This window comes from Sminthopsis crassicaudata, chromosome 5 (genome assembly GCF_048593235.1).
Source record: "Sminthopsis crassicaudata isolate SCR6 chromosome 5, ASM4859323v1, whole genome shotgun sequence".
NCBI classification, from domain to species: Eukaryota; Metazoa; Chordata; class Mammalia; order Dasyuromorphia; family Dasyuridae; genus Sminthopsis; species Sminthopsis crassicaudata.
In genome coordinates this window covers 302,265,146-302,374,792 of record NC_133621.1, presented here as the reverse complement: position 1 = coordinate 302,374,792, position 109,647 = coordinate 302,265,146, and the positions used below count along the sequence as shown (strand labels likewise).

The 109,647-nt window shown below is 55.5% G+C and overlaps 8 protein-coding genes and 1 long non-coding RNA gene across 16 annotated transcripts; 3 read left to right on the top strand and 6 right to left on the bottom strand.

Annotated features, from left to right (window-relative positions):
• Positions 1-4,033: 4,033 nt before the first annotated feature.
• Positions 4,034-5,830, top strand: NDUFA6 (NADH:ubiquinone oxidoreductase subunit A6). Its single transcript, XM_074271858.1, has 3 exons — positions 4,034-4,262; positions 4,955-5,070; positions 5,636-5,830. The coding sequence occupies exons 1-3, from the start codon at positions 4,112-4,114 to the stop codon at positions 5,765-5,767; spliced, it is 399 nt and encodes a 132-aa protein (XP_074127959.1). The 5' UTR covers positions 4,034-4,111; the 3' UTR covers positions 5,768-5,830.
• Positions 5,831-6,935: 1,105 nt separating this feature from the next.
• SMDT1 (single-pass membrane protein with aspartate rich tail 1) lies at positions 6,936-9,768 on the bottom strand. Its single transcript, XM_074271859.1, has 3 exons — positions 9,467-9,768; positions 8,264-8,404; positions 6,936-7,182 (listed from the first exon to the last, which is right to left on the bottom strand). Exons 1-2 carry the CDS (start codon positions 9,635-9,637, stop codon positions 8,267-8,269), a joined length of 309 nt encoding a protein of 102 aa, XP_074127960.1. The 5' UTR covers positions 9,638-9,768; the 3' UTR covers positions 6,936-7,182; positions 8,264-8,266.
• Positions 9,769-11,083: 1,315 nt separating this feature from the next.
• Positions 11,084-17,149, bottom strand: PHETA2 (PH domain containing endocytic trafficking adaptor 2). Its single transcript, XM_074269661.1, has 4 exons — positions 17,027-17,149; positions 15,956-16,073; positions 14,107-14,441; positions 11,084-11,803 (listed from the first exon to the last, which is right to left on the bottom strand). The coding sequence occupies exons 1-4, from the start codon at positions 17,147-17,149 to the stop codon at positions 11,225-11,227; spliced, it is 1,155 nt and encodes a 384-aa protein (XP_074125762.1). The 3' UTR covers positions 11,084-11,224.
• NAGA (alpha-N-acetylgalactosaminidase) lies at positions 16,215-20,022 on the top strand. The gene is made up of 9 exons (XM_074271854.1): positions 16,215-16,316; positions 17,139-17,296; positions 17,538-17,712; positions 17,789-17,966; positions 18,209-18,303; positions 18,580-18,741; positions 18,852-19,049; positions 19,296-19,439; positions 19,554-20,022. Exons 2-9 carry the CDS (start codon positions 17,148-17,150, stop codon positions 19,707-19,709), a joined length of 1,257 nt encoding a protein of 418 aa, XP_074127955.1. The 5' UTR covers positions 16,215-16,316; positions 17,139-17,147; the 3' UTR covers positions 19,710-20,022.
• A 1,428-nt stretch (positions 20,023-21,450) lies between these two features.
• On the bottom strand, positions 21,451-42,057 carry WBP2NL (WBP2 N-terminal like). Of its 2 annotated transcripts, none has more exons than XM_074271855.1 (11): positions 41,896-42,057; positions 33,720-33,828; positions 33,251-33,392; positions 33,007-33,099; positions 32,757-32,906; positions 31,678-32,058; positions 28,409-28,506; positions 24,462-24,739; positions 24,170-24,241; positions 23,241-23,483; positions 21,451-21,725 (listed from the first exon to the last, which is right to left on the bottom strand). In XM_074271855.1, the coding sequence occupies exons 1-7, from the start codon at positions 41,958-41,960 to the stop codon at positions 28,478-28,480; spliced, it is 969 nt and encodes a 322-aa protein (XP_074127956.1). In that variant the 5' UTR covers positions 41,961-42,057; the 3' UTR covers positions 21,451-21,725; positions 23,241-23,483; positions 24,170-24,241; positions 24,462-24,739; positions 28,409-28,477. The 2 variants fall into 2 exon arrangements, with proteins under 2 accessions (XP_074127956.1, XP_074127957.1); XM_074271856.1 differs by having other exon boundaries at positions 24,651-24,739.
• A 2,068-nt stretch (positions 42,058-44,125) lies between these two features.
• SEPTIN3 (septin 3) lies at positions 44,126-64,115 on the bottom strand. 5 transcript variants are annotated; one of them, XM_074271845.1, is made up of 13 exons: positions 61,715-64,115; positions 60,787-60,852; positions 54,442-54,633; positions 54,004-54,132; positions 52,421-52,502; positions 51,858-51,995; positions 51,164-51,281; positions 50,753-50,848; positions 50,305-50,404; positions 47,825-47,876; positions 46,694-46,787; positions 45,466-45,538; positions 44,126-45,139 (listed from the first exon to the last, which is right to left on the bottom strand). In XM_074271845.1, exons 1-12 carry the CDS (start codon positions 64,092-64,094, stop codon positions 45,491-45,493), a joined length of 3,495 nt encoding a protein of 1,164 aa, XP_074127946.1. In that variant the 5' UTR covers positions 64,095-64,115; the 3' UTR covers positions 44,126-45,139; positions 45,466-45,490. The 5 variants fall into 5 exon arrangements, with proteins under 5 accessions (XP_074127946.1, XP_074127944.1, XP_074127945.1 ...); XM_074271843.1 differs by lacking the exon at positions 45,466-45,538; XM_074271844.1 differs by lacking the exon at positions 45,466-45,538 and having other exon boundaries at positions 50,305-50,401.
• Positions 64,116-77,042: 12,927 nt separating this feature from the next.
• SMIM45 (small integral membrane protein 45) lies at positions 77,043-81,404 on the bottom strand. 2 transcript variants are annotated; one of them, XM_074271853.1, is made up of 2 exons: positions 81,188-81,404; positions 77,043-79,869 (listed from the first exon to the last, which is right to left on the bottom strand). In XM_074271853.1, exon 2 carries the CDS (start codon positions 79,850-79,852, stop codon positions 79,646-79,648), a length of 207 nt encoding a protein of 68 aa, XP_074127954.1. In that variant the 5' UTR covers positions 79,853-79,869; positions 81,188-81,404; the 3' UTR covers positions 77,043-79,645. The 2 variants fall into 2 exon arrangements, with proteins under 2 accessions (XP_074127954.1, XP_074127953.1); XM_074271852.1 differs by having other exon boundaries at positions 77,043-79,872; positions 81,188-81,401.
• Positions 81,405-89,175: 7,771 nt separating this feature from the next.
• On the bottom strand, positions 89,176-91,036 carry LOC141545008 (uncharacterized). The gene is made up of 2 exons (XR_012482851.1): positions 90,865-91,036; positions 89,176-90,476 (listed from the first exon to the last, which is right to left on the bottom strand). It is a non-coding gene; the product is annotated as an uncharacterized LOC141545008 (long non-coding RNA).
• CENPM (centromere protein M) lies at positions 89,363-98,383 on the top strand. Of its 2 annotated transcripts, none has more exons than XM_074271850.1 (6): positions 89,363-89,768; positions 91,849-91,931; positions 92,990-93,052; positions 94,561-94,640; positions 95,324-95,415; positions 97,287-98,383. In XM_074271850.1, exons 1-6 carry the CDS (start codon positions 89,712-89,714, stop codon positions 97,428-97,430), a joined length of 519 nt encoding a protein of 172 aa, XP_074127951.1. In that variant the 5' UTR covers positions 89,363-89,711; the 3' UTR covers positions 97,431-98,383. The 2 variants fall into 2 exon arrangements, with proteins under 2 accessions (XP_074127951.1, XP_074127950.1); XM_074271849.1 differs by having other exon boundaries at positions 92,954-93,052.
• The last annotated feature ends 11,264 nt before the right edge of the window (positions 98,384-109,647 follow it).

Below are 109,647 nucleotides of genomic sequence, written 5' to 3'. Positions count from 1 at the left end.
AGCTCCCCGGGCCACACGGGAAGCCGAGGCCGGAGGGGAAGGGCCCTCGTCCGGCCAGAAACCCGGAGTCAGGACTTGGGGGCTCCGTCCTTCCTAGTGGCAAGTTCCCCGCTGGGACAGGAACCCCCGCCAGCCCCCCAGGAAGCAGACCCCTGAGGCTCTACTGGGGATTTACGGCGGGGGGGGGGGCACGGGCCTGGGAGGGCCGGGAGGGCCTGGGGAGCCTGCTCACCCTGAGCTGGGGTCTCAGTGATTTCGGAGTCTGGGGTCTACCCTTTGGGCATGTCAGCTCGCGCACTGACCGGCCTCCCCCGCGGCTCCTTGCGGGCTCTAGCTGCGGGCCGGCCCCCCCAGCGCGGGCAGGACCATATTCCAAACGCCAGGCCCCGGGTGAGAAGTCTCCGTGGCTGGCTCTCCGCTGGCCGGCCTCTGAAGTCTGCCCGGGCGGCGCCCTTCCCAGGATGGGGCCCCAGTGTGACCTCACACGGAGGGGGGCTTTGTGACAGGGCGCCTCATCACCGGCCCGGGCAGGGGGAGGCCGGGCGGGGCCTGCCAGCCTGGGAGGGGATCTCCATGTACTCACCCAGCGGGGGCTCGGCCCTCCCGGAGCCGCCAGTCTGGTGGGGAGACGGCGGCCCCCGCCCTGCCCAGACACGCCACGGCCGGACAAAGGGGCCCTTAGCGGAGGGTGACGGGGCCCGGCACGCCCCCCCCCCCAAGGTTCCCAGCGCCGGGGGCTCGGCCCCACATGATCATGGGCACACAACTGGAGTTAGAGCCGGAGAGGGGCGTCCGGCTCCTCATCTTACAGATGGGGAAGAAAAGGCCCCTGGACGGAGCTGCAGGCCCGGGCCCTTAACTGACAGCCAAGGAGCGGGGTCAGAATTTGAACCCGAGCCTGAAGCGCCGAGAACATATTCCCCAAAGGGGTCTCCAAGTGAGCAGTGGCCAAGACGGGTGGGATCAGCTCCGAGACACGGGGAAGGGGAAAGCTGGGGCTGAGACAGAGGGAACGGCCCGCTCTGCACCTCTGTGCCGCGGCCTGGGCCGGCACGTCCGGCGGCCCTGCCTGGGGAGGCTCTGGGAGGAGGCGCCCTCATGGTGGACTTAAAGCTTGGCCGGTGGAGGGGCCGGGGGTGAGAGAGGGGCCCCGCCCCCTCCTCCGGCTTTGTTCTGGGAAGGAAGTCGTCCAGAGACCTGCTTGGCCCAATGGATGAAGGCTCGGAAGCGACGAAAGATGGGGGGCCCTGGAGGAAGCAGCAGGAGGGACATGGGAGCCCGTTCTGGGGCTGGTGTCAGAAATAGCAAGGCTGGGAAACGGGGGACACGCAAAGGGGGGTCAAAGGTCAAGAAGGAGTCTGAGGTCGGAACCCCGGGGCCCTAGAGGTCAGTGGGTGCTCGGGAAACAGGACGTTAGGAAGCAGTTCGGACCACAGTGGGGGAGGGGCCGGGGGTCTCTTCTGGGCCGTGCTGCCTTCGGGTCGGCCGGAGGAGACGCCCTGCACTGGTGGGAGCTGGAGGAGAGAGAATCAAGGCCAGATAGCCACGGAGCCACTGGTCTGGTGGGGACACTAGGGGGCGTGACCCCGGGGAAAGAGTGCTGAGAGTTCTCGGCCATTAGCAAAAGGCCCCCCCAAAGGAGTAAGTGCCAGAAGGGCAAGACCACCATGGCTGCCGGGGGAGGGCGCCTGCATGGTGAGAAGAGGCGAGAGAGGGGAGACCCAGACACAGAGAGAGGCGGGACAGAGAGACAAAGGAGAGAGGATGGGGAGAGAGACAGAGGAGATGAGGAGACAGGCGGAGAGGAAGACGGCGTGGGGGGGCAGACACAGCCGCCGAGGACAGATGATGTCACCCCGGGCTGAGCCAGAGCCGCCGGAGCCCCGCCTCGCTCTCCCCGAGTCCTCCAAGGCGGCGGCAGGACGGAAGTCAGGCCGCCCGGGACGCCCGGCTCCACGTCAGTGTCTGAGCGGGCCCCGGCCGGTCGCCTTCGTGGCCATTAGAAAGGCTGTTTTCACCCACCAGGGGACGTCTCCACCCGCTTGGGGCGGACGCCCCCTAACTCACTGAGGCTTTGCAGCCCCTCGGTCACCCTCAACCTTGTCTGGCCCGTCTGCTGGGACGGTTGGACCAGGGGTGGCGGCCTGCAGGGGCCTCTGGGAGCTGCGGGGGGGGGGGGCCCTGAGGTGCTAGTTCTCCCTGAATATCCCACAAGTGTTAGAGGAGATAGCTAAGTGAAATTTTTTATCTATTTCCTGGCAGACAACACTGGCCCCTTATTAAGAAGATTATGGTTTTTTGTTGAAGTTTTTTTTCAATTTTCAAAATATATGCATGGGTAATTTTTCAACACCGATCCTGGCAAAACCTTGTGTTCCAATTTTTTCTCTCCCTCCCCCAGATGGCAAATACTCCAATTTATGTTAAGGATGGTAGAAATATATATTAAATCCAATATATGGGTTCACATTTATACAGTTATGTCGCTGCATAAGAAAAATATCAGAAAGCAAAAAAAAAAAAAAAAAAGAAAAAAAGAAAATAGGAGCGAACCACAACAGAAAGAGGGAGAATGCAGCTCCCCGCGGTCCTCTCTGCTTGGAGACGGCTTTGTCACTGATCAGCTGGAAGTGAGTTGGCTCTTCTTTATGTTGAAGATTTCCACTTCCATCAGAATACATCCTCGTACAGTAACATTATTGAAGTGTATAATGATCTTCTGGTTCTGCTCGTTTCACTCAGCATCAGTTCCTGTAAGTCTCTCCAGGCCTCTCTGTATTCCTCCTGTTGGTCATTTCTTACAGAACAATAATATTCCAGAACATTCATATACCATAATTTACCCAACCATTCTCCAACTGATGGACATCCATTCATCTTCCAGTTTCTAGCCACTATGAAAAGGGCTGCCACAAACATTTTGGCACATACAGGTCCCTTTCCCCTCTTTAGTATTTCCTTGGGGTATAAGCCCAGTAGTAGTATGGCTGGGTCAAAGGGTATGCACATTTTGATACCTTTTGGGGCATAATTCCAGATTGCTCTCCAGAATGGCCGGATTCTTTCGCAACTCCACCAACAATGCATCAGTGTCCCAGTTTTCCCACATCCCCTCCAAGATTCATCATTATTTGTTCCTGTCATCTTAGCCAATCTGACCGGTGTGTAGTGGTATCTCAGAGTTGTCTTAATTTGCATTTCTCTGATCAGTAGTGATTTGGAACACTTTCATATGAGCGGAAATAGTTTCCATTTCATCATCTGAGATTGTCTGTTCATCTCTTTATTGGTTGAGAGGGGCTTGGACACTTCCCAGCGTGTCACTTCTCTCAGTACTTTGGAGCTGAGGCCTAGAACGTAGCCCGCCGGGATTAGAAGGGGAGCCCCTGAGGCGGGCCGAGGCGGTGGGTGCGCAGAGCCAGCTCCAGGAGACTAAGGGGGAGGGTCCCTAAAGCCACCTGACTGGCTCCCCAGGCTGGGCTCCAGCTCTGCCTGGCCCTGGGCCTTGGCTTCCCCTTCTGTAAGTAGCCCGCCCTACTCTGATCCACCCCTGCCTCAGTTTCCCCGTTTGTGAAAGGAGGGGACTGGCAGCACTGGGGGCGCAATGGGTGGAGCACAGCCCTGAAGTCAGGAGGACCTGAGTTCAATCCAGCCTCAGACACTTAACACATCCTGGCTGTGTGACCCTGGGCAAGTCACTGAGGGTTACTACGGCAACATCCCATCCCCGCCCGTGCCCGGATCTGGACGAGAGCAGCGCCTCCCATCGGGCGCTCCAAACGCGCGCGCGCTCACACACACACACATACGCCCCTACGTCCTTTTCATGGCGCCACGCTCAGGCGCATGCGCACGCCGCCTCAACAGCTCTCTTCCCGGTCCTGGTCTGAGAACCAATCAAAGTGCTCCGAGGTCCAGCTGGCTTTTCATCGCTCCACCCCCCTGCGGCTAAGGGAGCGTGCTGTCTCCGAACCCATAGCCAATCAGAGAGCGGGGAGGCCGACTTTCCTTCGGCCCTTCCTTCCATCCTCGCGCTCGCGGCGGCCAATGGCCGGGCCTGGAGGAACGTTTCCCCGCCTTCGAAGGCGGAGCTAGCGGCGGCTGCGCCAAGATGGCGGCGAGCGGTGTGGGGCGGGCGGCCTCCGTAGCGTCAGGGGCCGTGGGCACGGCGGTGAAGCCCGTCTTCAGCCGGGACCTGAAGGAAGCCAAGCGGCGAGTGCGGGAGCTGTACCGGGCCTGGTACCGGGAGGTGCCCACCACTGGTGAGGGGCCGTCCGGCGGGGAGGGGGCGGGGCGGGCGCTCTCCGTCAAGGTCGTGATCCCGCCGCTCTTAAAGGGACAGGCCCTGAGTTTGTGCCGAAGGGGGACTGGGACGGGCGTCCCGTGGCTCCGCGGGGATGCCGCTCTCATGGAGGGAAAACTGAGGCGCGGCTTCCCCGGCGAAAGAGCCCAGAGACACCCCGGGAAAACAAAGGACGGGGCCGAGGTCACGCAGGCAGTTGGAGCACTAATGGTTTTCGAACCCTGGGCCCTTCAAACACTTTAGCCCCGCGTTCTCCGCCCCCTCTCCCTGTTTCCCCATCCCTGCAACAGGTCTGGGAAGATGTCATTTTGCAGGGTAGGAAACAGTCACAGGGAGGGGATGAGGCAGGTCCAGGGAGCTCCTGTAGAGGGCGCCCTCCCCCCAACTCCAGGACCTACCAGACTAAGAAGAGGAGGGGGCAGTGAGCATCAGTGCCGGGCTGGGGGAGGAGGGACTGTTTCCTTCCTTGTCCCGGCACAGCAGTCCCGTCTCTCCCCCCCAGAGCCCGGATGCGGCCGTGGGCTGAGTGCTCTCGTCCTGGGGGAGCCGGCGTGGGGGGGGTTGCCGGATGTGGGCCCGGCCTGCATTGGGGGTCTCCTCCGCCCCTTGGCCGTTGGGGCTCCGCCTGACCCGGACCTCGTTTGTCCCCAGTGCACCTTTTTCAGCTGGACATCTCGGTGAAGCAGGGCCGGGACAAAGTCCGAGAGATGTTCATGAAGAACGCCCACGTCACCGACCCGCGGGTGGTGGATCTGTTGGTCATTAAGGTACCGGATGCCGTGCACTTTGCCAGTGTGGTCTGGCACCCTCACCGCACCCCTGGGAAATAGGTGTGGTCCCCATCTTAGGGATGGGGACACTGAGGCAGAAAGTGGCTGGCCCAGCGAGGTGTCATCTCAAGCAGAGGCGTCTCTAGTTTTGATCCAGGCCCAAGAGAAAAGCTCCTGGAGGGGCCGGGGTGGGCTGGGAAGGCAGGTCTTGGCCCCCTCTCCCTGCAGGACCCTCACTTTGGCAGCTGCATGGAGGGCCAGTGGGAGCCACTGCCGCCTTGGACATCAGGACCGACCGCAGCAGAGAGAGAGCGGTTCGGAGATAGCAGGGGGTGATGGACACATGTTGGGTTGGGGGTGTGTCCAGGCCATGGTGTGAGAGCTGGGTGAGCCTGATATTCATTCTGGTGGAACCCCCTCGGGCCCATTGTCCCTCTTCTGTATCTCGAAGGGTGAGGCAGAACCAGTGTGTGTGGGCCATGTGTCAGGAAAGCATTTTCCTGGCCACCAGCCCCCCACCCCCACGAGGGGGCGGGTGACTGACACCTCCCTCCCTGTGCAGGGAAAGATGGAATTGGAGGAGACAATTAAAGTCTGGAAGCAGCGAACCCACGTCATGAGGTTCTTCCATGAAACGGAACCCCCAAGACCCAAGGATTTCCTCTCCAAGTTCTATGCTGGTCACGACCCGTGATGAGACTCTGGAAAGAGGCACATTTATTTAATTCTGATACTGCAAATAAACTCTATGGTGGAACCTTTGTGTGATGGGATTTCCTGAATGGGCCTGGCCTGCCGGGCCTGCTCTCTCTACATCGCTTGGTGCTCCTGGCGGGGGTGCTGGCAGTTAGGACTGGCCAGCCCCTCCTGTCAGACCCTGGAGTGGCTAACTTTTAGGGATCCTAAAATCAGAGTGGGAAGGAAACTCGGGGTCCCCCTCCCCTTGCCAGCATTCCGCCCCTGTCCAAAGGCCTCCCATAGTGGGCTGGCCTATTCCTCTTTTAGCCAAGGGAGCTCTCCCACCCTGTCTCTGCAGTGTCTGCTTCCTACTGTCCTCCACTCCTCCCAGGAGGAGAAGGTTGCAGATGTCCCCACTGTGTTCCTGTTCCGGGGCAGGTTTCACTGAGGCAGGGGCTCCCTTATGACTTGGAGAGTTTTCCCAAGTTGCTGCAGCCACAAACATCAGTCCCCAGATGTTTAACCTCTTGCTGATGAGCCCTTCCCAGTTGCCAAGGCAGGCCTCGTACAATGGTCCTCCTGGGAGACCGGGTGCAAGGCACTGGAGGAAAACGAGGACCTGAAACATCGGGCTTTCAATACCACTCAGACCTGTGTTTTCAGATATGAGAATGGAGACACGAGAGATGAAATGAGAATAAAGGAAACTCAAAACTTGTGTCCGGTTCTATGCCAAGAGAAGTTACCGATGAGATGGATGGATTTTTTTTTTTTTATAGAATGGCTTCAGAAAAAAAAATGAATGAGCTCTGGGTGGACTTACAAATGAAAAGTGCGCTTCCATATTAGGGAGAAAGGTGTCCCTTCTCCCATGTGGCCTTGATCCCTGCAGAGTAAGAAATCAGTTCCTCTTGAGGGCCTGCAGGACCGGGAGGCTAACCCACCCAGATTCTGGCCTGGCCCAGAGGGCACCCAGCCTCCTGTAGCTGAGGACAGGGTGCCAGAAAAAGCTAGTCCAGGATGGTCCTCCTGGGCAGGCAGTGTACCCCCCACCATCTCCACAGCCGACCCCCCCTCTGTGCTCCTGGGAATGGGACCTGCCTGAGCCTCCAGTCGGCGGCCCGCAGCTGACTCCCAGACATCACCCAGGAGACGGCACGCACACAGACAGCCCCACCCCGGCCTGGGTCACAAAGTGCTATTTATTCCTAGTTCAGTGCTCTGGGGCCGCAGCCTGGCCTTCACAGAGGGCCCGGGAGCTCGGGCTAACGAGGCTACGGATACACGCCACGTCCACTGGGTCATGCAGGGATGCCAGTCAGGGAGGTGAGGGCTGAGGGCGGGCGCTCTGCCCCTCTGCTTCCGGAGAAAGAGCATGATTGCTACAGAGGCTTCGGCATCAGGCTGGGGCCTCAGTGGGGCCAGGGTACCCTGTGGTATAAAGCAGAGCTGGGGTCAGAGGAGGCAGCGCTGTCAGCTCTTCCTCCTCCTACTTCCTGGTGGCCATGATCCCAATCGGCCTCTAACAAAGGCTCAGGGGCTCTTGGAGGGGAGGGGGACACCCCCTCAGCCTCTCAACCTTCTGCCCCAAGCCCACCTGTTACTTCAGCTCCCCTCTCCAAGGTCCAGCCTGGGATCAACATGGGGTCATGTCACATGACCTCCTTCATCTCCTGTGTTAATAGTTAAGCCAGGCCTCTCTTCTGGGGAAGAATGTTTATTTTCTTGAGAATAATTTAAAAACCATTAAATTAAGAAATCCTCAGGATTTGACTCCTGGCTTCCAATTTTTAGCCAAGTGACAGCAGGAAAGCTCTTTAATTTCTTGAGCCTCAGTTTACTTATCTGTAAAATGGGTCAAATCTGGTCTCAGACACTTAACACTTCCTAGCAGTATGACCCTGGGCAAGTCACTTAACCCCAGCGGGGGGGGGGGGGAAATGGGGCCTTGCAGTAAGTACCTCAGAGGCCTCAGTGAAGGAGGCATTTCCTAACCTCCTTAGAAGGTTGGCCTGGAAGGCTGGAGACGTGGGGAATGGGAAAAGTCTGGCCGGGAGCACGGCTCTGATGCTTCCCTGGTAGCATCTGCCAAGTCTGGGAGCCTGTTTCCTCATGTGTGTTCTTGACCTCTCTATCTTGTGGGGTTCTAGTTGGGCTCAGTCCGTCATCCATCAACACTGACCAAATGCTACTCTGTGCCCTGGCCTGAAGGAGGTCAAGCCCTCGAGGTTTACCCGAGTCCCTCTCCGACAGCCGGGCGTCTCCAGACAGCCTGGCCCAACGCGGCTCCCCTTTCCATGGCACTGAAAAATGGGCAAAGCGCTTTCCGCAGAAAGCCTCGTAACCACACTAAGGGAACTGCGGAGGCAGAGCCGCCCCGGGCCCACTGGCGGGATCTGAATCCAGACCCCGAAGTGTGCTGGAAGTGTGCGGGCTGAGCCTCCTCTGACTCTCCTGCCCTTCAGCCACACGGAGGAGCCCCCTGGCCCGGGAGGGAGAAATCGAGTCTTACCCACTAATCATCGTCGTCATCATCCTCGGGAACAAAAATGTCGTGCTCTTCCAAGAGGGCGGCAAAATTCTTGCTAATGAGCGTCCCAACATAGAGGAAGGGAATCACAATGGAGAAGACCCGGAGGAGGCCGAAGGACATCTGGAGGATATGAGACACAGGAAGGTACACAAGGGGCTGCAGCCCCCAAACTCCTCATCCTTGCACACACAGGGAAGCCAGGCTGGGAGCAAGGTGAGCCAGGAAGTAAAAGGCCAGGGGGTGACGTTTGGGGGGAGGGAGTTCAAGAAAGCATCCCCCAGGCTAAAAACAGGCCCCCGTCCGGAGGTACCCAGGACACGGACAGCCGCCAGGCTCTGCTCTGGGCACGGTGGCCAGCTGCTAGGAAGGAGGGCCCCTCAGGATGGTTCCTCTGACCCTTGGGGCTTTAAAAAGGGCTTCTGTTCATGCTCAGCTCTGGCCGTGGGCCCGCTGGCCAGCAAGCGGAGCCTGGAGAAGGGAAACCAAGGCCCAGCAATGGTTCTGGAAGGACCTGGGACTGACCCCTGACCTCCCAAGCCAAAGCTGGGGGTGGGGACACAGGACAGGGCTTTGGGCCGGGCAGGACAAGTCACTCCACTCAGACCTTCCTCACCCTCCCTGAGAATCGGGACCATCCTTGCCCTTTTCCAGGAGCCAAATGAAGTGATTCTGGGGGAGGGGGATAGTGAAAACGGCCAAGAGTTACAAAGCACCTGCTTTTTCAATGCTGCCGTTATCCCCATTTTAGAGATGAGGAAACCGAGGCGGGCAGAGGTGGCCAGTCTCACCCAGGATCCCACATCTACCCAATGTCCCGAGTCCCCCTTCCGGACTCCAGCCACTGCCCCTTATGCCCTTCATTAGGAATGACTCCTCCTTCCCCAGTGGCCCGTTAAACACATCCTGGACGGTTACTGCTGATCTCGGGGGGTGGGGGGGTATGGCCCCGACCTACGCCGGCCCGAGGGGTCGCAGCCCCCCATTGGGGCCCGGAGCCCAGGCCACCACCCTCCTGGTCCTCAGCTCTGGCCACGCCTTTAACTGCTTCCGGGACGCCCCCGAGGCCTCCACCATTGGTCAGTTTGTCCGCCCATCAGCGCAGCCAGGAGCTATGATTGGCCCTCCCACAAGGTCCCTGGCGCGGATTGGCCGTAGCTCTACCTCGCTCCACCCCTCACTTACTTTAGCCGGCTTGGGTAAGATGGCTCCGCTGCGGGTAGCGATGAGCGATCGCGAAGGGGCCGGGCCCTGGCCCACGCCGCTCCCGGCTTTCCGCGCGGCGGGCCCAAGCCCGAGAGCCCCGCTCCGCGCGGCCGTCCCCGTCACCAGCCAGCGAGCCGCTCCCAGCGACATCTTATCCCCAACCTCACGGACGGCCTGACCGCTGACAGCCGGTGCCCGGAGGAAAACGCCCACCCTCGGCTCTCGCGATAGCTCCCGGCGAGATTCCTGGACTTTCCCCCTGCTCGCGTCCGAGCGGGCGCGCTCTTGAAAAGGGGGAGGACGGGGGCGGCGTGCGTCCCCGATGCATGGTGACGTCACCGACTGCCGTACCCCGCCCCTGGGCGGTCCTGAACTCCATCCAAAGAGCCGAGCCCTGGCGCGAGGCTGGGCTGGGATCACCCATTTTACTGAGGAGCCACTGAGGCTCTGAGTGTGGCTCCGCCCAGCGGCAAGGAGGATACTCCTGGGACGCCCTAGAGTCTGGGGCCTAGCCTGACAGATGAAGGCCCCCCTCTCCGTGCCTCAGTTTCCTCGGATGTAAATCGGGGACTGTAAGAGCGGCACCGACCTCAGGCTGTCGCTCTGCCCCGACCCCGGTCCCTGTGATCTTTCCCCTTGGGTGGGTGGCCTGGGCGAGATCCCAGAGCCCGTGGGACCCCACGTGCTCCGCCCCTCAGGGGCCGCCTCCCCCTGCCTGCTTCGTGCTGCGAGGTCGCAGAGGAGAACGACCTTCCTGCCCTCCAAGTTCAGGGGACCCCCCTCCCCTCTCCTAACCCCCGCTCCCCCCACCTCTCCTGCACAGAATCTTCCACCGCTGCCCTGCCACCTTAAGGCCCCCTGGGGGCGGGGGGGGGGGGGGGCGGGGAGGCACTGGGTGGGGCTCAGAACAAGGACACAAGGACACTCTGAGGGTCTTCTGAAGAACTTTACAGTTGGACGTATGACAGGGGAGACCCAGGCCCAGGACCCGGCCTGTCGGGCCCCGGGGGAGCAAATGAGAGAAGCCCCCCAGCTGGTCAGTGCTTGTGCCCGCGGGCGATAACCCACAGTCTTCCAGAATGAAGGGGCTATTACCGAGTTTTACAGCTGGGGAAACCGAGGCAGGCTGCAGGCTTGTCCACACAGTGTCTGAGGCTGGATCTGAACTCAGATCCGGCCATCTGCAGCCTGGGAGAGACTGAGTGGGGGGTGGAGACAGGCCGCCCCACCCTTCCGTGGGCTTGGGGCCTTCCTTGTCCTGCTGGGCAGGAAGCGGATGCTGACTGAGGGGAGACTTTGGCCCTTCCACCAATCCTCAATTTCTTTATCTGTAAAGGAGTCATCACAAGCCCTAGCCACTAGGCGAAACGGTCTCCTTGTTACCCTTTTGCTCAGGTCATGTCCAGCTATTACTTCATTCAGAGTTGTTAAAAGAGGTTCCCATCCTGGTTACTTTTACAAATGAGGAAACTGAGGTTCCGAGCTGCTCAATGGCCCCCTTCTGGCCCCCCAGCCATTCATTAGCCATCATTCCTTGCCGACTTTTCTTCCGAGGACCCTGAGTTCTGTGTCCTGAAGAAAGAGGGGCCTCACACCTTTCTGTGGACAGTGGCAGTCCCGGGGGAGGGGGTGGCTCCCTCGGAGCTGATCCAGGCCCCCACAAGCAATGTATGGGGGGGAAGCCCGACTCTTGGGAGTGGGGAGGTCAGGAGCCCCATTTCTTGCCCTCCCGGCCCCTCACAGTCCACCCCCCAGGGCTCTGGTCTGTAGCCACTCCCTGCGGAGGTCGATGATTTCCTGGCCGTACCAGTCATGAAGCTTGGGAAAGCAGGAGGTCTCTGGGGACACTGGGCTGTCGCCCCCATTCAGGGGCAGGCAGGCCTGGCTCCAGGCCCAATTCTCTGCCGGGCGCCGCCGGCCAACAGGAGCCGGGGGCTTTGTGGCCCCCTCATCTCCTTCCGTCTCTGCCGAGGGGCCGCCCTCCTCCAGCTGGGGGGGCGGCCTATCCGGAGGGGGGCCGGCAGAGGCCCAGGCCTGGGACCTGGGGGCTGAGCTGCGGGAGGCGAGGCTTAGCTGTAGCTCGTGGAGCTGGCCCTCCAGCTCCTGCACCAGCAGCCTCATGTAGCCAAAGCTGGCCCTGGAGAGCACCTTCACCCAGGCCTCCTGGACCTCCTGCTCCTCGGCCGCCAGCACGTAGGGCCGCAGCCCGGGCGCATCGAAGCGGATGGCGAAGGCGAATTCCTGGGGGGCCTCGCAGAGCTCCACGGTGCAGCCCTCCAGCACGATGAGCCCCAGGGGCGGCCGGCTCTCCTGCCCCTAGAAGTAGAAGAGCAGATTCCCCTTGAGCACAAACCAGCAGCGAGGGGTCGCGGGCTGGCGGCCCCCTGGGGTGCTGCAGCAGCGTAGGAAGCCCTCGTGGTCCGCAGGAGAGCCGCTCGTAGCGTAGTGGGCCACGCTCTGCTCATTCAGCTTCATGGCACCGACTCCCAAGGCCCTGGGGAAATGGGGGAAGCCCAGAGAGCTGAGCAAGGGCTGGGGCTGGCTGGACTCACAACCAGACGTGCTCCTCCCCCACAAAGGTGGCTGAGCTGGTGCCAGCCCCCCACTCCCTAAAGGAGTCCGCCTCTGGCCTATGTGGGAATTGGAGCCCAGTCCTGGCTCTGGGAGCTCAGGCCCATCACTCAGTCCCTCCATCTGTCCAATTAGGCAGTAGGTTTGGAGACCCCTGAAGCCCCTTTAGGGGGGATTCTGGGAATGACATCCCAAAAGACAGAGGGGAAAACATAGTGTGAGCTCTCTATTTAGCCCCCCTCCTCACTTAAATTCTCCTAGAGCCCTTTGGGTAAAGGTGGGATTAACCCTGCCCCCATCCCACCCCCCCAACTGTGCTTATTTGCCCGTGGGTCACATGGACTGTAAGCCCTTGAAGGACAAGGCCCCTCTCATGGAAACCAAAAGCTGTGCTTTGATGCAGCAAATGTCGGGGCTGCCACTGGTGTCCTTGCAGACACTGTCACAAGACATCACTCTCGGAAGGGGAAGGAGAAGAAAGATGGGAGAACCTGGGATGATGGGAAAATCAATAGGATCAAGGAAGTCTCACTTATAAAAATCAAAGCTAAACCCCTTGTTTTATGGGGCCCAAACCGGGAAGTGGGTCAAGACTAGAAGTCCAGGAGGGGCCTGAGAGCAGAGGGAGGGGGGAAGGGGAGGGAAGGGGAGAATGGGACAGGACTGTCCGACATTCAAAGAACCTGGAGTGATTGGCGTTTAGGGCATACCTGCTTAGGTCAGGACTGCTTTGGACCCAGCAGCTATGGCCCTCTCTCCCAATTGGGTCTTCTGTCAAACGAAGGAGAGGACTTTTGCCTCATCTGGTCCCTCAAAGTGCTAAGCCTAGAATCCTATGACCTCCTCTCTGGAGCCCTCCCATTCTCCTGGGAGCAGAAGGTCTGGCAGCCTTGATTTCCCCATCTGTAAAATGGAATCCCTCCAGCTCTGATAACCCGGAGTCTTCATTCTCTGCCTTTTAAGGCTGGGGCTGATAAAACAAAAACAAAAACACTGAGTCCATTAGGTCCAAAGGCTGCAGAAGGAGGGAATACTATAATCCCTCACTAGCAATGACATTCTGGTAGGACATTCTCATCTCATGCAGAGTCTAGAGATTCTGCAGGAGCATGTCAGGAGGATCTCTGCTTTCTTTCTGTCACACTCAGGGCTGAAGGAAGGCTGTGCCACGGTACTGCAGGGTCTCCCCGAAGCCAACAAGCATTGAAGCAATGTCAAGTCTCCATGCTCAGGGCTAGGAGCGCAAAGCAAGGCAAACCCGGGCCCTGCCCTTGAGAAGCTTCCAGTCTAATGGGGGGATGGTAGCACGTTGAGGGGGCTGTCAGGGGCTGGGGTTTAGTGACCACTAATATTTTATATCACTTTCCCCAGAATGTAAGAGCTGGAGCTAACATTCAGACTTTGGTCTGACAGCAAAAGGCACCTTCCCCTTCCCCCAGCCGGTGGCCTGGGCTGCCGCTCTGTTCTTGGGTGGGGGACAGGGAGGACAGAGGGGTTTGGCCCCCTGGAGGACACTGACCCCAGCCCATCCCCACTCTGAAAGCAGACGGGGGCGGCGGCAGCCCCAGAAGGTGGCGGGGCCCAGGTTATCCAAACACCAAGTCTGCTGCTATCACTGGTCGTCCCCACCCCGACCGCTATCCCCACTTGTTGCTATCACTGGTCCCACCATCCCCAGGGCCCCACAAGTGGCTTCACCCTCTGACCCTGTCCAAGGTCCCTCCTATTGTGGGATTCCAGGGGAGTAATTCTTCAAGCCCCCCCCCCAAGTACTTGCAGACTCCAGGCACGTGTCACTCTGTCTCTCTCTCTCCCTTTTGGCCCCCACCCCGGGGATCTGAGACTACCTTCTGGGGAATGGGTCCCCCGGAGCCCAGCATGCTCCTGCTGCCCACCCACCTACCTCAGAGCAGATGGGGGAAGGGGAGCCAGAGGAGGAGGCCAGGCTCTGGAGCTGCCGGAGAAGCTACGTGGCAGCGCCCCTCCACCCCAAAGACACACTTGCACGCTCCACCCAGGGACTCCACAAGGGGAAAGTGGGGCATTACCTTGACTTTGGCTCTCAGGTCTCCCTTCTCCAGTCCCCCATCCCCATTAGGTAGAGAAGGCGGCGGGAAGGAGGGCTCGAAAGAAGGCAACGGCTGAGGGGAAGGGCTAAGGCTGGCCGCCCTGCCTGATTTGGGCAGAGCACAAGCACCCGGGGTTTGCTCCGCAGCTGGATAGAGGGAGGAAGAGGAGGAGGCAGAGCCCAAAGGAGGGCCCTCCCACCAAATGCGGAGGCCCGGAATGGGAAAGGGAAGGGGCCCCTGGAGGGTCACAGCTGCAGAGACCCTATGAAGAGAAGGGCAGGGCTGGAAATGGAGGCTGTCAGGGCAGGAGGCAGCTCAGAACCAGGGGGTCAGGGCTTTAGGGGCCCGAGAGCCAAGAAAACAGAGATAAAACTGGAAACTCCAAAAGTCAAGTATGATAACGGTCCGTATGAAAAAGTCACCAAAAAGGGAAAAGGAGCCACATGGGCAAAACTTTTTGCAGCAGCCCTTTTTGTAGCCTCGAGAAACAGGAAACAGCGGCTGCCCATCAGCTGGAGAACGGCTGAGTAAATTAGGAATGTTATGAATATGACTGTTCTGTAAGAAACGACCAGCAGGAGGATTTCAGGGAGGCCTGGAGAAATTTACAGGAACTGATGCTGAGGGAAATGAGCAGGACCAGGAGATCGTCCCGGGCCACATGATGCATTCTGATGGCCGTGGCTCTTCTCTGCAAGGGGGTGATTCACGTCAGTTCCAATGGACTTGGCATGGAGAATGCCATCAGCATCCGGAGAGAGACTGTGGGGGCTGAATACCCATCAAAGCACGGCATTTTCACTTTGTGGCTGGTTGTAGGTTTGTCTAGTTGCTTCCCCCACCCGTTTTTTTTTTTTCCTTTTGTTTTCATTTTTCTTTCACAACATGGTTAACATGAAAGCATGTTTAAACTGACTTTAGAGGAATACTCTGTACCACGATGCTTGCGATCTTGGGAGGTAATGGAGAAAAATAGTTGGAACTCAAAAATCTTACAAAAATGAATGTTGAAAACCATCTTTCCACATCATTGGGAAAATATTATTGAAATTGTAAATAAAAAGAAATCATGTTATTGCCCCCCTTCTTCCTCCTCAGTTCTTCATTACTTCATTCCTCATTGTTCTTCATTACTCTGGGGCTCAAATATAAAATCCTCTCCTCATTAGCCTCCCTCCCCCTTTCAGTCTTCTTCCACCTGAGATCCCTCCCTCTGCTCGGTGAGCGCCCTCTCCTGGCCCTCTCCGGGTAGCCAGCTGCTCTGCACTAGCCCGGGCCGCTTCTCGTGCTCCTTCCCAGAAGCACTCGCGGCTCCCGTCCCCAGCTCACATCTCCGAGCTGCTAGGAACTTTGCTGGGCTCTCCTTGTGGCCAGCGGCTTCCTCTGCCACAACCTCCGCTTACCTGTCTGCGCCTACTGTGTACAGTACCCAGAGGACCATGAGCGCCGTGAGGGCAGGGACTGGTTGGTGCCTTTCTGGTAGCCCCGGGGCCGAGAGGAGAAAATGAAAACCTGTTGACTGATCTGGGAACTGGGAGCATCAGAGCTGGGAAGGAACCTGGCTACCGGAACCCTGGCGCTAGCTGGGAAAACCGGGGTAGCCAGAGCTGGGCGTGGTCCCGCCTAGTCCCCGTGAAACCTCCCGGGGGATGGGGCTAGGTCATGGTTCATCTCCATCGCGCGGGGCCCTGGGACGTTGGCACCCCCTTTGGGGAACGGTATCAAACGCGAGAAGCCCAATGGATGGATTTGCCAAGGAAGCCGATTGTTTTGCAATAGTTATCCAAGGGCGGAGGGAGAAGCCCCGGGCCGCGTCCCTCCCGGGGACATCCGGGGGGAGAGGGCGAGTCCGCCTCCCATTCCGCTCGTTCCTTCCCCACCCCCGCCGGGTAGGGCGTGCTACCTCGGGCCGCCCGGGCTGGGAGCGGAGGCCGGACCTCCCGGGCCTGTCATGAGAGGGGCGGGACTTGCAGTAGGAGAGTTCGGAAGGGCCGCGGGGCGGATCTCCCAGAGGGCGGGCCTTCTGGGTGACATCACTCAACCCCGCCCCGTGGGGCTCCCCTGATTGGTCGGTGGCTGCGGGGGGGGGGGGGCGTCACGTGTGTGTCGGGCAAATAGCTGGCGTTCCCCGGGCTCTGGCGGAGGGGTCGGAGGTGCAGAGCTGCGCAGGTTTGGCCGCAGCTGTCCAGGTAAGTGGCCCGGCTCCGGGACCGCGCGGCGATGGGGAGGGAGTCCCGTGAGCACTCCCAGGACTTCTCCCCTGCCTCAGTTTCCCCCTCTGCTCCTCTAAGTCTTGTCCACTTTCCAGCTCTGCCCGCCGATCTACATTTGCAGCATTGAGTGTAAAAGAGCTTCGAGCCTAGTGTAAGGCAGGGGCTCGCGCCGAGTTGGGGGAGCCCCGGACGCATGGCACGCACAAAAGCAAACCTCCCCGTCCCTCAGTTTCCTCTCTTGTAAAACTGGGGGAGGGACTGGACGAGACAGTTTCCAAGCCCCCTCTCCCACTTCCCCGACCGCTACCTCCCGCCTTTTCTTCCCTAGGAATTCTCTCCCCTTCTCGGGCGGGAGGAGTCTGGGAAAGTTCTGCAGACTCAGAGCCTCTGTAAAATGGGCTTAGGGGCCTGGCTGCATGGGGATGGGCTTCGTCCAGGGTGGAGGGAAGGGGGCCCGAGGGTTGGGTGCCTGCAGATCTCCAGCCAGGCTTAGAGGTCCCTGAGACAAAGTAGGTCCTGCACCTGTTGTTATTAATTGGGAACGTGAGGGCGGGGCCCTCCCCGTGTGGGGAGCCTGGGATCTCCCCCGGAAGCTGCGGGCCGGGCCTCCTGGGAGGCCCCCTCGTCCCCCATTCGTGTGCACCCCAAAACCCTGCCCTGGAGCCGGGGCGGGCGGGCAGTTGTACCATTAGAGGCCGGGGGGCGGTCTCCTTAGAAGTTGGGGCGGCTGCTGTTCCTGTGAGCCCCAGGGGAGAAGCTGCGGCCCGGCCTGCTGCTCGAGCTCCCCCCTCCCCCCAGGTCTCAGCCATGAGGCTCACGGTGATCTTGCTGGCCTTGGTAGTCCGGGCGTTCTCTCTGGAAAACGGGCTGCTGAGGACGCCCCCCATGGGCTGGCTGGCCTGGGAACGCTACCGCTGCAACACCAACTGCAAGGAAGACCCTGATAATTGTGTCAGGTGGGCAAGGGGGGGGGGCTTGAGAGGCTTACGGCCGGGGGAGGAGGGCGCTGGAGAGGGTGGCCGCTGGCAGGGGGAGGAGGGCGCGGGAGGGGGTGGGAGGAGGGCGCGGGAGGGGGTGGGAGGAGGGCGCCGGAGGGGGTGGCCGCTGGCAGGGTCCGTGGGCGGGGTTCCCAGCGTTTGGGGAAGGGCTTTGTTTGGCCCCCGAGGGTCTGAGCACGGGCTCCTTGGGCCGGGGCAGCGAGGACCTGTTCATGGCTATGGCTGACCGGCTGGTGGAGGACGGCTGGAGGGACCTGGGCTACGTCTACCTCAACATCGACGATTGCTGGATGGCGCCCGAGCGGGACGAGAATGGCGCCCTGGTGGCCGATCCCGAGAGATTCCCCCACGGCATCAAATACCTGGCGGACTACGTAAGCTTGGGCCGGGGGAGGGGCGGGCCCAGCCGGGCCGGGCCGTCCCGAGCGCCGCTGTCTCCCTCGCCCGCAGGCTCACGCCCGCGGCCTGAAACTGGGCATCTACGAAGACATGGGCAACAAGACTTGCATGGGTTACCCGGGCACCACCCTGGACAAGGTGAAACTGGACGCGGAGACCTTCGCCGACTGGACCGTGGACATGCTGAAGCTGGACGGGTGTTACTCGTCTTTCCGTGACCGGGCCCAGGGTGCGCCAGTGACTGAGTGCCCGGGCCCACGGGAAAGCTTGTGGGAGGGGGCCGGGCCTGCCCTGCACCGTCGGTGCCCAGGCTAGGGGAGTGTCTGAGGGAAGAGCTGGCCTAGAAACAAGGGGGCAGGGCTGCCCTCCCTTTAGGGGCTCCCCCGGCCGTGCCAGTCACCACAGGGCACATTGGGCTTTGCCAGTCCCCGTTCTTGGAACTTCTGTGACAGGGTGTTCGTCCCTTTGCAGGGTACCCTAAGATGGCCAGAGCCCTGAATGCCACGGGCCGCCCCATTGCCTACTCCTGCAGCTGGCCGGCCTACGATGACGGTCTCCCCCCTAAGGTGGGTCTCCCCTTCCCCCCCCTGAGCCCTCAGCAGGACAGAGACCAAGGGGAGGCCCCTGGGATGATGGGGCTAAGAGGGTCCAGCCTGAGCAGAAAGGGGCTCCAGATCCCTGTGGGGTTGGGATGGGGGGGGGTTGTGGTGCATCCTCTCCTGCGGACCAGGAGGGCCCACCTGGCCCACCTGGCCCACCTGGCCCATCTGGCTCACCTGGCCCACCTGGCTCACCTGGCCCACCTGGCCCACCTGGCTCACCTGGCTGCTGCTGATTTCCAGGTGAACTATACCCTGCTGATAGAAATATGCAACCTGTGGCGTAACTTTGATGACATCCAGGACTCGTGGGAGAGCGTCCTCTCCGTGGTGGACTGGTACACGGAGCACCAGGATGTGCTGCAGTCCGTGGCAGGCCCCGGCCACTGGAACGACCCGGACATGGTAGGGGTGGGTGCGGGGGAGGGCCCAGGCGGGCCGTGGGGGGGGGGGGGGGGAACGGTGCTCGAGCCCACGCCTGAGTGACTCGGGGTCCGCCTCTCTCCGTTCCCCAGTTGCTCATAGGGAACTACGGCCTGAGCTTTGAGCAGGCCAGAGCGCAGATGGCCCTCTGGACGATCTTCGCCGCCCCTCTCTTCATGTCCACGGACCTCCGCGCCATCTCGCCTCAGAACGTGGACATTCTACAGAACAAGCTCATGATTAAGATTAACCAGGATCCCTTGGGCATCCAGGGGCGCAGGGTCCTCACGGTATGAGAAGGCTGGCTGGGAGCTGGCAGCCGGGGGCACTGCCGCGGATGGAGGGGGCCGGGCGGAGCAGCGTGGGGGCCCCCTTGGGAAGTAAGCGCCCTGTACCCACCCACGGGGGCTTGGCCATACTTCCCCAGCCGTCCTTCCTCTTCTTGGGGAGACCTCTCCCAGCCCTGAAGGAGGCCCCCAGGCCGGCCAGAGCTGGGCAGGTGGGGGGCTGAGCCGCTTCCGGCTTCTCTGCCGCAGACCAAACAAAGGATCGATGTCTTCCTGCGCCCGCTGTCCAAGGAGGCCAAAGCCATCGTCTTCTTCAGCCGCAGGGTGGACATGCCGTACCGCTTTCAGACCTCTCTCCGGGCCCTGAATTTCACCGACTCCATGTTGTATGAGGTGAGGAGCGCCTTGGGCCTGGGCCGTCCGTCCCAGCTCTGGCTCCCGGGGTCCCCCCGGGGCGGTCCCGCTGACCCCGTGCTGGGTCCTGACGCTCGCCCTCTCTCCTGCCAGGCCGAGGATGTCTACACAGGGGGCATTATCAGCGGGCTCACGGTGGACACCAACATCACTGTGGTCATCAACCCATCGGGCGTGGTCATGTGGTTCCTGTACCCCATCATGGACCTGGAGAACCCCATGGTCGGAAAGAAGCGCCCCTGGTTGTGAAACTTCATTGGATTCCAACTTGCAGCCTCGACTGCCCGGGCTCGGGAAGGGGGCGACTGCCCGCCGGCGCCGTCACGGCTTGGCTGGGCCTGAACACGCTTGGGTGCCTGCCTCCACTCCCTGCCCCGCCTGGGCCGTCCGGGTCCGAAAGCCGGGCCCGGCTCTCACGGGAACTGGTGATTCTGAAGCCTGACTGATTCATGTGTGTCTACCTCCCTTCTGGGCAGAGGGGCGGCGTGGAGGGCGCTGCAAGCTCTGCCCCCGGCCCTCTCCTGGTTGCCCTGGACCCTAATAAATCTGCTCTTTAACGGGATCATCGGTATCGGCTCTGATTGGGGGCAGGGGGCACCTCTGGGTGCAGCGGAGAGCGCCTGCTGGCAGCAGAGCTTGTGGTGTGGCGCGGGCCGCTGTCCCCCCTACCATGCCCAGGGGCCTTGGGCTGGGCAGCCAGAGCTCATAGCTGCCTCCCTGCCCCCGGCCACGCTTTGCCAGCCAACTGCGGGCTTGTGGGCAGAATTCACATTCATTGGGGTCTCTGAGCGGTCCAAACCACCCTTGGGACAGAGTAGGACTCAGCCACAGCTTGTGAATGCGAGGCCCACCAGGAGGGGCACTCACTTGCCTGGCCAGGGCTCTTAGAGGCTGTCCAAGGAAATCCTTCCCCCCCCCCCAGGCCCGGCCCTGGGCCACGGCCAGCACGACCTGGGGCACGGGACATCGGGCCACCTTCTTAAACAGCAACCAAATGCACGGCGGAAAACAAATGTGCTGCGTAAAGTGTCATAAAATAAACTTAGTACAAAAAAAAGAAGCTCAAATTTGCTGCTTAGTTTCAGCCGCCCCACCCAGAGGCACCTGCTCCTGGGCCCCATGGGGGATCTGGCCACTTCCCCATTTGGAAGCAGAAGAAGCCCGAGTGAGATCAGGCTGGGGGCACTGGGAGGGTGTGCTGGCCAGAGTGGACTGCCTTGGACCCAGGAGCCGAGTTCTAGTCCTGCCTCGGAGCCTTGGGCAGGTCACCACCCTCTGGGGGGCCCATACCAACTACCAGCTCAGTCTGTGGCCGTGACTGCGGTCTGGCTCCCTCGCTCCCTTTCACGGGCAGCTGGGCCTGGCGACCTCCGGCAGGGCCTCCACGGGGTCCCAAAAGCCACCGGCATGAGCGGTCCACACGAGAGCCGCCCTCTCGGCAGGGGTCATTTCAATCCTCCTTTGGTCTGTCTGTCCATCCCCTGCAACAAACTAGGCCGTGCACTGGTCCTGTGCAAACAGACCCTCCACAGGCCGGAGGGCTCCAGGGCCTGGAGCTGGGAGATGAGGGCCCAAGGGTCTCTCTGGTCTCAGGCCTCGGTCTGCGGGGCCGGAGGGCTCCAGGGCCCTGCCGATTCCTTCATGGCCGCCTGGTTCACTAAGGTGGGCTGAGGACGAACCAGGGGCTCCCCCTCCCACCCAAAGGCCCTTCCTCCACAGAGAGTTGCCCTCCTCTAGCCTAATAATAACAGCTTCCATGTATTAAGTGCTGACTCCCCTCCAGGCACTGTGGCCAGCAGTTTACAACTGTTACCTTATTCCATCTCAAGGAGCCTGGGAGGGTGGAGCTATTGATGTGATTTACCAGTTAAGGGAACTGAGGCAGACAGGTGAGGCCTCTTGGCCCGTCTGGAGCTGGATTTGTCTGCACTGAGCAGCCCCAGGAGCTCTGCTGGGGAACCCTAGTGAGGAAAGGGCCGGCCAGCCTAAAGCCTCTCACTTCACTTTATTTAGCCCCACTGAGGCCAGGCCCACACTGACCCCTGTAGCTCCGGAGCTTCATCCTCAAGCGTGGCAGCCATGCTGGGGCCAGGTGGCCCTCAGCCGCCTCGTCCACGGTCCCAGGGGTTTGGCCGCTCAGGTGCCCAGGAGAGACCTCCGGAGAGGAGAGGGCAGAAGGGCGGGCAGCTGTCTGGGTGAAACAGGAAAGGTGTGGGACGCCCCTTCTCCGTGTCCTCCTCGGGAAGTGGCCAGGAAGTGGGCTGCCTTTGGAGAGAACATGGGGGGGGGGGGCCTTAGAACTGACCCGGGACCCCGGTGCTCAGGTGCCTCCATCCCTGGGGATGGGGCGTCCCTCCCAATCAGGGAGCCGGGACCACAGAGAACCTCGTCCTCCAGCCACCCCCCTTCCCTTTGCCCTTGGCCCACAGGCCCTGGCCCGGTCCGGCTTCCCCCACAAAAAGGCCCGAACTTGTCGGTGTCTGTGGTAGAAAGTGGAACCTTGCTCTGTGACTTCTGCCTTTCAGAATCCCTTTAAAGGACAGGGAAGTGGCCGGCGTGGTAAGGTGACGAGACACCGATCCCGAGAGTCGGGCCCACCCACAGGCAGCCCGGCCATCCCGGAAGCCTTTTGGATTCATGGCCTCTGACTCGGATGCCACGCGTGGGCGCCAAGGAGGGCAGGGATGGGAGTCGGCAGCCCAGAATTGGAAACAAAACAGGTAACCGCTGGACAATGGGGGGCTGCACAGACTAAGGCAGGGGTTCTCAAACTATGGCCCACGGGCCAGATGCAGCGGCTGAGGACATTTATTTGGCCCCACTGGGTTACGGCAAATGGGCTGAGGGGCGGAGACAGAGTGTTTTTACTATAGTCCGGCCCTCCAACAGTCTGAGGGACAGGGAACTGGCCCCCTATTTAACAAGTTTGAGGACCGCTTGTCTAAGGAGATGAAACAGATTGTACTGTTGGAAAATGATGGGAAAAATTCATGCGTTGTCCTCCCGGGCTTGGAGGCGTGCCCCTGGGCCAGGACAGACATCGTCAGGGTCGTCACTGAAGGGCCGTGGGCTCCTCCGGGAGCATGCTTGTCCCTAGGCCCCTGGGATTTCTCCTCTCCCAGCTCCCGGCTGTGCCGGGTTACTGGCTCAGGGGGCCACAAACAAAACTGGATTGGGGACCGATGCAGAGAGTGAACAGAAGTGAGAAAAAATGCCCTGTGCCACAATTCCGAGGCTCTGCTCCACCCCACGGCCCGCGGTGACCTGGGAGAGGCTGAAGTTCCCGACAGGGGAGAGATCCATCACAGCCAAAATGGCAGCTTAGTCCAGATTCATTTAGAGATATGATTGTAGACTTTGTTAGCCCAGAAGGCTTGGGGAAGGTTGGGCAGGGGCAGATTGTTCAGAAGTGAGTTTTAACTTAAAAAGGAATCAATGAAAAGTATATGCCACTTTCTGCTCGAGCATCTCCAAGTACCTTCCAACCCAACACAATTCTAGCCCTTTTTTTTAAAAGCCCATTGAGAGTGTCTTCCTGTGTGGCCACGTCCCACAGGTGACCCTGCTCTGGAGGTCCTTAATCCCCTCAGATCCAGACCGGGGCGCCCCCCTCCCCGGGAGATCCTCGGTTCACCTGCCGAGGCGAGGTTCTCTCTGTGCCCTCCTCCCCAGACCCTTTCTCACTAGTCAGGGACACCTTCCTCCCAGCCCACCCACCCCACTCCCCGTGAACACAGAGTGCTTGGGAAGCGAGAACAGACAACAGAGACTGAGGCTCACGTGCAGGGATCATGTGCGCCCCTCGGAGCCCTTCCCCACCAGGCCTAAGAGAGTTCCACTCCTGACTGCCCGGGCTGGCGCTCCGTCCCGTTCCCAGGCGGCTCTCTTCTCTGCGGCCAGAGCGCCCACTCTCTGAAGCTGCCGCCTCGCTGCCTCTTTCGGTCTGGATCTTTGTGTTTGCTTCTTCACCTGGGCTTGCACTTCTCTCAGAAGTGACTCAAAGTGCCCATCTGGGCTCTCCTTCTGTGGATGGACACAAGGACTAAGCTTGAGAGGAGGCTAAAACCTCCAAGAGACCAAGAGCCGGGCTTTTGCCTGACTCCCGGCCGGCGTTCTGCCTCCAACTCGAGCCGCCGTGCCGGCTGGCTGTGTCCGGGGCTCAGCTATTAAAAGCCCCTGGGAAAATGTGACCAATTTTCAGTCTAGCCTAACTCAGTGGGAAAGAATCAGGGAGACCCAAGTTCAAATCCAGCCTCAGACGTTGGTTAGCTGTGGGACTCTGTCACTTAACTCCTTTTGCCCCACGTGATAATAGCACCTATTTCCCAGGGCTGTGAGATACTTGTAAAATGCTCCTAAGGCAGCTAGCTGTCGGTCATTATCACCATTATCCCTGCTTTGTAAAGAGGTCACCAAGGGACAGCACTTGTTACCCCATCGGTCGGTGACCCTATCCTAGGATAATGTCAGCTGAGCCGTGTGCACGCTGGTGCCTTTGCAAAAATCTGGTCCTCCCTCCATCTCACAGGCCTAGCTCCTCAGTTATTCTCAACTACCCATCGTTCTCCATTCTATTTTATTATATTAATTTATTATATTCTATTATATTAATTACCAATGGATTTGTTCTTAGCATTCAGCATTTTAAAAGCACTAATTACATCAACATTCTGTAAAATTATTAGAGACAAGTTCCTAGAAACACGTACCTCCAATACGGGCTGAGCCAAGTAGACTGAGGCCCACCTCAAGCAGAAAATCTCCCAGCCTCTCCTAGGAACCTTTAAGACAAACAAAAGAAGGGATGTCTGGCTATGAAGGCTGGCCCGTCCCTACCTGGGTCCTGGCCGGGGGATGGTCTGGGAGGGACTGAGATGATGCTTTCAAGGTCTTGTTGTTTGGAAGGAATGGCTGATCTTCACGGAAGCAAGGAAGGTGCACCCCAAAAAGGTGAGCACCCCCCAGGAAGCTCCCCATACACACAGACACAAAAACACACACCTCCACCACAAACAAGCAGAGGTCTCGCTCTCTGTCCTTCACCACCTCCATAACCCCAGCTCTCTCTCCCTCCTGGCGATTCTGACATTTTTCCAGGCTGGGTGGTCAGCTGGATAGACTGCTCGGTGGGCAGCGGGCTGAGGGAATGACAGTTTCATGCCTGCCACTTTTGGGGGCCCGTCCCCTCACCCAAAACGAAGCTCCTGCTTCCCAAATGAAGGACTACCGCCGTGGACTGCTTGAGAAGTCTTTGAGCCAGCCCGAATGCCATCATGATTCTATCAGGAAGGACAGTGGTAATAATAAATAAGACGGGTTAGTTTATCTTTTTTTTTTAAAGAAAAGTTTTATTGACTTTTATTTTATCACCTCTATTTCCAAATATATGCTCCTCCTTCCCATGTCCAGAGAGTTATCCCTTATTATTATATAAGAAGGAAGAAAAAAGCCAGTCAATAAAATAAAGCTCCTCAGTCGAACGTGACAGTGTATTCAGTGCTCCACATCCATAGCCCACCACCTCTGCAGAACAGGGAGGGAGGGAAGTACATTTTCTCATCTCTTCTCTGGGGTGACAATTGCACAATATTCAGTCTGTCAGTGGGGTGAACCTTTCTGCCACCACTGTTGTGATCCCAATGCTTGCTTTTCCTGGCTCTGCTTGTTTTCCTCTGCATCAGTTCATAGAAGTTCTCCAGGCTCCTCCATTCAGTGTGCCTTATACAATAGGCTGCCATGCTTGTGAAGCCCAAGGTGGGCATCTACTCCAGCTCTTTGCTGCTACAAAAACACGCATCCAGAGAAGTATGGAGACTGGAAAGCAGAGTATTTTCCCCTTTTTTGTTTGTTGCTTGCTTTCTCTTTCTTGGGACTATCCATGGCTAGGTACAAGCACCCCTTTGGGGACGTAGCTTGGCTGGGGAATCTCTGGGTCAAAGGGTATGGGCATTTTGGTCCCAACTGCTTCCAGCATGGTTGGAGCAGGCCATGGCTTCTGCAGCAGCACCCTGGGGTGTCACAGATGCTCCCGGCCAATATCTGCTCTAGTAGCATGCTACCCAGTTACCAAGCAATTCCCTTTCCTGTCAAGGTTCCAGGTAATTTAGAAAACTACCCTACTGAGAAAAGATTCCTCTCCCCAACCTCCTGGATGATGGCCTGAGTAGAAGTCCTGTGGCCTACTTGTGGAGAATTTTCATTAAGATTACCAACCAAAACACAGGGGAAGTAGCTTTACATCAAATATATGAAACTGAGAATCGTTCCGCAAGACACAAAGACAGGAACTGTTCTTGATCCTGAGGGAAGTGAGTGGAAGCAGGAGAATGTTGTACACGGCAACAAGATTGATGATCGACTCTGATGGACACGGCTTTTTCTACAATGGGGGGGATTCAAGGCAATTCCAATAGATTTGGGATAGAAAATGCCATCTGTGGGGCAGGCGGGTGGGGCAGTGGATTCAGTGGCCTGAAGTCAGGAGGACCTGATCTGGTCTCAGTCACTTAACACTTACTTCCTAGCTGTGTGACCCTGAGCAAATCACTTAACCCCAATTACCTCAGAAAAAAAAGAAAAAGAAAAGAAAAGAAAATGCCATCCATGTCACAGAAAGAACTATAGAGACGGAAGATGAATGGAAGCAGAGTATTTTCACCTTGTTGGCTTATTTGCTTTTTCTTTCTCGTGTTTTTTTTCCCCTTTTGGTCGGATTTTTCTTGTATAACATGGCCAACATGGAAGTACGTTTAAAAGTATTACACATATATAACCCATAGCAAATTGCTTGTTGCCTTGGGAAGGGAGGGAGGAAATAAGGAAAGGAGGAGAAAAAGGTTGGAACAAAAAGTATCTTATGAAAATGTTCAACACTATCTTTACATGCATTTGGAAAAATAAAATTCTACTACTAAAGGGAAAAAAAGATATGAATTGTTTTCAAAAGAATTGCAAACTACTAACCACTATGAAAAAGATTTTAATAATTAAAGATAATAGACTTTTATAGGACTTTAAGGTTTGCAAGGAGGCTGCCGGGTGGCTCGGTGTTTAGAGCAATGGGTCTTGAGTCAGAAGACTCGAGTTCAAATGAGGCCTCGGACACTAGTTGAGTGACCTTAGTTAAGTCACTTAACCCCTGGGAAAAGATGACCAAAAAGTCCATACTCTTTGACTCTCAGATTCTGGTGCTGGGCAAACACGCCAAATGAAAAGCCCCCCAACATATGTCAAAGTCCTTTTTGTGGGAGCAAAGAACTGGGAAGGAGTCAAGTGAATGGGATGGCTATTGCTCGGTCAGAAAAACCCGGTACTTATGGGAAGACCAAGAGGAAGCAAGCAGCGCCAGGTCAGTGATTTACTCCATGTCTCCGACAACATAAACGGAAGGAGGAGGAATGCAGCAGTCAGCACCGGTGGCTGCAGAAACCTAAGGGGCAAGCTTGACCTCTGAAGAGGAAAAAGGCTCCTCCATCCTGACCCGGGGACAGGTGGGGGGACTATGGATATGAAATGTTGCATACACTATCAGGAGGATGCTGGGATGTGTCATCTGGCTTTGCTGAATTTTATTTTTTTCTTTTAAAATCCTTTTTTTAACATTGACTCTCTGGGGAGGAGCTGAGGGAAGGATATATTCAGAAATGAGAGCTACAATAAAGGAAATTAATAATAAAAAAGAGAGAGAGAGAGAGAGAGAGAGAGAGAGAGAGAGAGAGAGAGAGAGAGAGAGATTTCTCCCTCATCTAAGATGCCTGAGGAGATGGGGAGATGCCCAGCCCCCTCATTCACCAGGAGGAAATTCAGTCCCCGTTCCCCAAATCCTTCCCGTTTGGGAGCCAGGTCTCCAACTTTGGGCATGGAGAGGCTCATTCCCGGGCTCCCCAGCATCCCGACTCACAAATCAGTGCCCAGCTGGCCTCACTTGGGAGAAGCCAGGGAGGCTCCCGGGGTTCTGACTCCTGGTCAGAAGCAGCCGTGGAGCCTGGGCCTGGGGCTGCCAAAGCCTCCATAAGCCTGGAGGGAGGACAGAGAATTATCAGCCTCTGGGATGAAATTGAGCTGACTGTCCTCCCCTGCCCCCAGCAGAGAGGCAGCTCAGAGGCCAAGTCTGGGGCAGCCCCAGCCCACAGGAGGACCCTCAGGCCCTTGCTCGCAGCCCCAAGGCAGCACCGGCCAAGCCCCGGCTCCCACACCATTGCCCACACATGCTTAGAAGCAGCTCTCCTGTCCTGCCTGGACAGTAAGCAGAGGGGCAATGGAAAGAGCCAGAGGATACAGATTTGAATCTAGCCTCTGATATTTACTACTATGGGACCCTGGGCAAGTCAGTCGCCAGAGCCTAAAATGAGGAGTCAGGACCACAACTCTCTTTCTCTCCCTCCCTCCTTCTCTCTCTGTCCCCCTGTCTCTGTGTCTCTGTCTCTCTTTCTGTCTCTGTTTCTCTGTCTCTGTTTCCCTTTCTGTCTCTGTTTCTCTGTCTCTGTTTCCCTTTCTGTCTTTGTTTCTCTCTCTGTCTCTATTTCTCTTTCTCTGTCTCTTTCTTTCACACACACACTCTTCCTATTGTCATGGGTTCTTTTACCATCCTGACTGCCCTCCTCATGACTCTAACTTTATTAATGTTCATCTTAAACTTGGATGCTCAGAATTGGGCACGGCATCACTTCTGTCAAGAGCAGAGGACAGTGGGGGAAGGGGGTGACTCTCCCCTCCCTGTTCCTGAAAACCAGATCTCAAGACCTCATTACCTTTTTCGACTGCTGCATCCCAGCTGCTGACCTACTGAGCTTGTGGTCCACTAAGACACCCTGTCCCCATCCCTAGACTTTCCTCAGAGCTCCTGTTCTTTATCCAGACCTCCCCCACCTCACACTTGGGAAGCTGCTTTTGTCCCCTTGATGACCTGGGTTTCCCTTTGGGAGGCTTGTTCCCAGTTCTTACCTTACTGTTTGGGGCATATTCACAGGGAGTGGGGAAGGGCTCTCTTTGGAAAGATGGCAGCTCTACCGCTCTCCTCACTTCTTGGTTTCTTTAGTGTTTTCTTCTTTAAAAAATAAACAACCCATCAGTAAGCATCATATGTAATGGGGATAAACTTGAACTATTCCCAATAAGATCAGGAGAGAAACAAGATTGCCCATTATCACCATTACTATTCAATATTGTATTAGAAATGCTAGCTTTGGCAATAACAGATGAGAAAGAAATTAAAGGGATTAGAATAGGTAATGAGGAAACTAAACTATCACTCTTTACAGATCATATGAAAGTATACTTAGAGAACCCCAGGGATTCTACTAAAAAGCTATTAGAAATAATCCACATCTTTAGCAAAGTTGCAGGATACAAAATAAACCCACATAAATCATCAGCATTCTTACAGATCACTAACAAAATCCAACAGTTAGAACTACAAAGAGAAATTCCATTTAAAGGAACTACCAATAGTATAAAATATTTAGGAATCTATCTGCCAAGGGAAAATCAGAAACTATATGAGCAAAAATTACAAAACACTTTCCATATAAATAAAGTCAGATCTAACCAATTGGAAAAATATTAAATGCTCTTGGATTGGGCAAACAAATATGATAAAGATGACAATACTACCTAAAGTAATCTATTTATTTAGCGCTATACCAATCAGACTCCCAAAAAACTATTTTAATGACTTAGAAAAAAAACAACAACCAAGTTTATATAGAAAAACAAAAGGTCAGGAATTTCAAGGGAATTAATGAAAAAAAAAATGAAGGTGGCCTAGCTGCACTTGATCTAAAATTTTATTATAAAGCAGTGGTTACCAAAAACCATTTGGTATTGGCTAAGAAATAGACTAGTTGATCAGGGGAATAGGTTAGGTTCAAAGGAAAAAACAGCCAATAATTTCAATAATCTAGTGTTTGGCAAACCCAAAGACCCCAGCTTTTGGGATAAGAACTCACTGTTTGACAAAAATTGCTGGGAAAACTGGAAATTAGTATGGCAGAAACTAGGCATTGACCCACACTTAACATCATATACCAAGGTCAGGTCAAAATGGGTTCATGACCTAGGCAGAAAGAATGAGATTATACATAAATAAATTAGAAGAGCATAGGATAGTTTATCTTTTAGATCTGTAGAAAAGGAAGGAATTCATGACCAAAGAACATTATTGTCATTGTTGTCAAAGAAGTCATTATTGATCACAAAATACAAAAATTTGATTATATCAAATTAAAAAGGTTTTATACAAACAAAACTAATGCAAACAAGATTAGAAGGGAAACAATAAACTGGGAAAACATTTTTACAGTCAAAGGTTCTGATAAAGGCCTCATTTCCAAAATATATAGAGAATTGACTCTAATTTATGAGAAATCAAGCCATTCTCCAATTGATAAATGGTCAAAAGATATGAACAGACAATTCTTAGACAAAGAAATTGAAACTATTTCTAGCCAGATGAAAAGATGCTTCAAGATGCTCCAAGTCATTATTTATTAGAGAAATGCAAATTAAGACAACTCTGAGATATCTCTACACACCTGTCAGATTGGCTAGAATGACAGGGAAAGATAAAGGAGAATGTTGGAGGGGATGTGGGAAAACTGGGACACTGATACATTGTTGGTGGAATTGTGAATACATCTAGCCATTCTGGAGAGCAATTTGGAACTATGCTCAAAGAGCTGTGCATACCCTTTGATCCAGCAGCTTTACTACTGGGCTTATATCCCACAGAGATCTTAAAGTAGGGAAAGGGACCTGTATGTGCAAAATGTTTGTGACAGCCCTTTTTGTAGTGGCCAGAAACTGGAAAATGAGTGGATGCCCATCAGCTGGAGACTGGCTGAATAAATTGTGGTCTATGAATGTTATGGAATATTATTGTTCTGTAAGAAATGACCAGCAGAAGAATTTCAGAAAGGCCTGGAGAGACTTACAGGAACTGATGCTGAGTGAAATGAGCAGGATCAGGAGATCACTATACACTTCAACAACAACACTATATGATGATCAATTCTGATGAACGAAGCCCTCTTAACAATGAGATGAACCAAATCATTTCCAACAGAGCAGTAATGAACTGAACCAGCTACACCCAGCGGGAGAACTCTGGGAGACGACTATGAACCACTACATAGAATTCCCAATCCCTCTATTTTTGTCTGTCTGCATTTTTTATTTCCTTCACAGGCTAATTGTACACTATTTCCAAGTCCGATTCTTTTTGTATAGCAAAATAACTGTTTGGACATGTATACATGTATTGTATTTAACTTATACTTTCACATATTTAACATGTATTTGTTAACCTGCCATCTGGGGGAAGAGGTGAGGAGAAGGAGGGGAAAAGTTGAAACAAAAGGTTTTGCAATTATCAATGCTAGAAAATTACCTATGCATAAATTTTTTGTAAAAATAAAAAACAAAAACAAAAACAAAAAAACAAATAAATAATAAATAAAATTTCCCCAGTTACATGAAAAAACCCATTTTTTGGTTATTCATGGACATTCATTTTTCCTTGTGAATCACATTGGGCCTTAGTTGGGTTCTTAAAGCATCCCCCCCCCTTGCCTCTCCCATCAGCCAAGCTCCTTTGGATTTAGGAGAAGGAGCCCGGTGGCTTTCAGCCTGGTTTCCCATGGCCACTCCTCAGGTCTGCCTGCCCCAGGGCCTTCCTAGCCAAGATGTGGGATGTCCCGGGTCCTCTAGGATAAAACAGGGAGAGGCTCCCCCACCCCACACCGGGTCTCCCCCGCTCTCGTTTGGTCTCCTCCTAGGCTGGCTGATCAGGGTGAGGCCACTAGTCTTGCCGCCCCTGCAGGTCCCTAGCCACAGTGTGGAAGGTGACAGTCCCCTGATGGCTACTCTCCTGCCAGTCCCCCACTTTTGGCCTTGCCCTGGATCCTCCTGGCTGTTGATTGACCTCAGATCACGGAGGGCTGGGGTACATGGGAGAGATTCTCCAGGATCCCTGAATCCAGCCCCACATGGCCCCGTTTTAGTCTGCTTGTAGCTAGTTTGGGGAATGGGATGAAGCCCACAAAGGCACTCCCTTGTGGCCCACCCGCTGGCCTTGGATACTTTGTCCTCGGGCGCCCAACCCAGAGGATCCCAAGGGCAACTTCCCAGACTCCACCTGCCCGTGGTTAGCCTGTCTTTCCTGTCCCACGGACGACTAGACAAGACTTCCGTCATATCCCTTGAAACAGCTTTCTCTTACCTTTTTTGGGGGGTTCTGATTGACCCTCAGGGGCTTGGGAGTCAGAAATTTCAGTGATTGTGGCTGAGGGAGGAAGAGCAGGTCTATATACAGGAGGAGGGGGTCCATATCCAGGAGGGGGGATGGGAGGGCCTATGAATCCAGGGAGAGGAGGTCGATATCCAGGGGGAGGAGGTCCATATCCAGGGGGAGGAGGTCCATATCCAGGGGGAGGAGGTCCATATCCAGGGGGAGGAGGTCCATATCCAGGGGGAGGAGGTCCATATCCAGGGGGAGGAGGCCCATATCTGATGGGAAGGGGTCCGTATCCAGGGGGAGGGAGCCCGTATCCAGGGGGAGGGGGTCCGTATCCAGGGGCTGAGGTCGAAGGGAATTGATACCCTAGGTAACAAAAAGGAGAAAGACTGTATTCAATGTGACTTATGAAGCCTTCAGTATTGGGCCAGCTTCGAGGATACCCCGGCCCGGCCCGGCCCTCTCGCCACTGCCAGATGCCTCATCTGAATAGCTGTAATCCAAAGGGACACGCGGGTTCTGAAGAGTCCAGAGAAAGGGGCCCCGGAGCTGGGTGCCAATGGGGGCGAAGGCTGGCTAAAGCGGGATATGGGGGCTCGGGCTCAGGCGATGGAGGAGGAAAGGGGAGGGGAGGGGAAGATGGAGGCTAGACGGGCCCAAAGCAGGCAGGAAGGCTGGCCCTGGGCCCCAGGTCCGGCCGGCCTAGCCCGCAGGCTCTGGATTTTCCATGTGGCTCAGCCTGCACCCCACCTATGGACTCGCCACATCTGCTATTGGGACGGCAGCTATTTGGGGGCTGCCCTCTCACGATGGTTCCCAGGGGAGGGCCCGTCTGTAGCCCGGAGGCCACGGGGGCAGGAGGAGCTCGGTTTTGGACGTGGCGTCTGTGGTGTGGGGGGCCCAGAATGAACCCGGCCTGGCCGGCCGCCATCATCGAACTCGAAGGACGCTTGAGGAGGCCTGAATCCTTCTCCAAAGCCCCGCCCCCTCTGGAAGGGGCCAGACGGGACTGGCAGACTGGGGGGGCCCGGAGTGGGTGAGGGGCTTCCCGCCCAGAGCCTGACCTGAGGACGGCACGTAGGTTGAGTTGGCTGGTATCATGTAGATGACCTGGGTGGGGGCCGACTGGATCGGTCGGGGGTACATAGTGATCATCAGGGCACTGTGGGGGCTGAAGCCAAAGAAGGGCACTGGAGGTGGGAGTCCTCGCGAGGCTGAAAGGCAAAACAATGGGGCGCTCAGCTCAAGGGGCCCTGGCCCCCGGCCCGCCCCCAAGGGCGTATCCAGAGTCTCCAGACCGGCCTGGTCACTCACCGTTGGAGGCGCATCTCATCATCAGCCGGCCAAACTCCATGGCCCCTCCGCTCCGGAAGGTCATTCTGAAGTTGGCCTGTCCTTCCCAGCCCCCTGAGGGGAGAAGGAGCCCACACCTGAGGGGCTGGGCAGCCTGGGCACCCGGGGGAGGGCTGGGGATGCACCCAGGGGGCGCGGGGAGGGGGGCACGGGAGGGGGCCCCGGGGGCTGGGGCTGCCCCACTGGGGCTGAGGGTGGTACACACCATTGGGTGCGGCAGAGATGATCCCTTTTATGTAGTTGGCGCCAAAGGTGGGCTGCTCTATCGAATAGTCCTTCATGAGATTGAAGGGCATCATGAAGGACTTGAGCGTGTCCTTGCCGGGGCGCGAGGAAACAAAGATCACCTAGGGGTCAGGCGAGGGGCAGGGGGAAGGAAGGGACGCAAGGTCAGCCCTCCTTGCAGGGGACCCGGGGGCTCGGAGGAACGGCAGCTCAGGGGGGGACCGCTGGCGCATGCGCATGCCTCCGTGGGCGGGTGGCTCCCCCCTCCAAGGCCCGGCCCCCTGCAGGGGGCCCGAGGGTCAGAGGGGAGACTTGGACCTGGCCTCTTCCTGGCTCTGCCCCCAAGGCCCCATCTGCAAAATGGGCCTGCAGCTTCTCAAGCACCAGAGAGACCCCCGTGTGGGCCCCCCCGCCTCCCGCCCCAGCTCCTGACCCGAGGCTCCCGTTACCCGGTACTGAGTGAGGTACAGCACTCCCCTCCTGGAGCCCTTGAAGAGACTGTTGGTGACAGACAGGTTGGAGAAGGACAGGTCCACGTCCTCGGTGCGCATCAGAACGCTGTGGAGACAGGAGGAAGCGGGGGGCCTGGGGTCACCGAAGGCCGGCCCCAGAGCCCCCACCTCCCGCCCTTTCTCTCATCCATTGAGCTGCACATCCTACGGCTTGCAGCCCCCAACAAACATGGGTCTGGCAATGGCCCTCCTGGGCAGACCTCCTCATGGAGGTCAGGAGAACGCCCTGGCCTGAGGCCGATAGCGACCCCTTCTCATCTAGCTCTTGCACTGGTCCCGCAGCCCCAGAGGGCCCTGAGGCACCGGGCTGCCCAGCTCCACCACGGGGCCAATCCCATGCATCCTGAACGCTGCCCGCAGCCACTTCTGGAGTCCTGGGAATCAGCGGGTACCCTTCTACAAAAACAAGGCAAGGTTAGACCATCAACGCGCATTCATTAAGCTCCTATGGGGTGCCAGGCGCCAAGATACAGAGAAAGGCGGCTTCCTGTCAAACCGCGGTCCCCCACGCCCAATCCAGCGCCCTTCCCACCGTTCCAGGCTGAAGCCCCATGCGGGTGCTCCTGCTGGCAGATGGAGCAGGGCCGGGATTACTCCCAAGAGACCGGCCGGACAATCTGGCAACTGAGGGAAATGACGCTTTGATGGCCCTAGCATCCGGCCAGCGCACTGGCACCGCATCTGGGGCAGGAGGCCCGAGGAAGAGGAGAGGGGCCGGGCCTGGGGAGGAAGAAGGAAGCAGAAGGGGCGGCACTGGGGAAGGCTGCGGGCAGAGGGTGCAGCCACGATAAATGCTGTCTTAGAGGGTCTCAGGCCCTCCCAGCTGTGTGATCCTGGGCAAGGTACTTGACTCTGACTCAGTTTCCTCATTTGCAAAAAGAGCCGGAGAAGGCCATGGCCATCCATGCCGGTATCTCTGCCAAGGAAACCCCAAATGGGGTCACACATGATGGAAACAGCTGAATGACAAAAGTAAAAGTTCTGAAAGGGGAGCTTCTGGGCCGTTTGCCAGGGATTGGCAACGGGCACTCAATGGCTTGACTTTCTGGAAGGGGGAGAGGGCGGCTGATTTTGAGATGAGAAACGGCGAGCTTAACTCGGGTTCCAGGCATGTTCCGGGACGTGTTATTAAAAGAGAGTTATCTAACATGTCTCTCAGTGTATTTAACATGTATGGGACTACCTGCCGTCCAGGAGAGGGGGTGAGGGAAGGAGGGGAACATTTGCAACAAAAGGTAATGCAAGCGTCAATGTTGGAAAAATTACCCAAAGCTTCAATAAAAAAGAAGAGAGAGAGAGAGGTTAGCGGCAAGAGAAGGAGCCGGATTTGGAAGAAGTGGCAGGAGCTGGGAGTGTTCAGATAATCCTGTTGGCTTCAGTGATCAGGTAGTCACTGGGCTCGTGAGTCACTAAACATGGCCAAGGCCCACAGGTGCCTGATTTTTTAAAAAATTATTTAATATTTTGTTATGGGAATTATTATTCTGTAAGAACCGATCGTCAGGATGATTTCAGAGAGGCCTGGAGAGACATGAACTGATGCTGAGTAAAGGGAGCAGAACCAGGAGATCGTTGTACACGGTAACAAGAAGATTATACGACAATCAATTCTGATGGACGTGGTTCTCTTCAACAATGAGATGAACCAAATCAATTCCAATTGAGCAGTGATAAAGAGAGCCAGGGACACCCAGAGAGGACTGTGGGAACTGAGGGTGGTTCACAACTTAGCATTTTCACTCTTTAAAAAAATTATTTAATATTCTTATTTTCCCCCAGTTACATTTAAAACATTTTTTACATTTGTTCTTAAAACCTTGAGTTCCACATTCTTTCCCTTATCCCCACCCCAACCCCCCATCAAGAAGGGACATATGAAATTATGCAAAACATTTCCATAAAAGTCATGTATGTAAAAGAAAACATAGACCTCCCTCAAGAAAAATAAAGTTTAAAAAATGAATATTTTCATATTTATATTTGCATATCTATATATGAATGTAAAATAATGAATATTTTACATTCATATATAGATATGCAAATATAAATATGAAAATATTCATTCTCTCTTTTTAATTATATATGTGAATTCATATAGATATATGAATATAAATCTATATGAATTCACATATATAATTAAAAAGAGAGAATGCTTCAATCCGTATTCCAACACAATCAGTTCCTCTCTGGATATGGATGGGAGCTTGCCTCCTAAGTCCCTCAGAGTGGTCTTGGATCATTGTATTGCCGAGAATAGCAAAGTCCTTCACCGCTGATCATCCCAGAGCGTTATCAATTAGTACACGCAACATTTCGCTTGGCTTGAGTCTCTGGAGGACTTTCGGAGAGCATCCTGCTCGAGGTCCCTGATTTCTAAGCAAATATTTGGCAAAGCCTCTCCCTTGTTCCTTCTGGACCCGGAAGAAATGGGAGTATAATTGGGTTGTACCAGAATGGCGGGACGAGTAAGTCCAAAGAGACGAACTGAGATTAACTGTCACCCAGGAGAGGGGTTTCTGTCGGAGTGTCCCAGGGAATTACCCGCAGCCCTGAGCCGTTCCACGTGGTGACTAGGGTCAAAGCATAAATGGCATGTTTTTAAAATGAGATTTTCAGGTCACACACACTTGGGAGAGATAAATAACAGAGCAGATGGCACCTGGTACACAGTTAGTGCTTAATAAATGCTCGCTGAGTGACTGAGCCGTTAAAAGTCAGAATTAGCAGCCAACTCGCTTTCAACAGGTGAATATTATGGGATGAATCTAATAATATGAAAGCTAATCAGGATAAATGTAATAGCCCACATCTGGGTTTTTTAAATCCCAAACAAGTACAGGAAGGAGAAGTCTGGGTAGACAATAGGTCCTGTGAAAAGAATCAGGGAGTCTCAGTGGACAACAAGTTAGTGAAATAGCTCCCCTCAGGCTCAAGGGCAGCACGGCTTTGGGCTCACTGACCCCCAGTTCGGGTTCTGCCCGTGAGCCATGCTGGCGGGTGCCACTGGGCCACCTCTCTGAGAAGAGTAGCTCCAGAGGAGGGGCTAGCCTGCACCCGGAGAGGGTCATTCCTCATCCGGGAGTTCCCGAGCTCATGAAATCTTAGGCTGTGCTCATTACAACCTCAGTGGCTCCAGGAGGAGAAAGGCGAGGGTCTCGCCGCCCTTGCTCTGGCCGGGCCCTGTCTGAAGTTCCACGCTGAGTTCTGGGTGCTGGGGAGGCACCGGAGGAGACGGTAAAGGCCTGCAATCTGATCTTTGATGACTGACTGGGGGTCTGAGGGAGGGACGCGGGCCGTCCCCACAGCCGCCAAGCAGCGGATGACCACTCCTCCGGCGCCGAGGTCAGGGACGCAGGGCCTGGGTGCAGAGCAGGGGCCGACCAGCAGTGGCAGAGGGAGTGCCTCACTTGGAGGGAGTCACTTGGCCAAGAAGAGCAGCCAGGAAGCACCCTGAGTGCCAGTCCCTAGAGATACGGAAGTGACGTGGAATCATCCCTGCTCTCAAGGAGCTTACATTCTAGTGGGGGCGGGGCCGTACAAGAGAGCGTCCAGTGTGGCTGGACCTGCCCGAGCTAAGAGTGGGGATGGTTGGGGCAGAGGGAGGCTGCCCACTGCCTTTAGAGCTGGCCAGCCAGGAGGAGGAGGCACTAGGAAATCTTCCTCGTTATCCGTGTTCTGTCTGCCTTGTTCATACAGAGCCATGTGTCTAACTGACGCCTCCACAGGCGTCTCTCCAATTTGTGTTCCTGCAGCTCAGGATCCTACACAGGCCTGGCACATAACAGGTGCTTAATAAATGCTTATTGAGTGAGTACGGAGCATTCGGTCTGAAGTCCCACAGGGCAGCTGGACTGTGTCAGTGGAGCCAAGGAGAGACGCTAGGGCTGAGCCACCCGAGGAGCGGCAATGGTTGAGCTGATAAAGCTGCTGGTTTGGGAAGATGCACAGAGAAAAGAGGCGTGGCTTGGACAGGACTGGGAAGGGGCAGTCAGAGGGGCTCTGGGAGACCCAGGCGGGAGGTGGGAGTCACGGAGGCTGAGGCCTGAGAGGAGGCTGTCTGGGAGGCGGCAGGAGACGGCCGGTCACTTTGCAGAGGGAAGTGTCAGGAGAGCCAAGAGGCTGGGGACCCGCTTTCGGAGGCTTGGAAGAGAGGGGGAGGAGAGGAAGTGGAGGCAGTCAGTGTCGATGGCTCCCTCTCAGTGTTTGCCTCAGATGGGGAAGAGGGCCTAGAATGGTGAGAGCAGGAGCTGCCCCGACCAGCGAGCGCTGGCCCCTCCCCACAGAGCCTCCTGTGCCAGGCCCATCAAAAGGGAGTAATCACCTCCCTCTCTCCCCTAAGAGCAGGCACCCGTAGCAGGGGAGTCTAGATCTTGCTTTAATCGACTAAATGAGCCATCTTCCTCTTTGGTCTCAGTCTTCCCTTGTACAAGGGCTTTGTGGCACATTTCACAGGCTCGTTGGGAGGAAAACAGAAGTGACCCACGAACCCCAAATTCAGGGGAACCTTCGCCTCCGTGGGAGCAGCGTCGCTCCCAGCAGGCTAAAGGGGTCTCCCCACGACAGCTCGGTTGTTAAGAGGGGCTCGATGCCCGCTCTTTCCCTTTCCAAATCTGCCCAGTTCTCGTCCCCAGACCCAGACGGAACAAGCTCATCTCTTCCATGGGATGGCTTACACCAGAAGCTCGAGCAGGCCCCCTCTTGGGAAGAATGTCCCGTAAGTCAGAGAGCAGCCCCCAGGGCAGGGAGGTCACGCGGAGGAGATGAGAGAGATCTGGAGGGCGCAGACGGACCCCAGATGGAGCAGCCCAGGGACTGTGTCAGGTGGAGACCATCCTCTTTCTGGGAAATCCCCCCAGAGCCTTGGAGACCGCCAATGGCCAGAGCACAGACAGTGCTGGGGTCCCACAGCCTCATGCCTTGAGGAATGGATGGAGGGAGGGGCAGTTACTCCTGCGAAGAGAAAAGATGGTGGTTCCTCCTCCCTGACTCTAAGAGGGGGAGACCAGAACCCCCCTTCTCTGGGGGCTCAGCAGGAAAAGAGGGAAATGGATCAGCCCACTGTGGCAGAGGCGTCCTCCACAACTCCCCCTCGTAATCCTCCCTTTCTATCTCCTTTTGTTGTCCCTGCTGGGCCCCATGCAGAGGGTCACCTTCCCGTCAGGTGCCTCTGGGGCCTCAGCCTTATCACCAGAGCACGGGTTTGTGGGCTTGTCTGTTTTGTAGCTTATTCCAGAAGGGAATCTCAAGGTTAGTCTTCGTGAGTCGCCTGTCTCTATTAACTGGGCCTTATCTCTGCAGGCCAGTGCCTTTTGCCCACCTGAGGTCTGGGGGCCCCAGATATCAGAGCCAGAAGCAGGGGTAGGGGCCTGGGTTCACATTCAGCTCCTCTCTTGCTAATGGGACCCTCCCCCTTCCATGTGATGGCTCTAAAGCAAAAGAATAACAAAGTCCGCACAGGCTGGTGGAGCCCCACCCTGGGGATCATGCGCCATTCTGGGAGAGAATTCGCAGCAGAACCGGGGCTGGCCCCACAGGGCACCGAGGGGGCAAGGCCGGGGCCCAGGCACCCCCGATAGAGCAACACAAGAGAGAATGGCCGGCCGGAGGCTCGTCGCCTCACGACGTCTCAGTGGGAGTCCAAGTGACTCGTCTGGACAGCGCTTGAAGCACAAACCCCCTCCTGGCATGACGGAGGGAAGGATGAGAGCAAGAATAATAACTGTTATCAGTGTTTTTACTCCATTCCTTAAGGCAAGAACAGTCACCTATCCACCTTTGCCCCTCCGCTAGTGCTGGTATCTGCCCAAGAAGCCTCTCTCCAGTAGCCCAGCAAGTGGGCATCCAGTGTAAGGGCCTTCAGTGAAGGGGACTCCAGCGGATCACCCTCCCCCCACATTGCACTTTGGGATGGTTCTGATGGACAGGGATGTTTGGTAAAAATCTGGATGCGGGGGCAGCTAGGTGGCGCCACAGCGGATAGAGCCGAGTTCAAATGGGACCTCAGACACTTAACACTTCCTAGATGTGTGACATGGGGCAAGCCACTTAACCCCAATCGCTTCAGCAAAAAGATAGGAAAAAAAGTCTGGGTGCACACAGTAGGCATTTAATAAATGCTTGTTGGATTAAGTACTACAGAAAATGGGATTAAGTATTATAGAAAATGACTAGAAGGAAGGATCTCTGACCTCATCTGGATAAATGAGCTCGTTGATCTGTCTCACTGAGAAAGAAATTATAAATCTGAGTCACCCAAGAATTGAGAAGAAATGGCCCGAGGAGTGGCGGCCCCCAATAATGAGACTCGGGTTTGCGACGAGACCCAGTGGGCACCGAGGCCGGTCCTCCAGCGGGGGCTCGGAGAGTCCCAGGAGGCTCGGCCCGGCGCGTTTGCCTCCACCGGGCTTGGTCACACAAAGGGCTGAGCAGCGCTCCTCAGGGCTGTGCAGGAAGGTCATGGGGGTGGCCATCGCTCCGGACTGGGGTCCGCCTGGGAGCTCTCGTCCATTTAATGCTGCTCTGAGCTCTGCAAAGTGCGGTCACAAACACGACCGTGAGGCGGGCGGAGCCGGGGCTCAGGGGTCCGTGCCAGGCCAGGCTGGTGTGCGCCGGGCCTGGGCGCCGTCCTCGCTGCTCTCCACCCCGTGACGGCCAAGCTGGCCACGGAAATGGGCGCTGAAGGCAAGAGCGCAGGACTCGGGCCGGGGCAGCCGGGAGCTGGCGGAGGGGAGGGGTCGGAGAGGGGGGAGGGGCGCGGCTCCCCGGCGGCAGCGGGCCCAGTGAGTGGCGGTGTCACTCCGACAGCCCGGCACAAACCCGCCACAGAGGGCACAGCTCCCAATCTGGGGAGACTTCCCAGAAGTGACCGGGAACGGGGCGCTCAGAATAAGTTTTAGTTTCTCTATAGGGTGATGAGTATGATGAGGGTCCTTTGGGATGGAATATTCCATAATGGTCGGCTTTATTGACCAGAAGGCCCCGGCCCGCTACTGACAGAGCACCCCCGGGGGCTGGGCACCGGGGTCACCGGGAGGCCACAATGCAGGCACAACCGCCCTCCCCGGCCACTGAGGAGTCCCGCCATCCGGGCTGGAGTCGGGGGAATTCTGTTCAGTTCTCATTCACCTTAGCCACGTGCAAGTGACGGGGCTGGAGGCCGCGGGGCCTGGGGGCGGCGCTCTCCAACTTTGTCGGCTTTTCCCTCCGCGTTCTCGGGGTCTCCGAGGTGGTTGAGCCCTTTCTGTTCCCTCGATCTGAGAAATCAGCTCCCTGGTCCCCCTTCTCTCCCCCCCCCAGGTCCCGTCCTGGGCCAGCCGCTCTGCTCCTCGGTGACGTCACCCACCAGTCAGAGCCTCGTGCCCGGCAGCAGTCACGAGCACCGGGACAGGCTCCGGGCGGGGAGGGGGCGGGGCACTGGCTCTGCCGCGGGACGGGCACGCCCGGGGTAAGGGCTGAGGCGCTCTCGGCGCCGGGCCTCCTCCTGCTCTGGGGGGCCGGCCGACCCTAGGCTGAGGGCGCCTCTGCCGGACCCTCTGCTCTCCGCCTTCGCGCCCACCGTCCCTCGCTGACCCCGCAGCTGCAGCCCCCCCCCTTTGCTGGAACGCTGCTGTTGTCACTCTGCTGCCAGGGGCCCCATCCCCAAGTGTCCCACGTGCGCCTCCAGCTCTACTGGGGCGCCCCACCCTCTTCCTCGTGTGCTTCTATATTCTTTAATAAATGGCGCCTCCTCCAGGAAGCGTTCCGGGATGTCCCGCACCCTTCTTCCCACAACCCTTGTTTTGTTTCTAACTATTCTGGGGGTCCCCACCACGTGGTTAGCACAGAGCCCGGTATCCAGGAGAATCGGCTCAATAAAGGCTGTAACTACTGACATGCCCTGGCGCTCCGCATCACCAGGGGGCGCGCCTGCTCTCCCGCCTCTCCAGTGTGCTTCCGTTCCCCTCCCCACCAGAGGGGGGCGCGCGCTCCATGCGCCTTCGAGAAGGCCCGGCCCACGCTCTTCGTGGGTGAAAGGGGTGTGGCCTTCCGTGGTGACGCGTGGGGAGGGGCGGGCTCAGAAGTTGTTCGTCCCCCCCGGCCCCGCCCCCCCCACTCGCTCGCTTCCGCCCCGCACCTTTCTCCATGAGGGATGATGACGGCGTTTTGGCTGTCCTCGGTGTGGTGCTGATTCACCGCCATTTTCGCCCTTCCGGGGCGGGCCGCCCCTGACCGGGGGTGGGGGACAAAGGGGGGGAAAGGGGAGGGAAGGGAGGGAGGGGGCGGGGTCTGCTCCGCGAGGGGCGGGGCTCTCGGGGGCCGAGCGGGTGTAGGGTGCGGAGATTATGGCGCAGGCGCATGGAGAGAGCGAGAAAGAGAGAGGGTGAGGCTCGTCACGTGGGGCCTCTGGGCGGGGTCTGGTTTCCAGAACACCGGGGGCAGGGTCTGATCAGGACACGCCCCTTGGGCGGGGAAAGGGACGACGCGAGCGAGACAAAGTAAATGATGCGGAGGGAGGGAGACCGCGCCCTGGGGCAGATGATATCACAGTCCGATCTTTCCTAGGCTCCGCCCCTCGCAGTCTGTGCCTGACGGCGGTTTAAACTCTGCGTCTAGAAGCTGTGGAGTCACGGGTTCGAATGTAGCGTGTGGGGCTTTATGACTTAGGAAAAGCTCTGCACCCCCTCTGGACTCTAGCGTCCCTATCTGTAAAATGGGCCTAATAATACCTTTCCAATGCCCCTCGGTGCTGGGACTTTTTCCCTGAGATTATCATCCGGGATTAGCACAATGTACACAGTAGGTGCATAATGAGTACTTGTTTCCTCCTTTTCAAAATGTTGGGATCAGTCAAAAGGCTCTGGGTTCAAATCCCATCTCACCATTTTCTAGCTCAGCAATCCCTTCATGTCCTCAGTTTCCTCTTCTGAAAAATGAAGGGATTGTTCTGTGGGCTATGGTAATGTACGGTTGCCAGTGCATAGAGTGCTGGGCCTGGAGGCAGCAAAACCTGAGTTCAAATCCACACACTGGCCGGCTGGGCCTTCATTAACTGGGAGTGAGGGACGGGAGCACCTTCCTCCCAGGGTGTTGTAAAGCATCTGGCATGCAGTAGGTGCTGCATAAATGCTGTTATTATTAAAGCATCTCCATCCAGCGAAATGCTTGGCCAAAGCTCCTTGTGGGATGCCCCTAGCACACAGCAGGCATTTAATCAATGCTTGTTATTTGTGCTACTTCATGGGCTAGCCCAAGCTCCATCCAGTTGATGTGAGTCGACTTGGAAGAAAGGGAAGGTGGGGAAGTTCCCATCCTCCGTCGCTGTAGCGGGCCTCCTTGTGAATGCTGGGCACAATTCTGGGCACCGTGGGAGAAGCTGGCTGTGCGTACTTAGCGGGGACAAGAGAAGATTGGGGGCATGAAGAGTGTAGGGCTTCAAGCTGTCCCGGTGTGGGAAGGCTGTCCTGTGAGGCAGTGGGCCCCTCCTTTAAGGTCTCAGGCAGGATTTATAGAGGAAGGGGGTCTGTGAGGTGGTCCCTAAGGCCCCTCCAGTTCCCCAGTTCTTTCTGGGAAGTGCCTTGCCCACGTTGCCCAGGGGGTCAATGGCAGCCTCTGGTCTCAGATTCTGGGTGCAACACTTTCCCCGCTGCCCAGACTGCAGCAGGGAGGCCCGGACTGGCCCGTCCTGGACCACAGACCCAAGCAAAGGCCCAGGGGGGCCTTTCTCCTGCCCTTCCCAAGGGCCTCACAGGCATTTCCTCTCTGGCTAGGACCAAGGACAGGGCCCTGTCCTCTGCCATGCTGCCATTGGCCTGGAGCCCCCTGCTGCCCCCTGGGGGGAGAAGGGCATCATCCCCCTTTCTCGACCAGGCCTCTTAGGGGCCAGGCTTTGTGGGGGGGGCAGTACAGAGGCCGGCCTCCACAGCTTTGCCTCCGGGCTCAGTTCAAGGGCCCCTTTCTACATGAGCCCTTTCCTGACCTCCTTGGTTATTGTTTCTCCCCTCCATTACTTTGTACTGCTCCCCGATTATTTTCTGCTGCTCCCCCATCACTTTGTGCTGTTCCCTCTCCCTGTTACTTTGTGTCTGTAGGAATGGGTGTACTTGGGAGTGGATCTAAAAGGCCCTTTCACAGGTTTCTTTGCAACAAACAAGGGCAGGGCTTGCTGAGGCCTTCTGCCCCAGGATGGGGGGCTGCTCACCCCCAGAGAAGGGGGACTGGTCGGATTGGTGCTGGGTATAGACAGGCTCGGGGAGGGGCTTGGGCGTGAAGGACCCCCAGGTCCATGGCAAGTCCAGAGAGGGTGAGGGGAGTGGGGGGCTGGGGCAGGGGTCAGTGGCAAAGAAATAACAAGTAGACCAGGTCCCTCTTGTTCAAACAGCAAAGTCTTGTGGAATTAAACAACACATAGAAAGTCAAAGTCAACACGGTGTGTGGCGGGTGGCTTGTGGTGGGCCGGGGCTCCCATCGCCGCCAGCTGGCTCGGGCCCCTCGCCGGGCCCCCCGGTTCTTGGGGGCCACCATGTCCTGCCGGAGAGAGGGCAGGGCGTTTCCCGAAGACCCGGTCGGGACGGCAGTGTCGGCCAACGCTCACACACTCATGCATCGGGGCTCTACAGGCCCTAGGCCCATCTAGGCCAAAACTCACATTAATGGGGGCTCGGGGCAGGGGCCGGAAAGGACGGGCATCTCCTCTTATTGCTAAGGGACACAGACTGGGTGGGGGGAGCTCTATCTGCAACTTCACATCTCACGGGCTTTCTAAACTTTTTCTTTTTTTTTTTTTTTTTAAGTTAAGGATAAAGAAAAATGTGCTTTCAGGCTACTTGTCTCCTCCTGGGCTTCTCATCATGGGGGAGGGGGTGGGGGGGATGTTGGCCACACTCTGGGCCAGCCAAGCCTGGGGTACCGTCTAGCCCCCTGATGACATGGGAGCTAGGTCCCAGTTATCCCCCCGGCCCCGTGCTGAGGCTCATCCCTGGAGGTGAGGAGCCAGAGGAGAAGCCCTCCTGGCTCCTGGAGTCCAGGAAAGTGGCCCAGGAATTTGGGGGGGGGGGCTCAGCGCCATTTCCCCAGGAGAAGGCGGTGAATGGCTGGCGAGGGGTCTGCGGAAGCTGGAGCAGGTGAGGGTGCTGGCCCAGCAGAGCCAGGCGCCCAGAGGGACCCGCGGGGGCAGGCAGGATAGGGCTGGCCCCCCTCCCTCCTGCTGTGGCAGGTGGACAGTTGGCAAAGTACTAGAGACCTTGACCCTGAAGGGTGAGCGGCCGGGGTGGGGGGCAGCAAGGGGAGGAGGAGCAGCCTGGAAATGACCTTCATTCGGTGGTGGCGGCGGCGGCAGCGGGGCGGGGGGAGGCTGGCGCTGGAGGAAGGACGCCTTCTCCCTGCGGGGGGAGCGGGAGGACAGCGGGTGAGGGCCTGGGGAGCCCCGACTCCCTGCCACCCTTCGCTGCTGCCCCCTCACCGGCCCCCACTCTCCTGTAGTCTACAGCGGCCCTGATGGCACAGTCCTGGGCCTAAGGCCCAGCCGCCATCAGCACCCGGAGGCGGGAGCCAGCCACTGAGTTCTGGTGGCAGGAGCTCACGGGGGGAGGGGCCCGGAGGGAGAGAGGGTGAGTGGGCACCGGGCCGGGAGAGCCAGACACCCTGGAGTCGGGGTCCTGGTGCTTGGGCACTCCGGGCCCACTGCTCTGGCCTCCTTCCCACTGACCTGCTCAATCTAGCGTCTCTGGGACTTATTTTTCCAAGCCCTTGAAGGAGGTGACATTTGATGGATGAGGTGCCTATGGAACGGACCAGGAGAAAGAGGTCACGGCCAGTGGTCAGTGCTGCCAGGCTCCTCTCCTACGGATCCTTCGTGGCCTCCCTGCCAAGCCCCCCGGTCACCCCAGCCCCGGAAATACGGGGCCCAGGGCTCAGGGCGGGGCTCCCTGGGCAGGCGGGGGCCTGGGCCTGAGAAGAGCCCGAGGCACAGAGAGGCTCCCCCAGCTGTCAGAACCTGGACTTGACCTGGCTCTCCTGACTCCCAGGTCCAGAATGCTATATGAGGCTGGCGCCCTACATGCAGGCAGGCTGGGAGCAAAAAGCCGTGCGGGTGAAGGGGGGAAAGGAGGAGGGAGGGAGGGAGGGAGGGAGAGAGAGAGGGAGAGAGGAGAGGAGGGAGAGAGGAAGGCTGGGAGAGAGAGGGAGGAGGAGAGATGGAGAAGGAGGGGAAGAAGGGAGAAGAGGAAGAGAGGGAAGGAGAGAGGGAGGGAAAGAGAAAGGGAGGAGAGGAGAAAGAGAGGGAGAGAGGGAGAGGAAGGGAGGGAGGGGAAGAGAGGGAAGAGGGGAAGGGAGGAGGGGAAGGAAGGAGAGGGAGGGAAGGATGGAAAGGGGAGAAAAGAGGGGAGAGGGAAAGTGGGAGGGAAGGAGAGAGAGGAGGGGAAAGAGAAAGCGATGGGGAGAGACAGAAGGCTGGAAGGAAGCGGGGGCTGAGCAGGCAGTGGCTGATGGGGAAGCAGCGGGCAGCTTCATGACAGATGGTGGCTGCTGGACAGTGGACAAGACACGGGTGCAGGGCTGGCATTCTCTCCCGCCCTCCCTAGATGCCCGCGGGCCTGAAGCCCTCCCCAGTACCTCCTGCCTTGGCTGCTGCCCACATCCCTGAGTTCCCACAAATCTCTGAGTTCCAAGCAGCCCCACTGGCCCTTCCCCTCCCTCACCTAGATTTGGAGGGGGGGGGGGCTATGGAGAAAAACCGAATAGAGAAGGGGCTGCTAAGGAAGGAAGGCTGAGAGAACAGTCCAGCCCAACACCCATGTTACATGGGCTCACGCTGTTCCACAAACACCAGGGGCCACAGGGACTGCCGGACACATGTCTAAGTGGGCTAGGACGGGGGGGGGGGGTGAGTCACAGGCGTCCTGTGTGCCCCGGCTGCCCGCCGTGCCCGTGCTCACCGGAGGGAGGCCGCCATTGTCGTTGAGCCGCCGGGCCCGGTAGGTCTCGTAGTGGATGTTGTGGGTGACTTCCTTAAGGTCCTGGAGGTGGGTCCTGAAGGAGCCATGAAAGAGAGAGGAAGCCGGGGGGGGGGGTCAGCTCCCAGCCCAGGCTGGATGGCCAAAGGGAACGGGCTCATGGGCTACAGGCCAGTGGGGAAGGGAGCGAGGCTGTATTTGAGCTGGTTGTGTGACTGCAGGCTGACTGCCAGGCGCTGCCTCTGCCTCCTGTTGCTAGCTAACTTCCTGTTACCAGACTGTGAGACCCCTGAGGACAGGCCCAAGTCTCCCTTTGTCCCCTGAAATACTGGAAAAGCTCTTTGAGTGGGAGGGGATGCCTGCAGAACCATGACCATGGGCTCTGGGGCTGGAGTGGGCCATCTTGGCTCTCCTCTCCCTTACAGGTTTATAGAGGGGGAAACTGAGGCTTGGGGTCCCAGCAGGGGCAGAGCCGGGATCCTCATATCTCTTTTTTCTGCAGGCAGAGGGGGTTAGTGACTGGTCGGGTTCTCTGTGCCAGGCCTGGGGCTCAGGCCTTGGGCAGAGACTCCCCTCAGTGTTCCTGCTGCACCTTGGGTAGAGAGGAGGAAGAGGGAGGGGGCTTCATCAAGGGCAGACAGCACTCCCTGTGGCTGACTCTTCGGCAGCTGGCAGCTCAGTGGGCACTGGGGCCAGGTGGAAGAGAAACACCCCCTCCCCTCCATGGATACTTGCTAGCTGCAGGACCCTGAGTAACTCACTTCACTTCTGCCTCTGTTTCCTCATCTGCAAAATGGGGAGAACACCCATATCCCCTCCCAAATGATGCTTGTAATGTAGGGCAGCACAGAACCTGGCACACATAAGTGCTTGTTCCTAATCCCCTTGAGGAGAGAAGGGGCTCAGGCAGGGGCAGGCAGCCGGCGTTGGCAGGGCCCACCACCAGGCTCCATGGACGGACGCGGCCCGCTCTCTGGGGCCCCATCCTCCCAGGAAGCAGAGGGGGTTTGGGAGAGGAGGGAGCTCAAGCCAGGGAGGCCTGAGGCTGGGCGCGTCTCTCTACAGTTCCACTGGCCTGACTAAACTGGGTCCGGATTTCGGGGAGGACCTTACCTGATGACAAAGTCTCTGAGCAAGGCAAACTCACAGTGGGTGAGGTTTTCCACTGAAAATCCAAAACAGAGAGAAGTTACTTTAAGCTAAGCCTCAGAAGGGGTGGGAGGACATCGTGCAAACACCTCGGCGCCTGGAACGGCTGCCTCCTCTGTATGCAGTTCCTGACTAGCCACTGGTCCTCCAGTTGAGGGCGCCCCTGATGGGGCCCACCTTCGCTTGGCTTTAACTGTGAGGAAGTTTTCCCCGAAGTGAAGCTCGCATCTGCTCTTCTGCACCCACCGCCCACCACGTCCTGTTCTACCAAGCAGAACTCAGTTATCCCTCCTTCCATGACGCCCTTTAAACCCTGGCGGTCAGTGTGGTCTGAAACCAACCGTTTCGTCGAGATCCATTTCACCCCATCACGACCAAAGTGGTCAGTGCTTTTATCAGCGACAGCGGGGCACTGCGAGGAGCACTCTGGGAAGCCCCACTGGACTCTCCCTTCACTAATGCCATGAGTCACCCAGACTGGCCAGAAAGCTGGCACCCACCACGGGCAGGGTGGTTTCATAATCCCTGGAAAGAGAAAACTCTTCAGAATGATTCAGGGGCTCCCTGGTGAAACTCCCTGCAGTTTTGTCAGGAGAAACTATCCTGTAGCTTCAATCTCATTAGCCTGAGTGCTAGCAGGAGGATCTTTGAGGGGAAGCAAAATGGGTCAGCTACTGACATTGCTCTGGATGGACGCTTGAGCCACAGACTTTGTGCTTTTGAGAAACACAAAGCGGACACAGACAGTCCCGTTGCCCACGCTAATGGCAACCGGCCCGAAAGCTCTTGCAAGAGATCCTCCAAAATCAGACCCAGGCCTATTATGGCGAGGGCCGTAAGGCTTCTTTCTTGGATAGGAGCCGGGTGATCTTGAGCAAGTTACTTTCCCTTTTAAAACTCAGTTTCCTCATCTGTAAAATGAGGAGAGTCATATTTGCATTTCCTACCTCATGTGACTATTGGGAAAATGGGATGAACTAATGGATGGGAAAACTCTCAGTCAACTACTTCGATCTCTACTAGTCAGCAAGCATCTCTTACAGGCCCGTGCTTTAGAAAGGCCAGCTGCCATGGTGATTAGATTACTAGCTTGAATCCCCTCCCCTGAGCCTGGGGAGCCTAGGCCACATGCAGGCTGTGGGGCAGCCTTTGGGACGTCATGTTCCTCACCTGTGCCCTCTACCCCGGCCGGTGACCCCAAGGTCACCCAGAAGCTGCCATTTGGACGCCCCTTGTGGCTGGCCCTAATCAGTTTGTTAGTCTGACACACATCACCAAGGGATAATTAGCCAAGACAGGTTCTTACAGCCGGCCCCCCTCGGGGTATCGGCCGCCACTTGTTTTCCAGCTCCGAGGCTCACTCGTGTAGCAATGGGAGCGGCCGGAGAGCCATCTGCGTCCCGTTTTCCTCGGTCTGGTGCTTTGGGAGCCCCCATTACTTCTGTTCCCCATTACCACCCTCTCTCGTCCCAGGTGACGACTCAGGCGCCGGGAACGACCCTCGCTGGCCCACTGTGATTCTGGGCCCTGGGGAGCAAGGTCCGAGTTTTGCCTCTTCTGCACCTTGGGCATCAGACCTCATAAAAACAAGGCCCTGGGGAGCGGGGCTCCCCTTCACCAGAGGGGCATGGAGGTCAGTCTCGGCTTCTCCTGTTGGAGGGGGGGACAAGGAGAGAGCCTGCAGAAGATTCCCAGGCTCTTTTCTGGCCACCTCTGAGTGCCTGGCACACAGGCAGGGGCAGTTGGGGCTGCCCCTTTTACAGATGGAGAAGCTAAATGACTGTTGCCCTGCCATTCTACCAGCCAGTGAAAGTCAGGAACCTTGTAGTTCTAGACTAGACCATTGGGTGCCCTTCCACCTCTTGGGGTTCCAGATCTCTGCCAGCTGCCATGCAAACGCAGACTGGGGAGAATGGGGCTGGAGAACAATCCCGCTGAAAAAGACCTGGGGGCCCCAGTGGCAGTGAGTGTGGCAGGGCATCCAGGACAAAGAGAACAGACAGACGGCCTTGCCCTGTCGCACCCTGGTCAGGCAGTGAGGGGCGCTCTGATGGGAGGATGCCCCCCCCCCCCGGGAGGCAGTGCAGGTGCTCAAGGGCCTGGGGTCTGATGCTTGCTGGTATAGTCTGGCACAGGCCCCTCAAGCTCTGGAGGCCTCAGTCTCCCCATCTGCAAGGTCAGGGCGCCCCTTCCAGGTCATTTTCTCCAGCCGGTTTGCCCACGGCTGTCTGCATGTTAACAGACTGGCAGCCTCCCTTATGGCAGGACCCCTCCCCTCCTGCTGTCTGGCTTCACAACACACATCTTCCTCCAGTGGCACACACTTATTTAGCACCCACTGTATGCAGAGGCTTGGCACAGCCTCCGTGTCTCCTGCACAGCTCCCAGCCCAGCAAATGGCATCCAGCCGGTGCCCAATAAAAGTCAGTAGATGCTGCTCTTACCTTCGATGATTCCCCAGGGGGTTTTTCTCCCAAGGACTCTCTTGCCATTGACCTGATACTCCTTGTCGCTTCCAACCACGGCGAAGGGCATGCTCTCCTGCTGGAGGGGAGACAGCGCGGGGGGCTCAAGGTCATTCTCCTCCAGCCAGTCCTGCCCACGAGGTGCCCTCCCTCGGTCCGGGGGACAGTGGACTCCCTGAGTTCGGAGTCCAAGGCCTGGTTCCAATCTCGCAGCTGGGTCAGTAAGGTGCCTCGCTGCCCCCGAGAGGCCCAGGCCCGCCTCCCACCACAGCAGGGTCAGGGGAGCTGCTTCTCCCTACTCCATCCTGCGGCTCCAAGTCCGTCCGCTCCCTCTCCTAGGCCGCCTCCACCAACTTGTCTCAAAGCCCCAGAGACCCAGGGGCGGGGGTGTTCCTGCCCTGGGGCTTCCACTCTGCTGGCCCCCTACCCTGATCTTGTCGTTCTCTGTCTTGTCCTCCAGGTCTTCATCAAACTCCTTCTGCGGGTAAAACTCAATCCCGTTGACCTCGAGCTCCTTCCGGACCTGGGGGCCAGAGGCCGAGACCGAGGGTCAGAAGGGACCTCACCTCACAGAGCAGGAGGTGGAGGGTCTCAGAAGGGGCAGAGCTCACACAGGCCCCCCGGGGTCAGCTTGTCCAGCTCCTCATTGGGCAGAGGGCCACAGGAGCGGGATTCAGCTCGGCCCAGATTCTGGCTGTGGGCTCCCCAAGCTCAGACTGCTCCCGGATAGAAGGGGTGAATGCCTATGGGAGCGCTATAGGGCAGGGTGGGCGGAGGCCCGCAGGGAAGGCCTCCTGGAGGGGCCAGAGGAGGGGTGCGGAGGCCGCGACAGGCTCACCCTCTGCTTGAACTCCATCTTCTCTTCCAGGGTCATGGTGTCGGCCTTGGCGATGATGGGGACAATGTTGACCACTTTGCTGAGATGCTTCATGAACTCTAGGTCTAGGGGTCTCAGCCTGGCCCCAGGGAGAAGCAGGAAGTAAGGGTCCCGGTCCCCCACCCAGGACAGGAGGACAGGGAGGTGTCTGAGGGGAGCCGGCCCGCTGACCCATTCTGCAGGGGAAGAAGCTGAGGCAGAAGGGGGGCCCGGGGCCCCTCCCGAGTTGGGCTCAGCCCCCCAGGTCAGCCGCCCCTCGTGGCCCTCTTTCTGAGCCTCTACACCCTGGCCCATCGCGGTCTGGGGGAGAAAAGGCCCTGGCCAGCCCAGCGGCCTCCTCACTGCCCTCCCTGCTTCTGGGCCGTCCCTGGCACCAATGACCGGAGACAAGGAGCTTATCCAAAGGAGGAGCACATGAGGGAGGGAGGGGAAGTAGCCCCTCCCCACAGCCATCTGTTCTTCACAGCAGGAGGCACAGAATCTGGATTCAAATCCTGACCTGGCCACTTCCTAGCTAAGAGGGTTGGATTCTGTGGCCGCTGAGATGGCAGCCAGTTCCTGTGAGCCCTGTTGGCACTGCCCGGGAGCTAGTGGGCACTGCCAGCGGGCAGCAGCCAGCCTGGGCCCTCCTCTGTGCGGGGGGGCAGGCACTCACGAGTGTCCCGTGGGAGAGATGAAGTAGAGGCAGCAGTGGACGCGCGTGTCCGGGATGCGCTTCTTCCTGGCGATGTTCACCTCCTCCTTCAGGAATTTCTCGTACTGTTCGTTGATGTACTTCTCGATGGGCTCCCAGCTGAGGAGGCCAGACACAGGAGGTTGGAGGGCTGCCGAGGGCAGGGATGGAGGCTGGCCCGGCCTCCCAGGACACGGAGCCCCGGGGTCAGAAGGACTCCCACAGACCCCCAGGGCCCGCCCTCATCATCTGGGCACTCTGGGGCCCTTGGGGGCTCCGCCCTTCTCTCCCCCACCCCCTAGGGGCCTGGCAGAACGGCTTGGAGCTGATAAAGGAGACCCCTGTACCCCTGTCCTGCCTCCACTATTCCTCAGGCTTCAGCCAGTCTTGTCTGGCAGGCTGCCCAGACCCAAAGCATTAGTAAGCCCCAACTCTGTGCTGGGCTGCGTGCTCGGAGCTGGGATCCAGCTCCCTGGGGCCCTTGGCGCCCCGACACCCTGCCCCTGCCAGTGGGCTTTAGGCCTGGGCCCGGCCGGGGGACGCACCAGTTTTCGTTGTTGATCTGGTCTCCGAAGCCCGGGGTGTCGATGACTGTCAGCTTCATCTTGACTCCGCCTTCCTCGATCACTGTGGTGACAGACAGGACAAGGGTGCCGCCCCGGCCCCCCTTCCCACCCCCTCCACCCCCGGGCTTCGCGTCTGGTCCGACCCCCCAGCGACTGCTGGGAAAGCTCCCCTCTCTGAGCCAGAATTCCCGGCACCCAGCGCCCTCTCCTTCTAAAGGAGTCATGGATGGGGGAGGGGGTAAGCATTTATAGAGTGCCAACTGGCACCAGGGAATGGAGCCGCTTCTAAACACGTCCAACAGGGGTTATCAAGCCTGACTCCCTCCAGAGACAGGGCGCTCACTACCTCCTGAGGCAGCCTCATCCCCTTTTGGGTTGCCCCAGGAAGCCTTTGACATCCCCTCCCCTCCATGTGCTCATATGCCAAACAAATACAAAGTGATTCTGGGGGTGGGGGGCAGCAGCAAAGGCTCCGAGGAGGCAGCGCCCCGGCTGAGCTCAGAAGGATGGCCCTGCATGATCTGGCCCGTGCCAGAACCCGGGGGGCCTTAGGAGCACATGAGCAGGAGTAATAGAGGTGGCAATAACATGGCCGACATCTGGAGAGTGCTCAAAGGCTGGCAAAGTCCTGTCATGTCTGAGCCCCACGAAGTGGTTCCATTTTACAGGAAGGGAAAACTGAGGCTTAAGCAGTGGATCCAATTTACAGGGAAGGAAAACTCAGGCTTGAGCCTGTTGTCAATCATCAGAGGGGCTGGGTCTGAGTTCCAGGGCTGCCAAAAGTTGTGTGGGAGGAGGGAGATCCCTAACTACTGGGTCGATTACCGGGTATCCAGGAATCATGACTGGAAGATGTGTGTCACTGGTCACCTGAGGCAGAGAGTCACCTCCTACCCCCTCCCACCCCCACCACCCTGGGGGGGTGGAAATAGAGCTGATCCCCTGAATCTCCCCGCAGGCAAATATAAAAATATCCTTCCCAATAAAAGCCAAGATGTCCCTGGGGGAAACTGACTGGGATCCAGCTGGGGCAGGGAGAGCGGATCCGATCGGTAATTAATCGTTAGGAAGTTAATTGTGTCGGTGACCAGCTCCCCGGGGGGTCGGGGCGGGAGGGCTGGGCGCCCCTCTGGGAATCCCATCTCAGTCTGGCCTGCCCCGCACACCCAACTGTTGGGGGAGGGCGCTGGGAGCTGGCCAAAGGGCGAGCGGGCCCAGCTGCTTTCTGTCTCTCCAGCAGAACCAAGAGTCACAGAAGCATTCTCCCAGAACCCCCTGGGGGGGGCAGCACTTGGAAGACGTTACAGCCCACTGGCTGTCATGACAATGACAAAGATAGGCCAGTCTCCTCTGCCACAGACTGATTGGCCATGGGAGGCGGCTCCCGGACCCCAGGCCCAGGCTATTCCGGGCCCAGGACCCCTGGCCCCAGGACTGGGGCAGCAGCAGGAGCAGCCAGGGGGCAGCTCCTCTGGGGCTGAGAGGCAGGTGGCCTGACGGCCGGGACTTAGCATCGGGAAGGCCAGGTTCAAGCCGGGCCTGGCTGTGACAGCCACACTCACCATGCCCGATGGCCTTGATCTCCACGGTCTTGGGGATTTTCTCCTCCCGATTCCAGCTGGCTGACTTCCGGCTCACTTGGGATTTGAAGAGGGTGTTAATGAGGGTTGACTTGCCCAGTCCACTCTGACCTGGGTGGGGAGAGAAGGAAGGACCCTTAAAGCTCGGAGGGAAGAGGACGATTTGAACCTGGGTTCCTGTCAGCTCGCAGCCAGCCGGCTTTTAGGACTCTTGTTTCCAATCCTGGCCCAGGAGGTGGGGATGGGGACTCTTCTCCAAAGGACAGAAGGGGAAACTGAGGCTAAAGGGCCACCAGGGAACTCCCGGATGTGCAGGCGCTCCTGGCTCCCGGGCAGCCCCCGTGGAAGCAGGCCCAGGCGGGCCTGCTCAGAGAGGGCAGAGCTGCCTGGCGACGCCCCCGTGCCGGCCTCCCCGCTTACCCACAACCATGATGTTGAAGTCGAAGCCCGTCTTCATGGTCTTCTTGCGCATCTGCTCAATGATGGTGTCGATGCCGATGTAGCCCAGGAGGTTAGAGCTGATGCCGAGGGGCTTCATGGGCACGGCCGGCTTGGGCCTGGGCTCTGCTACCAGCTCCGACATGGTGACTTCGGTCCTGCTCTCTGCCAGTCCTGCCGGTGAGGGGGGGGAGGCCGGGGCCTGGCGGTCACAGGGCAAGCCCAGGGCCCGCCCCCAAGCCTCTGTGGCCTCCAAGAAGTCTGTCCCGAGGAACCTGAGTCTTACTCTGAACCTGCCCACCCTCAGTGGGCACTCCCTCACCACTTCTGGGTGGGGCCTGGAGGATCTTATTCTCTTAAATATTATAGGATGTCTGTGCTTAATGGGCCCTTAGAACAGGGGATGTCAGAACTGGGAGGGAGCTTAGAACAGGGGATGTCAGAACTGGGAGGGAGCTTAGAACAGGGGATGTCAGAACTGGGAGGGAGCTTAGAACAGGGGATGTCAGAGCTGGGAGGGAGCCTAGAACAGGGGATGTCAGAGCTGGGAGGGAGCTTAGAACAGGGGATGTCAGAGCTGGGAGGGAGCTTAGAACAGGGGGTGTCAGAGCTGGGAGGGGGCCTAGAACAGGGGATGTCAGAGCCGGGAGGGAGCTTAGAACAGGGGATGTCAGAGCTGGGAGGGAGCTTAGAACAGGGGGTGTCAGAGCTGGGAGGGAGCTTAGAATGTGAAATGTCAGAGTATATTGCTGAAGAAGCAGAGAAGGACAGTCTCCCTCAGCCAGAGTCCTCCCCCAGGAGAGAGGAAAGGAGGTGTAGGGTCCCCGTGTCCCTGAGCCTCAGATGGCAGCTCTCCCTGCTCTGCACCTGAGCCTGGCCTTGCACAAGGCTTGCTCTAGCCCAGGCTCCAGTGTCTCCCCCCAGTGGCCCGGGGAAACCCCAATTTGGTCTGCGACATCTTTCTTCCAAAGAGGGGCTGGAGGGGCTCACGTCAGGTCTTTGGGGCCACAGGCAGCGCCCCCCACAGGTGCATTGACAATGCAGCAGAAGCTGCAGAATGATCTGCTGTGATCAGAAAATCTCCCCGACCCTCCCGGCCAGGCTCACACGATTAGCCACCATAGGGCTGGGCTCTGCACCCACGGCTCCCCCTCGGCCCCTAGTAGGGAAGCCGCCATCTTGGTTCCTGACTCCCTCCCCTCCTAGGCCCTTGTACACTGCCTCTAGTCCTGAGCCCTGTCCCCACAAGGCTCCTTCCAAGCTCCTCAGGAGTGAACGTCTGGCTTTCTGGTCTCACGCTCCTTGACCTCTGACCCTGGGGACCCCCCTCAGTTTCCACCCCCTGTCCCTTGCTCCCCTGGCTGTCAGAGCTCTCAGGCCTCCGCTCCACAGCTCCCCTAAATGGGGTGCCCTGCAAGGCTGTGTCCTTGGGCACCTCTCCTCTCTGGTGATCTCATCCCCTCCTGAGGCTTCGGTTATCACCTCTCGGGCGGATGACTCTCAAGCCCGGGGATCAGTCCAGAACTCGGCCACGGCTCAGCTGACTGCCCCCACCACCCCTCGGGTCCAACATGGAGCTTCTCCCTCCGCTGCCGCTGCCCCCCAGACTCCCCTGTATCTGTTCGTGGCTCCCCCTCTTCCTGGCTCCCTGGGCTCAGGACCTCTGAGGAATCCCTGAGTCAGAGGACCCGAGTTTGCATACTGCCCCTGCCTCCATCCCAGCAGTGCCAAGCGTCTGTCCCTCTCCTTTTCCTCCTCCTGATTCCCTCCATAATTCTTCAGCTTAGTCAATAAGCAGGCATCCAGTAAGGGCCTACTATGTGCTGGCGCACACTAGGAGCTCCGAGCGTCATGAAGACAAGAGTGAGCCAGCCCCTGCTTGCAAGAAACATTCATTCTGCAGCCCTCACCTGGACCCACCAGCCCAATTCAGGCACCCCCCTGCCTGGCCTCTTGGACACTCGGCCTCCCAGCCTCCGGCCTCTCCCCTCTTCATCCCAGCAGCCTGATAACCCATTACTCCATCACTACTCATTTACTCAAAAGCCTTCAGGGGTTTTCTGCTGCCTCCCCAAAAAAGCAAACTCATTAAAAAATTCTGTGAGGCAATTGGGGTCACCCAGCCTGACACCCTGTTCTAAGCTCCCTCCCAGCCTGACACCCCCTGTTCTAAGCTCCCTCCCAACTCTGACATCCCCTGTTCTAGGCTCCCTCCCAGCCCTACCACCCCCTGTTCTAAGCTCCCTCCCAGCTCTGACATCCCCTGTTCTAGGCTCCCTCCCAGCTCTGACATCCCCTGTTCTAAGCTCCCTCCCAGCCTGACACCCCCTGTTCTAAGCTCCCTCCCAGCTCTGACACCCCCTGTTCTAAGCTCCCTCCCAGCTCTGACATCCCCTGTTCTAAGCTCCCTCCCAGCTCTGACATCCCCTGTTCTAAGCTCCCTCCCAGCCTGACACCCCCTGTTCTAAGCTCCCTCCCAGCCTGACACCCCCTGTTCTAAGCTCCCTCCCGTCTCTGACATCCCGTGTTCTAAGCTCCCTCCCAGCTCTGACATCCCCTGTTCTAAGCTCCCTCCCAGCCTGACACCCCCTGTTCTAAGCTCCCTCCCAGCTCTGACACCCCCTGTTCTAAGCTCCCTCCCAGCTCTGACATCCCCTGTTCTAAGCTCCCTCCCAGCTCTGACATCCCCTGTTCTAAGCTCCCTCCCAGCCTGACACCCCCTGTTCTAAGCTCCCTCCCGTCTCTGACATCCCGTGTTCTAAGCTCCCTCCTGGCTCTGGTTTCCATGTTCTGTGCTCCTCTTCCCCCACCCCCACCACCAGCCCTGCCATTCTGTGACACTTGGATTCTCTCCAGCTCTTCCCCTACTCCCAGGGATGGAGGTGTGATGAGGGACCCCCACATCCCCCCCCAGCCCCCCCCTTTTCTGGCTGTGACTTGCTCCCTCTCTCTGTCACCACGGGTGTGTGACAGCCTCACAGGCCAGTGGCCGGTGCCTGCCAGTAGTGCCCAGAGAGGCAGCGAAGGCCAAGTGGAGGCTGTGGCTTTCTCCCTTCTGGCCGCTGCTTCTTGCTGGAGCCCACACACCCGCCCATCTCCCTTGGACACGGTCAGTAGCCACCCAGATCACACATGGGAATTACTCGCCCCATTGTACAGATGAGAAGGCTGAGGTGGGCGGAGGTGCAGTGCCCAGGTGCCCCGGCTGGCTCCGGTCTCCGGCCTCCCTGACCCCGGGCCCAGCACGCTGTGCTCCACTCCAGAGCAAACACACGGGGGTTCTCTGCGCCTCCCTCCCTGCCTTGCTTTCTGTAAGGCCGTGGTTCCGGGCTGTCCCTCACCCAAAGGCGCACAGGAGCTGGGTAGCCGGCCAGCCAGGAGTAGAACACGGGCCCTCTGCCCCTGCTGCCAAAGGGCCCTCGTCTGACCTCGTGGCCCTCCCCAAGGACCGGTTGCCCAGCCTTTGCTGTGACACTGGCGCCTCCTGAGGCTGGGCGGCCACCCTGGGCAGATCCCGGGTCCTGGCTCTGCTGTCCATCAGTCCTGTGGTCCGGCTCTGCCCGCTCCCTGCGTCTCCCCATCGGGGGCTCAGTGATGGATGATTTGGGAGCGGCTATCCCTCTTCCTCGGAGGGGAGGCCCCAAGCCGTTGACTGAGGAAGGCGCCCACCCGACCCTTCGTCCTGCCCCCCAGGGGCCTCGAGGGGCCTCGAGATGCAGAGCAGGAGAGAGCTGCAGGATCTTGGACCTGGAGCTCAAAGGGCCTTCGAGGACACCTGATCCAATCCCACCATTTTACAGATGGGGAAACTGAGGCCCAGAGAGCGCCCATGGGCAGTGAAGGTCCCACCCAGTCTTTTCAGGAGATCTCGGCCAGCCCTCTGCTGTACAGATGTGAGGCCCAGGGCACAGAAGGGACTTGCCCATGCGCAGGGTTTGAATCCAGGCCCTCCGGGGCTCTCTCCCCCGCCCCTTCCTGCTTTTCCTCCCCAGCCTGCAGGTGGCCCAAACCCCTGGCTCTGGGCTGCAGAGGAGGCTCCAGGGAAGCTCTCTGGCCACCGGCTCCCCGCCCGGCCCTGGCCCATCAGACCCCTGAGCTCCCCCAGGAAGGAGCTGCCTCCCCTCCCCCCCCAGGGCGAAGGAAGCGGCTCCGGAAAAGCAGCCCTGCCTTTGTCTGGCTCCGTGCTCCCGGCCGAGGCTGCCCACAGGCTCACCTGCCCGCTCCCCAGCCTGGCAGGCCTTGGCCCCCGCCCCGATCCCCCTCCCCTTTTGTTCTCCCCTCCTCCTCTCCCCCCAGGCTGGGGGCCCAGCTGTCACATCCGGGGAAGGTCTTGGGGGCCCCCTCCCCACTGGCGTGGGAGCGTGGGAGCCCTGGGCTCTGGGGGGGTGTGAGCGTGCCCTTGGGCCGGCTGTGGTGTGGGCAGCTGCAGCCGGTCCTGTGTGAGCCCCGGTGCCCGGCCAAGGAGCTATCCAAGGGGTGGGAGCGCGGGGGCATGGGGGCGCCCCCTCCCCTCCCCCCTCGCTGGTCTCGGAGCGTGCATCCTGCCGTGTCAGGGTGAGTGTGTGAGCACATCCCGCGGCAGCCTCGCTGCCAGTCTCCGGGGGCAGGGCCGGGCGGTGGCTGCTGTAGCCACCGCCGTGGCCTTGCTGGGGCACGCGGCCCCCCCCTGCACCGGGCCCCCCAGCGCCCCCTCCCTCCCAGCCCGCTCCCCCCCCGCGGCAGCCCGGCCCCTACCTTTGGACATGAATCTTCCCTTTGTCTTTGGAGATGCTCTGGGGGGGGGGCGGGGGGCGCGGGGCGGGGGCTCAGGCTCCCCGCTCAGACAGGGGGCCGCTCCGGCCCTGGCCTCCCTCCCTCCTGGGCTCGCCTTCCCGCTCGGCCGGAGCAGCGGCTGGCTCGGGAGGGAGGCGGCGGATGGGGAAGGAGGGATGCTGCCGCCGCCGCCGTCACTACTGGGATCTGCCACCGGCACCACGTGATGCGGGAGTGAACCATCCCCGCAGAGCCTCCCCCCTCTTCCCCAGCCCCGAGCCGGGACCCCGCCCCCTTCCCCTCCGCACTGGGGGAGGGGGAGCCCCACCTGCACTCCCACCTCTCTCGGCCCGTAGGAGGCTGATCCCAGGACCCTCTAAGCCCCCCTGTGAGCCCCTCCCCAAGGCGCCCTCCCTCTCAGCCTCTGTTTCCCCATCAGTCAAAGCAAGAGCAGGAGGCCAGAAACTGCCTCAGTCCCTAAGGACTTGCTAAAGAGCATGAGGTCTCCTGAGCTCTGAGCCTCTTTCCACATCTGTAAAATGGGAGCACGGAGGGGGCGCTGTCCGGAGGCCGTCCCGGCCCCTTGGGGGGCTTGGCTCTCCAGATCTGCCTCCATGGGCCCAGGGCCCTCGTTTAGAGGAGCTCCGGAAGGGGCTGGCCCAAGCAGGGGTCCCAAACCAGGGCCTCTCCTTAAGTCTGGCACAGGGGCGCGGGCAGGCCTGAGTGGAGCTCCCCCCCCAGGCTCACCGTCCCCCATCCCCCTCAGGACTTCCCTCTGCCCTCCTGAGGAGCCAGCCTTGAGCCGGAGGGAGGGCTGCAGCAGAGGGAGCAGGAGAGAAACCGAGGCCCACCGTTAGCTCACAACATGACCTTGGCCAAGGTACTGAATGTCAGAGCTGAAAGGGAACTCAGAAATGGGCTCCTCCAACTCCCTCCTCTTCCAGTCAGAGCCAGGGCTTGCCCATATGCGGGGCAGTTCCAGAGCTGGGACTCTGTCCCCTGGACGGACCTCGGTCTGCTCATCTGTCAATGGGGCCAGAGGGCCCAGAGCCGCTTCCAGACCCTTTTGTGAGGCTCAGACAATAATGTAGAATGAGGGGCCCCACATCCCTCCTACCCCTCCCCTGCCCTGCCCAGGCCCAGAGGCTGGCCCTCTTTGGGGAAACCCTGGCTCCACTGGACCTTCTGGTTCTTCAAGGCTCCTGGTCCCCGAGGTCTGGGGCAGACCTGGGCCAAGGGAGGGGAGATGCTTGGTAAGAACTCCCAGGTGGTCCGAGCACCTGAGGGCCCAGCACGACCTCAAAGGCCACAAGCTTCCCTGAGTCCCGCTTCTCCTGGACCAGGCCTCCTGGGTTAAGGAGGCTCCCAGAGCAGGCCCTTACGACCGCTGGGGGGGTGGGGGACAGGACCTTGTCGTCCCCTCCCCCCCCAGTCTGGGCGTCCTCTGCAGCCTCCCAGAGAGGAGTCACACAGCCCCGGCCTAAATATCCCCCAGGACGGGGAGCTCCCTCCCTCCCTCCCCAGACGGCTCCCCAGCACTCAAAGAAGGACCCCAGAGGATGGTCATAAGCTCACCTCGTCTGAACTTCCAAGGGAACCCCTCCGTCTTCATACGCAACTCGTTTCTCACAGTCCGGAACCCTGAAAAGTCAGACCACAGACCACATCAGTGGAAGCCGGCCTTTGGGGGTCATGGCCACGCCTTTCACAGACTGAATCCTTTCCCAAAGAGCAAAGGCAGGGAACCCCAGTGGTCACCTCCTGGCTTGGAGTACGGCAGGGCCTGTCTCCATCCCGCTGCTTTCTTCTGCTTCTCAGAGCCCATGCCCTGGATGCTGGATCCTAACCTCCCCAGTCTGAGTGAGCCCCCCCCCAACTCTTTCCTTTCCAGGCTTCTGGCCCCTGCTTCGCCTCCATTCACTCTGGCATCCCAGGATCCCCGCCTCCTGTGTCCCAAAAGAGACCTTCATCTCCAGCCTCCGGATGTTTGCACTTGCCAAGTGGGCTTTCCCTCTCATTTTCAGGTCCTATCTAAACTCACCTCCATGAAGCTTCTTCTGACCCCCTTCTCTCTAGTTCCCCAGTTTCTCATCCCCGGTTAATTTTTGCCCACTTGTTTGCATACCTTGCACGGAAGGCTCCCGGGAGCAGATGCTGCTTCCGCCTCTCCTTGTGCCCCCCCTCAGGAAGAGCTTTGTGACTTGTCTCAGCTCACTGCCCACCCCTTCTGACCCTCTCTGGCTCCGGGGCGCCTTCTCTCTTTTGTGTGTCCCGGACCCCCCTCAAAGGCCTTTATGGGTCAGTGCAGGAAATGCTGCATTTCCCTTGGAGGCAGAGCTGGCACTGCCCTTCCCCACCCATGCTCCCCAAGCCCAAGTGAAGCTCCTCCGGCCCTCCGTTCACTCTCTCTGGTTCGACCCTGGGCCTCTGGGATTCTCCAGCCTTGGACACTTCTATCCCTAGGCCGGCGCAGCCCCATGGTGCCAGACCCCCATTCACTTACCTCTATGGGTCACTGCCAGGTCCAGGGCATCCAGGTCAACGGCTGTATAGGTAGCCCAAGTGGGGGGGGCAACCTTGGCTTCCTCCTCAGGCTCTGAGCTAGCCGGGGTGCACACGCAAGGGCCAATGTCAGCCATGACTGGGAAAAGGGCCGGCACTGGAGGATGGAAGGCCGGCACTGGGGGATGGAAGGCTGGCACTGGGGGCCGGAAGGCCTTCCTGGGTGTGGCTGTGACCTTGACGCTCTCCACTAGGCGGGGGGTGGTGGTTCTGTGTGGCCCGGCCTTCCGGGGACTGACCAAGACCATCGCCGTGCAGGGCTGGGCTTGTCTGGGCCTGGGCATGGGCATCCCTGGCAAGCCTGAGGATGAGTCCAGGCCCTGCACCGTGAAGACGACTCTGGTGCCTCTGGGGGGCAGGCTCAGGATCGTGCGGGATGTGGCCAGCACCATCGCGGTGCACGGAGCGTCTCCGGCCAATGAGGCTTCCAGCTTTCTGGGGCGGGTGCTTCTGTCCAGCCTGGGAATAGTGTGGGCCAGGCCTGGGAGTGGCCTTGGTACACCCGGCTGGACCGTGGTACTGCTGGATGGAGGCGGGACTAGGGCTGCCAAGGCCGAGGCTGGCAAAGCTTTGGCTGGGCCTGTGGCGGCCACAACTGTGGCTGCATGGGTGCGTGGGATGTGCAGGGTAAGATCTATTGCTGGGTTGGGAGCTGGCACCAGCCCGGGGCAGGGCCTTGCTGTGCCCTCTTCCTCTGGGGCCGAGGCCATGGGTGACACTTCAGGATCACTGACCGTGACCCTCCTCCTGGACGGGACCCTATCTTCTTCAGCCAAGGCTGTAGGTGGGATCCCATGCTCTTCAACCATGGCCAACGGTGTGACCTCGTGCTCTTCGGCCCTGGCCATTGGTGGGATCCTGTGCTCTTCAGCAACATCTATGGGTGGGACCCCGTGCTCTTTGGCCCTGGCCATGCGTGGGACCCTATGCTCTTCAGCCATGGCCAAGGATGGGACTCTGTGCTCTTCGGCCACGGCCACAGGTGGGACCCTGTGCTCTTTGGCCCTGGCCACGCGTGGGACCCTGTGCTCTTCAGCCACAGCCACAGGTGGGACCTCATCCACTTCGGCCATGGCCACAGGTGGGACCCCGTGCTCTTCGGCCACAGCTATGGGTGGGACCCTGTCCTCTTCAACCACAGTCATGGGTGGGACTCTGTGCTCTTCAGCCATGGCCACAGGAGAGACCCCGTGCTCTTTGGCCATGGCCGCGGGGGGGACTCCATGCTCCTCAGTCATGGTTGGGGGTGGGACTCTGGGCTCTTCAGCCATGGTTGGGGGTGGGACCCCAGGCTCTTCAGCCACGGTTGGGGGTGGGACCCCAGGCTCTTCAGCCACGGTTGGGGGTGGGACCCCAGGCTCTTCAGCCACGGTTTGAGGTGTGACTCCCTGCTCTTCAGCCACGGCTGCAGGTGGGGGAGCTAGCTCCATGGCTGAGACCACATCTGCAGTGGCCGCTTCAGACTCCGTGGGGCCTGGTTCTACATTTGAGCCAACTGGGCCCGTGGCCGGATCCATGGTGGTACCTAACGTGGCTGGGGCTGGATTGGTGGGCGTCCCCGGTGTAACGGTGACGTTGTTGCCCCTGCCTGGCCTGATCAGTGTGAGCCTTCCTGCCTTGAATAGCCCCCGGGCTGGGACGCCCCTTCCAGATGGCAGCCGGAGCCTGGGGATGCCCAGGTGCCGGGTGCCCACCCTCCCTAGGGAGCTTGGGCTGGGTATCCGGGAAGTGTATCGGAATGGGAGCCCTATGCCAGGCGGGCTTGATGGGCTCTGAGATGAGCGTGGCTGGAAAGAAAGGGCCAGATGTGAGGTCAGCAGGGGCTTCTCTGAAGCGGGGGCCCCTGTGGGCCTGCTGGGGTGTGAGGGACTCACGGTGCGGGCCCTTATGACGGGCACCCGAGATGCAGGGGATGGGCCCACAATGGAAGACTCCCCTCTCCCCTGGGCAGCCTCCCTCCTATCTCTAATGGCCGCCTCCTGCTGAAGGGGAGCTCCTGAGGCGGATGCGGCCTCCTGGCGGCTGTGGTGGTGGAGGGTGAAGGACAGGGAGCTGGACTTCCTGGGTGCGGGGCTGCCCGTGGGGCGAAGGAGAGCTCCCCTGGCAGTGCCCGGCTCCCTGGGGCCCAAGGACCAGGGCCTAACTCTGGCCCCGGACTGGCTCAAGGGGACGGGGAGTTGACTCGAGATGGGGCCGGGGCTCAGGATTTTCCTGTCCCCGGAACTGGGGGTGGGTGGGGTCCCCGAGGAGCTGCCTGGGTGAGCAGAGCCCCCGCCTGGCTGCCGGTCCCCAGGAGGGGAAGGAGATCGCTTCCGGTCCATCCGGGCTCCTCAGGCTTCTCCCTGAGGAAAAGGGGGTTGTGGCCATGACCAGGGAGTCTGCCCAGCCTGCCCGGGCTCCCCTCTTGCCTCCCTGCCTGGGCCGGGGCTTCTGCAGAGAAGGCCGAGCCCAAGGGAGGCAGGTGGGACAGACGTTCCACTCTCCCACCCCCACCCCCAGACAAAAGTTCCTGCCTCCACTGCCCCGGCCCTGCCTGAGCCCATGCACACACAAAGCACACACATGTGTACAGAAGCACACACAAAGCACGCACGTGTGTACAGAAGCACACACAAAGCACGCACGTGTGTACAGAAGCACACACAAAGCACGCACATGTGTACAGAAGCACACACAAAGCACGCACATGTGTACAGAAGCACACACATGTGCACACATGCAAGCAATGCTATACGCATGCACACACATGCATACAAACACAACATGCACATACAAGCAATGTTACACACATCCACATGCACACTAACACAGCATGCACAAGGCAATAAACATACACGCACAAGCATGCAATGCACACACAATGCACTGCACATATGCAAGCACACACATGCACACAATCACCTGTGCAATGCACACACGCACACAATGCTCACAAACACATGCAAAGCACACACACATACCTGTGCAGCACAAATGTGCACAATTAACAGGCACGTGTGAACATGCACATGCCCACGTACATGCACAGCACACACATGCACACGCCCACTCCTTAGGGTCAGAGGATCACAGCAGCGTAGATCTAGAGCTGAAAGGGACCTCAGAGGCCATCTAGCCCAACCCCCTCATTTTACAGATGGGGAAACAGAGGCACAGAGAAGGCCACGACTTGTGCAGAGCTTCACATCCTTGACTGCAGCCCTCCCCCTCCTCTCCTGCTCACTCACTCTCACAGACCTCCCAGCTCCCCAGATTACTCCTGAATCTCAGAAGGAGAAGGGATAGAAGCTCTGAGGGAGTTTGTCCTGACAGCCACAGCTTATGCCCTGGGCCTACAGATGGCTCCCCATCCCCACAATTATACTGGAGCTGCCCTCCAGGGAGTGAGCAGTCTCTCCCTAAAAGTATTCAAGTGGAAGGTGGGTGGGCACAAGGAGGGGCCAGACTGGACACTCTAGAGTCCCTTTGGAGGCTGGGACTCCATGATCTAAGATTCTGGGGCCCAGAGACCCTCCCACCCAGAGGCCTAGACGCCCCCTGGCACCCAGCCCCAGGTGACTCAGAGATGCCGGATGAAGTCCTGTCCCCAAAGTGCTTTGCAAACCCAAACATACTATCTGGAAGTAAAAGGACTTACTGGCAAGTCCCAGCCTGCTCCCATGGTAGGGGTCCTAGAACAGAGGCCGTTAGGAGCCACCCCGGGAGGCAGGAGCAAGCTAACTTTTACCCAGGGTGCTAAGGTTTGCAAAGCGCTTTACCATTAAATCTGATCATTTATAACTTACTCATAAATGATGACTGAATGTTACTAGGAGAGAAATGTTATTCTTATCCCTATTTAACAGAGATGGAAACTGAGGCAGGCAGAAGCGAAGTCACTGCCCAGGGCCCAGCACTCAACTGAGGCTGGATTTGGGCTCAGCAGGCAGGGCCGCCCAATTGTCTGCATGTAAACTCAGGTTCTGGGACCCAGCTCCCCACGGTGGGTGGTTGCCTGCCGAGGCCGTCTCCCTCCCCATTCCGGGAAGCTGAGGGCCTCAGCAGGCCTCTGAACAGCTTAGTTCACAGTGACAGCTTTGGCTAAAGACTCACATCCTTATGAAGAAACTTAATTATGAGCCCTGAGGGAGAATCGCTCTCTAAGGCAGAGGGCCCTTGGTTGGGGATTGAAGAGCTGGGAATCACATCAGTTTTCTCATCTGTAGAGTGGGGATAAATACCTGCTATGATCACCTCCGAGGACAAAATGGGGTTTCGTCTGTAAGGAGTTTTGCAGGTTCGAAAGCTCTTTATAAAAAGCTGGAAAGTTCCATATAATTCCTGGCCAACATTGGTCTGCATCTCTCAAGTACACTCCCTCTCTCCTCTGAGCACGTCCCCATCCCAGTGCAGGCCCTGGTCACCTCACCTGCCCTCCTGAAACAGCCTCAGGGCAGCCTGGCCACCTTAGAGCTCTTTCCCCTAGGACCTTCTCCAGCCACCATGATTTTCCTAAAATCAGTGACTCTAATGGAGGGAGCACTGGCCTTAAAGTTCAAATCTGGCCTCAGACACTTCGCACTTACTGCTGTGGGACCCGGGCAAGTCACTTAACCCCAAATGCCTTGCAAAAATAGTGACTCCCTCTCACCTCCAGGGGCAAGTGCAAAAAGCCCGGCTGGCTCCTCTTCCACCACACTCCCCAATGCGTCTCTTCAACCCAGTGACCCCGGCCTCCCTGCTGGCCCCAAACAAGGCTCTCCATCGCTAGCATCCAGATACCTTTTCTGTCTCTCGTTTCTTTCTTCTCATCTGCCTCCTGACCTCCCTTTCCTTCAAGTCCCAACTAAGTCCCATCTTCTTCGGGAAACCGTCTCCAACCCTGCTTCATTCTAGCGCCTTCCCTCTCTCGTCTCCCCCATTAGATGGTAAGCTCCTTGAGGGCAGGACTGCCTTACCCCCCCCCTCCCAGCACTTGGAACAGGGCCTGGATAATAGTTCTATGTGCCAGCTCTTTTACAATCATTTGATCCTCACAAACAATTTTGGGAGTAACAGCTAGTCTCTTCACTTAATAAATGATTATTGATTTATCTTGGTGATAGAGGAGGAGGGGGAAAGTTGCCATTTTTAGCAGCCTGGTTCTTGAGAGATCAGATTCCTAAGAATTAATAGAAAGATCCCATGGGAATCCCAGGAAAAGTCAGCCCCAAAGGGGCAGATGTAGGAAATTTTAATGTTGAAAACATAAATCAGAAAAGAGATCACTGTGGCTACACAGGGAGCTCATGGGCCAACTCGGACTTTGAAAAGGCAAACATCCAGAAAAATGGGTAATTTGAAAAGAAGATGAGAAATAGGTAGTGAGAAGAAAGGGTAAAAGCGAAATGGGTGCCCACAGAATATTAATATTAATTATTAAAATTAATTTCTCAACAGAGAATGGTCAGAAGATATGAAGAGGTGGTTCTCAAGGAAAGAAATTCAAGTGATTAGGGGCAGCTAGGTGGTGCAGTAGATAGAGCGCCAGCCCTGAATTCAGGAGGACCAGAGTTCAAATGTGGTCTCAGACACTTAACACTTCCTAGCTGTGTGACCCTGGGCAAGTCACTTAACTCCAGCCTGGGGGGGGGGGGGGAAATTCAAGTGATTAACAACTACATTAAAAATGTTAACAGAAAATATCAATAATGATTAGAGAAATGAAAATTAAAGCAATTCTAAGATTCATACACACACACACATCAGACTGGCGATGATGATAACACAGGAAATGACAAATGTTGGGGGGGGCCTATTGAGGAGCAGAACTCAAGGTGCTCAAGTGTGCCCCAAGATTTCCCTTGGCCTGTATCCCAAAGACATCAAAGAGAAAAGATAGCGGCTCTTTACATAGCTGCAGAGAGGAATGGAGGGGATGCCCCTCGACTGGGGAAGATGGAACAAGTAATGGTATATGATGTGATGAAGACCATAGTGCTAGAAGACAATAAGGATCATTTCAGAGGCAATAGGGAAGATTAGTACTATTGGATGCAGAGGGAAGAGAGCAGAACCAGGAAAACAATTTATACAATGATAACAATGTAACAAACACTAATGCAATGATAACAATATAACAAAAACTAACAACTCTGAAAGCTAAAGAGCTCTAACCAATACAAGGGTCAGCTATGATTCTAGAGACCTTCTCTCTCCTAACTCAAAATGCAGAATGAGCCCGACATTTTGAGACATGACCCATGCTGGAATTGGTTTCCTCTCTTTCTGCATGTTTCTTACGGGAGAGCAGGGCTGAATTTCTCTTTCTGTTTTTCTTTTTGTCCAATTAGGATAGAGGGAGGGAGAGAAAATAAAAGCTCAGAAAAATTAACACGATAAAGTTCTTAAATATAAAACACCTAAAAGGTTTCTTTTCAAGTGGGGCACTATGGGAGTGGGACACTGCATATGCTATCAAGACTCAGCTGATGAATTAGTTGATCAGATTCAGTTAGTTGCTGAATCGATCTTTGAAAATTTTTTGTTAAAGGATGTATTTTGGGGGTGGGAGCAAGGCATATTTGGAAATGAAGGGGATGTAAACAATAATATTTTATTTAAATTTTTAAAAATTAAGAGGATGCCTTCATCCTTTTTTTTTTTTTTTTTTTTTTTTTTTTTTTTTTTTTTTTTAATCTGGAAGCAGATCTCCTTGAGAACCAGTAGATGAGTGTTATCTGGGACGAGGACAGGATGGGCTGCCATCTTGTACCTTTGTAAGACCACACATTTGTATACGGTTATGGATCTATTAAGTCACAGCTTTAGAGCTTGAAGGGTCACCCATGCAAACCCCTCTCACTTTTCCTTAATAGAGGAAGAAACTAAAGTCTAAGTGATTCGCCCTGTCACAAAGGCCAGAGGGATGGATCTGAAACTTAGACCTCTGACCCCAGAGAGGTTGCTCTTCCCAAGTTATCTCACTGCCTCCCTCCAGTAAGCAAGTCTGGTGCCTGAGGGCAGCAAGTCCTGGGAGAGGAAGGCAGGTTTGAGGAGAGCCCCAAATGGTCCAGGTGCCCACAAAGGCATTTCTGAAAGCTCTGTAGGGGGCAAAGGTGGGCTGGGGCCTTTGTTTGGAGTCCTGGGGTGAGGGCCTACAGTGGGAGCACAGGACTACAGTTAGCCCTTCCACATTACAGGGGTTGGGGGGCGTGGGTGCCCCAGCAAACTGGAAAATCCACCCAACATTTCTGGCCATCCCGTTGGACCATAGAAGAAATCTGACTGAATCGTATAGATACTACAGATCGTATACATAGATACTATCGTATCTATAATCGTATAGATACTAATCGTATACAATCCTATATATCTATTTTATTAATTTCTGAGTTTCTAAACTTTTGCTGTGAAAACTGCAGGATGTATTTTGGGGGTGGGAGCAAGGCATTCCACAAAACTCCCCCCAAAGTCCCGATTAACATTACACCTACTGGTGACAATCTTGAAATCTCCACGGGGAAAATTGTGGTGTAGAAGGGATAACTATTCTCCTCAGATCCAGCTCCTTATTTTAAAGGGCTATGGAGGAACAAGCTGTTATTATTTGGACTCATCAATGCCTTGTATAGAAGATATATATATATATATATATATATATATATATATATATATATATATATATATATATATATATATATATATATATATATATATATATATATATATATATATATATATATATATATATGTTATGATTCTATAAACTAATGTTTACACGCATTTGGTTAATAAAGCTTGTTTGCTGGCAGTGAGAAATGGGAGACTGATTAGTGTTTCCATTGTACCAATTAACTTAAGCAATTATAGATTGGTTTTGTCGTTGCAAGGAGGGGTACCAAGATCTATGTGAAGGCCCTCAAGGAGTTTCCATTCTAATCTCAGCACAGATAGCTAAAAAATGGCCCCCAACCCCATCCACCCTCCCAATACAAGTTTATCCTCACCACCTAGACAGCGCCCGTTTTAAAAAGTAAACCTTTAGTAAACTAAATATGCTTTTCTTATAGCAACCCTTCAGGTATAATATGGAAAGATTATTATTATTATCTCCATTTTGCAGATAAGGAAACTGAGGCCCAAAGGGATGAGTGAGCTGACTTGGTCAAGGCCACCCAACTAATCAATACCTAAGATAGGATTCAAATCCAAGTCTTCTTCCTGATGTAAAGTCCAATAAACTGGATGGAAAAAGCCTTCTGCACCCAGAAAGAGAGCTATGGAGATTGAATATAAATCAACCCCCTTATATTCCTCCCTTTTTGTTGTGTTTTTTCTTTCTTGTGGTTTTTTCCCTTTTGCTCTTATTTTTTCTCTCAAAGTGATTCATAAAGAATGTGTATTTTAAGTTAATACACACGTGTCACCAGGAAAACAAATTAACAAATAAGTTAAACAACAACAAAGAAAGAGTTTGATCTGCTATGTCCTGGAGCTCTCCTCTGATACCCTGGCAGGTCTCCGGAAGGTGGGTCTGACAGGTCTCAGCAAGCCCGATTGGGAGCCAGAAGAGCCGAGTTCAAATCCTGACTCTCCCACTTACAGCTATGTGACCCGTCATGTCCGCCTCTGTGTCCTCACTGGTCAAATGGGGAGGAGCTTGGGGGCGAACAAGCCGAGATCCCTTGAACCCTCTGATCTTTGCTCCCAAACTGAGGGTCCCCGCCATCCAGGGGTGTCCGGTAAAGTTTGACCAGCACTCTCTGCCGGCAGGGGGCAGCCCAAGTGCGGGACAAACTTCCCTTGAATCATGAGCGTTTTCTCATCAATTTTTTAAGTCTAGAAACCCGCAGAACAAACCATCAAGGCCAATTCCTGGCTTCTAAGGAGTCCCGTTTGCCACGGAAAGTTTAACAGCCAGACCAGCCCTTCCGAGCGCAGTGGGGGCCGGGTCTGGGTTCGAGTGCCGCTTCCGCCACTTCCACTGCGGGACCCTGGGTCCAAGTCTAACGTCCTCAGGCCTCTGATGTCCCTTCCAGACTCAGGCTTGGGATCCTGCCTCCCCCATCCCCTTCCTCCAGGCTGCCCCCCCAGGGGCCCCTTCTCAGGGACCCGGATCCTCTCCACTTGCTCCCACCGATGGGGCCCAGTTCCCTCTACCTGCCTCCTCCCTGGCCCCCTGACCTCCTGGACTTCCGGTCCTCCCCGCACTGCGGGCGTCCTCGGGGATGACCACGTGGGACTCTTCCACAGGCCCCTGACCGGGGAAACTGAGGTAGAGAGGGAGCAGACACTAAGGCACCGGAGCAGCCACCCCGCCCTCCCTCCTCCCAGGTGCCCCCCCGGCCTCCTGGGGCCGCGACCCCCTTCTGTCCGCCGCCCCTCTGTCTCTCTGGCGCTCACTTAATCCCCAGTCAGAGATTTCTCTCGCAGACCCCATTTCTACCCCTCCCTCCGGGTCACTCTCCCCCCTCCCTCCCTCTCGGTTCTCTGCCCCCTTTATTCCCCACAGGTCCCTCTCTGCCCCCTCCCTCCAGTACTGCCCCCTTCTTTAGCTCCACCCCCTGCTTTCTTCCCCCTCCCCCATATCTACTCGCCTGCCCCGTACTTGACCCTTCTTTAACCCCACAACCACTCCCGCTCTCTCCCTCCTCCCCTCCATACCCACTAACGCTCTAACCCCTCCAGCTCTCTCTCTGCCCCCCACATCTACCTCTCCTTTAGCCCCACCCCCAGGTCTCTCTCCCCTCCCCCCCGCCCCCTCCGGCCTCCTCCTTTAACTCCCCCCCCAGTCTCTCTCTGTCCCCCCCTCACGTTTCTCTGTCCCCCTCCAATAACTGCGCCCTTTGCCCCCTCAGGTCTCACTCTTACTGCCTGGGGGTGCCCAGGTGGGCCCCCCACGCCTCCCACAGTCCCCCAGGCCAGACCGACCTGCTCCCTGGGCCTGGCGCCTCCACAGCTACCGCCCCCTACTGGGGACCTCGGGCTCTGCAGCCTCTCAGATCCCGCCTCCTGGGGGCGTGGCCCCTCCTCCGGAGCCCCGCCTCCTCCCTCCTACAGAGGCTCAACTCCAGGATCTGTAAAGTCGGGGCACTTTCCAGAGAACCACAGGGGGCCGCTGCTGCATCCGGGACCCCGAGCTGGATCCCCCCAACGGGAAGGGCCAGAGCTGGGAGGGAGCCTAGAACAAGGGTGTCAGAGGCGGGAAGGGGCCTAGAACAGAAGATGTCAGAGCCGGGAGGAGGCCTAGAACAGGGAGGTGTCAGGGCCCGGGGGAGCCTAGAACAGGGGATGTCAGAGCTGGGAGGGAGCCTAGAACAGGGGATGTCAGAGCTGGGAGGGAGCCTAGAACAGGGGGTGTCAGGGCCGGGGGGAGCCTAGAACAGAAGATGTCAGAGCCGGGAGGAGGCCTAGAACAGAAGATGTCAGAGCCGGGAGGAGGCCTAGAACAGGGGGTGTCAGAGAGTGGAGGGAGCTGGGGGTGTCAGAGCTGGGAGGGTCTGAGAATAGAATGTCAGGGTTGGGAGGGCTTTTGGAACCAGAAATTTCAGCTAAGTAGGTGCCCCCCTTAAAACACCCATAAAATGTGTCTCAGCCAAGGCTCCCTCCACTTGTTCCCTGACACCCCATATAACTAATGACCATTTTCCTGGGGTTTTAAAATTAAGAAGGCCTTCTCCACTCCGCAGGATACGGAGGACTATTATTCCCATTTTGCAGAAAAGGAAACTGAGTCCATGACTTGCTTAAACTCAGAGGTGGAGACCAGGCGGGGGCCAGGGGATTGGCCTGCATCCTTCTCTAGAGAAGTCCGGTCTCACAGGACAATAAAGAGGCCTGGGGGACTGCGGTGTCTCAGAGGGAGAGAGGGGAAGGGGAGGTGTTCCTTTACCCTCCTGCAGCCAATGCCAGGGGCCTCCAGTGCCCCGAGGGACTCAAGGTAGCCCAGGCTGGGATTCTGGGGGCCCAGGCTCTAGGCCCGACACTGCCGTGTGAATCTGGACAAGACCCTTCCCCTCTCCTGGTCTCAGTTTCCTCCCCTGTGAAATGGAGGGCCAGCACCTATAAGATCCCTTCCCACTGGACATCCTAGTGAAGGCGGCTCACATCTCTCTGCAGGTCATGTGAGCTGAGCCCACTAACCCTCACTCACAGATTCAGAACTCCAGACAGCCTTTAGGCTCAGAGAGGTTGGGGGGCGTGCCTAGAGTCACATGGCGACTGTCAGAGGCACCCCACTCTGGTACTCCTGGAGAACAAGGATGTTTTTTCCTTTTTTTTTTTTTTTTTTTTTTTAGTTCAAAGTTCTCTCCCTCCTGACACCCATTCTAGGCAGAACATATTTCCCCGTTACAGGATGTTGCTTTAAAAAGAAAATCCTAAAATGAGCTTATTGTCTCCTCCCTGGGACTTCACTGCTTTTGACTGTGGCTCCTGTGTGCTACAGCCCTGAGGTCTCTCGGGCTGCTCTCCCGTCCCTGACTGGGTCCCATGGAGTCCTCTTCCTTTCCCACACCTGCCTGCCATAACTCCGGTAATAGGCCATCTTTACCCCCTCTAGTAACTGCCTCTCTCCCCATCGCCACCTTTTCCCCTTCCAAACCATCCTTCACTCTCAGAATAATCTTCCTGACACACACAGCTCCCATTGTGTGACTGCTCTGCTCCACACCCTTCAGTGGCTACTTGTTGCCCCTCAGGAAAGTTCACCGTGAGGGACCGGCGTTCAATATGGCGCCACCCAACATTTCCAGCCTTATCTTCCATTACTGGTTTCTGTGAATGCATTTTGTTGTGACCCTGTGTGAGTGCGTGTGTGTGTGTGAGTGTGTGTGTGTGAGTGTGAGTGTGTGTGAGTGCGTGTGTGTGAGTGTGAATGTGTGTGAGTGTGTGTGTGAGTGAGTGAGTGTGAGTGTGTGTATGTGTGAGTGTGTGTGAGTGTGTGAGTATGAGTGTGTGTGAGTGTGAGTGTGTGTGTGTGTGTGAGTGTGTGTGTGTGAGTGTGTGTGTGTGTGTGTGTGTGTGTGAGTGTGTGTGTGTGTATGTGTGAGTGTGTGTGAGTGCGTGTGTGTGTGTGTGTGTGTGTGTGTGTGTGTGTGAGAGAGAGAGAGAGAGAGAGTTTTGCCTCTTTTTTAATCCCCATGTAGCCCTTAGCCCACTGCCTGGCTCTTAGTTTTTTTGCTCTCACCAAACAGACCAAAGTACCCTGCAAAAGTATTGTATTCATTATCTCTGAAGATGAAGGCAAGCTTTTCCAGGGAAGAGGCTTGGTGATGTAATTCCCTGTGATTAGCAGAGGCTTTGGGACATCGTCTAATTAATGTTTGGGGGTTTTCTTCCCTTACTCTTTTCCCATTGGGCAACATGAAATAGGTGGCAAATGGCTTTGGAGCCAGAGATCTGGATTTGAATCTTAATTCTGCGACTTGCTTTCTGTGAGATCTTGGGCAAGTCATCTGGCTGTTATGGGTCTGGAGTCCTATCTGGAAAATGAGCTTGGAAGAGATCCATCCTTTAAATCTATCTATCTACCATCTATCTCTCCATCCATCCATCCACCCATCATTTATCTGTCATCTATCTATCCATCCATCCATGCATCCATCCATCCCTCTATCTATCTACCTACCTACCTATCTATCCATCCCTCTATCTACCTATCTATCTATCTATCATCTATCTATCTGTCTGTCTATCCATCCCTCTATCTATCCATCCATTCATCCATCCATCCCTTCATCTATTTAGCTATCTAGCTATATATCTAGCTATCAATCCATCCATCCATCCTCTACCTACCTACCTACTTATCTATCTATCCATCCATCCATCCCTCTATCTATCTATCCATCCATCCATCTACCTATCTGCCACTCTATCTACCTATCCATCTATCTATCTGTCCATCCATCCATCTATCCCTTTACCTATCTATCCATCCATCCATCCATCTACCTATCTATCCATCCCTCTATCTACCTATCCATCTATCTATCCATCCATCCATCCATCCCTCTATCCAACCATCCATCCATCCATCTACCTATCTATCCGCCACTCTATCTACCTATCCATCTATCTATCTGTCCATCCATCCATCTATCCCTTTACCTATCTATCCATTCATCCATCCATCTACCTATCTATCCATCCCTCTATCTACCTATCCATCTATCTATCCATCCATCCATCCATCCCTCTATCCAACCATCCATCCATCTACCTATCCATCCCTCTATCCATCCATCCATCCATCCATCCATCCATCCATCTATCTATCTATCTATCCCTCTATCCCTCCACCCATCTATCTATCTATCTATCTATCTATCTATCTATCTATCTATCTATCTATCTATCTATCTATCTATCTTCATATATTGACAAAGCAGTCAGAGTGTTGTGTCTGAGGCTATATTTGAACTAGGCTATTGTCCCTCCAGGCCCAATGCTCTATCCAGCGGGCCACCAGCTGCCCCTTGTCCTTTAAATCTTACTCGGTCACCTCCTATAGAAAGTCATCCTTGATCTGACCCTCCCCCCTCCCCAAGATTTCCCCATTCTCCTCTGTCTGGGTGGGTTGTACCTAGTGAGCACCCACTGAGTGGGGGGAGCTGTATTGTGACTCAGGCCCTGCACAAATCATTCACCATCTGTGCCCAAGCCCCCTCATCTATAAAATGAGGACAGACCCCATAGTTTAGGTCCCCCTCTAATCTAAATCTGAGAGGCTGTGGTCCTGCTGGACCCTGACCCAATCTCCATCCCTAATACTCAATACTTACCTTGAGCTGAGGAGATCTGGGCCAGCTGATGCCAGATGTCCAGATTGAAGCCTGGCTCAGCTCTCCCTAGAGCCAGCTCAGAGAGCCTTCTGCCCCAGGGCCCCTGGCAGTAGCAGAGCCCCGGTCAGCCTGTGTCTCCTTGCAGCTTCAGCGACCAGGCCGAAGGCTCCCCCACCCCACCCTGAGTCCGGCCAGCCCCAGGGAGTGGGTGGCGAATGAAAGGGAGCCCTCATCGGCCGGAATCCCGGATCCCTGAGCCAAAGGCCCGGCCTGCTGGCTGGGGGAGGGCAGTGGGGAAGCCTGGGATGGGGCAGCTGGGTCCTGCTGATGGATCTGGACTCCAGAAGGGCCAGGGTCAGCAAGAAGACAGCTTAGAAATCATCTAGGCCACATTTCCTGCTTTTAAAATGGGGAAGTTGAGGCCAGATGATTTAAGGAAGGTCATACAGTAAGTGGAACAGCAAGGATTCGAACATAGTCCTTTGATTCCTGAGTCATGCTCTGTCCCCCTCCCCGCAAACTCTTGCTATTATGTCTGAGGGTTCTGTTCTGTGACATAAATGGAAAAGTGGGCCCCAGGCTCCTTTGGATTTGGGGGTGTCCCTTCCCTGGGAAGGATGCTGGGTGGGCTGGGGGGCTTTGACAGAGCCCCCAGATCCCTCCCTGCCTTCTTAGCTGCCCATGGGATTGTGGGTCGGACTGGTCTGGAACCCCTGGAGCTGCCACCTAGGAAGGGTCCCATCCTCTTGGCCCCCTCAGAGCCCAAGCAGGAGGAACTGTGAAACCTGGCCCTGGCTTTGGCGGCCTGTCACATGAGAATGGCCCCCCAGCTTTTCCCCCTTCTCCCCTTCAGTGTCTCCTCTGGCCAGGGGCCAGGGGCTCCTCCATCCTTCCCTGCTGGCCAGAATGTGGAGCCCAGTAATAAGGGTAGCGGCCCTGGATCCCTCTCCCCTGGGTCTGCCTGCAGGCCCCTCTGGCTTCAGTCCCCCTGCCCTCGCCCTCCTCCTTTGGCTCCCCTGTTCCACCCGGCCCAGTGGCCACATGAGTGGGGCTGGAGAGGACCAGGAGACACGGCTCCATCCCACCTGGAACCCTTCCTCTCTAGGCCAGCTCAGCCTTGACCTCCTCCTCAGCCAAATGGGGATGATCCAATCTGGCTGGCCACCTCACCAGGCTCTCTGGAGGAATCTTAGCACACTTGAGTAGGAGAAGGGATGACGAGTCATCATCCTCATAATCTCATCAAGGGCCTCCTTCCCAGGCCCTCTGGCAGGATCAGGCTTACGTTAGTGTTTGGGGTGCAGAGTCTGGCTCAGGAATCAGGACACCTGAGCGCTCATCCCTGTCCTGCCCGACTGGCTGTGTGTTCTCGGCAGATCTCCCCCCCCTCCCCCCCCCCCCCCGCCTTGATTTCCTTAATTGTCACACAGGATTGATCCCAGCTGCCCTGCTCACCTGCCCAGTTTGACCCAGGGAGCAGAGGAAGGCAGCAATGGAACTGGGAGTAATATTGGGACTGCCAAGTGGAGGGAGCAGAAGGCATTTATTACCATCTTTTAGCAGACAATGAGAAAGAGAGAGACAGACAGACAAGGAGATAGAGAGAAACAAAGACAGAGACAGACAGAGAAACAGAGACAGAGAGACAAACAGGGAGATAGATTCAGAGACAGAGAGGCAGACAGAAACAGAGAGAGACAGACAGAGAGAAAGAGAAACAGAGAGAGAGACAAAGACAGAGAGAGACAGACAGACAGGGAGATAGAGAGAAACAAAGACAGAGACAGAGAGAGAAAGAGAAACAGAGAGAGAGACAAAGACAGAGAGAGACAGACAGACAGGGAGATAGAAACAAAGACAGAGACAGAGAGAGAAAGAGAAACAGAGACACAAAGACAGAGAGAGACAGACAGACAGGGAGATAGAGAGAAACAAAGACAGAGACAGAGAAAGAAAGAGAAACAGAGAGAAATAGAGAAATAGAGACAGAGAGACAAACAGGGAGATAGATTCAGAGACAGAGAGGCAGACCAAAACAGAGAGAGAGAAAGAGAAACAGAGACAGAGAAACAAACCGGGAGATAGAGAGACAAACAGGGAGATAGAGAGAAACAGAGACAGGGAGATAGATTCAGAGTCAGAGAGGCAGACAGAAACAGAGAGAGACACACAGAGAGAGAAAGAGAAACAGAGAGACAGAGACAAAGACAGAGAGAGACAGAGAGAGAAAGAGAAACAGAGAGACAGACAAAGACAGAGAGAGACAGACAGACAGACAGGGAGATAGAGATTGTAGAGCCGCATTTCCCGCTCACAACTGAAGTCCATGGAGAAGAGGCAGCCGCAGGGCTGGGAGGCTGGTGGTAGTGAAGGTGACAGGCAGGGCTGTGGTGCTGGAGGTGGCTCAGACAGGGCAGAGCGGGATCCTGGCCCATGGGCGGGGAAGGAAGCCTCAGATCGGCACTAAGTCCTGTCCTCAGCTTCTGGGTTGCATTGGAAGGGGGTCAGAGAAGAGCCCAGGGGGATCAGGAGAAGCCTAAAGGGGGTCCCCACCCACTCCTGAGATGAACACCCACCTTTCCCATCTAGCTCTATGGCCCAAGGAGACCCATAAAGCCCTTGGGACTCCCGCCCAAAGAGGAACAATTCCGAGTGTGCCCTCGGAGCCCTCGGCAGCCCGGCCCCTCGCGGGCTCACTTATATCTCCCCTATGCACTCACCCCAGGTTCTCATGTACACCCCCACGCGGAGTGTTCCTGCCCTTCTGACAGATGCCCACCCGAGTCACCCACACCTGGGCCCATATTTACCATGGGCATGTGCACACACATTCACCCCCCGCTTCAGGTTCTTCGGTTTATATTTAAGCCCTAGGCTGCCATCCCACCCCCCACAGTCAGGGGGCTCACCCTCCCCCCGACAGCCATGGGTACATACTTTTGCCCACAAGCCACACTGCCCCCACACACCCTAGAGCCCCGAGGGAGCTCCTCCCACATCGACCCCAGCCTGTGCAGGCAACCCTTTCACAGGGTCTGAAGCCCTCCGCACACACTGGGATCAGAGCCCAACTTGGAGGGCAGGAGGGGGACGGCTCCCCCCGTGCCAGCCCGTGCCCACCCTTAAAAGGGTGATGGGGAAGGCTGGACCTCTCCTCCCTCAGGCTCCTTCTGGGGCAGGACCTCCTTTCTCTATTTTATGCCTGAGTTCTCTCCCCCAGGGATGGAGGCCCTGGGGGTTGGGAGGGACCCACGCCCAGAAGACCATGTATACAGGTCTCAGGGACACTCTGTCCTGGGCCTGCCCAGGCTCCAGGCGCTCGACCACCAGCTGGAGTCCACAGGACCCTGTATCTTGCCTCTGGGCCTGCTGGGTGGCTGGGGCTGACCTAGTGGTGTTGGGGGACTGGGGCGATGGTCCCCAATGGGGAAGCAATGGCTCATGGCAGGTAGAAATGGCAGTGCCCGGGCCCCTCCTGGGCGCACCTAGAGTGGGGAGGGGCTCAGCAGAGCTGGATGGCTGCCCACCTACATGGGAGAGGGAATGACTCACATTTTGGGTGTGGCTATTGGCACTAGATGGGATTGCATGTGGAGGCTATAGGACCAAAGGACACCAGCAATCGATTGGCACAGAATTGGGCACAGGCCTGCCCCCGTTTGCCCAGAAGCTGTCCTCTCTTGTGGGATCCTGGGAGCAGAGGAAGAGATCATCCTGAGGAACAGTGGGCACAAGACCCCAGCCTGCCATTGCCCATCTCCTCTCTCCAGTCTTGGATTGTCCAGAAGGGACAGGGAGGGGGAGATAGGGCATCTTTGGCCAATACTGGAGTCTGGGGCTCAGGGAAGGGATGGAACTTTGTCCCCTGCTCCGAGGCCCCTGGAGAGACGCTGGCGTCCTGGGCTGGCAAAGAGCAGCGGGGCTATTGCTATGGGACAGATGCTAGGGCGGGGGTGGGGAGGAGATGACCCCCCTGTCATCGGGAAGGAAGCCAGGCAGGGCGGGAGAGCGGACGGAGAGGCCCGTCTTGACTCAGGAGGGCCCAGGAGCAGCCTCGCCAGGGCTGACCCGGCCTGGAGGCAGGGCTCTCCGGCCCTCTGTCTCTGTCGCCGGGCCTGGGCCGGCTCTCAGACGTCGGGGCTCCCGAAGGCCAGGTTGTCCCGGATCATCAGGGTCTTGCGGAAGTTCCGGTCCAGGAGAGGTCTTTGCGTTCGCCACTTGTGGGCTTCCCGTAAACCGGGCTCGAAGTAGTAGATGCAGGCCCCGAAACCAACCAAGATGAGGATGGAAATCATGAGATAGACGGGCACAAACCAGTCCAGGAAATGCGGCATGGCCCCTTCGGTGGTGGCTGCTGACGGTGGGGAAGGGGGGAAGCACGTGGTTAATGCACAATTATAGCCAGGATCCTCCATTGCTCAGCATGGAATATGTTGTCACATCCATGTTGCATGTGGGGAAGCTGAGGCTCGGAGGGGGCAGCCAGCGCTCACAGAGTTGGGACTCCAAGCCAGGGCTGGGGCTCAGCCACACTCGTCCCACTGGGCCTTTTGCCAGGCTAGCCCCATCCTGCCGTGGGCTCCACGGTCCTGTCACCCGGCCCCTGAGGGCCCCTCCCTGTGGGCAGGACTGCAGAGGCCTCCAGCCCATTCTGCTTCGGGTTCCTGCCATGGGAATGGGCCACAGGTCGGCTGCGGCTGGCAGAGACCCTCCCCAAACTGCAGACGAGGAAGGATGGACAGAGAGACCCTGCAGGGGCGGGCCTCTCCATCCCCAGCGCTCCCGGTCCTGGGCCAGCGGAGGAGAGCAGGGTGCACCAGGGAGCCAGCGATTCCTGAGGCTGCTTAGTCATTTAGGGGAAGTTGGAGGGACAGTGCTGGAGACAGCAAGGCCTGGTACAGGTCTTCCCTTTGTCACTTAACCAGCCCTGCGCCCAAGGCAACCTTTTCTCAGCCTCAGTCTTCCTGTCAGGTAAATGAGAGAGTACTTTCTGCACAACCTCTCCAAATGCCAAGGAAAATGCAGGGAAGCAAAGGACTTTGCTACAATGTCCTGCCATTTTGCATAGATTTGGCGGGGCTCCTCCCCACTGGGGATCCCAGGGCTGCTTCCAGCCCTCCAAAGCTCTCCAGGCTTTACGCAGCCATTCCCCAGAGCTCCCTTTCCTGGGAGGTAAAGCTGGGAGGGGGAGAGATGTCTAGAGGTGGGGGCAGCCCTGGGGGAGCAGGGGTCCTGGCCCTCCCCCCCACAATTCCCCCCAGACCAGCTGGTCTCTCTAGACAGCCTACACTTCCCTGAAGGAAGCCAGCAGGGGTTACAAACTGGGAGGGTGAAGCCCTTCTGGAGGAGGTCAAGTACCCAAGATCACCCAGCCAGGCCCCGGGCCGCCAGAATCTGCATTTCCCCACGTCCGACTGCCTCCCCCTCGGGATAAGGTCACATTCCGGGGAGCCCCGCCCCCGTGCCGCCCCCTCCCCGGGCTTCTTGGGGCTCAGGTGGCGCTGGGAGGCTTCCCTGCTCCTTTGTTCCCCTGTCGCCCCAGACTGAACGTCCCTGCCTCGGTGAGGGCCCGGGAAGCCCAGTCCCAGCTGGCATCTCTTCCTGCTCCCCAGAGCGGCTCCCAAGCACAGCCCCCTGGCGCGGGTCCCCAAAGCCGCCCCCGGACTCACCTCGAGCCGTGCTCAGCCCCTGTGGGCGCGGTTCTCAGAAGCCCGGGGCTTAGGGGCGCTCCCTGAGGACACCAGCATCTGCGCAAGGCGCTGGGGGCCGGGGCCCCGGGCCGGCTCAGGTCCGAGACAGAGGGCCTCAGTGGTCCACGCCGCGGCCAGCCTCTGGCGCTGGTCAGCTCCCTTCGCTCCGGCCTCAGGATGGCAGGAGGCGGGACCTCCCTCCGCCAATCAGCAGCCTGGGGCTTTCTCCTCAGTTACCAGGGAAACCAACCTTGGCTCACTTATGCACGTGGTACCGAGCCTGTGATGGGGAGGGGGGGCACAGGGTGAGAGAAGAGGAGGGGGAGCCGGTCTGTCTGCAGGGGAGGGAGGGGGCTGGATCAGGCGGGAGGGGCCTCGGGCTGACATCACGCGGGTCGGTAGAGTGCTCGTCCTATGGTCAACAGAGTCAGGAGCCTGTGAGTTACAGGGTCAAGGACAAGATTTGGAGAGTTTTTCTTTTTCCTTTCTTCTCTTTCTTCTCTTTCTTCTCTTTCTTTCTTTCTTTCTTTCTTTCTTTCTTTCTTTCTTTCTTTCTTTCTTTCTTTCTTTCTTTCTTTCTTTCTTTCTTTCTTTCTTTCTTTCTTTCTTTCTTTCTTTCTTTCTTTTCTTCTTTCCTTCCTTCCTTCCTTCTTTCTTTCTTTCTTTCTTTCTTTCTTTCTTTCTTTCTTTCTTTCTTTCTTTCTTTCTTTCTTTCTTTCTTTCTTTCTTTCTTTCTTTCTTTCTTTCTTTCTTTTCTTCTTTCCTTCCTTCTTTCTTTTTTACTTTCTTTCTTTCCTTCTTTCCTTCTTTCTTTCTTTCTTTTTTCCTTCTTTCCTTCCTTCCCTCCCTCCCTCCCTCCCTTCCTTCCCTCCCTCCTTCCCTCCCTCCTTCCCTCTCTTTCTTTCTTTCTTTCTTTCTTTCTTTCTTTCTTTCTTTCTTTCTTTCTTTCTTTCTTTCTTTCTTTCTTTCTTTCTTTCTCTTTCTTTTTCTTTCTTTCCTTCTTTCTCTTTCTTTTTCCTTTCTTCTCTTTCTTTCTTTCTTTCTTTCTTTCTCTTTCTTTCCTTCTTTCCTTCCTTCTTTCTTTTTCCACTCTTTCTTTCTTTCTTCTTTCCTTCATTCTTTCCTTGTTTCCTTCCTTCTTTCTTTTTTACTCTTTCTTTCTTTCTTTCCTTCCTTCCTTCCTTCCTTCCTTCCTTCCTTCCTTCCTTCCTTCCTTCCTTCCTTCCTTCCTTCCTTCCTTCCTTCCTTCCTTCCTTCCTTCCTTCCTTTCTTTCTCTCTTTCTCTTTTTCTTTCTGAGGTTACCAGGAATATCCCAGGGCTTGCAGCCAGTTCACTTTCTCAGATGACAACGGAGGCCAGGTCTGAGGATTGAGCTTCAGCTCAAACCCCTCTCAGGATCTTCCCTAGTGCTGCCTCCTCCTGATGATCTCTTTCCTTGCCCCAGACTGTTAGAATGAGATCCTTTGGAGCAACTTTCCCCCTGGCTCAGTGAGAAGCATCCTAAATCCCTGGTGGTTCAGTTTTCAGTCACTCAGTGCAGAAAGATCACTGGAAACCTGAGTTCCAATTCTGCCTGTGAGTCTGTTAGTCAGATGATCTTATGATCGTCACTTAACCTTACTCGGATTCAGCTTCCTCACCTCTAAAGTTAAAATGATACTATTTTCTCTCTCTCTCTCTCTTTTTAAATTAAAGCTTTTTCTTTTTTCAAAACATATGCATGGATAATTCTGCAACATTAGCCCTTGCAAAACCTTGTGTTGCAGTTTTTCCCTCCCTTTTCTCACCTCCCTCCCCTAGGTGGCAAGTAGTCCAATATATATTAAATATGGTAGAACTATATATCAAATATAGTGTGTGCATACATATTTATACAATTATCTTGCTGCACAAGAAAAATCAAATCAAAAAAGAAAAAAAATGTGAAAAAATAAAATGCAAACAACAAAAAGAGTGAGAATGCTATGTAATTACCCACACTCCTCTCTCTGGGTGTAAATGGCACTCTTCATCACAAGATCATTGGAACTTGTCTGAATCATCTCAATGTTGAAGAGAGCCATGCCCATCAAAATTGATCATCATATAATCTTGTTGCCGTGTACATGGTTCTGCTCATTTCACTTAGCAGAATGATACTATTTTCAATCATATCTCCCTCAAAGGTCTGTGGTAAAAGACAAGATAGTTGGCCCACAGGTGCAGAAATGTTTGTGGCAGCCCTTTTTGTAGTGGCCAGAAACTGGAAACTGAGTGGATGCCCATCAGCTGGAGAATGGTTGAGTAAGTTATGGTATATGAATGTTATGGAATATTATTGTTCTGTAAGAAATGACCAGCAGAAGGATTTCAGAAAGGCCTGGAGAGACGTGCTTGAACTGATGCTAATTGAGTAAATTCTTTATACACAAGACCATTTGGTAGAAACTCATTTTTTATTTTTTCAAATTTATTTATTTTTAAAGCACATTGCTTGATGAATCATGTTGGGATAGAAAAATCAGATCAAAAGGGAAAAATCAGGGAGAGATGAAGAGCAAAAACAGAAAAAAGAAGTGGTCATAGCATATATTGATTTACATTTAGTCTAGGAGCTCATTTTAGAGATGAAGAAATTCAGGGCCAAGGGGATCAGCACCACAGACAGCTCAGAGCCCCTAGTTTAACCTTCTGAATGACAGGGCTGGAGATTCACCCACAGGGAGGGCACTTGGAGCAGCAAACACATAAGGGGAGACAACAGGCCCTATTCTGGAGGTCTCTGAGACGGGGGTAGTGAATCTGTAATCTGTGTAAGCTGAGGAAGGGGCTAGAACTGATGGTGAAAAGCTTCCCAAGGAAGCAGAGCCCTTCGAGATGGTCCTAAAGTAGACAGGTCATTTCTTCCAGCTGGAGCACAAGGTCCTGCGGTGGGGGGAGAATTGCTTCACTTTTATTTCCCCATCACCAGAGCCACACAACAATGTCCCACATTAGAGTAGGTGCTTAATTAATGCTTTTTGAATAACGCCCTCGAGATAGTTCTGAATGCCATGCTCTGGGACCAAGTTGGAGAACTCAATGAGGCTCCAAGAGCAGCAAATGGTGACCCATCCATTCCAAACCAGTCTCATCCAAGGCTGCACCTCTATTCTCTCTCTTTTAAAAATTAATTGATCAATTTGTTGTCTTTATTGTCAGCCTTCGGAGGAAGGACCCAGGCGGTGGGCTGTTTGAGCAGAGGGCAATCCGTGGGCTGAAGGCAAGAAGGCCCAGAGAGGAAAGGTCACAGGGCTAAGATCTAACAGGCAGCAATTCTTTTTTTAATAATAGTTTTTATTTACCAGATATATGCATGGGTAATTTTACAACATTGACAATTGCCAAACCTTTTGTTCTAATTTTTCCCCTCCCCCCCAAATGGTAGGTTGACCAATATGGGCAGCAATTCTAAATGGGAGTTTTGTGGAAGCGGCAGATAATCTTTGAAGATCAGCAGACAACACGGAGCCTATGACTAACTACAACAAGACACTGTAAATACCATATAAAAGAAAAAAAATTCAGATTTCTTCTCTGGAACAAAGAGGGAGGGAGGGACAACAAAGAGTAGGGGAGGAAGACTCTCACCGAAGCAATCTCTGTGGTGTGGAAGGAGTAACTATATACAAAGCATTTTCCTCAGGAAACACTTTGCATTCTCTGGGTCTACTTCATTAGCACAGAACTTAGTACATAGTAGGAGCTTAATTCTTGTTGTTGTTGTTGCTGAGGCAATTGGGGTTAAGTGATCTGCCCAGAGTCACACAGACAAGAAGTGTTAAGTGGTCTGAGGTCAAATTTGAACTCAGATCTTCCTGATTATAGGGCTGGTGCTCTATCTATTGCACCACCTAGCTGCCCCTGTAGGAGATTAATAAATGCTTGGTTTGACTTGATCTTCTCCAGGGTCCTGTAAACAACAGTTGCTTACTAAATGTTTGTTGAATTGAAATCATCTGGGTATGTCAAGTACATCTCCTTTTAACAAATGGGGAAACTGAGGCTCAGGGGGATCTCAGGTGCAGCTCTTTCCATTTAATGCTCACGGATTTATCCCCTTGGGTCCTTTTAAGATTTTAGGTAACCATGTCCCCTGGGTGTACTGGAGGGGTAACCTGGTGGTCTGGGGGTTTGGGGAGATTTTCATGGTGTAGTTGGAGAAGGCTTTTCGGAAAGCACCAAGGTGTATGATGAATTGGGTGACTAGAGTGACATATAAGGATGTCAGTATTAAAAGCCTTCCATCTGAGGGTCAAAGGGGTTTCCTTCATGGGTTCCCTTGGGGTGATGTGGATTTACAATAGAATGACTAAGAGACTGGGGACCCAGCCCTTGCAGGTTCCTTTTAAATTCTAGCTTTTTATTTTCCAAATACGCACAAAGGTAATTTTCAACATTCACCCTTGCAAAACCTGGTGTTCCAAATTTTGTCTCCCTCTAGCCCCTCCCCTAGATGGCGAGTAATCCAATATACATTAAACACGTGCAATTCTATACATATTTCCCCATTTATCATGTCCTGGAAGGTTTCTTGACCCAGTTTAGTGAGAACTCATTTTAGAGTATAGTTTATCTTTTCCACTTTGCCTGAGGATTTGGGGATGCTAGGCCAATCGGAGGTGATTTCAAGGGCTTCCTCTCTTTGCTGTCTCATTTGCGACACCCTGCAATGAGAGAGATAAACCAAAACTAAGGGTGATTTCTTCCAGTGCTGCTTTAGTTAACTCTTGGGTCCTGTGCTGGAAGCCATTGCGTGGGGGCATGGGGGTGTTCTATCTGCCAGTCTTCCCCTGGTCATGTGCCCTCCTCTGATCCACTTTAGGCAGGAATGACTGCCTCACAACTCTCTCTGGACTGACTTGGGCAGGGATGGGGTGGGCTCAACAGCCTTACCTTATGGTCTCCCCCAGCTGATTTCCATAAAGACAGGTTTTATGAGGGTATGAAGTTCGTTCCTCCTCAGGTGAGCGGCCTGGTGAAGGCCGTGAAGGAGCTTCTGCCGGCCCTGTGTGGTCTTGGTACCCTCCTGAGGGGTTAAGTGATTACCCCTTTTCAGGACCAGGGCCTGCTCCTGAGGGCTATAGGTAGGGGTGTAAAACTTCAGAATCTGGGGGACCAGGGGTGCCGGGGAAGGGGGCAGACATGTATCACTCTAGGCTGCAGAGTCCACAATTTGTTGCCTGGAGACTAAGTAGAGTCCCCCTTGATGGCCTTTATGGAAAGTTCCTGAGCAGCTCAGAACAAACGTGAAATCTCTCCAAAAGGACTGCTTGGCTCTTAGGAATCCCGGGGCCTTCCGGATGGCCCCATGTGTGTGCAGGACATGGAACACATCCTCGGAGTCTAAATGGATGTGGACCCTTCAGCCGTTCCCTAGTTCCTGGTCTCTAGTAAGGGCGATGCGTTCTGCTCCTGGTGAAGTCCCTGGGCTTGGCTTTTACGGCGAGGGCGACCACAGAATAACCAGCCCCTCCTCTCTCTCCCATCTGTGAACCATTCTCCATCAGGTCTGGGCAACTAGAGTAAACCCCATCAATGGTCTCCTCCCGGTTTGTGGATGATGTTCCCAGAACCTCTGGTGCTGGGAATCAAAGTAGCCAGGTTTAAAGGGTTAGGTCAGGGGGCTCAAGAAGAAGGGTTCGATTTTTGCTAAGCCCACCTCCAGACAGCCATCGCCGGCTTTTGGACTCTAAAATCCTCTGGACGCAGCGAAGGGTTCGGACTTCAGGAGTGAGCCCGGTGGCTTCTTCAGTAAGGACGGCCCTGGTGGCCACTCCTCGAAGGCGGGGGAGCCAGCCCAAAGGGACACTGTCGGGTTGTTTGTAGAAATAAGGCACCGGAAGGGGGTCCGGGCCTAAAAACCCAGCGAGGCGCCCAGGACTGTCACCAATATACAAAGTGGAAGGCTTCTCTAGGAAGCCTTAGGAAGAGCAAGGGCCAGGCCGAGGTATGTGTAGTTTTTGTGAGAAATAATTCACTCGGACACCTACTCTGTTCCAACCAGTATTAATCCATTTGATAGTCATGTGAAAGTTCCCAGGTCCCAGAACTGGCAGATTCTACGTTCGTTTGCTCAATTATAGGAAGTTGTCATGGTGACTAAGCCCAGTGTGGTGGAGGTGACTCAACTACATGGAAAGTTCCCCCAAATATTCTTTAGACCAATCTCTTGTCCAGTAGGGGCAGATGACCATCTTATGCCCACTTGGGTCACTGACTGTGACGGTTGTGCCACTTCTTCCTGCCTAACATAAGGAGAAGCCTGCCCATCTTGTGTGGGAATATTCCTTATTTTACCCAACTTGTGACCATACTGACGTATTATTTTGCTTATTTTAGCTTATGTGTCACATGTCATTCGATGGAATCATTCTGTATTGGATATGGCTCTTCTTGAAGGTCTGGACATCTAGCCGTATGCGAACCGGGCCCTAGAAGGAGAGGGCGACTCAGATCTGAGGTCATCGGAAGGGGACCACGGACCCTTTATTAGAGGGCCATGGCTCAGAGTTCTGACTCAGTCTCTTTTATTGCAGGTGGAGTAATATTAATTCCCAGACTTTTTACGGTTGGGAAGAACTTGTTTTGAGCCCCAGCGTAGGGGAGCAGAGTGGGGGGATGAGTGGTGCTATAAAGGGCGTTGGCAACGATACCAAAGTCTGACAGATTTGGCAAAACCCAACCATACCCCAAGGTGTAAAATTGTCTGTGCTTGTTTTGTAGCTGGGGTAGGAATGGACAGAATGGTCTGTTTCCTCTCATGAATTAAAGATTTAAGGGGTAAGGGTCAAATTTAAGTAGCGAACCTATGGATACACCATATGAGCCTTTGCTGGTGAGCCCACATGGCTGAAAAATTAAGGGTCCCCTAGGGAAGGGCTGGGAGGAGAATATCAGCAGCATATTGGATGAGCCGGGCCAAACAGATGGGGGACTATCTTGAAATCTCTGGGGCAGGATGGTCCATGTTAACTCTTGTGGGTTAGGGTCAGCTGGAGGTGTCCATCTGAGGGCAAAAATGAACTGGGGGGGCCGCTAGGTGGTGCAGTGGGTAGAGCACCAGCCCTGAAGTCAGGAGGACCCGAGTTCAAATCTGGTCTCAGACACTTAACACTTCCTAGCTGTGTGACCCTGGACAAGTCACTTAACCCCAGCCTCAGGGGAAAAAAAAAAAAGGGAACTGAGAGTCTTGATGGAGAGGGATACAGAAGGAAGAAAGCATCCTTGAGATCTAGGGTGGAGAACATGGGGCTCCATGTGACTTGGGTAGCATGGTATATGGCTTAGAACTACAGGGTGAAGAGGGATGACAGCCTCATTAATGATCCTGAGGTCTTGAGACCAGGCAACATTGCAAAAAAGACAAGACTTTTTTTGGAGGCCTTTTTAAATTTTAAATTTATTTTAGTTTTTTTTTAATTTTATTTTATTTAATGATTAGCTATTTTATTTAATGATTAAAATTTTATTTTTTAAAAATTAAAAAAAAAAAAACAACAACAACAGAAAAACCAGATTTCTTAAGGTCTTGAAGGCCAAATCGGGTCCAGTTCCACAAAAGACGTCCTGATGGAGACTCCTGGGTACAGAAAGGGATTGTCCCATGATGCCCTACACCAAGTGCCTAGAATAACAGGCTGATGAAAACGGAGGCCACAGGCTGACAACGAGCTTGCATTTCCCATGATCCTCCACGGTGGGGGGGAACCTGAAGAGACGCTAATAAGCACTGACAGGTAAAGGCTGGTTTTATAGGGGCATCTCTGTGGGTTTAGGGCCTGTTTAGAGTGGATGCTCATTGGCCAGCTCGCTGAGCGAAGAGCTCCAGTTGTGAGCAGTTATTTGGGGCCTTCCTAAACTTTTCCCACCAGGATCCCTTTTCCTACGAGAAATCTTTACTTGACCCTGGTCATATAGGTATATAAAGTAGTAAACCAATCAAATATTTACTGATAAATCACAAATTTATTTTAAAACAATTCTTTGGAATATATGTAATTTTACCATTTATTTAAGATGAAAGCATATTTGCATATTAATGAGACGGATTGCATGTTTTTACATAAATTATTAAATCTTGGAGGAATGCTGGGTATCTTTTCCTGCTCCCAAATTCTTTGGGACTATACGAGACGGTCTGAGACGCGGTTTTCTTGACTTTACAGCTTCAGCTCTTGGTGCAGGGCCCAGCACACAGCAAGCGCTCAATAAATGCTTGACGATTCTTCTTCCAGACCTTTTTTTCTCTGAAGACCCCGCCTGAACAATCAGACACCAGGTAACCTCTTTAAAACGGAGTCTCCAGAGGCCCGCCCCACTAGGTGATGTAATGGGAGACTTTCCGTCCTCGTGCCCCTCGGGTCCGGACGGCCGGAAGTGACGCCGTGCTAGGCGCCAAACCGCCAAAAGGACGATTTAAAAACGAAGCGCACATGCGCACTGGCTCGCCCCGCCATTCCATTTTCTTCCCCCGGCGTGACGATGGCGCTGCTGCGACCCCTGGACAAGCTGCCGACCCTGGATGTGGCCACCATCCTGGTAAGTCTCGGGGAGACCCGGTTCCTCTTCTCAGATCGTCCCCCCCCAGCCCCCAGTCGCCCCATTCACCCGCTGATTGTCCCACTTAGTTTGTCAGTTTCTTGTCCCCAGCGCGCTGAGCAGAGGCAAGATGCTTATTGGAGAAATTGACATGCGGGGGCGGGATCAACTACCTGTAGACCAATCACAGGGACCTTTTCCCGATCTGCTCGCCAATTGGCGCAGAGGAGCCGGTCCTGCTTTCTGATTGGCGATCGAGATGAAATTTCATTATTTCTTTCTCGCGGTCCTTCCCGCCCCTTTTTTCTAGGTCTTGATCTTTGCGAGGTGGGGGCTCATCTAGCACTTTGGATGAATCCACCGGCATAAAACTGGGGGAGGAGAGGAAGAAGGAAAACCCGGGGTGGTCCCTTAGGGTCCTGGGGGCCAGAGGCTCTGTTAACAGTGCACAGCTGGCATAGCCATGGATCTGGAACTAAGTGACCCCCCTTCCCCCCGGGCCTCAGTTTCCCTTTGTTTAACATTAACAAGAAGATGCAGAAATAGAGACAACATACAAGTCCTTCCCTGCCCTTATTCCGGCCAGGAGCATTTATTATGCTCCTACTGTGTGCCAAGCCTTGTGCAGACGAGGGAAAGCAGGTCCTATCCTCAGGGAGCTTCCGTTCTCCTGGAGAGGACGCTGTGCTGGGAGATGCCAGCAGGATCCTGTAGAAGGAGGCAGAGGCTGGAAGGCATTCTAGGTGGGAGGCAGCCTGGGCAAAGGCTTGGAGGGGGGAAATGGGGCATCAGGACTGCCTGCAGGCCGGTTAGATGAAAGCGGAAGGGTTTGTGGCTTCCCTGAGTGCTGGGGAGCCCCTGAGGGCTCTTGAGCTGGGGCTGCTTCGGGAGGATGATTTTAGCAGCCGTGCAGAGAGAAAAGGGGGGACCTGCACAGTGGATAGAAAGGGGGGGAGTTTGGAGACAGATCTAAAGGACCCAGGAACTTGCAGTTTGGGGCGCTGCTCCCACCCCCAAGCCTGAGAGAGGGTCGGAGGCTGGATCTGAGCCAGGGCTCTGTTCCCTCTCCTCTGAGAGGCCCTGGGTGACTCGTTACCCCGCGTTACCGCGCTCTCCCGGCCGCTGGCACGGTCACGGTGGGTGGGGCGCTCCGGCCGCTGCTTGGCGTGTGGGAGCCCGGGCCGGGCGCTGCCCCCGCCGTCAGGTGAGCTCCCATCTGTGCCAGGAAAAGCCTGGAGGAGTCGGCGGCGAACCTCCGGGCGCCAGGCCTTGTGGGTGCCCAGCCTGCCCCTGGCACCGCCCCCCGGAGCCCCTGGCACCGCCCCCGGAGCCCCTAGCACCGCCCCCGGGAACCCCTGGCACCGCCCCCGGGAACCCCTGGCACCGCCCCCAGAGCCCCTGGCATCGCCCCCCCCCCAGCCCCTGGCATCGCCCCCCCCAGCCCCTGGCACCGCCCCCGGAGCCCCTAGCACCGCCCCCCGGAGCCCCTGGTACCGCCCCCCGGAGCCCCTAGCACCGCCCCCGGGAACCCCTGGCACCGCCCCCAGAGCCCCTGGCACCGCCCCCGGGAACCCCTGGCACCGCCCCCGGGAACCCCTGGCACCGCCCCCAGAGCCCCTGGCATCGCCCCCCCCCAGCCCCTGGCACCGCCCCCGGAGCCCCTAGCACCGCCCCCCGGAGCCCCTGGTACCGCCCCCCGGAGCCCCTAGCACCGCCCCCGGGAACCCCTGGCACCGCCCCCAGAGCCCCTGGCATCGCCCCCCCCAGAGCCCTTGGCACCGCCCCGGGGAGCGCCTCTGCTGCGGCCCTGGACCCTTTGCCCCACCGGGCAGGGACGGGCACCAGCTCTCAGCACCTCCTGCTCTGCAGCGCAGACCTCCCTTCCGGCTGCAGTCCTGTCCCGGGCTGTTCACCCGCTCCTTGTTTAACCAATGGGGAAACCGAGGCACCTGCGATGGGGAGCCCAGCCGGGGCCACATGGGGGGTCTGGGCGGGCTCCAGAGCCCAGCCTCAGCCCCGCTGGGGCCCCGGGCCTCGGGTTTGGGGCCCGAGGAGCTGAGCAGTTTCTTCTCTCGGGCAGCTGCTGGGCGCTGAGGAGACGCTTCTGCAGCAGCTGGGAGCGGCCATCATCGAGGAGTGTGAGGGCATGGCCAAGGTCCAGGTGTGAGTGTGCCGGGCGGGGGGGGGATCCTGACCCCTGCCCTGACCCCTTCCTGGGCCCCTGACCTCTGCCCTGGCTGAGTGAGGGCCAGCTGCGGGGTGGCCATGCTCGGGGTCCCCACTGATGAAGGGGCTTTTCTCTCCCTGACAAGGGGCGAGGAGGGGGTGGGGCGGGGTTGGCCCCAGCCCCCCAGTCCTTTCTGCTCCCTGGTGTTGGGCCCTGTCCCCAGGCAGCTGCTCATTTGTTCCACCTTTCGATGAGTGGTTGTTGGGGAGCCTTTCTTTAGTGCACACTAAAGCGTTTCTCTGCAGAGGGGTCCCAGGGCTGGGAGCAGGGTGGGGCTGGGGCGGATGGGGCCTCAGACACTGTAGCCGCAGAGACCTCCGCACTTGCTGGCAGCAGGGGGGGGCATGAGGAGCCCCCATCAATGTGGGAGGGCCCTGGAGGACCTCCTCTGGCCTTTTTCTTCCTGCAGGTCATTTCCTTCCTTGGCACTGAGGTCAGAGTGGGGGGAGGGGCGCTTGGGGCTTCTCCCTGATAGGGGATGGCAACATCCCTGGGGAATCCCCATGAGACCGGACCGTTCTGGGGCTAGCAGTTGTTCTCCCAGCATCCCCGGGGGCCTTTGCCCCTGCTGTGTCCCACGGCTCTGCCGTGGCAGCTGCACCAAGTAGGAGTAAAGGAGAGAATAAAGCACCTACTGTGCGCAGAGCATTGCACTGAGCGCTGCGGATGCAGCTACATGACCAGTGACGGTCCTCCCTCTGAGAGCCGCCTTCTGGCCGGAGAGGCGACAGGTTCCAGCTGCCGGTCAGACGGCCCACGGGCCTCCTCCCCAGGGAGGCACCGTTTTCTGGTGCTGGGTGGGAGGACGGAGGAGGGCGGGCGGGGCACCCTTGGTCTGCTGTTACTGGACTCGGTCCCGAGGGGTTTCCCTTCAGCTGCTGCAGATGCACCGGAGGACGGGGCGGGCACGGCCAAGCGAGGCCCCCGAGCTGACCGGCCTTTGCCTTCTCGCCTCCAGACACATAGCCTCCTCCCTCCCCCTGCCCTCCGACAGGGAATGCTTCCGGCCCCGCATCGACCTCATTGTGTTCGTGCTCAGCCTCCACAGCAAGCACAGGTAGGCCCGGGGAGGGGGGAGGGCTTCAGGCCTTGGCCACCGTCACAGCCCCAGGACCCTCTCCCGTGAGGAGCACTCTGGGAGCTGGCGGTGCTCACGCTCTGCCGGCTCCGGTCCGTGACTCCCCTGGCCGCCGCTCCCGGGCTCTGTGCCATGTCCCAGGCATGACCCTGGGCCTTGATGGGCCCCTTCCCCCACATCCTCCCACAGCTGGGGGCAGCCAGGCTTTAGACACTTTGCCTTTGGGTCAGAGGCTCTGGGCTCCAGAAGTCCCCGGGGCTCCTGGGCTCTGCCACAGGCCCTCACTACCCCAGCCCCAACTACCAGGAAACCCCTCCCAGAAGCCCTTCCCACAAGCCTGCCGGGTCTCCCCAATCTCCATTTTTGCTGGAAAATCCGCAGACTCCCATTGTTGGGAGGAGGCAGAGCCCAAAGGATCCGGCCTGTAGTGGCCGAAGGCCTGGGCTGGAGCCTTGGGCCTGGCACCTAATGTGGGGGATGCTTCTGCGCACCGCCCCCCCCCCCCCTCCCACTGCTTCTCTGGGGAGGGTCACATGAAATGAATGGGCGGGGAGCTGTAACCCTGGCATTGGGGCCTTTCGGGGTCACCTGCGGGCCTGAGGCCAGAGGTGGACCCTTCCATAAGTTCATCACAGGAAATCCACCCCCCATGCTAGTAGCCTTCCCTGTGGGGAAGTGTCTCCATCAGCCCACCCTGAGAATTCCTCCTCCAAAGCCAGAGGCCTCCCTTCCAATCATAACCACTCCTTTCTTTTCCCCTGAGGCTGGGGTTAAGTGACTTGCCCAGGGTCACACAGCCAGGAAGTATTAAGTGTCTGAGACCAGATTTGAACTCGGGTCCTCCTGAATTCAGGGCTGGTGCTCCATCCACTGCGCCCCCTAGCTGCCCCGATCATAACCATTCTTTAAGGCCACACTTGAGGGTTCCCCCTCCTCCTGCCAGGGACCTCTGCCTTCCATAACCTCGGAGGACTTTCCTGGAGACGTTCTGGGCACTGATCTCCTGCACATCCCATCTCCCGTCGCCAGGCCTGTGCAGGGGTTGTGCCCGCCTGCCGTGCCCTCCCTCCTCCCTCTGCTCCCCGGAGCCCCTCAGGAGGACTTTCCTGCACCCCTGACAGCTCATGTCCCTCCCCTCTAACTACTTCATCTTCATCTGGCACGTCCTTAGGTGCCGATCTGTGCGCTCCCCAATGGGTCCTTACTAAGCTTCTGGAGGGTGCGAGCTGTTTAGCGTTTGGTTGGTACGCCCTGTGCCTGGTACAGAGTAGGTGCTTAATCCATGCTCGCTGCTTGATTGACATCTGCTCCGATCCCCTCATTTTTCAGAGAAAGGAGCAGCTAATGATTACCAACTGTTTGCTCACAGCCCTGCCCTTCATCCAGAGCCCGTCAGGGTCAGGGCATTACCCCTGGTGGGGGAGGGTCTTGCACTTAGCCGGGGCTTGGTTCTAGTAACTGTTCTGCCCGTCTCTGCCCCGACCCAGCCTGAAAACCGTGGAGTTGTCTCTGCCTCACGTGGATGCCAGCTTCTTCCTGGGCAAAGTGTGCTTCCTGGTCACTGGAGGTAGGTGATGCCAGGACTGCTCCTGGGGACCCCCTTGGACCCTTGGTGCCGGATCCAGGCTGACCCAGAGGGAGCAAGCCTCCAAGGGAGGAGCCTGGGACTGCAGGACCGGGGCCTTGTCCCCTACACCTCCGTCCCGCCCTTCATCCCATATCCGTTGGGGGTTCTCGACACCAGAAGTCTTTTCCTGCTGCCCTGGCATCAAGGGCACAGGCAGGACAGCTGGCACATGACTTACAACCTGGCAAGGTGCGGTCATTTCCTTTAGTGGAGGCGGCAACAAACGCTCTGCTCAGGCTCAGTGGAGTTCCCGGCCTGGTCTTGCACCAAGGGCTCTCCCCGCTTTGCCCTGGCAGGGCAGCATCATGTCCCTCCCCCACTTAAGCCAACTCTGCCCCGGTGACATCCGCCAGGGAGCAAAGGTCGGCAGGCCAGTGTCCAGCTGGATGAAGGCGTTGACCTGGAGCACGCCGGCCTGTCCAGGCCTGTGGAGTTGTGGCGCTGCTCCTGAGGGTGCCCGTGCCATCCCCTCCCTCCGGGCCCCGGGCTCCACTCCCATTGGTGCCCACGGCCCGGGCCGTCCAGCCGTTCCCAGGGGTTTTGTCCATCCCCACTCTTCCACTTGGGCAGGGGCAGGGTTGGCTGTTCTCCGCACTGACCGAGGTCCTGTCTGCCCTTTCCAGCCAGAAACGAGCAAAACAATGGTGTTCACCTGGACACCGTCAAGAAAATGGCCGCCACCTACCACAGCCCTCTCCTCTTCGCTGACCTGGAGGTGAGTGAGCACCCTCGGCAGGGGGACTGTTGCCCTCCCGGCCCATGGCGCCTTCGGCCGGGCCGGCCCCAGTGTCCTGGTGGGAGGCGGCCTCTCGCTTCCTCTCATGGCCTTCGTCTGGAGCTCGCCCGGGCAGTCGGCCTCCGTTGCCTCGCACGTGCCCAGTGTGGGGGGTACAGAGAAAGAGGCCACAGGGTGACGGGCCTGAGGAAGCAGGACTTTGGTCCAGCCCGTCCCCTCCAGCCTGCCCCAAGGGAACCTCCGCTCAAGGATCCTCGGCCTGGTGCCCGCTGCCCCAGTCGTCTCTGACCTCAGATCCTCTGCCCGCTGCCCCGGTCGTCTCCGGCCCTGAACTCAAACCCTCAACCTGGTGCCCTCTGCCTTGGCTGTCTCTGGCCTTGGCCCGGTGCTCCTGCCCCAGTGCCCTCTGGCTCTGACCCCAAGCCCCTGCCAGCTCCGCAGGACGTGGGTCTCCCTCCGGGCCAGGATAAGGCAGGAGGTGCTGGGGAGGTTATCGAGGACAAGCCTCCTCAGGATGTCGCCAGCCTCTCCTGTCCTCGGGCAGCCCCGTGGAGCCTCCAGGTCTGACCCCGGCCCTGGCAGCGTTCAGCTATTCTGGGGACAGAGCTGGACGGAGGCCGGGGGAGCTGCCAGCTCGGCACTCTGGGGGAGGCTGGATGGGGGGGCAGACCGGCCCCCATTCCTTCTGTAAAAGAGGAGGGGGCTGCCCCAGGTTGCCATGCAGAGCTGTCCCGCTGGCTGTCATTTTTTCTGCACCCACTAGGTGGCAGGGCAGGGCAAGAAAGGCCCCTTGTGCCTGCTCCCCAACCTGGCCCAGGGCCCCTTATGCTGGAGGCGGAGGGGAGGGGCCTGAGACAGGCCAGTTGGAAGTCTCCCGTCCTACAGAGCGGATATTTGAACCCGGCTCCTCAGACATGGGAGCTCTTTCTCCTCCTTCCCCACCCCACCCCAAGACTCCGTCTCTGCCCGCTCCCTGGCTGCCGGTCCCCTCAGGTGGCTCACCCCGTGCACATGGCCTGGGCTCACCCGGGAGCCAGTGTCAGGAAGGGGCCAGCGGCGCTCCCCCACCCTCTGCCTGGGGGAGCCTCCCTTTCTCCCCTGTACCAGAGGGAGGAGGAGCCCCGCCCTGCTGAGCCCTCTGGGAGACTGGGGGTGCAGGAGGAAGGACCATGGACAGCGCCTTGTCCCTTCCATTTCCCTGCATCTGCGGGCAGAGCCTGGGGTCCAGCCCCCCACTCCAAACCCGCCAGTTGGCTGCCTGTAGGCCTTTGGGGCCTCCGTTTCCTCACCCATCACGTGGGCCGAGCAGCCCCTCCCTGGTTTGCCTGAGGGCTGACTTTGTCTACTGTCCTCTGGCTCTCCAGGAGCCCCAGCTCTGGTTCCTGAAAGGTGTGAGTCATGGGCTTGTGAATTGAACCCTATTTTAAACCCTTGTGGGGGCTCTTTGTTTAAGTGAGCCCTGCGGGGGAAGAGGCCTTTGTGATGCTAATAACCTCCCCTAGCTGCTTGTGGACCTGGCTTTCCTCAAGTGGGGCACCGCGGGGTTGGAGATCCTGGGGAACAGAAGTTGGAGGCTAAATTAGGCCCTATAAGGGAGCAGGAGCGGGTGCCAGGGTGGAAAGATTTGGGTGGCGCAGCAGGGTCTCTGAGGAGGAAGACAGAAGGCAGACTGAGAACCTGCTCCTGCCCCTGCCCCTCCCCCTGCTCCTGCCCCTGCCCCTCCCCCTGTTTACACCTCTGCTCCTGCCCCTGCCCAGCCACATGTTTGGATCAACTTTGTGAAGGACAGAAGCAGCCTTCTTTCCCCTCCCCCCCAGCCCAGCTGCCTTAGTCTCTGTCCTGTCTTCCAGGTGAAGTGCTTCCGGGTCTCCATGGCCCAGCGCCTTATCCGGATCCTGCAGATCTGTGCGGGCCACGTGCCAGGCCTGTCGGCCCTGAACCTGCTGTCCATGTTGAAGGGCTCCTTGGACCCATCTGCGCAGGAATGTGACTGAGCCCTCCCCCGTGGAGGTGCAGACGGCCCTGGGGTGGCCGGGCCCAGTGGCGCCCCCTGCTGCAGAGGAGCCGTGGGGAGAGGAGGCCCAGGTGGTCCTGCCTGCGAATCTGCCCCTTCCCTGGGCCGCTGTCACTCTGAGAAATCAGGGTTAATTAAAATGGGCCCGAACCAAACCGGCTCTTGCCCCGTCCCCTCCTTTCCAGCCCCCGCCTCTGTCAGCTCGCTGTCCTCAGGCCGTATGTTTCCTGAGAGAAAATCCATCGTGTGCGGCGCTGCGGCCCACCAAGTACTTTGTGTGGAGCAGCGTCCTCTTCCTCAGACTCAGAACAGTGCACAGGTGGGCCTTGGAGGCGGGGCCGGCGGCCTCTGAGGAGGGCCCGATCCCCGAGAAAATTCAGTCACCAGGACGAGCCTGACGTCTGAGCGCGCCCGGGCTCCCCCAAGAGCCACTTGAGAGGGGAAGGCGGCCGAGGCAAGGGAAAGCTTTCAAGAGAAGACTCCCCAACGGCGATCAGCATCCAGGAGAAAAGAGACAAATGGGACGGCGGCTGGGGCGTTAATGCCGAACTTTATTCTGACAAAACTCTTGCTATCATTGTACTGACCAGACGAGGGACTGCCTAAACTTCCTAGCTGTCAGAATTCCTACCGTCTACCTGAAATTAATGAGCTCAGATTGCGCTGACCCTCACCCGCGTCCCCCCATCCCGAGATCTCGCCCTGTGGGGGGCCCGGCTCAAGCTGGATCTAGGCCTTTGACGCCCTTGTCTCCTCCCTTTGGATTCAAGGCGTGGAGGGCAAACTTGCCTGGATTGCCAAGGACAGCCTGGCTCCCTCCTGCTGCTCCCTCCCTCCTAAAACTATAAACACTTTTGTATGGATCTCTTTGGTCTGGAAACCCACTGGACATCCTCTAGGTCAGCTGTTACCTCAATTAAAGGCTTTTTCTCTCAGTTCATGGCTTTGATTTATGTTAGGACTTTGGGCTTTCTCCTCTGTACCAGGAGGAGGAGGAGCCCTTTGCTGCTGAGCCCTCTGGGGGATGGGGGGTACAGGAGGAAGGACCATGGACAGCGCCTTGTCCCTTCCGTTTCCCTGAATCTGCAGGCAGAGCCTGGGGTCCAGCCCCCACTCCAACCCCCAGGTGGGTGCCCGTGGGCCTTTGGGCCTCAGTTTCCTCATCCATCACGTGGGGATCAGCAGCCACCTCCCTGGTTTGCCTGAGAGTTGACTTTGTAAACTGTCCTCTGTCCTTTTTCTTTCAATTCAAGGCTTTGATTTATATTAAGACTTGAAAATTCTATACTTGAAAAGAAAAGGGAGCAGGGCTGAATTGGAACCCACAGTTTCATGCACAATCCTGTTCTATGTATGTTTTGTTTGGTGGTTGTTATTTTCAAAAAATGAACTTTAAAAAAAGCGTTTGTTTTTTTTTTTGTTTGTTTGTTTTTGTTTTTTTATTTGCAAATTCTAAATGAACTCCAGAGAACAAGTTCCAGGTAAATTGATGGGATAGATCAAGGTTGGAGGTCTGCTGGGGGCTGGGGAATGTTCCCATAATTGTGGATTTCATTTTGAAATTCTACTGGATCAGACACTTAACCTGTCCTAGCTGTGTGACCCTAGGCAAGTCACTTAACCCCAAGTGCCTCAGCAAAAAAAGACATTCTATGGAAAAAGTGGCCTTTCACTTAGCAAGCCCATAACTGATCTCAGACCCTCCAGGAGACAGGTCCATCATAGGGCACAATACCCGTAGCATCTTCTTTTGGGGTAGCAAAGAAGACATTTCATGTAGATTGAAGAATGGCCCCAAACTGGACCACAGATACAGGAGAACGTCACTGTGTTTTGAGAAATGAGGGTTTGCAGAATGTGGAGAAATAGGGGAAGATGGGTATAATCAAAAGCAATGGAAAGAAGCCCAAGCCCAAGACGATTCTACCAGAAGGAAGCTGAACTCGGACAATGAGGGCCCGGAGGAAAGAGAAGGCTTGGAAGCTCCCCGAAGCAGGGCTTGCTCCTGGAGGGGCAGGAGGTTGTGACCACGGTCGGGATATGTCGGTTTATTCTGGTTTTGTGTGGTGGTCCTGAGGGAGGGCTGGATGGCGGATGAGCTGGAGACAGAGGCATCAGGAGCCCGTGTTTTTAACAGCCTCTCATTAGTCCCAGAAACAAATGTCAGGAGCCATTGGTCTGCTGCCCACTGCGGCCCTGGTGAGCTGGGTGGATGTGGCAGAAAGCTGGGCTCTCTATGTACTGTCAGCCCCGAGAGGCCAGACTGTGGCAAGGTGCAGAATTGGTGTGGGGGGGGGGGGAATGTACCCGGACGCCTCCCACCAGCCTCTTCCTGGTTCTTGTCCTCCTGGGCCATTTGTCCCTGTCACCCTCCATGCTGGAAGAACTTAATCTGCAGACACTTCCCCCAAGAGGGGAACAGCTGGCCCAGGGGCTTGCTGGGAACTGTTGGCAGCCTTGAAAGGTCCCCTCAGCTCCACTTCCAAATCCCCTTGCTGGTGTGGGAGAAGGGTGAGGAAGAGGAGCCAGCCCTGTGCCAACAGCCCCCAGTCTCACAGCCTCTCCAGCTGCTGGGCTCGGGTGAGGCTTGGGGTGCAGAGAAGCCCCCCCCCAGGGAGCTGTTCCTAAAAAGTCCTGACCCACAATTCTGGTGCCAGGAGAAAAGCCAGGCAGGCTCCTGCCCATCCAGGAGTCCCAGGAGCTAGAAATAGAGGGAGGGGTTGATGTCCCCCAACATTCTGAACTGCCATTGGCTCCCCCAACTCAGGGACCCAAAGGACTGGCTCAGGAGAGCCCGGGCCTGATCTCAGATCCTGCTTCTGCCATTCTATCTCTCTGGGTCTCAGTCTCCTCGTCTGTAAAATGGGGAGTTTGGACAGGATCAGATTCATCAATCAGCCAGAAGGCCTACTATGTGCCAGGTGCAGGGAGAATGGCTTTGCCTAAGGGCAATGAGGCGCAGTTCTGAGATTTGAATTCAAGGCCCCTGACTCCGGTTTCCACCATGCCTTCCTTGGTCTGGTCAGAGCTCTCAGCCAGGGCTATAGAAGAGAAAAAATCTGAATGACAAACGGTCCTAGCCTCCATTTAGTTTACAGTCTCTAGAATGGGGTGCCACATACATATAGCATGGCATACAGTAGATGCTTAATAAATGCCTGTCCAATCGAGCTGGACACTGAGAATGCTGCCTCCATACAGCCTCCAGGGGATGTCCAGCCTCTACTACTAGTTTGGGGCATTGAAGACCAGGTTCCTCCCGAAACCACTGTCCCCATTGGGCCCAGAAAGGGCTCCCCTGGACGCTGCTATAATCCTGTCTCCCCAGTGAGAAACTTCCCTGAGGGGGCCCAACCTGGAGAGGGCCAGATTTAGAGACCACTTAGTTCAACTTCCCCATTGTACAGATGGGGAAACAGAGATCCAAAGAGAGGAGATAACAGCACTTAGATGATCTAGAGGTCTAGCCGGGATTTGAATTCAGACCCTCTGGCTCTAAATTCATCACTCTCTACTGAACCCCAGTTGGCCCCATGCCTTCGTTATGTGCAGTCAGGGTTAGTCGCCTCCTCTACTGTCCGTCTGTCTGCTTCTCTTGTTTCTTCCCTGCTTCTGTGCATCTATCTTTGCATGTATTTGGAAAATAAATATAAAGACGTCCTTGTAATATTTTTCTCTAAAATCTAAAGTTCTCTGGGAGCAGGTTTCTTGGGGAGCTTCTGGAGGCAGGCTTAGCTTCAGTTAAGTGTAATAATCACCTCAGATTCAGCCAGGAGTTAAAATCCAAATCCTTTATTTTCTCCTTCAAAGTCTTGTCTCCTTTCTGGGGCCCGGTTAGCTTTAAGAGAGGCCTGTCTCTCTCCTTGGTTCCGAGAGCTCTTGCCGCGAGTCCTTTGTCTCTGCCAGCTTCAGCTTCTAGTTCCCTCTGAATCTCCAGCCAACCCAAAAGGGGAAAATGGAATGAATCTGTCTCAGCCTCGGAAAGGTTCTAGTGCACTTGTCCTTTCTGGCTCTGATTATATGCCCCACACTGAGTATACTCCATTCATTACATTACTAGGAAATCATTATTTGTTGTAGAATTAAATCAATGCTAAACTAGATTTAATCACTGTGTCCTCAATTCCATGTACTTAGCACCTTGTAAGAATCCTAACATCTTCCTCCTTCTTTTCCTCCTCTTCTTTCTTCTCTTCCTACTCATTTTCCTCCTCCTCCTCTTCCTCCTTTCTTCTTTGATTTCTCCTTTTCCTCCTTGTTCCTCTTTTTCCTTCCTTCCTCCTTTTCATCTTTTTTACTCCTCTTCCTCCTTCTCTTCCTCCTCCTTTTCTTTTTGTTCCTCCTTTTCCTTCTCTTCATCCTCCTCTTTTTCCTTCTCCTCCTCTTCTTTCTCCTTTTTTCTTCTTCCTTCTCCTCTTTTTCCTTTTCTTCCTTTTCCTCCTCTTTTCTTCTTTTCCTTCTCTCCCTCCTCCTTTGTTTTCTTTCTTTTCCTCTTCCTTTTCCTCCTTTTCTTCTTTCTCCTCCTCCTTTTCTTCTTCTTCCTTTTCCTTTTCCTCCTTTTCTTCCTCTTCCTTTTCTAACTAACTTTGTCCCCTTTCTCCTCTACCTTCTCCCCTTGCACCATCTCATCTTGGCAGAACTGGGAGGCAACCCCCAAGTACATAAATGACCGAAGGCAGGAGTGCCAAGCCGACCTCCAAGTTGTTCCTCTTTTGCTTTGTTCCAACCATGATGCACATCTTCCTTAAAGTGATAGACTCAATATTTGAAAATTGGTTAGTTTTTGTCTCTCAAAAAAAAATTTGCAAGATAAATGATCTTTTGTCCTTTTTTCTCTTCCTTGATATCTCTTTTTCTCCCCCTTTTACCTTCTTTTTTCTTTTTTTTATCACTTTTTTAAAATAAAAAATCAGTATGCACTTATTAAATGCTGTGTGTCAGGAATTATGTTTGCTGTTGATAGTACAAACAATGAGACAAGTCTTGCCCTCAGTGAGTTCACATTCTACTAGAGAGATATGAAATTTACCAGTCTTTTTCCCTTTTCTGTTCCATCTTCTCTAATTTTTCCTTTGTCCTTCCTTTCTTTTTCTCATGTCTGCTCCTTTCCCTGTTCTTCACTGTCTTTCTGTCTCTGTCTATCTGTCTGTCTCTGTCTCTCTCCCTCCTTCTCTCTCTGTCATTGTCTCTGTCTGTCTCTCTGTCTCTGTCTCTCTGTCTCTCTGTCTCTCTGTCTCTCTCTCTCTCTCTCTCTCTCTCTCTCTCTCTCTCTCTCTCTCTCTCTCTCTCTCTGTGTGTGTGTGTGTGTGTGTCTCTCCTTACTGTCTCTTTTTCTCTCCCTAATTCTCTTCATGCCCTCTGATTTATTATTAGAGCCACATAGAGGCTCCTGGGAGGATGAGAACAAGGTGTTATCACTTCTGCCCCTTTGGCCAAGCCTTACTGAGAAGCCATACAAAGATTGAGCCCTTTAAAAAAAAGATTTCTCCAGTCAGGTCAGGCCATAGTTAGATATCACAGGACAAATAATCATGTAAAATTGGGAGGCTGTGAAAGGTTGGCTTCTGTCAGCCCTTTTCACCCATAAGTCAACATGTTTATGAAGTCTGACTTTCTGTACTAGGTTTGTATAAAACTCTCCCTTGAGTCCCTCTGTCACAATTCCTGTCCCCCAGCATGTCCCTCATCTCTACCTCCCTTTTTGTCTCTGCCCACTACTATCCTTCTTCTTGTTCTTGTTCTTGTTCTTTTCTATTCTATTCTTTCTTTCTTTCTTTCCTTCTTTTCTTTTTTCTTTCTTTCTTTCCTTCTTTTCTTTTTTCTTTCCTTTCCTTCTTTCTTTTTCTTTCTTTTCTTTTTTTTTCTTTCTTTCTTTCCTTCTTTTCTTTTTTTTCTTTCTTTCTTTCCTTTTTTCTTTCTTTCTTTCTTCTTGGTCTTGTTCTTTATCTTTTCTCTCTCTTCTTTTTCTCTCTCTCATCTCTTATCTTCTCCCTCTGTCTTTCTCAATCTCTCTCTTATCTCTTTGTCTGTTTCTCTGTATCTCTCTCCTCCCTTCATCTCTCCCTCCTTTTCTCTTTCTCCCTCTCTCTCTTCTCTTCTCCCCATCTCCATGTCTCAATCATTTTCTGTTCATGCTTGTCTTCCACATTCTAAGAATGTCCTGCCAAGTTCACTAGGAAAGTAAGAGAAGAGACCCAAAGGTTGGCAGCAGCCTCCAAACTCTATGGCAAGACCTTGTGTTAACTGAGTCACTCAGTCAACAAACATCAATCAAGTGACTATATTAATATCCCAGGCACTGTGTGGGATGCCAGGTAGAGGAAGGCAAGCAAAAATGCTATCCCTGATGTAGGGAGCTTATATTCTAATAAGGGAGGAGGTTTTGGCTGGGGCTTGGTTCTGGCTTTGCCAGTCAGTGAGCTCCTGACCTGGAAGAAGACAATTAAGGTTCAGCTCAGCCTTATGGGGCAGGGAAAGGGTGGACTGGGGGACTGAAGGAAGCTCTGAAATTTTAGGGAACAAAATGTCATTTTTTTTCAGAGGCAATTGGAATTAAGTGACTTGCCCAGGGTCACACAGCTAGAAGTATCTACTGTGCCACCTAGCTGCCCCTTAGAACAAAATATCTTTAAATTAAAAATAACAACATTGTGTTTTTTATCATCAACTATGAGAGACTTAGTTCTTTTAGTCAACACAGTGATGCAAGACAATTCCAAAGGACTCAAGATGGAAAATTTGATCCCCATTCAGAGAAAGACCCTATGAAACCTGAATACAGATCAGAGCATGCTATTTTCACTTTCTTTCTTTCTTTCTTTTTCTTTCTTTCTTTCTTTCTTTCTTTCTTTCTTTCTTTCTTTCTTTCTTTCTTTCTTTCTTTCTTTTTCTTTCTTTCTTTCTTTCTTTCTTTTTCTTTCTTTCTTTCTTTCTTTCTCTCTCTCTCTTTCTTTTTCTTTCTTTCTTTCTTTCTTTCTTTCTTTCTTTCTTTCTTTCTTTCTTTCTTTCTTTCTTTCTTTCTTTCTTTCTTTCTTTCTTTCTTTCTTTCTTTCTTTCTTCCTTCCTTCCTTCCTTCCTTCCTTCCTTCCTTCCTTCCTTCCTTCCTTCCTTCCTTTCTTTCTTTCTTTCTTTCTTTCTTTCTTTCTTTCTTTCTTTCTTTCTTTCTTTCTTTCTTTCTTTCTTTCTTTCTTTCTTTCTTTCTTTCTTTCTTTCTTTCTCTTTCTTTCTTTCCCCCCTGAGGCTGGGGTTAAGTGACTTGTCCAGGGTCACACAGCTAGGAAGTGTTAAGTGTCTGAGACCAGATTTGAACTCTGGTCCTCCTGAATTCAAGGCTGGTCCTCTATCCTAGCCACCTAGCTGCCCCTATTTTCACTTTCTTTATTATTTTTCATGTTTTTTTCCTCTTCTTCTGCTTCTTCTTTCTCAACATGACTAATCTGGAAATATGTTTTACATGATCGCACATATATAACCTGTATCGAATTGCTTACTTTCTCAGAGACGAGGGGGAGAGAAAATTTGGAACCCAAAACTGAATTTAAAAAATGAAAGTTGGGGCAGCTAGGTGGTTCAGTGGCTAGAGCACCAGCCTTGAATTCAGAGGACCCGAGTTCAAATCTGGTCTCAGACACTTAACACTTCCTAAGCTGTGTGACCCTGGGCAAGTCACTTAATCCCAGCCTCAAAAAAAAAAAAAAAAAAAAAAAAAAAAAGTTAAAAACTGTCTTTACATGTAATTGGAAAAAATAAAATAGTATTTAAAAGAAAAAAATAACAGAACTTATACTGGGTGAGCAATTGCTTGGCTAGGGAGCACCCAGAAAATGCTGAGTGCAGTTGGATATGAAGACTTGGAGGAAACCTCAAAAACGCAGGCACAAATAAATGGTGTGGTGCAGTGGGAAAATAGAGGGTTTAGAACTCAGGTTGTGGTTCTGAATTCCTGCTCTGCTAAGACTGAAGCTTGAATTCTGCCTCCTTAGAAACATAGGCATTGTGTGATCCTGATCATGCCAATTTCAGTTGTCTGGGTCTCAGTTTCCCTCTCTTTGAAAGAGGGGTTTAGACTAGATGACTGATAGGGTTCCATCTTACTGTAAGACACAAAAAGAGGCCATCTGGTCCAACCCCACTCATTTTACAGAGAGGGAAACTGAGGCCTAGAGAAGAGAAGTGATCTGGCCAAGTAGCTGGGAGGCCACAGGCCGGGAAGAGTGGGACATGTCCACAGCAGCTTCAGCAATCCTGAGTGGGAGGGGACCAGGTAAGGGGAGTGTCCAGCCTCAGTCGGAACAGGACTTCTGGAGGAAGAGGGCTTGAGCTGGGCAATGAGGAGGAGGGAGAACGTACCCATGGGAGTAACAGCTTAAGCAGAAGCCCAGGATCTAGACATTGTCTGGTGTGTCAAATCCTGCCTTGTCTTACCCTCCCTGGACCTCAGTTTCCCCATCTGTAAAATGAGAGGCGGGATTAGCTGGCCTGCAAAGGCCCTTGAAGACCTCATCTCCACCTCCCCAGCTTCCGCAGCCTTGCTGCATCTGGCTGGCTCCACTGCCTTCAAGATGCTTTGAATCAAGAAATCTGGATGTAAATCCTTAGTAGCTTTTGACCATTAGCAAGTCTCCTATGTAATTTTGGGCAAAGTTTACTGTGAGTCTATTGTCCTCTCATCCCCTCTTAAGGTCTCAGTTTCTTTTGCTGTAAATCGGGGATAATGATAGGACCATTCCCAGTCATGGGTGATTTGGAGAAAACCATTTGGGGAGCAGAAAAGCCTGAAGGAGTCGAGGAGGCCAGATTGCTTTCAGATTGTCCTGGGCGGTCAGTGAGGGCAGACTCTGGACCAAAAGATGTCCCCCCTAAATCCCTGAAAACCCTGCTTGAGGCTTCCCCCTCCCCCACCCATGCTCCTCACACAGGTGCAGGGGGGAATCATTTCGAAAGCCACCTTGGGAACCTGGGTCACAGGAAGGGGAGGGAGCAGAAACTGTGGTCGAGTCAGAGTTCCAGAGACAGCACCCCCACCCCCACCCTTCCCCCCAGTAGAACAATGCGGAGAACTGAGCTCTGGCTTCTGGAGAGGAACTGAGGTCCAGTCAAGAGCGTGGATCCCTTCCCAGGTCGGGACAGAACTGGTCTCATTAAGGGGTCAGAGAAAAAGAAAGGGAAGAGGTGAGCTGTTCTGAGAGAGCCCCTTTCCTGGAGGGCAGAGATCTGGCTGTTCCTTTGTGAAGGAATCGGCCTGTCTCTTTGGGGTTCCAGAGCCAGGGGACAGGTCAGGAACACAGTCAAAAGGCTGACTTGCCGATCCTGGAAAGACTTACACTAACTGATGTTGAGTAAAGGGAGCAGAACCAGGAAAACACTGTAGACAGTAACTGCAACATTGTATCCAGATCCACTTTGACAGACTTGGCTCTTCTGGGCAACAGGAGGATCCAAGACAATTACAGAAGTCCCCGGATGGAAATTGTCATCCACATGCAGCAAGAGCTCAATGCAGATTGAAGCAGACTATTTTCACTTTTTTTCTTTCTTGTGGCTTTTGTTCTGATTCTTCTTTCACAGCATGACTAACATGAAAACGTGTTTAACATGATTGTACATGCATGACCTATATCAGATTGCTCTCTTGGGGAGGGAGAAGAGGGAGGAGGACAATTTGGAACTCAAAAATCTTATAAAAGCGAAGGTTGAGAAAGACCTCATTTCTCAAATATACAGAGAACTAAGATTTAGAAGATTTAGAATTTTAGAAAAAATTGGAAAAAATACAAGTCAGGGTAGCTAGGTGGCGCAGCAGATAGAGCACCAGCCCTGAAGTCAGGAGGACCTGAGTCCAAATTTGATCTCAGACACTTAACATTTCCTAGCTGTGTGACCCTGGGCAAGTCACTCACTTAACCCCAATTGCCTCAGGAAAAAAAAGAAAAAGAAAAATACAAATCATCCCCTAGTTGATAAATGGTCAAAGCATATGAACAAGCAGTTTTCAGACAAAGAAATCAAAGTTATCCATAGTCATGCGAAAAAAAATGCTCTGAAACACTATTGATCATAGAAATGCAAATTAAAACAACTCCAAGATACAACCTCATAATCTATCAGTTGACTACTAGGGTAAAAAAGGAAAATGTAGGATGTTGGAGGGGAGGTGGGAAAAGCGGGACACTAATGTGTTGGTGGAGTAGTGAACTGATCCAACCATTCTGGAGAGTAATTTAGAACTGTTCCCAAAGAGCCATAAAACTACTTACCTTGATGACCCAGCAATATCACTGCTAGTCTGGATCCCAAAGACACCCCCAAAAAGAAAAGGATATATAGATATAGATATAGATATAGATATAGATATAGATAGATAGATAGATAGATATAAATAGATTAAATAGATAGATTAGATAGATGGATGGACGGATAGATAGATAGATAGATAGATAGATAGATAGATAGATAGATAGATAGATAGATAGATAGATATTGCTGAGGCAAGTGGGGTTAAGTGACTTGCCCAGGGTCACACAGCTAGGAAGTATTAAGTGTCTGAGACAAGATTTGAACTCTGGTCATCCTGACTTCAGGGCTGGTGTTCTATCCACTGCGCCACCTAGCTGCCCCAAAAGGATATATTTGTATAAAAAAATATTTAGAGCAGCTCTGTTTGTGTGGATATTAAAGGGATGCCACAGACTGGGGGAATGGCTAAATAAGCTATGGGTATGAGATTGTAATGGAATATTATTGTGCTATAGGAAATAACAAGCAGGATGACTCAAAAAAAATCTGGGCTTACATGAACTACTGCAGAGTGGAGTAGAACGGGAGGATGTTTTACACAGTAATAGCAATACTGAAGAATTGTGAATGACTGCTCTTCTCAGCAATCCAGTGACCCAGGACAATCCCAAAGGACTAATGATGAGGCACACTATCCGCCTCCAGAGGAAAAAATGATCTTGCTTGAATATAGACTGAATTGTGCTATTTTTGACCATTTTTTCATTTGTTTCTTTTGAGTCTTCTTGTACAAAATGACTAATATGGAAATATTCTACGTAATTGCCTATGTGTAAGCTATATCTATCTGATTGCTCACCATCTTAGGAAGGGGGGAGGGAAGGGAGGGATAGAATTGGGAACTTAAAATTTTAAATAAAAATGTTTTTTTAAAAAGTGAATGTTGGGGCAGCTAGGTGGCGCAGTGGATAGGGTACCAGACCTGAAGTCAGGAGGACCTGAGTTCAAATTTGGGCTCAGACACTTAACACTTCCTAGCTGTGTGACCCTGGGCAAGTCACTTAACCCCAATTGCCTCAGGGAAAAAAAAAAGTGAATGTTGAAAACTATTTTTATGTGTAATTGGGGAAAAATAAAGAACTTTTAAGCGTAATAAAGCTGCAAATAAAAGCAAACTTAAAAAAAAAGAAAAAAGAAAAAGGCAACTCTGGCCCATTTACAGAGTCTTAATCTCCAAACCCTTGGCCCCAGAAAGGGCCTGACCAACTCAGAGAAGACATGGAGGGAAAACCCCTGGGGCTGGGACTCTGAGGACCAGGGATTTCCTCACCATTGTCATGTCCCAGGACCCTTCCCAGAAAAGCTGTGGGCTCTCAGGTGTCTGCGTTTCCTGGAAGAAACATTTTTAGGCCGGTGGAACTGAAGCTGAATTCCCCCCTACTCTGGGGCCTCTGGCCTCCCCAGGGACTGGCCAGGAAAGCCAGGGGAAGGTGAGTGCGGCAGAGAACATCTCACAGTGGCCCAAAGCCTAGATCTTGGGCCACTTCCACATCTATGCTGCTCTGGTGCTCTTTCACCACCCATCCCATGGCCCGTCTGTGACTTCCTAAAGGGAAAATGTCCTGGAATGGGAAAGCCAGCAAGGCCCTTAGAACTTGGAATGGCTGAGCTAGGAAGGACTTAAGACTAGAGACATTAGAAACAGGGGATGTCAGAGCTGGGAAGGAGCTTAGAACAAGATGTCAGAGTTGGGAGGGGGCTTAGAACAGATGTCAGAGCTGGGAGGGAACTTAGAACAAGATGTCAGAGCTGGGAGGGGGCTTAGAACAAGATGTCAGAGCTGGGAGGGGGCTTAGAACAAGATGTCAGAGCTGGAAGGGAACATAGAACAAGATGTCAGAGCTGGGAGGGAGCTTAGAACAAGATGTCAGAGTTGGGAGGGGGCTTAGAATAGATATCAA

Excerpts from the sequence above, each read along its gene's own strand:
- NAGA (XM_074271854.1), top strand. The coding sequence starts at position 17,148 with ATGAGGCTCACGGTGATCTTGCTGGCCTTGGTAGTCCGGGCGTTCTCT. Across the intron at positions 18,742-18,851 it reads ACTGGAACGACCCGGACATG|TTGCTCATAGGGAACTACGG; the intron begins GTAGGGGTGGGT and ends TCCGTTCCCCAG. Across the intron at positions 19,440-19,553 it reads CCGACTCCATGTTGTATGAG|GCCGAGGATGTCTACACAGG; the intron begins GTGAGGAGCGCC and ends CTCTCCTGCCAG.
- WBP2NL (XM_074271855.1), bottom strand. The coding sequence starts at position 41,960 with ATGGCGGTGAATCAGCACCACACCGAGGACAGCCAAAACGCCGTCATC. Across the intron at positions 33,829-41,895 it reads ATCATCCCTCATGGAGAAAG|CGTTCTGATGCGCACCGAGG; the intron begins GTGCGGGGCGGA and ends CTGTCTCCACAG. Across the intron at positions 33,393-33,719 it reads TGTACCTCACTCAGTACCGG|GTGATCTTTGTTTCCTCGCG; the intron begins GTAACGGGAGCC and ends CCTGACCCCTAG.
- SMIM45 (XM_074271853.1), bottom strand. The coding sequence starts at position 79,852 with ATGCCGCATTTCCTGGACTGGTTTGTGCCCGTCTATCTCATGATTTCC.
- NDUFA6 (XM_074271858.1), top strand. The coding sequence starts at position 4,112 with ATGGCGGCGAGCGGTGTGGGGCGGGCGGCCTCCGTAGCGTCAGGGGCC. Across the intron at positions 4,263-4,954 it reads CCGGGAGGTGCCCACCACTG|TGCACCTTTTTCAGCTGGAC; the intron begins GTGAGGGGCCGT and ends GTTTGTCCCCAG. Across the intron at positions 5,071-5,635 it reads TGGATCTGTTGGTCATTAAG|GGAAAGATGGAATTGGAGGA; the intron begins GTACCGGATGCC and ends CTCCCTGTGCAG.
- CENPM (XM_074271849.1), top strand. The coding sequence starts at position 89,712 with ATGGCGCTGCTGCGACCCCTGGACAAGCTGCCGACCCTGGATGTGGCC. Across the intron at positions 89,769-91,848 it reads TGGATGTGGCCACCATCCTG|CTGCTGGGCGCTGAGGAGAC; the intron begins GTAAGTCTCGGG and ends TCTCTCGGGCAG. Across the intron at positions 95,416-97,286 it reads TCCTCTTCGCTGACCTGGAG|GTGAAGTGCTTCCGGGTCTC; the intron begins GTGAGTGAGCAC and ends CCTGTCTTCCAG.
- PHETA2 (XM_074269661.1), bottom strand. The coding sequence starts at position 17,149 with ATGGCTGAGACCTGGGGGGAGGGGGGAGCTCGAGCAGCAGGCCGGGCC. Across the intron at positions 16,074-17,026 it reads CCGCCCCCCGGCCTCTAATG|GCCCGGGAGGTCCGGCCTCC; the intron begins GTACAACTGCCC and ends CTCTCATGACAG. Across the intron at positions 14,442-15,955 it reads CTCGCCCTCTCCCCCCGGAT|CTGCCTCCTGCCCTGACAGC; the intron begins GTCCCCGGGAGG and ends CCTGGTTCTGAG.
- SEPTIN3 (XM_074271843.1), bottom strand. The coding sequence starts at position 64,094 with ATGGACCGGAAGCGATCTCCTTCCCCTCCTGGGGACCGGCAGCCAGGC. Across the intron at positions 47,877-50,304 it reads CCCCTGGGGAATCATCGAAG|TGGAAAACCTCACCCACTGT; the intron begins GTAAGAGCAGCA and ends TTGGATTTTCAG. Across the intron at positions 46,788-47,824 it reads CTCAGAGACTTTGTCATCAG|GACCCACCTCCAGGACCTTA; the intron begins GTAAGGTCCTCC and ends TGGCTCCTTCAG.
- SMDT1 (XM_074271859.1), bottom strand. The coding sequence starts at position 9,637 with ATGTCGCTGGGAGCGGCTCGCTGGCTGGTGACGGGGACGGCCGCGCGG. Across the intron at positions 8,405-9,466 it reads TCTTACCCAAGCCGGCTAAA|ATGTCCTTCGGCCTCCTCCG; the intron begins GTAAGTGAGGGG and ends CATATCCTCCAG.